Source organism: Nyctereutes procyonoides, unplaced genomic scaffold (genome assembly GCF_905146905.1).
Source record: "Nyctereutes procyonoides isolate TBG_1078 unplaced genomic scaffold, NYPRO_anot_genome, whole genome shotgun sequence".
Taxonomy (NCBI): Eukaryota; Metazoa; Chordata; class Mammalia; order Carnivora; family Canidae; genus Nyctereutes; species Nyctereutes procyonoides.
Window position 1 is genome coordinate 89,525 of NW_026575007.1, and position 131,317 is coordinate 220,841.

The following is a 131,317-nucleotide window of genomic DNA, read 5'->3' on the forward strand; positions in this document are numbered from 1 at the left end:
TTCCCATTAATGTTGCAGGGAACATCTGCTGCCTGGGTACCAATAGTTCTCTGGCTAAGAGATGCACGAATAAGCAGAGAAAATGTGATGCAGAAGTTCATTCAAGGGATATCCAGACACTAAGGGTCCTCTAAAGAACTGGAAAAGATGAGTCTCCCCCAGATATGGTGCACACCAGACTGATTCCTCAAAACCAGAGCACTTGGCTCTCCCTCTCTACCTGCACCAGTCCCGCTCAAACCACCAAAGACTTGGGGTCCTGGGCTCCTCCCATGGCCCCGCCCCTCGCCCGCCGCCCACGTGGGAAGCCACGGCCACGCCCCTTCATTCTGACTCCGCCTCCTCGCCGGTCGTTAGGCCTGGCCTCCCGCGCACGCTCCCACCCCGTGAACAGCTCCCGCCCGAGCGCCTGCGCCCTAACGACCGCCCGGCCTCACGGGCCGGGCCCGCGCCAGCGCCCCGGCCCGCGCCAACCCCGCCCCCGGGCCCGGGCCCGCCTCCGCGCGCACGCACTTCCCGCCACGCCTCCCCGCCCACCTCGGCCCCGCCCCGCCCCGCCCCGCCCAGCCCAGCCCTGTGAGCGCGAGCGCGGCGCGATGGACGGCCGGGTGCAGCTGATCAAGGCCCTCCTGGCCCTGCCCCTGCGGCCCCAGACGCGGCGGTGGAGGAACCCGATTCCCTTCCCCGAGACGTTTGACGGCGACACCGACCGGCTGCCGGAGTTCATCGTGCAGACGGGCGCCTACATGTTAGTGGACGAGACCCTGTTCTCCAGCGATGCCCTGAAGGTGACGTTCCTCATCACCCGCCTCACCGGGCCGGCCCTGCAGTGGGTGATCCCCTACATCAGGAAGGAGAGCCCCCTCCTCAGTGATTACCGGGGCTTCCTGGCCGAGATGAAGCGGGTCTTTGGATGGGTGGAGGACGAGGACTTCTAGGCCGAGAGCCCCTCGGGCCTGGGGGCGGGTGCTCGGGGGGAGGGTCCGCTGCGCCCGTCGCCTCGCCGCGCCTCCCCCGCCCTCACCTTCGCCGCGCTCGAGTGGCCGCGCTCTCCCCCGCGCTGCTGTCCCCTCCCGCGTAGTGCTTGCCTTTGTTCCAGGAATAGCGCTCCAGGTCCCCGCCGCTGCCTCTGGGCCCCGCTCCGGAGCTCGCCGCCGCCCCGTGCGGCCAGCCGGGCCCCTCCCGTGCACACTTGGACTCGGGCCCGCGCTCCAGCTGCGGGCCGGGCTCGCGTTACACGCCGGGCGGACCACCCACAGCCCGGCCGCCGCGGGCCGCCTCCGCCAGACTGACCGCCAGGCCTGCAGCGCGGTGCCAGGAGGCGGACCCGCGCCGTGGCTGCCGCCGCCGCCGCTGACGCCCCCCACCGCGCGCCACCACCAGACTGCGGCCTCCAGCGATCTGAGCTCAGCCACGAAGTATCCGAGCCGGCCGCGGTCCCCGGACACTGATTCCAGCAGCTTGCCACCCACCCCCGCGGAGGGGCCGGCCAGCCTCTCGCCTCCAGTGAGACCCGTTCCACCCCCCTCCTCCCAGAGACCTCTTCTGCTCCTGCCAGATGGCCGTAGGACCCCAGGGGTTGCTGGCAGTCAGGTCCAGTCACTCTTTCTTTTTCCTGTGGACCTGTGCGTTTTGCCCAGGTTCCTTTCTCAATTCGCAGCTGTCTCTCTGATGTGTGCCTTTTGTTCAACACAATAATTAACCCTGCACTCTGCCCAGCCCTTCCACACTACCTGGACAAACGTCTTTTCTTTCTTTACAATAAATGTCAGACCCTATTAAAAAGAAATTGAGGGGCAGCCCCGGTGGCGCAGCGGTTTAGCACCGCCTGCAGCCCAGGGCGTGATCCTGGAGACCCCAGATCGAGTCCCGCGTCGGGCTTCTTGCATGGAGCCCGCTTTTCCCTCTGCCTGTGTCTCTGCCTCTCTCTCTCTCTCTCTCTCTCTCTCTCTCTCTCTCTCTGAATGAGTGAATAAATAAATATTTAAAAAAAATAAAAAGAAAAAATAAAAAGAAATTGAATCTCGGTGAATGTGGCACCTCTCCCTTCCTCAGACCGGTACTCGGGGTCCGTGGGTCTAGCTCAGCAGGGGTGTGCCCTGCTGTTTTGTGCCTGATGTGGAATCTTTGCAAATAGAGCAAATGGTCCCGGGGACGGAGAGCCCACCGACTCTCACGCGGGCCCATATGCTGACTCTTCCAATCCCATCAACCCCATGCCCCCTAGGAAATGGACCTGCATCTGAGTTTGGCCAAGGGAATATCAGGAAAAGGCAGCTACGAAGCTCTGGAAAACATTTCCTTGTTTCCAAAGAGCTGCTGGAATGCATAACATCTTTCTGTGACAAATCATAAATCTCACACATATGTTGCTGAACACCTGTCAACTTTTATTTAATGTATTATTCAGTAAATCAGCAGAATGACAGGTTCTTTAGAAAAAGCATTACCTTTATAGAGCCTTGGTTGTGTGAGTAGTAGAGAAGGGAGTGCAGAAGTGTGATTGTTAATTTCGTCTGAACCTGGTTGATGAAATTACAAGTTTCTCTGAAAGGCAGAAAAGGAAAAATGTCACTTCTTACTGTTCTCTGCGTGCTCACCTCTGAAATCTACAGTGGCTGAGAAAAGCCTCTGCTGCCTCATCTATGGCTGGAAAGGTTAAGTATCCCATTAGTGTCAGATAAAAGGTGGGCTTCCTGGGCAGCAATGTCAACTCTGCCTCACTTCTAATTTTGGAATCTCAAACTTCAATTAGATTTTCACCCAAAGACGTTCATTCCACAAAGAAAAATTTAATGTATGGTCATGTATTATTTTGCTTGGATGACCATGGCACAGCAACACACTGAGGTGCTTAAATAGCAGTAATTGTTTTTCTCAGGGTTCTAGAGGCTAGAAGTTGAAAATAAAGGTGTGAAAAAAGTTCCTTTGAGGCCTGTGAGAAAGGCCTTCCAGGCCTCTCCTTGCCTCCAAGGAGGCAAGATGGCTGCCCTCTCCCTCAGTCTCTTCACATTTTCTTCCCTTTAAGTGTCTCTCTGTTTAAATTTCCTCTTTTTATAAGGAAACCAATCCTGCTGAATTAGTGCTGCCTTATGACCTTATGTAACTTGATTACCTTTGTAAAGACCCTATTTCCACATAAGGTCATTTTCTAAGGTACTGTGGGCTAGGATTACAACATACTATTTGGCGGGAGACACAATTTTTACAAAACTCCTCCCATATTCATATCAGTATCTTTAAGAGATCCCCTTCCCTAGCCTGTTCTGTCCACGTGGCTCCCTTTATTCTAGATCCTGTGTGTCATTTCACTCTGAAATGAGTAGAAGGTGTGAGGTGGTTCGCCACCCTTTAAATAAAAAGAGCCTTTGGCTCCTTTCAGTGTAGCAGGCCTGTGGGAGGAGATAGAAATCGAGACAATGACGGAGAGAGAGAGAAAAAGAATTAATCTCAAGGGGGCCTGGTGGCTCAGCTGATTAAGCTTCTGCCTTTGGCTCAGGTCATGATCCCAGAGTCCTGGATTGAGCCCCATGTTGGGCTCCTGGCTCAGCAGAGAGTGTTTCTCCCTCTGCTCTGCCTCTCCCCCCTGCTCATGCTTGCTCTCTCTCTCTCTGTCTCAAATGAATATATAAAAATCTTTAAAAAATTAATCTCCATGCAAGTCAGACCTTTAATCTCTGTATTGGCCTTGTGAGCATGCACACATTTTTTTCTGGTTTGGTTTGCACAGTTCTTCAAGAAAACGTTTTAGAGAAGCCACCATACTCTGCAATCCTCTCCTCCCCATCAGAACGGTAGCCTAGTGAAATAAGTCAGACAGAGAAAGACCAATAGTGTGTGATTTCACTTGTATGTGAAATCTCAAGGCTAAAACAAACTAGCAAACAAAACAAAACAGACTCATAAATATAGAAAACCAACTTATTGACTCATCAAAGAGGGGATGAGATAGGTAAAGGGTATTAAGAGATACAATCTTTCAGTTAAAAATAAATACATTGGGGATTCCTGGGTGGCTCAGCGGTTTGGCACCTGCCTTTAGCCCAGGGCGTGATCCTGGAATCCTGGGATCAAGTCCCACATCGGGCTTTCTGCATGGAGTCTGCTTCTCCTCTGTTTGTGTCTCTGCCTCTCTCTCTCTCTGTCTCTCATGAATAAAAAAATAAAATCTTTAAAAATAAATAAATAAATACATCATAGGGATGTAATGTACAGCATAGGGAATATGGTCAATAATATTGTAACAACTTGGTTTGGTGACAGATTGTGACTAGACTTATTGGGGTGACCATTTCATAATGTATATAAATATCAAATCACTATGTTGCACACTTGAAACTATTACAATAGTGTATATTATTTATTTTTCAATTAAAAAATAATTGTCCCCTTGTTAGTAGATCTGTATATTGGTCTGGGTACTTATATAATTTTTGGAGTCATGAATTGTCCTAATAATTTCTTATACATTCCAAAATCTCTGTATGACATTATAATATATAGACACAAGGGAGTGCTAGCAACACAAATATGTTTTTACAGCAACATCTTTGCAATCTGAAACATTATTATATCGTTGGTGAATTATATTGTTGCATTCAGCCTCTAATCTTTAGCTGGTTATATACCTTAGTTGGTTAACATATGATATACTTATAATGCCTGACATTAGTATAATGCTTTCACAATTCATTTGTCATCCCTTTTAATTTTCTCTGCAAGACCTTGATTGATTGACTTTTTCACTCATTTGTAAGTCAGTCACTTATCATTTATTAAGTACTTCCTGTGTCCCAGGCACTTTACTATGAACTATGGATAGATAAGTCTTTGCAAAAGTACAGTCCAAGTCTTCCGGGACTTTAGAATCCATTTGGCTATAATGTAAAAACAATATGTGAAAAAAAAAAACAATATGTGTATGGCATCTCAGTTTGAGATTTGTTTAATAAAGGGCTTGAGTCCATGCTCAGTCACACTGGCTGAATGACAATAGGCAAACTTTATAACCTCCCTAAACCATTGTTTTCTCATACGAAAAGTAGGTGAAACAAAAGATATATATTGAATTCCTAATGAGAATTCAATGAGATTAAAAATATAAAATCTGAGCATTCAGTAAATGGGACTTGCCAAAACCATAATAACAACAATCATTTGTATTACTTTTTTAGTATATGATAATGAATTGGTGCTTGTATATGTCACAGTGGGACTATAGGATAGAGAATGTGGGGTTTTTTTTAAAGATTTTATCTATTTCCTTGACAGAGAGAATGAAGGAGCACAAGCAAGGGGAGCAGCTGGCAGAGGGAGAGGGAGAAGCAAGCTCTCCACACAGCAGGGAGCCCGATGCTGGCTCTCTCTCAGGGCCCTGAGATCATGACCTGAGCCAAAGGCAGTCACTTAACCTACTGAGGCACTCAGACACCTCTAAAGAACGATTTTTTTAAATTTTATTTTATTTTTAAAAATGTGTTTAAATATTTTATTTCTTTATTTGAGAGGGAGCGAGGGAAAGGACAGAGGGAAAGGGAGAAGCAGGCTCCCTGCAGAGCAGAGAGCCCCACCTGGGGCTCGATCCCAGGACCTCATGATCATGACCTGAGATGAAGGCAGACGCTTAACTGACTGAGCCACCTAGGCCCCCCAAGAATGTTTTTTAAAAAGATTTATTTATTTTTGTGAGAGAGAGCAAGTTCAAGTAGGGGGAGGGCAGAGGGAGAGAGAAAGAGAGAATTCTTTTTTTAAAGATTTTATTTACTTATTCATGAGAGACACAGGAGAAAGGCAGAGAGAGAGAGGCAGAGACACGAAAAGCAGGCTCCATGCAAGGAGCCCAGTATGGGACTCCATCTTGGGACACCGGGACCATGCCCTGAGCCGAAGGCAGCTGCTCAACCGCTGAGACATCCAGGCATCCCAAGAAAAAGAATTCTTAAGCAGACTCCCCCTGAGTGTGGAGTTTGTCAAAGGGCTCGATCTCACCACCCTGGGATCATGACCCTGGGATCGTGACCCTAAGATCATGACCTGAGCCAAAACTATGAGTTGGAAGCCTAACCGACGGGACCACCCAGATGCCCCAGATAAAGAACAGTTAAATCTGCACCAGTTGAGGCAGGGACCATCTCAATAGAGGAAGTAGTAAATTCGTTGAGACTCGATTCCAATCTAAGAGGGCCACCTGTATCTGAGGTTCAGAAGAATGAGACAGTGTGGCTATAATATAAAATTCATGAACAGGGGGATCCCTGGGTGGTGCAGCGGTTTAGCGCCTGCCTTTGGCCCAGGGCGCGATCCTGGAGACCCGGGATCGAGTCCCACGTCGGGCTCCTGGTGCATGGAGCCTGCTTCTCCCTCTGCCTGTGTCTCTGCCTCTCTCTCTCTCTCTCTCTCTGTGACTATCATAAATAAATAAAGAAATTTAAAAAAAAGTCATGAACAGGATATGAGGGGACAGGTAGAAGGCTACACTGTGAAGACTCTTGTACGCATGCAAAAGCACATGTCACTTATCCTATAGTCACCAGGGGAACAGCGGGAAGATACTGACTGGAGCACTGATGGGATTAGATTTGTGTTTTAACATTCCCTCTGGGGATGACATTGAACATAGATTGTGGAGGGATGGAACATGGGTCAAGACCAGCAATGAGTATTTTGCAGGTGAAAGCTATCCAGTGCTTCAAGGTAAAGAGGATATGAAGATAAAAGTGACATTTACATTCATTTGAACTCTTAGTAATTAGTTGAGAAGTGGAAGGTGGGGAGAAGAGGAATCTGGGATGGGCTCAAGTTTCTGGCTTAAGAATTGGACCATTCCTGGACCTGACATGGGCCAGGCTCTCTCTAGCTTGTTTATTCTTTTGCCTGGGATATTTTGTATTTCTTCTTTGCTTTGCATATATTTTTAAAGATTTTATTTATTTATTTGAGAGAGATAGGGAGAGAGAGAGAGAGAGAGAGAGAGAACAAGCAAGGGAAGGGGCAGAGGGGGAGAGAGAAGCAGACTCCTCGCTGAGCAAGGAGCCCCACTTGAGGTTTGATCCCATGACCCTGAGATCATAACATGAGCCTAAGGCAGACACCTAGCCAACTGAGCCCCCCAGGTGCCCCTGCTTTCCCATAATTTTCACCAGGCTCATAAGACTATTTCCTACTCACTGGATCTGTTCCTTTCATTCAGAAATTCTTCCAGAGCCAAGCCTATTTGAGTGGCTCCTCTAATGGGCATCCCATGGGTCCTCAAACATTCAGATGGCATCATAATGAGATAGGACAAATCTCATTAAATTGTAGATATTCAATCCATGTTGTGGAAGTTTTCAAAATCAACCTTAGGGGTGGCTCCTACCTGGGTGGCTCAGTCGCTTGAGCATCCAACTCTTGATCTCAGCTCAGATCTTGATCTCAGGGTTGTGAGTGCAATCCCCGAGTTGGGATCCATACTGGGTGTGGGGCCTACTTCAAAAATTAATAAATAAAAATCAAATCAAATCAAAATCAATTTTAAATGGAGTTATACTTTACATGCAGTAAAACCACTCTAAAGTATGGGTTTCAATGCATCCAGACATGTTTGGCTGTATGAGTGTGTTTTCATTGCTTCCAATTCACCCCGTTGGTTATAGAGGGATTTCTGCTCTAAGGTTATGGAGATAGCTGGACACACAACACCTGGCACTGGATAGACAAAATCAACGGTTTTATTAGTCACAGAGACTCACAACCCGGAGGAAAAATGCCATACTGAAGAGATGGGGGCGGGGATTGCACTTGGACACAGAGTGTACAAACAGGGAGTGTTCTGGTGGGCTTTGTGGCATCAAGAAGACATGGTGGGTCCCAGGAAGAGATGTGATTGGCTTCTTTGAATAATTCCTCGCTGAATTGTTCCTCATGCTGTCAGGAAACAGAAACCCGGTACTTAGGGATAAGCAAAGACTGTACTTGGTCTTGCGGAGAAGAGTTGTTTGGCTGGGGGACCCTGTCTGTGGGAACAAAGGGGGGAGCAGAATTCATGATCAGGGCATTTGAGGTCTTCCTGATTTCCCTGGATGTCAAGGCAGTACATAATACTGGGCTGCAACGTTAGGCCTTAAATCACAGTATGTATGTATGTATATAGCTACATATATGTGTGTGTGTCAACACCCAGAGTTGAGATATAGAACATTTCTATCTGGCGCCTGGGAGGCTCAGCGATTGAGGGTCTGTCTTCTGCTCAGGTTGTGATCCCGGGGTCCTGGGATCAAGTCCCACACTGGGCTCCCTGCAAGGAGCCTGCTTCTCCCTCTGCCTATGTCTCTGCCTCTCTCTGTGTCTGTCATGAATGAATGAATGAATGAATGAATGAATGAATGAATGAATCTTAAAAAAAGAACATTTCTATCACTCCAAAATGTTTGCTTATGCCCCTTCGAGACCACTCACAGCCCTAGCCCAAGCAGTCTAGCACCATAGATTCATTTTGCCTATTCTAGGATTTCATATAAATACAACTGTACAGTATGTTCTATTTTATTCCAGCTTCTGTAGGGGCCAAGGACAGGCCACCCCAAATCTACCACAATGGCATACTGATGATTTTGAGTTGAAGCTATTGCGGAACAGCCAGTACAATGACTGTCACTAAGACCCTCTTCTGTCCTCCTGAAAGCAGGAAATAATCTCTCATATGAAAACTACCCTCTCTGTCCTAAGAAATAGAGAGATATCCTTATTACCAGAGATAGGAAATTTACAGTCAAGAAGGCTGTAGAGACAAACCTTGTGACTTTTTTACTTATTTACTGCCTCAGACCAAATTCAGCTTAGAATTCCTTAAGAATTGGGCAGCCCAAGTGGCTCAGCGGTTTAGCGCCGCCTTCAGCCCAGGGCCTGATCCTGGAGACCTGGAATCGAGTCCCATGTCAGGTTCCCTGTAAGGAGCTTGCTTCTCCTTCTGCCTATTTCTCTGCCTCTCTTTCTGTGTCTCTCATGAATAAATAAATAAAATCTTTTTAAAAATTCCTTATGAATTAAAATCTCCCAAGCATCCATTTACATCATCCTGTTAATTCCTCACATATTTATTGTCAGTTTGTCTAAAAAGTATAAAAACTAGGACTCCTGGGTGACTCAGCGGTTAAGCTTCTGCCTTAGGCTCAGGGCGTGATCCTGGAGTCCTGGGATCGAGTCCTACATCGGGCTCCGTGCATGGAGCCTGCTTCTCTCTCTGCCTGTGTCTCTGCCTCTCTCTCTCTCTCTCTCTCTCTTTCTGTCTCTCATGAATAAATAAATAAAATCTTAAGAAAAAAACTGCCTGCCTTGGTAATTTCTTTAGATCTCATTTTCATTATTGGGCTTCCATGCATGTGTAAGAAATTTGTTTTTTTTTTTCTCCTGTTAATCCATTTCATTTAAATTTAATTTTTAGGGGATCCTGGGTGGCTCAGTCAGTTAAATGTCTGACTCTTGATTTCAGCTCAGGTCATGATCTCAGGATTGTGAGACCAACCCCCCTGTCAGGCTACATGCCTGCTTAAGATCCTCTCTTTCCTTCTGCCCTCCCAAACCCAACTGCTCCGCTTAAAAATAAATAAATTGAATCCTTAGTTCAGCTGGACGGCCTTGAAAGGTAGAGGAAGTATATTTCTTTCCCTACACTTCTTTCCCCACTACATAATGTTTTTATATTCATCCATATTATAGCACACAGCAGTCATTTATTAGTTCATTCCTTGTTATTGCTAGGTAGTATTCCAACACATAGATATACCAGATTTGTCTTCTTTATTAATCTGATGAAAATGTGGGTAGTTTCAACTTTTATGCATTATAAATAAAGCTACTATGACTTCTTTTAAGGAATTTATTTATTCATGAGAGACAGAGAGAGAGAGAGGCAGAGACACAGGCAGAGGGAGAAGCAGGCTCCTCGCAGGGAGCTCAATGCGGGACTTGATCCCCAGACACTCAGCCCCTGAGCCACCCAGGTATCCCAATAAAGCTACTATGAAAATAATTATACAAGTCTTTATGCAAGTCTTTTTTGAGCATATATTTTCATCTCTAGGGCAAATACTCAAGAGTGGAATTTCTAACTTATACACTTGGTGCATATTTAACTTTGTAAGAAGATGCTAAACTGCTTCCCAAGATGGTTTTACAATTACATACTCCTGTCGGCAGTATATGAAAGTTTCATTTTTCCACATCCTTACCAACACTTGGTATTGTCATTATATTAATGTATTCTTAATTTAATTTTTTAAAGATTTATTTATTTATTTGAGAGAGAGTGGAAGGAGAGGTAGAGGGAGAGAATCTTCAAGCAGACTCCCCACTGAGCATGGAGCCCAGTGTGGGACTTGAACTCACAACCAATGAGATCATGACCTGAGCCAAAACCAAGAGTCAGATGATTAAGTGACTGAGCCATCCAGGCACACCTATTATTTTTAATTTTAGACAATCTAGTGTGTGAGAGACTTGTTTTATTTTTGTTTTTTATTTACCTGATTAATAGTAATATTAACCATATTTCTAATAGCCTTATCATCTATTTATATATCTTCTTTTGTGAGGAATCTGTTCAAGTCACTGAGCCATGGTTTCTTAAGTAAGCTCCTCACTGGGTGTGGAGCCCAATATGGGGCTTGAACTCCCAACACTGAGACCAAGACCTGAGCTGACATCAAGAATTGGACATTTAATTGACTGAGCCACCCAGATACCCATTGCTGGGCCATTTTTAAATTGTTGTTTTTCTTTTATTTTTAAGATTTTATTTATTAATTTTTTAAAAAGATTTATTTATTTATTTATTTGTTTGTTTGTTTATTTATTTATTTGAGAGACAGAGAGAGAGAGAGAACTTGTGCATGGGGGTGGGCAGAGGGAGAGGGAGAAGGAGAGAAGCAGACTCCCTGCTGAGGTTGGAACCTAGTCCAGGGCTCCATCCCACCACCACAAGATCACGACGTGAGCCAAAATCAAGAGCTAGATGCTCAAGTGACTGAGCCACCACAGTGCACATTGGTGGGTCATTTTTTAATTGTCATTTTTCTTCTTTTTTAAGATTCAATTTTAGGTAATTTCTATACCTGATGTGGTGCTCAAACTCACAACTCCAAGATCAAGATTCAGATGCTCCAGTGACTGAGCCAGCCGGGCACCTCCATTTTTCTTCTTACTATTGAGTTATAGTAGTTCTTGATGTATTGTGCATAACACCCCTTTGTCAGATATATGTACGCATGTATGCATTAAATACATGTATTTTGAATATTTTTCTCTAGGCCTTCAATTTTCTGAAAGCTATCTCTTGAAGTGTAAAATTCTTCATAGTTTATATAAAATCCAATTTATAATTTTTGACTTTTGTTATTTGAGATCCTCTGAAAAGCAGATGCCAAGATAGAACTAGACAGTCAAGAAATTTATTGAGGGAGGGGCACCTGGGTGGCTCAGCAGTTGAGTGTCTGCCTTTGGCTGGGTTTGTGATCCAGGGTCTCGGGATGGAGTCCCACATCAGGCTCTCCACAGGGAGCCTGCTTCTGCCTCTGCCTCTGTCTCTGCCTCTCTCTGTGTCTCTCGTGAATAAATAAATGAAATCTTAAAAAATAAAATACAATAAAATGAGATTATGGTGATACTTGCGTAACTCCATAACTTAAAAAAAAAGCCATTGATCTGTACACTTTATTTGGGTGAATTTTATGGTATGTAAATTATATGTCAATAAAGCTGTTAAAAATCAAAATGGCCCTAGGACCAAAAGTATATTGGTTATGAGTGCAGGGCTCTGGTGCCTTCACCATCAGTCCAAGCTCTACCACTCTGTAGCTGTAGGACCTTGGGCAAATGATTTGGCCACGTCAAGCCTCAGTTTCCTTAACTATAAATGGTGCTTACCTCGTGGGGCATGTTGAGGATTAAAGGAGAACATCTGTGTAAATGTCTGGGGACATAGGAAGTTCTCAAACATATCCAGCTGTTTTGTTATTATAGAGACCTTTATCTCTAATCCAAGGACATCCTTTCAATGAAATAAAGTCTGGCTTTGTGAAAATTGAAAACATACTGTAGATTTAAGAGGTTAATTTGTAGAAATACAGAAAGAAGTGCTGTTTTCCGGGACATCAACCAGGCTTGTACCTAAATTAACAATTGTCTTCCTGCATCCCTTTCTCCACAATTTGAAGTTGCTCTGTCTTTCTGCTGATTTCCTGGATAGTAAATTGAATGAGATTTTGACAGTCGTTCATCACCAAGCTATGTGAGAATTAGGGTTGTAACAATTTGAAAATTGTACTTTCAAGCCACTTATTACACAAGTTCTCTACCAGGATTGCCCAGCAACCCAAGATCTCAAGACACTAAATAGGTCACTACGTCCTCTCTATGTCTACATCTTAAATTTTTTGTCCATGTGAGTCCCAAAATTTGTGCCATGTTATCTTAAATATAGACTTTATTTATTTTCATTTAAAAATATTTTATTTATTTATTCATGAGAGAGAAAGAGAGAGGCAGAGACACAGGCAGAGGAAGAAGCAGGCTCCATGCAGGCAGCCTGATGCGTGACTTGATCCCGGGACTCCAGGATCACACCCTGGGCCGGTGGCAGGTGCTAAACCACTGAGCCACCCAGGGATCCCCTTAACTATAGACTTTAAATCAATATTGGCCCCAATCTCAAAAAAAGGGTTAATTGCCTTTTCTCTCTCAGCTCTCATATATTACCCCTTAAAAAAATCTTTATATTTCTCACTCCTTTAGTTAAGTTCACTTCCAAGATGGGGCCTCAGGGTGAGGCAGAGACTCAATTGCTGAGAATAAGGGGAGGGAAACAAACCAAGGACAACTGTCATGGTTGAGGTGGCAAAGTCACTGCACATGCTGAATGCGTGTAACCTTCCCAAATCTGCATGTCAGAGCCCTACCTGCCAGTGTGATGGTATTAGGAGGTAGGGTATGGGTGGAGGTTATTGGCATAGATGAGGTCATGAGTTTGGAGCCACCATCGTGGGATTAGTGCCCTTGTAAAAGGAAGAGACCAGAACTCTCTATCTACCTCTTATGACCATGTGAGGATACTACAAAAAGGCAGCCATTTGTAAACCTGGAAGTGAGCTCTTGCAGGACACCTAATATATCAGTGCCATGACTTGCCTTTCCCTGCCTCCAGAACTGTGAGAATTAATGTTCTTTTGTTTAGAGCACCCAGCTGGTGATATTTTATTACAGCAGCCTGAACTGAGACACAAATGAAAAAGAGCCTCCCTTCTGCCCTTACACATACCATTTCTTCCTTCTCTCCCTTTATGAAATCTTGTGAAAATGCTCATGATTAATTCTTGAGAAGTATTAACCATTTCCCAGACATTTTTTGTCACAATAAAGGACTGGGGATTATAGAACCAGAGTAGACAAAGGAACAATTCCAAACAGAGCCACACTGGCAAGACGAAGAAAATTGCAAGAGTTTTTGTTGAGAGGGGAAGGGGGTTACTGACACCATTCATAACAGATCCAGAAGCCCCTGCCATTCCTACCTACCTCTAGAGCCAGGTGGACACAGACTGTAGGGAATACACTGGACTGACTCTATAAAGTGTTTCCAAACTCTTTTCAAACCACTTTAGCTAAATCTAGGTTTATTTTTTTAAGATTTTATTCATGTATTTGAGAGAGTACGTACGCAGGTGCAATAGAGAGAGAGAGAGAGAGAGAGCGCATGGGGGGGTAGGCAGAGGGAGAGGCAGAAGTAGGCTCCCTGTTCAGCAGGGAGTCCTAAGCAGTGCTCCATCCCAGAACCCTGGGATCATGATCTGAGCCAAAGGCAGATGCTTAAACAACTGAGCCACCCAGGAGTCCTATGTTTAAAACTAAACAGTGAATATACGTAAAACAATACTCTTTTCTACCCATCCAGAAGGCCAATTGCCACCACCTTAAATTAGAACCTCACAATGAGCTTGCTTTCAATTATTTTAAAAATGCTGAGAATTATAAAAACATTTCATTAAGCAATTCAAATTCTTCCTCTGACGTCAAGACTTTGACCTATTATGTGCCAAATCGCAAATTAATGGTGGTTCCACTATTTGAAGGAACAAAAAAAATAGTCAAGGCACATCCTGCAGGTAAGGTACCTCCAGTTCAATGTACAGTCCTGTGAATCAGAACAAATGACTAACAAATGCTTACATGTTCAAATGAAGAAAGAGATGGAGAGAGGAATAAGTCAAAAAACACTGGTGTGATTTATTCTACTACCTTGTGTTCTGGAAAATCACCAAAACTTAGAAAAGAGACAAAAAGTTGGTGGTACAACCTTTACACATCACATCAAAGAACTGTGTGGGTCATCTGACTCAGGATATTTAATTTTGATGACCAATAACTGGTGAGGGAGTACAAGCTTTTTACAGTACTAAATATATAAATGGTTAAACTGTAGATAAACAAGCAGCAATGACTTTTCTCTGCTTATTAGATAAGTTTATGTTTATTTTTCTACAGGTCAATAACCAAGTTTTTACATAAACAATCTCATTTCTGCATGCTTTTCCCCACCCCCAGTACCCACATAATGAAGGCTGTATAAATGTTTTTTAAAGCACCTACATCACTCTGCTGGTTTCTTGAAAAATGGGTTAAATAAAGATTTGATATTGTTCATCATCTATATGGGATTGATGGTTTTTGACAATTTAGGTGCATTCAAATGACTTTTTGGAAAAGAAGAAACCTTTTAAGAGTAGCCTCCTGGTTAACTTTTCAAACTGTCTTAGCCAAAGTAAAGATCCATTTCTTAAGAGGCTTGGAAAAATCCTAAATCGTTCAAAGGAGTCATCATCTGGGATTGACCAGTTGTCAGTGGGGTCTCCATCCCCAGGACCACCTAAGGATTCTAACGTTGATGTTTTATATGCAAGACTCAACGGAGAGGAGAGAGTCTATAATATTAACTCATGGAACTGCAAGGGAAAGCTCTTCTGCACAAGACACGGACCCCTTTACAGAAACAAGGAAGGAGAAATGCCATATTTATTGAGACATTTCTTTTTCAATAGCGTCTGACATTAACTGAGAAGGAAAAAACGTTTATCCAGGTAGTGTCGAGAAGTTGTGTAGAATGTAGGCTGTTATAATGCTGACCAACAAACACGTAACTAAGAAAATAATGCGAATTGAGAAGAGAACCTGGGCAAAAAGAACCTGGGCAAAACGCACAGGTCCACAGGAAAAAGAAAACGAGTGCCTGGATCTGGCTGCCAGCAACCCCTGGGGCCCTACGGCCATCTGGCAGGAGCAGAAGAGGTCTCTGGGAGGAGGGGGGTGGAACGGGTCTCACTGGAGGCGAGAGGCTGGCCGGCCCCTCCGCGGGGGTGGGTGGCAAGCTGCTGGAATCAGTGTCCGGGGACCGCGGCCGGCTCGGATACTTCGTGGCTGAGCTCAGATCGCTGGAGGCCGCAGTCTGGTGGTGGCGCGCGGTGGGGGGCGTCAGCGGCGGCGGCGGCAGCCACGGCGCGGGTCCGCCTCCTGGCACCGCGCTGCAGGCCTGGCGGTCAGTCTGGCGGAGGCGGCCCGCGGCGGCCGGGCTGTGGGTGGTCCGCCCGGCGTGTAACGCGAGCCCGGCCCGCAGCTGGAGCGCGGGCCCGAGTCCAAGTGTGCACGGGAGGGGCCCGGCTGGCCGCACGGGGCGGCGGCGAGCTCCGGAGCGGGGCCCAGAGGCAGCGGCGGGGACCTGGAGCGCTATTCCTGGAACAAAGGCAAGCACTACGCGGGAGGGGACAGCAGCGCGGGGGAGAGCGCGGCCACTCGAGCGCGGCGAAGGTGAGGGCGGGGGAGGCGCGGCGAGGCGACGGGCGCAGCGGACCCTCCCCCCGAGCACCCGCCCCCAGGCCCGAGGGGCTCTCGGCCTAGAAGTCCTCGTCCTCCACCCATCCAAAGACCCGCTTCATCTCGGCCAGGAAGCCCCGGTAATCACTGAGGAGGGGGCTCTCCTTCCTGATGTAGGGGATCACCCACTGCAGGGCCGGCCCGGTGAGGCGGGTGATGAGGAACGTCACCTTCAGGGCATCGCTGGAGAACAGGGTCTCGTCCACTAACATGTAGGCGCCCGTCTGCACGATGAACTCCGGCAGCCGGTCGGTGTCGCCGTCAAACGTCTCGGGGAAGGGAATCGGGTTCCTCCACCGCCGCGTCTGGGGCCGCAGGGGCAGGGCCAGGAGGGCCTTGATCAGCTGCACCCGGCCGTCCATCGCGCCGCGCTCGCGCTCACAGGGCTGGGCGGGGCGGGGCTGGGCGGGGCGGGGCGGAGGTGGGCGGGGAGGCGTGGCGAGACGTGTATGCGTGAGGAGGCGTGGCTGGGTCCAGGGGCGTGGCCAGCGTGGGTCCTGGCCTGCCCGGCCCACGAGTTCCGGTGGTCGCTAGTGCGCAGGCGCGACGCGGGATGGGTGCGCAGGCGCAACACGGGTGGGTACCCTGGGGCTTGAAATGACGGGGGAGGGGTGGCTAGGGTTTTCAAGCAGAGGGGAGGTCACAGTAGAGGGGCGTGGCCCAGGTTCCCCAGGCGGGTAGTAGGTGAGGGGTGGGGACAGGGGAGGGGCCCAGCCCCGTGGCTTCTTAGTGAAGGTGGAGCTAGCTGCAGCTCCAAGTGTGTAAGTCCCAGTTTTAAGGAGCTGAGGAGCGCGCCCTTGTACACCTTCTGTGAGGGCCGTGCACCTATCCTTGCGTGTTCTTTAGCCCAGCTTCGATGATGGCACTTTGGAATATTATAGGTGGGTCATTTTGAGAAATGTCCCTCTGCATTTGCTTTGGTTATTTTTGCCAGTTAAAAGATACTGTATCTCTCATATCTCATGGGGCTGGTAATGTGTTATTACTGATGATGTTAACTGATGTTATTACTCATGATGTGTATCATGATTACTTGTTCGATCTGCTGTGTTACAAGGCCTGAGGAGCCTGACTTCTGCCTGCATCCACCTAGACTTTTCAATAAAAGTGTTTACCAGGGGCACCTGCATGTCTCAGTGGTTGAGCATCTGCCTTTTGCCTCAGGTTGTGATCCCAGGATTCTGGGATCGAGTCCCACATCAGCGTCCCCGGGTGGGGGTGGGGGGCTGCTTTTACCTCTCCCTATGTCCCTGCCTCTCTCCATGTCTCTTATGAATAAATAAGTAAAATCTTTTTTAAAAAGTGTTCTCCCAGTGCAACTGAATGTATTTCTTGCCTCCAAAAATCCCAAGATGCTCTCCATGAGTTTTATCTATTCTTTAATAGTAGGAAATGAAAGATGTCAAATAGGGGCAACCCAGGTGGCTCAGCGGTTTAGCGCCACCTTCAGCCAAGGGCGTGATCCTGGAGTCCCGGGATTGAGTCCCTCGTTGGGCTCCCTACTTGGAGCCTGCTTCTCCCTCTTCTGTGTCTCTGCCTCTCTCTTTCGCTCTGTGTGTCTCTCATGAATAAACAAATCTTTTTTTTTTTTAAAGAAAGATGTCAAATATAGTTTCACTTTCTCTTGGGATGATCAGATGGATTTCTCTCTTAGAGGAGAGGGGGAGAAAGTGACAAAGGCAAGGGAGAGAAAATCCGTGCCACGAATAGAGTCTGACCCCCTCAATCTCACAATCCTGAGATCATAACCGGAGCAGAAATCAAGAGGCAGCAGTTTAACAGACTTAGCCACCCAGGCACCCTCCTCCCCTCTCTTTTTAAAAACATGTTATTAAAAAAATAATAAATTAAACACATGTTATTTATTTGTTTCTTTGTTTATTTATTTATATTTCATTTATTTGAGACAGTGAGAGGGAGAGAGTGAGCAGAGCAGAGGAAGAGAGAATCTGAACCTGACCCCTTGCAGAGCCCAACTTGGCTGAATCCCAGGACTGCGAAATCATGACCTGAGCCAAAACCAAGAGCGGATCACGGAACAGATTGAGCCACCCCAGCACCCTTTGAACACTGTATTTTATGTCCTCTCTACACCCAAGGTGGCGCTGGAACATACAACCCCGAGATCAAGAGTCAAATGCTCTACTGACTCAGCCAGCAAGGTACCCTAGATTTTTTCTTTTTAAATTAGTTGTCTATTGTTGTTTAAGAAATTATCACATATTTATCATGAGTTATCAGAAGTTTATCATCTGACAGTTCTGTACGATAGAAATTTGGTATGGGTCTTTCAAACAAAATCCTGGTATTGGCTGACTATGTATGCCTTTTTGGGCTCCTGGACCCTTTCTTCTTAAAAGTCAACAGTGGTGGACTCTGTGTTTCTCACGTGGTATTTCTCTAACACACTCTTCTGCCTTCCTCTTCTGTTTTTAAGAGTTGCCTGATTAAATAATCCAGGATAATGTCACTATTTTAAGATAAACTGCTTAGAAAACTTAGTTCCATCTGCAACTTTATTTTTTTATTTTTATTTTTTTACCATCTGCAACTTTAATTTTCTGTTGCTGTATATTCTTAGGTTGTGGGGATTAGGATACAGACATCCTTGAGGCATCCTTCCTCTGTAGACTACATCCTTATTCTTGGTTAGTATAGCAAATTACATGTTTGATTTTCAATTAATAAAGCAACATTGTGTTGCAATGTGGGACATCTGGTTTAGACAGTTGGGCTTCTGCCTTCTGCTTGGGTCGTGCTCCCTGTGTTCTGGATAGAGCCGTATACTGTGCTCCCTGCAGAGAAAGGAGCCTGCTTCTCCCTCTTCCTCTGCCTGCCACTCTGTCTGCTTGTGCTCTCCCTCTCTGTATGTGTGTCAACTGAATGGATAAAATCTTTAGAAAAAAATAAGTTTGATGTAGTATTTTTAGTATATTACTAGATTAGGCAAATGGATAATAAATGTGTTATATTCATACAGAGGAATTCTAGCCGATATTTAAATAGGAACTACTATCAATGACTCACAGCAATATCGATGACTGCTACAGAAAATATATTCAGTACAAGAAGTGAGCACAAGAAAATATAGAAGTTTATGATTCTTTTTTATATCAGTGTCAAGAAGGGACAAAACTAAATGTAGAATTCAGAATAGTGGTTATATCAGAAGAGGGGGAATAATAGTCTGTAAAGTTGCATGAAGCAATCTAATGAGATGCCAATAATATTTTCCAAAGCAGTTCTACTATTCTGTATCTCCACCGGCAATGTATGGGATTAATTTGCTCTTCAAATTCAATGACACTTAGTATTGTCAATTTTGTTTTTTTCTGTTTTATTTTTACTTTAGTTCTTCTAATAGGTGTGGTCACTCATCCTGGTTTTAATTTGAAATTTCCTAATTATTAATGATATTAAACATCTTTTTTGTGTGTGCACTTATCTACCATAGATTTCTTTTATGGACTGTCTGTTCAAATATCTTGACCATTTTTAATTGGATTGTTTACTTTTTGTGGTTGAATGTTGTAGGATATATATATATATATATATATATATCCCATATTCAAGTCTTAATCAGATATGTAATTTCAACTATTTTCCTCTAGCCTGTGCTTTTTCTTTTCATTCTCTTAAAAGTGTTTTTTGAAGAACATCAAATTTTTAATTTGATGAAATACAATTTACCTAATTTTCCTTTTATGCATTGTTTCTGGTGTCATAAGTAAGAAATGTTCACTTAATCTGAGTTTGCACAACTTTTCTTCCTGTTTCCCCCTAGTTTTATAACTTTAGGTTTTACCATTAGAACGATTAATCATTTGGGTTAATTTTTTTAAAATATTCAATTAATTAATTTATTTGAGAGAGAGAACACACACAGAAGAAAGAGCAGAGAGAGGGGGAGAATCAGACTCCCCACTGAGCTGGGAGCCCAATTCCGGGCTCCATCTCAGGACCCGGAGATCATGACCTGACCTGAAACCAAGACTCAGATGCTCAACCACTTGAGCCACCTAGGCACCCCTGCAATGTTTTGTGGGCTTTTTGGTAAATGAATATTTAATTGTTCCTGTATCATTGTTGAAAGGACTAGCTTTTCCCCATAATTGTATTTACATCTTTGTCAGAACTCAGTTGTCCATATAAGTATGGGTCTACTTCTGGATCCCATTTTCTCTTCCATTAATCTATCTTGTGACAGTACTACACTGTCTTAATTACTATAGCTTTACCACAGATCCTGAAATCAAATAATACTAGTTCTTCAATTTAATCATTTTTCAATGCAGTTTTGCCATTGCATGTCTTTTTCATTTTGAAATGAATTTTAGAATCAATTACTTTTTATATGTTAACATTTTTGCTGGGACTTTGAATCTATAGATCAATTTGGGGAGAATTAATATTTTAACAATATTGACTCTTCCAACCCATGAACATATATCTTTCCATTACTCAGATTGGCTGTAATTTATCTCAGGAATGTTTTATACTTTTCAAATATTGAAATAAAATATTTAAAAATATTTTAAAAGTATTTTTGTCATATTTAACTCTAAGTTTTACACATTTCTATGGTGTTAAATTTTTCCTAATTTCAAAGGTCTTTGTTTATTACTAGAAATATGATTGATTTTTGAATATTTACTTTGGGTCTCGAACCTTGCTAAATTCACTTATTAGTTGTACTTTGTTGTTGTTGTTCATTCTACATCCTAGAGAATCTGTTTTCTACATACATGATCATGTAGTCTGCAAAAAACAAGAATTTGTCTTTTTCTTCCTGACAATATGGATGCCTTTTCTTTGTCTCCCCTTCCTTCCATCCTTCCTTCCTTCCTTCCTTCCTTCCTTCCTTCCTTCCTTCCTTCCTTCCTTTTCTCCTTATTGCACTGGCTAGAACCTCCAGCACAATATTTAATTCAGATGTTTGACAGTGTGCATGCTTGTCTTCTTCTTGATCTAAGAGTGGAAGCATTCTGACTTTCACCTAGAATTATGATGCCAGCCTTAGGTTTTCCTAGGTCCTTTATTAGTTTGAGGAGTTCTATTTTATTCCTAGTTTAATGAGAGTTTTCTAAGAACAATATGACATAGAAATCCTCCTTCTAGGTATTTACCCTAGAGAAATGAAAACATATGCTCACACAATAATCTGTACTTGAATGTTTATAGCTGACTTATTAGTAACTGCTAAAAATGTGAAACATGCCCAAGGCCCTTGAACAGATGAACAGATCACCAAACTGTGGTACACACATTTATACTATGGCAAACATTAAAGTGGCCCCAAGATCCCACCTCCTGATGATGCCTTTGAGTGTGCATAGGGACGGTGAATTGATTTTAAACAAAGAACATGAGAGAGGTGATGGAATGTCGCTCTTGTGATTATGTTACATTAAGCATATCTCCATCTTGCAAACTGACTCCGTCTCCCTCTCCCATTGCTATGAGGAAGTAAGCTACAGTGTTGAACTACCTATTGAGAGAGCAACACAGAGTACTGCCAGCAAGCTTGATACAAAATTAAGAGGTTTGTATCACTATACCTCTTTATATTAACTGACCATGATGCATTATACTTTAAATATGCTACTTTGGATTTTGTTGGCCAGTATTTGGGGCTTTCCCTTTATGTTGCAAGCAACCTCATCAACAACCAGCGGTGCAATACTTCTTTGGCTGAAAGGTTCACGAATAAGTACAAAGCAGCAGGAAAATGTGTTCACAGAATCTCAAGTGAAGTCAAGAGACAAGGTCCGCAAATGATACAGCTGGACTGAGGGGGAGAAATGGGCAAAATGAAAGGGACATTCAACCCACATGACAGGTGAATGGACGGCAGGGACAATATACACCAGACAGACGCCTTAAAACCAGAGCACTTAGCCCTCCCTTCTAGACCAGTAGCTCGCCCCGCCCACACCAAGGGAACCTGGGCTCCTCCCCTGGCCCCGCCCCTCGCCCACCGCCCACGTGCGGAGCCACGGCCACGCCCCTTCATTCTGATTCCGCCTCCTCGCCGGTCGTTAGGCCTGGCCTCCGGCGCACGCTCCCACCCAGTGAACAGCTCCCGTCCGAGCGCCTGCGCCCTAACGACCACCCGACCTCACGGGCCGGGCCCGCGCCAGCGCCCCGGCCCGCGCCAACCCCGCCCCCGGGCCCGGGCCCGCCTCCGCGCGCACGCACTTCCCGCCACGCCTCCCCGCCCACCTCCGCCCCGCCCCGCCCCGCCCCGCCCAGCCCAGCCCTGTGAGCGCGAGCGCGGCGCGATGGACGGCCGGGTGCAGCTGATCAAGGCCCTCCTGGCCCTGCCCCTGCGGCCCCAGACGCGGCGGTGGAGGAACCCGATTCCCTTCCCCGAGACGTTTGACGGCGACACCGACCGGCTGCCGGAGTTCATCGTGCAGACGGGCGCCTACATGTTAGTGGACGAGACCCTGTTCTCCAGCGATGCCCTGAAGGTGACGTTCCTCATCACCCGCCTCACCGGGCCGGCCCTGCAGTGGGTGATCCCCTACATCAGGAAGGAGAGCCCCCTCCTCAGTGATTACCGGGGCTTCCTGGCCGAGATGAAGCGGGTCTTTGGATGGGTGGAGGACGAGGACTTCTAGGCCGAGAGCCCCTCGGGCCTGGGGGCGGGTGCTCGGGGGGAGGGTCCGCTGCGCCCGTCGCCTCGCCGCGCCTCCCCCGCCCTCACCTTCGCCGCGCTCGAGTGGCCGCGCTCTCCCCCGCGCTGCTGTCCCCTCCCGCGTAGTGCTTGCCTTTGTTCCAGGAATAGCGCTCCAGGTCCCCGCCGCTGCCTCTGGGCCCCGCTCCGGAGCTCGCCGCCGCCCCGTGCGGCCAGCCGGGCCCCTCCCGTGCACACTTGGACTCGGGCCCGCGCTCCAGCTGCGGGCCGGGCTCGCGTTACACGCCGGGCGGACCACCCACAGCCCGGCCGCCGCGGGCCGCCTCCGCCAGACTGACCGCCAGGCCTGCAGCGCGGTGCCAGGAGGCGGACCCGCGCCGTGGCTGCCGCCGCCGCCGCTGACGCCCCCCACCGCGCGCCACCACCAGACTGCGGCCTCCAGCGATCTGAGCTCAGCCACGAAGTATCCGAGCCGGCCGCGGTCCCCGGACACTGATTCCAGCAGCTTGCCACCCACCCCCGCGGAGGGGCCGGCCAGCCTCTCGCCTCCAGTGAGACCCGTTCCACCCCCCTCCTCCCAGAGACCTCTTCTGCTCCTGCCAGATGGCCACCGGGTCCCAGGGGTGCCTGGCAGCCAGATCCAGGCACTCGTTTTCTTTTTCCTGTGGACCTGTGCGTTTTGCCCAGAACCCACTTTTGTTCTCAGTTCGCAGCTGTCCCTCTGATGTGTGCCTTTTGTTCAACACAGTAATTAACCCCTGCACTCTGCCCAGCCCTTCCACACTACCTGGACAAACGTCTTTTCTTTTTTTCAATAAATGTCAGAAGCTATTAAAAGAAATTGAATCTCGATGAATGTGGCACCTCTTCCTTCCCCGGGCCGGTACTCGGGGTCCGTGGGTCTTGTTCAGCAGGCGTGTGCCCTGCAGATCTGTGGCTGATGTGGAATCTTGCATTATGAAACAGAACAGGAGGACACTGGGTGGCTCAGCGGTTGAGCGTCTGCCTTTGGCTCGCGTTGTGATCCCAAGGTCCTTTGGATGGAGTCCCACATCGGGGCTCCCTGCGGGAAGCTTGCTTCTCCATCTGCCCGTGTCTCTGCCTCTCTCTGTGTGTCTCTCATGAATAAATAAATTAAATATTTTAAAAAAATGAAACAGCAAGTGGTCCTGTGGTGGTCCTGGGGATGGAGATCCCTCCGACCGTCATGTGGGCCCAGATGCTGACTCTTCCAATCCGGTCAGCCCATGCCCCCTAGGAAATGGACCTGCATCTGAATTTGGCCAAGGGAATATCAGGAAAAGGCAGCTAGGAAGCTTCTGGAAAACATTTCCTCGTTTCCAAAGAGCTGCTGGAATGCACAACATCTTTCTGTGACAAATCATGAATCCCACACATAGGTTGCTGAACACCTGTCAAATTTTATTTAATCCATTATTCAGGAAATCAGAACGACAGGTTCTTTAGAAAAAGCATTTACATTTATAGAGCCTTGGTTGTGTGAGTAGTAGAGCAGGGAGTGCAGAAGTGTGATTGTTAATTTAGTTCGAACCTGGTTGATGAACTACAGGACAATAAAATTATAAGTTTCTCTGAAAGGCAGAAAGGGAAAAATGTCACTTCTGACTGTTCTCTGCATGCTCACCTCTGAAATCCAGAGTGGCTGAGAAAAGCCTCTGCTGCCTCATCTATGGCTGGAAAAGTTAAGTATCCTACTAGAGTTAGATGAAAGGTGGGCTTCTAAGGCAGCACTGTCAACTCTGTCTCACTTCTAATTTGGGTGATTTTTCAAGAACATGCAAAAGAATCCATCATACCACTGGTTTTTTTTTTTCACTTTTCCCCTTCTCTCTATCTCTCTTCTTTTGAACAGGTAAACTGTTGCTGTATATGTACAGTGTTTCATAGGCTGTACAGAAACTAGAGGAACATCTGTGTTATATATACGATAATGTTTTTATTCCAAGAAATCATGGAAGCATCACTTACTTTCAGGATGGCTTATAATAGATCAAAATCTTGAAATCAGAGGGTTTTTTTTTAGTTACTTAATAAAGTTGTTATCATTCACAGAGTTCTTAAAACAATTGAACGCTAATTATGAGATCTCAAGTTGAGGTGCTACCTGTCAGCTTTCCTGCATGGGTTTCAAGGATGACTGTCTTAAGCATATTCACTGTTTTTTTTTAAGATTTTATTTATTTATTAATGGGAAACACAGAGAGAGAGAGGCACAAACACAGGCAGAGGGAAAAGCAGGCTCATTCCATGCAGGTAGCTCGACGTGGGACTGGATCCCGGGTCTCCAGGACCCTCCCGGACCACACCCTGGGCTAAAGGCAGCGCCAAACCACTGAGCAACCTGGGCTGCCCTCACTGTTTGGTTTTAAACATAGACCCTGCTCGGGCAGCCCCGGTGGGTCAGTGGTTTAGCGCGGCCTTCAGCCCAGGGTGTGATCCTGGAGATCCAGGGTCGAGTCCCACATCAGGCTCCCTGCATGGAGCCTGCTTCTCCCTCTGCCTGTGTCTCTGCTTCTCTCTCTCCTCTCTGTGTATTATCATGAATAAATAAATAAAATCTTTAAAAAAATAAAAAAAATAAACATAGACCCTGCTCAAGTGGTTCTGGGAAGCGTTTGGAAACAGTTTATGTACTCTGTCTAGCATTATCCCTATGATCTGTGTCCACTTGGCTGGAGAGGTAGGTAGAATGAGCAGGGGCTTCTGAATATCCTTCGAACAATGTCCTTAACAGCCTGCCCCAACCCGCCTTTCCCAACAAAAACACCTGGCAGTTATCTTCCTTCCACCAGAATGGCTCTGTTAGGGATCATGCCTTCATGTACTCTAGTTGTATCATCCCCAGTCATTTTTCATGAGGAAAATGTCTTGGTGACGGTCTTAGTTTGCAAGAATCAATCATAGACACTTTAGTAAGAGTCCACAAAGGGACAAATGAACAGCATTTGTGAGGAAGGAAGGTGGTTCTTTCTCATTACTTTGCAATCCAACGCCTCTGCCTTGAGGTTATCATTCTCGTTCTGTTTCCCTGACCTCCTTCTAGCACTCAACTCTGTATCCACCAAGAAACTTTACCTTAGAAGAAGGGAGCAATTAAAAACCGAGAAAATGGAAGATGCATATAAGAGGGACAAGAGAGAAATGCAATTAACCTTTTATTTATTAACTTGTGGTAGTTGAGGCCAATGATGACTTGAAATCTGTAATTAAGACATTACAGAAATTTTGTGACAGTAAAATTCACAAAAATTTAAAATGGTAACAAAGTGGCCTTTGGGTGGTTCAGTGTCCTGAGTGTCCGACTCAGGGGAATCGTGGTAGAACATAGTGGTGAAATGGCTCTCTCTTCCCTTATCCCCGGAGTGCTGAGTATACCCCTGTATCCAGAGGCTGCCCTATGGCAGAGACAGAATAGGAATGGAATTCGGATGGACTCTTTGTGAGTACTCCTGATCCATCTGTTTACCAGAGACTTGGAGCTGAAGGGACAGGCTGAGAGAGTACCAGAAATCTGGGGGGCCCTGAAGCTTCCTCCAGGAGCATTTTCAGGGGTCTGGTACTCTGCTTGCTTCTTCAGGGCTTGAGACACTTCTTTGTCTTCCATCATGGAGGTACTGTGAGAACTTAGGTCCTTCATCAAGCTGTTCTGAGCAATACATCTAAAATGAAATGTCACACATCTAATGGGACCAGGCATGGAAAGGACAGTGATCAATCTAAAGACACTCAGTGAAATAAAGTAAAATGAATGGCCATTATGATTTTAAACTACCTAATGATATGGGGAAATGGTCACAACTGGACAGTAAGAAAAAAACCAGTCTACTGACCAATCAATACCTAGTGAGGGCATCAAGACCCCTGGATCCTATCATCACTACAGCTAATCACTAAGTCTGTACTGCAAGGGCCTGAACTTTGCATTTATTATTGTAATCCTCTAGGCATTGATTCTCTTACTGGTTTAACAAAGGCTGTTGAGGAGAAGTGTCAGGTGGCCATCACAGGCCAATCGCTTAGAGAGAAGCACGGCGTTTATTCAACTGTTGGTCATGGAACACCTGGTTGGCTCAGTGGTTGAGCATCTGCCTTTGGCCCAGATTGTGATCCTGGAGTCCTGGGATTGAGTCCTGCATCAAGCTCCTGTCAGGGAGCCTGCTTCTCCCTCTGACTGTGTCTCTGCCTCTCACTCTGTGTCTCTCACAAATAAATAAATAAAGTCTTTAAAAAATAATGAATTGACATCCATACAATTTGTTTGATCAAGGTCATAAAGATGAGGAGCAAAGAATTTGCTATGTGAGTAGCCATAACATCAGGGCCAGCCCTGTCCATTCTGCCTACAAGAAAACATATTAATATCTGATACTTAAAAGTATTGACGACTTGCATGTTTTGGGCTCCTAATATGTACAAAGAAATGTTAGATGTGCCTTGTGCACATTTCATTAACTTAAGATGAAGATCATGTTTCTGTCTACTCTTTTAGAATAGCACAGATAGAAGAAACAGGCATTTGCAAACAAACAATATACCCCAGGTATTTTAAGCAGGTGTATTTAAGCAGTTAGTGCAAGTAACTATAAGAAGGGCTGGAGGGGCTGATTCTAGCTGTCATATTATTTTTCATGGTATTAACAGTATTAAAACTAATGCCCATGGAAGCAGATGCTATTAACATTCTGTCTTTCTCCCCCTTGGACCTCTCAACCATTTTCATGCACATCAGCTTCCCTTGTGCTTTTCCTCCCAACAGCTAGTATCTGTGGCTCTTTGCCCACAGGCTACCAACATCCCCTTTGTCTGCAAGCATGAAGAGCTAGTAGCTAGTAATTTAAGTTCTCCAGAGAGAGCAGCCTTTAGCCAATGACTGATGGATGTGTAGTTATAAAAACCTTAGCTCTCATGTCCTTGACTGGAACAAGTTTGAGGTGTGACCTACATTGCTTGTACAATGGATTTTGTCAAGTGACCCTCTGTGACACTTTAGTTGATACCAAAACATTGCTTAGCTTTCTTCCCTTACTCCCCATCAGTGTACTTTTATTTGGACCACTTCTTGTGGTCTTGTTGTATCACTTTTATGTGAATTCTTGGTCAAAATCAGCTCACGGGGAATCCAATCTAAAGGGATTGCCAAAGTGTTTTCCAAAATATTTCTCTTTTTTAAAGATTTTGTTTATTTATTAGACAAAGAAATAAAGGGAGAGAGCACAAGCAGGGGTAGCAGCAGAAGGAGAAGGAGACAAGCAGATTCTCCACTGAGCAAGGAGCCTGACCTGGAACTCCATCCCAGGACCCTGGGATGATGACCTGAGCTGAAGGCAGATGCCAGACCAACTGAACCAGCCAGAAGCCCCTCCAAAATATTTCTTTTTTCTTTAATATTTTATTTATTTATTCATGAGAGACACACGGAGAAAGGCAGAGACACAGGCAGAGGGAGAAGCAGGCTTCATGCAGGGAGCCCGATGCGGGACTGGATCCTGGGACTCCAGGATCATGCCCTGGGCCAAAGGCAGGAGCTCAACCACTGAGCCACCCAGGCGTCCCTCTTTTCCTTTTTTTAAAAGATTTTATTTATTTATTCATGAGAGAGAGAGAGAGAGAGAGAGAGAGAGAGAGAGAGAGAGAGAGGGAGAAGCAGAGACACAGGCAGAGGGAGAAGCAGGCTCCATGCAGGGAGCCCCACGTGGGATTCATTCCCGGGTCCCCAGGATCACGCCCTGGGCTGAAGGCGGTGCTAAACCGCTGAGCCACCCAGGCTGCCCCAAAATATTTCTTAATTTACATTCTTAACTTTAATATATGTGTTCCCTTTTCCTCACTAGTACTTGGTATTGTTAGAGTCTAATTTTTTGTCAGCTGAAACTTTGTATACCATTAAATATGCATGTTAAGTTTTCAGATACACTAAAACAAGATAAATATAGTACAAAACTTTAAAAAATATTTTATTTGTTTATTCATGAGAGACACACAGAGAGAGACAGAGATACAGGCAGAGGGAGAAGCAGGCTCCTCGCAGGGAGCCCAATGTGGGATTCAATCCCAGGACTCCAGGATCACGCCTTAGGCGGGAAGGCACAAGCTTAACTGCTGAGCCACCCAGGTGTCCCAACCCACCCTGTTTTTAAAAGCTTTTTTAAAAAGTCATCCCTACCCTCAATGTGGGGATTATCTCACCACCCCAAGATCAAGAGTGTCATGCCCTACCAACTGAGTCAGCCAGGTGCCTCCATCTATTGTTTTTAATCTTAAAATTCAATATTCTTACTACTGCTTGTATATATTTAGCCATATGTTTACATCCTTTAAAAACTATTTTTAAAGATTTATTTATTTATATTGAGAGAGACAGAGAGAGATAGCACAAGTAGTGGGGAGGGGTTGAAGGAGATGGAGAATGGGAATCTCAAACAGGCTCCACACCTATTGCAGTGCCAGACATAGGCCTTGATCTCACCACCCGATATCATGACAGGAGACGAAATGAAGAGTTGGAGGTTCTTGGTATCCAGGTGGTTTAGTCCGTTAAGCATCTGCTTTTGGCTGGCTCACGTCATGATCCTGTGGTCCTGGGATCCAGTCCCATGTTGGGCTCCCTGCTCAGCTGAGAGGCTGCTTCCCCCTCTCCCTTTGTTCCTCCCTATGTATGTTGTATGCTCTCTCTGTGTCAAATAAATAAATAAAATCTTTTAAAAAAAGAGTTGGAGGCTTAACCGACTGAGCCATCCAGGTGCCCCTACAAATCATTTTTGAGTCTCTTTCATTTACAGAATCACCAGATCTTTGTTTTTTCCACACAATATTCTTCTGTGTGCCTAAGATGATAGTGATGCAGTAGTTCTCAGCTGACTATTCCTCTGCTATTTCTGAGATCTTTGCCTTCATCCATGGGCATCAGTTCCTCCAGTTCTGATACAAATGCTTTTGATGTTTGCACATGAGCAAGGAGTGAGTCTGTCACAATGGCCACCTGGCCAACAGTAATTTATAAGACTACGATTTATTGTAAGAAGCACTCAGCTATTGGAAATGTCAAAATGTGAAAATATGAGTCATAGAATTGACGAAAACGATATTATTCTGTGGTCTTCCAGCTTCCATTTTACTCTTCATAAATCAGTTATTGGCCTAATTTTGTGCTTCTTTATTGGTTGTTTTGAAGATAATTTATTTGTATTTGATGTTCTGCAACTTTTCTATTTATCTAAATGCATATTCTTTTACTTGTATTTTTAAAATGTAAAATATAAGCTACATCCAGAAAAGGATAAAAATCTTAAGTGTACAGCTAGATGACTTTTTCATTTGCACACATCAGTGTAACCACCATCCAGATCAATGTACAGAATATTTCCAACATTCAAAAATGGATTTTCATGCTCCCTTTCAGGCAGCGCCCCTCAAGTGTAATCATTCCTCTTCTTCTTTTTTAAGATTTTACTTATTTTGACAGAAAGAGAGCACAAGCAGGGCGAGTGGCAGGCAGAGGGAAAGGGAGAGGCAGACTCCCCACTGAGCAGTGAGTTCCGTGTAGGGCTCCTTCCCAGGACCGTGGGATCATGATTTGAGCCAAAAGCAGATGCTTAACTGACTGAGGCAGACTCATGTGCCCTGTAAACAGTCTTCTGACTTCTGTCACCATCAATAAGTTTCACCTGTGTTCAAACTTCTCATAAATAAAATTATATAGTATGTATTCTATGTGTCTGTGAGATTCATCTATGCTGTGTATTTCAAGTGTCAATTATTTTTTAAAGATTTTATTTAGGGCAGCCTGGGTGGCTCAGTGTTTTAGTGCCACCTACGGTCCAGGGCCTGATCCTGGAGACCCGGGATTGAGTCCTGCATCAGGCTCCCTGCATGGAGCCTGCTTCTCCCTCTGCCTGTATCTCTGCCTCTCTCTGTGTGTCTCTCATAAATAAATATGTTTTATTTATTTATTTTTTAACATTACATCCTTCCATGTAGTTGTAGTTTTTCCTAGATATACTTTATCATTTTAATGAACTTACTGTCAAATGATTCATAAAAAATAGATATGCATAGTAAGGCATACGTATAAGTACACATGTTTGTATATCTGTATATAAAGGTGAATGTGATTCCAAAAATATACATTGTATCTATTTTATTTTATTTTTTGAAGCTGTAATGGGAATTTATTTTTTTTTTCATTTTTATTTATTTATGATAGTCACAGAGAGAGAGAGAGAGGCAGAGACACAGGCAGAGGGAGAAGCAGGCTCCATGCACTGGGAACCCGATGTGGGATTCGATCCCGGATCTCCAGGATCGCGCCCTGGGCCAAAGGCAGGCGCCAAACCGCTGCGCCACCCAGGGATCCCTGTAATGGGAATTTATTACGTTTGTAATACGTACAAATAAATGTATGACATGACAATACAGTAGGAGTAAGAGGGTAGAGAATTTCAGCATATTACATGAGAAATGGTATAATATTATTTGAAGGGACTAGAATGTGATCATTTAAAATTGCATAATATAAACTCTAGAGGAACCATGAAAAAGAGGAAGTGGTTTGGAATGACAGAATAACAGAATGAAAGGAGGATGAAGGAAGGAGGATAGGAAAGAAGGAAAGGAGAAAGGAGAGAAAGAGTGAAGGAGGGAAGAGTAAGAGAAACAAAGCAGTTAGCTAAAATAATCATGCCTGTCTAGTGGCTACTAACTTGGACCTACCCTAGGTTTATTTTTTATATTATTTTTTTTATTGGAGTTCAATTTGCCAACATATAACATAACACCCAGTGCTCATCCCATCAAGTGCCCACCTCAGTGCCTGTCACCCAGTCACCCCAACTCCCTGCCCACCTCCCTTTCCAATACCCCCTTGTTCATTTCCCAGAGTTAGGTGTCTCATGTTCTGTCACCCTCGCTGATATTTTCACTAATTTTCTCTTCTTTCCCCTTTATTCCCTTTCACTATTTTTTATATTCCCCAAATGAATGAGACCATATAATGTTTGTCCTTCTCCGATTGACTTATTTCACTCAGCATAATACCCTCCAGTTCCATCCACGTCGAAGCATATGGTGGGTGTTTGTCGTTTCTAATGGCTGAGTAATATTCCATTGTATACATAGACCACATCTTCTTTATCCATTCATCTTTCGATGGACACCGAGGCTCCCTCCACAGTTTAGCTACTGTGAACATTGCTGCTATAAACATTGGGGTGCAGGTGTCCCTGCATTTCACTGCATCTGTATCTTTGGGGTAAATCCCCAGCAGTGCAATTGCTGGGTCATAGGGCAGTTCTATTTTTAACTCTTTGAGTAACCTCCACACAGTTTTCCAGAGGGGCTGCACCAGTTCACATTCCCACCAACAGTGCAAGGGGTCTCCCCTTTCTTCACATCCTCTCCAACATTTGTTGTTTCCCGTCTTGTTAATTTTCACCATTCTCACTGGTGTGAGGTGGTATCTCAATGTGGTTTTGATTTGTATTTCCCTGATGGCAAGGGATGCGGAGCATTTTCTCATGTGCTTGTTGGCCATGTCTATGTCTTCCTCTGTGAAATTTCTGTTCATGTCTTTTGCCCATTTCATGATTGGATTGTTTGTTTCTTTGCTGTGGAGTTGAATACGTTCTTTATAGATCTTGGATACTAGCCCTTTATCTGATAGGCCATTTGCAAATATCTTCCCCCATTCTGTAAGTTGTCTTTTAGTTTTGTTGACTGTTTCTTTGGCTGTTAAGAAGCTTTTTATCTTGATGAAGTCCCAATAATTCATTTTTGCTTTTGTTTCCCTTGCCTCTATGGATGTATCTTGCAAGAAGTTGCTGTGGCCAAGTTCAAAAAGAGTGTTGCCTATGTTCTCCTCTAGGATTCTGATGGATTCTTGTCTGACATTTAGATATTTCATCCACTTTGAGTTTATCTTTGTGTATGGTGTAAGAGAATGGTCTAGTTTCATTCTTCTGCATGTGGCTGTCCAATTTTCCCAGCACCATTTATTGAAGAGACTTTCCTTTTTCCAATGGATAGTTTTTCCTGCTTTGTCGAATGTATCTATTTTATAGGTGGATAAATAGAGAAAGAAATGCTGAATGGGGTAAAAGGAATTAGGAGTTGCTTGAACTATTCTTGAAACTTTTTTTTGAAATTTAAAATTTTTATCTACACTTTCAAAAGAAGACAAGAAGGCGGGGAAAGGATAAATGGAAATGTATATATGTGTGTATATGTGTATTCATTTTCCTACTGATACTACTTAGGTTGTTTTCAATTTTCAGCTATTACAAACAGGGCTGCTGCTTATGGTCCTGTAGTTATTCACCTCTGCGATACCCCTTACCAAGTGAGTGACTTGCACTGCAATCCAGCCCCATCCCAGCCCACTGAGCCACCGAGCCAGACAATGAGAGTGCACCCACACTTACTAAGGGTTGCTCTTTTTTTTTTTTTTTTTTTTTTAGGAAATGTGCTCCTGAAGCGAGCACAGGGCTGCTTTTTTTAAAAAAAAAATATATATATATTTTATTTAAATTCAATTTGTCAACATACAGTATAACACCCAGTATTGGTCTTTTTTTTAAGCATAAAAATAATATCTGCCTGCCCTGCTCCACACACATGAGGCTGCTTCCTAGGGGGCACCTTTTATTAATTTCCACAAAGGAGCCATACAGCTTAGCAGAAGTCCTAATTATATACACTGTTTAAAAAAATGCTGCAGTCAACATCCTCCTGGAATTGCTTGTTGATAGGGCATGTATGTCACAAGCTTTACCAGGTATTACCACTCTCATCTTATGAGAATTCTCATTTTCCCATATCCCTTCAATACTTGATGTTGTCTTTATGTTTACTTTTACCAATCAAATAGTTTTGAAATGAGACCCCATTTTTGTTCTATTTAAAATCTGTCTGGGAGCTTCCTGGTTGATTAACATGTGGGGATTTGGGGAGAATGGCATGCTCTGAGAGGGCCCAGAAGCTCCGTGCTCCTTCCAATGCATACCTTGCCCTATGCATCTCTTCCATCTGGCGATTCCTGAAGTATATCCTTTGATAAGCCAGTGATGTCTTGCACAGTAAAGGCCATGTGAGGACATAGCTTCTCTAGATGCCAGGAGAGAACCCTCAGGAGAAATCAAATCTACCTGCACTATGAGCTGGTACTTTCAACTCTCAGAAATGCAAGAGATAAATGTCTGTTGTTTAACACACACACACACACACACACACACACCACTCTGATGACTAATGTGATTGTGCATCTTTTGATTGTCCATGTATGCTTTGGATATCTTCCATTTGTCCTTCTGTGACTACTCTCCCCCACACTACTCTATGCCCAGGAAGCTGACCTTTTGGGACAGCATGAATGACTTCCTTGTCCTTTGGCTCTGGGTTGAGTTTGTTGAGTTGTTGAATTGTCAAGATTGTTGAGTTCTGGTTGAGTTTGGCCAATGATAGAGCTTCATCTCTACCAGACTGAGGTGGCTGTGGCTGAGTTTCTTTTTCTTTTTTAAAGATTATTTATTTATTTATTCATGAGAGAGAGGCAGGGACACAGGCAGAGGAGGAAGCAGGCTCCATGCAGGAAACCCGATGCAGGACTTGATCCCAGGACTCTGGGATCACACCCCGAGCCAAAGGCAGATGCTCAACCGCGAGCCACCCAGGCGTCCCTGTGGCTGAGTTTCTTAACCAAAGACCACAAAGGCTCTCCAGGGATTCTCTTCAATGTGTATTTTTAAATTATTATTTGTTGTATCAAAGTATAGTTGACACACAATGTTACACTGGTTTCAAGTGTACAACATAGTGATTGGACAATAACTCTGACATTATGCTGTGCTCATCACAAATGTAGCAGCCACTTATCTCCTAAGGGCCCTATTACAGTGCCATTCACAACATACCCTATGCTGTGACTTTCATCCTTGTGACTTATTCATTCCAAAACCAGAAGCCTGTACCTCCCACTCCCCTTCACCTAGTTTGTCCATCCCCTTACCCCCCTCCCCTCCAGCAACCATCAGCTTGCTATCTGTATTTATGGGTTTTTAGTATATGTGCTGCCGAAGCGAGCACTGTATTTATGGGTTTTTAAAAATTATTTTATTTATTTATTTATGAGAGGCACAGAGAGAGAGAGAAAGAGTCAGAGACACAGGCAGAGGGAGAAGCAGGCTCCATGCAGGGGGCCCAATGTGGGACTCAACCCCAGGACTCCAGGATCACACCTTGGGCAGAAGGCAGGCGCCCAACCACTGAGCCACCCAGGGACCCCCTATTTATGGGTTTCTGTCTTGTTTCTTTGTTACTTTGTTTTTTGGATTCCACTTATAAGTGAGATCATATGATATTTGTCTTTCTCAGTTGGACTTACTTCACTCAGCATAAACCCCTCCAGGTCCATCCATGTTGTGGCAGGGATTCTCTTTTATAGTTATTGTGTTCTGATAACTACTCCCTGAATTTACCCCTTCCTGCTCTGGTGGGAGGTCACAGCTCCCCACCATTATGAGCTCTGGGGCATTTCAAAATCTCTTCTTGGTGTTAGTTTTAGTCAGCTATTGTTTCAATAATGATGTATCAGGAATTCCTCAAAACTTGAAATAATCACCCTTGCCTCCTTGCTCATGTGCCCTGGGCTGTTTGGGGTGATTTAAAAAAAATTTTTTAGATATTTATTTATTTATTTATTTATTTATTCATTCATTCATTCATTCATGAGAGATACAGAAAGAGAGAAGCAGAGACATAGGCAGAGGGAAAGTAGGCTCCATGAAGGTTGCTCCACGAGGGGACTACATCCTGGAACTCCAGGACCATGCCCTAAGCCAAAGGCAGACACACTAAACCGCTGAGCCACCCAGATGTCTCTGTCTGGGGCGATTCTACTTCAGGATGCAGTTAGGGTGGGCTTGGCTCAAGGATACAAATCGTGTTCAGATCTGCTCCACACGAATCACAGTGGTGTAGTGCAGGCTGATGCATCAGCAACTACCTGGGGTAAGCTCTTCTCACGGCAATCACAGGAGTGAAAGAGGACCAGCAAAACCACACAAGCATTTTGACATCCTCTATTCATACCATGTCTTCTCATATTGCACTGAAAAAAGCAAGTGCATGACAAAGCCTAGATGTAGAGGAACAGGTTTGTACACTCTTTCCTGGGAGTTGGAGGGGGGGAGCAGTAAATATTTGCAGAACTATTATCTAATCTATCACAATTTCTTCTAACCATACCCACACCTTTGTCACAGTCTCTTCATTTGCTTCTCCTCTATTTCCCCATTTGTGTGTAGCACCTCTTTCTTTTTGGGACTTTGATGACAACTGCACCATCCTCACAAGTTTCTATGGATTCTCCCAGTATGCAGGGGGCATGCAGTACCTCCCTCTCATTGTTGTAGACCTTTTTGCATTCTTTTTTTCTGTGGGTCTTCCTCCCCAGACGTCCTACCCTATCTTTGACACCAACCCTTTCCCACCTCTCGTGACTCATGCTAACGATTTAGTATGTTTATTTCTATAGCTTTCTCCAAACCTAGCAGGTCTCTTGTGTGTGAGCACATGCACGTGCACATGGGCGTGTGCATTCACGTGTAAGCTTTTTTGAGTTAACATCTATTTAACAATAAAAACATGATGCAGTTTTCTACATATTCTTCTTCTTACTTAAAACCTTGCAAAATCTCCCAAAGTCAGCTGCCTCAATCCATCTTATTCCTTCAAAATGCTGAACTATACTCCACCATGTTGGTTCCATTCCACTATTGATGAGCAAAGTAAATGCTATGTATGAAGTACTGCCCAGACCCCACCATTAGGGACTAAGGGGCCTCCTTCCCCCAGCTGCTAGGAGCCTGGGCTGCTGAGAGCCATAGCTGAATCACTCCCCAGGAATTGCTATGTGTTGAAGGGAGCTGCCTTGCCCAGGGGGTACCCTGTTGCCTTCAGGTAAGACCATACCCAAGGACTAGTCAGTGTGGAGATAGCAAGGACTTGGCCTCAACTACAAGATCCAGAACTTTGCTGAATGGCTCTTTCAGTTTTACATATCCTTGTAGAATCAGCTGATTCTCTATTGTAACTGCTGTGTTTCTTTAAATCCTCCCTCTGCTCAATCCTGCTTCCTTCCCTCCCTTACAAGTGTCATGAGATCTGTTTCTTTTTTTAAAGATTTTTATTTATTTATTCATGACACAGAAAGAGAGGCAGAGACACAGGCAGAGGGAGAAGCAAGCTCCACACAAGGAGCCCAATGCAAGACTTGAACCTGGGAATCCAGGATCATGCCCTGAGCCAAAGGCAGAAACTCAACCGCTGAGTCACCCAGGCGTCCCATGAGATATGTCTCTGAGGGAACTTATTAAAGTGTATTTGGAGTTAGAAGTTGTCCTAGGAGCAGATTCTGGAATGGGGTTTTGGAATGTGGTTACCTGCCAGCTAGGTGTGAGGACTAGGATTGAGGACTCCATCACTGGTCACTGGCTTTAAGTGAAGTGCTGATAACCCATGATGTAGTAATGATGTCACTGTCAAAACTGTCACTAGTGGTGACGAGAGACAGGACACCAATGGATGGAAACTTGCTTACACATGCAACGTCTCTGGGGTTGACTGGTTGAGAGGAAGTAGAAATGATTCACGATTGTGAAAAGAGATGGTTGTAACAAGAGACTGTTATAGCACTGGAGAAAGACAAGGAAAGGTTAGGAGTGATTAACACCAGTCTAACCTAGGCTCAAAATCCAAGGGTCCCATCTGCAGGCAGAAGGCAGAATCTGAGGGAAGACTGGCCTATAAGCATTAGTCCTCTTCACATGCTGCTCAGAGTCCAGTTTTGTTTTCTACAGCACGTCAGGCAACTCATGTACAAGCCAACCTCAGCCTTTTCCCACTCCCTTCCCATGTTCTGGGAAAATAACCCAAATCAGAAATAAGAAGATGGTTGATTCCATGAACATTTAACATCGTACCAGACTGTTGCCTTAGAAGCCCACCTTTCATCTAACTCTAGTAGGATACTTAACTTTTCCAGCCATAGATGAGGCAGCAGAGGCTTTTCTCAGCCACTCTGGATTTCAGAGGTGAGCATGCAGAGAACAGTCAGAAGTGACATTTTTCCTTTTCTGCCTTTCAGAGAAACTTATAATTTTATTGTCCTGTAGTTCATCAACCAGGTTCGAACTAAATTAACAATCACACTTCTGCACTCCCTGCTCTACTACTCACACAACCAAGGCTCTATAAATGTAAATGCTTTTTCTAAAGAACCTGTCGTTCTGATTTCCTGAATAATGGATTAAATAAAATTTGACAGGTGTTCAGCAACCTATGTGTGGGATTCATGATTTGTCACAGAAAGATGTTGTGCATTCCAGCAGCTCTTTGGAAACGAGGAAATGTTTTCCAGAAGCTTCCTAGCTGCCTTTTCCTGATATTCCCTTGGCCAAATTCAGATGCAGGTCCATTTCCTAGGGGGCATGGGCTGACCGGATTGGAAGAGTCAGCATCTGGGCCCACATGACGGTCGGAGGGATCTCCATCCCCAGGACCACCACAGGACCACTTGCTGTTTCATTTTTTTAAAATATTTAATTTATTTATTCATGAGAGACACACAGAGAGAGGCAGAGACACGGGCAGATGGAGAAGCAAGCTTCCCGCAGGGAGCCCCGATGTGGGACTCCATCCAAAGGACCTTGGGATCACAACGCGAGCCAAAGGCAGACGCTCAACCGCTGAGCCACCCAGTGTCCTCCTGTTCTGTTTCATAATGCAAGATTCCACATCAGCCACAGATCTGCAGGGCACACGCCTGCTGAACAAGACCCACGGACCCCGAGTACCGGCCCGGGGAAGGAAGAGGTGCCACATTCATCGAGATTCAATTTCTTTTAATAGCTTCTGACATTTATTGAAAAAAAGAAAAGACGTTTGTCCAGGTAGTGTGGAAGGGCTGGGCAGAGTGCAGGGGTTAATTACTGTGTTGAACAAAAGGCACACATCAGAGGGACAGCTGCGAACTGAAAACAAAAGTGGGTTCTGGGCAAAACGCACAGGTCCACAGGAAAAAGAAAACGAGTGCCTGGATCTGGCTGCCAGGCACCCCTGGGACCCGGTGGCCATCTGGCAGGAGCAGAAGAGGTCTCTGGGAGGAGGGGGGTGGAACGGGTCTCACTGGAGGCGAGAGGCTGGCCGGCCCCTCCGCGGGGGTGGGTGGCAAGCTGCTGGAATCAGTGTCCGGGGACCGCGGCCGGCTCGGATACTTCGTGGCTGAGCTCAGATCGCTGGAGGCCGCAGTCTGGTGGTGGCGCGCGGTGGGGGGCGTCAGCGGCGGCGGCGGCAGCCACGGCGCGGGTCCGCCTCCTGGCACCGCGCTGCAGGCCTGGCGGTCAGTCTGGCGGAGGCGGCCCGCGGCGGCCGGGCTGTGGGTGGTCCGCCCGGCGTGTAACGCGAGCCCGGCCCGCAGCTGGAGCGCGGGCCCGAGTCCAAGTGTGCACGGGAGGGGCCCGGCTGGCCGCACGGGGCGGCGGCGAGCTCCGGAGCGGGGCCCAGAGGCAGCGGCGGGGACCTGGAGCGCTATTCCTGGAACAAAGGCAAGCACTACGCGGGAGGGGACAGCAGCGCGGGGGAGAGCGCGGCCACTCGAGCGCGGCGAAGGTGAGGGCGGGGGAGGCGCGGCGAGGCGACGGGCGCAGCGGACCCTCCCCCCGAGCACCCGCCCCCAGGCCCGAGGGGCTCTCGGCCTAGAAGTCCTCGTCCTCCACCCATCCAAAGACCCGCTTCATCTCGGCCAGGAAGCCCCGGTAATCACTGAGGAGGGGGCTCTCCTTCCTGATGTAGGGGATCACCCACTGCAGGGCCGGCCCGGTGAGGCGGGTGATGAGGAACGTCACCTTCAGGGCATCGCTGGAGAACAGGGTCTCGTCCACTAACATGTAGGCGCCCGTCTGCACGATGAACTCCGGCAGCCGGTCGGTGTCGCCGTCAAACGTCTCGGGGAAGGGAATCGGGTTCCTCCACCGCCGCGTCTGGGGCCGCAGGGGCAGGGCCAGGAGGGCCTTGATCAGCTGCACCCGGCCGTCCATCGCGCCGCGCTCGCGCTCACAGGGCTGGGCTGGGCGGGGCTGGGCGGGGCGGGGCGGAGGTGGGCGGGGAGGCGTGGCGGGAAGTGCGTGCGCGCGGAGGCGGGCCCGGGCCCGGGGGCGGGGTTGGCGCGGGCCGGGGCGCTGGCGCGGGCCCCGCCCGTGAGGTCGGGTGGTCGTTCGGGCGCAGGCGCGACAGAGGGAGGGCGCCCTCGGGCCGCCTGGGAAGTGTAGTCAGGCCTAATGCCGCTCAAGGAGGCAGGGTCGGAATTGAGGGGCGAGGCCGAAGGTCGCTAGACCAGTTGCCAGTGAGGGGCGGGACCAGGAGAAGAGCCCAGGATGTCTGGGTCTATCTGGGTCTCTCTGGACCCATGTCTCTATTTGGTGCCGGCAGAGCCTACTGCATGTGGACATCGGTGGCCTTCTTGTGCGGGTTGAGGAGTCCTTTCTTTTCAACTTTTCTGCTCCTGAGGCCTATATTTGTGGAATCTTGCATCTGAACACCACTTGAGAAAGTTTCTTTGAACAGTTTCCTGCTTAATCATAGCTTTCTCAGCTAGAGAAGTTTTACTCGAGAGGTTTAGATGTAGTTGCCTTGCAGTATAATGGGAAAGCCCCAAATATTAGCAAATATTATCCAGAACCTCGTAACCAAAGAATGATGCTCCATGACATCATTAGTGTAAAGAGGGTTAAGTACAAGAAATCTCTTGGGATCCCTGGGTGGCTCAGTGGTTTAGCGTCTGCCTTAGGCTCAGGGCATGATTCTGGGGTCCTGGGATTGAGTCTCACATGGGGCTCCCTGGGGAGCCTGCCTTGCCCTCTGCGTATGTCTCAGCCTCTGCCTGTATCTCTGCCTCTGCCTCTCATGAATGAATAAATAAATAAAATCTTTTTAAAAATGATAAGAAATCTCTGAATTTGGTTTATACAAGATCAAAAGAGGATTATCAGTACGCCTGGGTGGCTCAGCGGTTGAGCGTCTGTCTTTGGCTCAGGGCGTGATCCCTGAGGCCCGGAATTGAGTCCTATATTGGGCTCCTTGCATGGAGCCTGCTTCTCCTGTCTCTGCCCCTCTCTCTGTGTCTCTCATTAAGAAGCAAATAAAATCTTTTTTATATAAAAAAGAGGATTATCAGTATAGAAACCAAGAGACAAAAGAAGAGGTATTGAATGCTTTCCAAACCTGACTTACATTTCCATGCCAAAAAATAAAGGAAAGGAATAACAGAGATTAATCTATCGAAGGAGGGGAAACTATTATAGGTTATACCTGAATTCATTTGTTCGGTTGAGTACAAAAGTAATATAAATTCACCACAAGCTTTCATATATGGAGAAAATAAGCTAGATGAGGTTGTTAATGACTAAATTCGAAAAAGCAATTAAAAAGAAATAATACCTTGGAATATACTTGAAAAATTATAAAAGCCATGTAAAGAACATTTTTAAATGCTAAAGAGGTATACAAAAGAATACTCAAGCAGAAATGCATGCTCAGGTCTGGTACATAATAGCCCAACCTCTTAAATATACTCATTTTCCATGCGTGAGGAAATGTGGATTGGGTGGCACCCCAAGACGTGCAATTGTGGCCTTAGCAGTTAGAGAAGGTGAATAATCGACCCAGCTGGAACTAGATGAGCTATAGAGCCAGCTGCTGCCCATACCAATAAGGTGACAGAAAATTCGCTTCAACCTGCTTGACTTGCAACAGTGCCCAGAGACCGCATGATCTTTCAAGGGCAAAATATCTATTGTAGACCTAGCCAATCCAGAGTTATTTACAAGAAAAAAAGCCTTTGAAATATATAAAATGACAGCCCGGTTGGCTCATCGGTTTAGCGCTGCCTTCAGCCCATTGCCTGATCCTGGAGACCCAGGATCGAGTCCCATGTCGGGCTCCCTGAATGGAGCCTGCTTTTCCCTCTGCCTGTGTCTCTGCCTCTTTCTGTGTTTTTCTCATGAATAAATAAAATCTCTCTCTCTCTCTCTCTCTCTCTCTATATATATATATATATATATATATATATATATATATATATATTTGCTGCATATAAAATGACAGTTTTCTGATATCCAGCAGCCAGGGTAGTGTTCCCTAAGAGTGAAACACTACCTCAGGTGAACCCTTTCATTGCCTTGGCTTACTGTCAAGAGCAAACACCCAGGCTGCCTGTTTTATTTATTTGTGTGTATATGTGTGTGTCTGTGGGGGACTGTTTATCCTGCTGACCCCAAATGGAAAGCAGATGTGAGAAATCCCTATGTCTCCCATAGTTTTGTTTAGCTTCTTGCCCTCCAGATCTTATTTCTCTATTGAGGCCAATTAATAACATGCTTCTCTCCCGCTCCAATGTCTCTTTCTCCAGGTCCAGACCACTCCCTCCCAATCCAGGCTGGACTCTCATTGGCACTTAAAATCTCTCTGGGGGAGTTAGGGCTGGGCGCAACCAACCCTAAGCACTCCCTGGTATGTGCATGGTGACAGCTCGAGAATCTCTAACAGCTGAGGGAAGACACTTGGCTGGTGTCCATAGAAAGTGAACAAACCTTTTACAAAATGTTTAAAGAGAAAGGAAAAACATTTTATTCAAGCTTAGGATAGGCAGCTGCCCTTCTTCACAAAAAAGGAAGTGCTCTGGGAAAGGAACATTTGGTGCAGGGTTAGACGTATTTTTTATATAAAGAGTTACAAGTTGTAATGAGAAAAGCGATTCCAGAAAGTTACAGACCTTACCTTATGTTTTTAGTATGCACAAGGCCATATGATGATAATCTCATGGGAATCATGTAGGGATTTTGTTGTTGTTGTTTTTCTTAGAATTCTCCTTTTTGGTTATTTTTTTTTTTAATAAGGCAGACATACTATGTGGGCTCAGGGCAGAAATATAGCCCATGCATTGAGGCTTTGCTAAGCCATTTTATTTTATTTTATAATTTTTTATTTATTTATTTATGATAGTCACAGAGAGAGAGAGAGAGGCAGAGACACAGGCAGAAGGAGAAGCAGGCTCCATGCACCGGGAGCCCGATGTGGGACTCGATCCCGGGTCTCCAGGATCGCGCCCTGGGCCAAAGGCAGGCGCCAAACCGCTGCACCACCCAGGGATCCCTGCTAAGCCATTTTAACCTCAGTAAATATTCAAGCACAGGTTCCCTGGGAGCCCAGGAACAGGTTCCACAAACATTAAAAGTTGAAAATTTCCGGGGATCCCTGGGTGGCGCAGCGGTTTGGCGCCTGCCTTTGGCCCGGGGCGCGATCCTGGAGACCCAGGATCGAGTCCCACATCGGGCTCCCGGTGCATGGAGGCTGCTTTTCCCTCTGCCTGTGTCTCTGCCTCTCTCTCTCTCTCTATCATAAACAAATTTTAAAAAAATTAAAAAAAAATAAATAAAAGTTGAAAATTTCCTTTATCACTGAGCAGCTAGTGGAGCCAGGCATCCAAGCCAAATCTGAATTGTGACAAAGATTCATTACTGAGTCCCCATCAGAAGCTTGGAAAGACCATCTGTTGCCACTTGTGGCTCTGCCAGTGCTGAAATGCTGTCCCGTGAGTTAAAATACCCCATGTGTCACTGACCGTCTGCCCACATAACCCCTAAGTCCCTCACAAACTGGTCACCGCACGGAAGAGCATTTCTGAGACTCACAGGGACACACACTGTGGAGACAGTGTACTGTTTGCAGTGCGGGTGAGCATAGCTGGGTACGAGTGGCTTACAGCTCCGTGGACAACCCATTCCTTACCCCAGAGAGAGTAATAATGGGGATATTTATAAATACAATTCCAGCTGCCCTGGGAGACCGGAAAGGAGGTGTTTTGTCTTCCGCATGGTAAGGAACCCCTCCCGCAGCATGGGAGATGTGGCAGGCGGGTCCCTCTTGACAGGGAGGCAAGAACAGAGCTGCTCACACCTATGGACCAAGATCCTTATGAAATCCCAGGGAGAGACCTGTGTCCCACAGATGGCCACAGTCTTGCTGTCCCTTTTCATGGAGGGGATTTTATTTATTTTTTATTAATATTTTATTTATTTATTAATGAGAGAAACACACAGAGAGGGAGAGAGAGAGAGAGAGAGAGAGAGAGAGAGAGAGAGAGAGAGAGAGAAGCAGAGACAAAGGCGGAGGGTGCCTGATGTGGGACTCGATCCCGGGACCCCAGGATTATGCCATGGGCCAAAGGCATGCACCAAACCGCTGAGCCACCCAGGCGTCCTGGGGTGGGGGGGATTTTAATCATGACATTGATAAGGCTATTTGACAAATGTTTAAATCATAGTCAGCTGTACAGAGGACATGCAATAGTAGTTAATTGAAAATTTTATACAAGTAGTGGGAAATGTCTTGATATCTATTTTCAAAGATTTTATTTATTTGAGAGAGAGAGCACAAGCAGGTTAGGAGCAGAGGGAGAAGCAGACTCCCCATTGAGCAGGGAGCCCAATAACAGCTCGATCCCGGAACCCTGGAATCATAAACTGAGCCAAAGGTGGATGTTTAACAGACTGGGCCACCCAGGCACCCCTATATTGATATTTTTAAGGGACAGTGTCACAGATAATCTTCACTGACCTGCCTCTCCGGATTCTGCTCTTAATAAGACTTTCAGGCCAGGTAGTGTAGAATAATGAGAAATATTTCATATTTTTAAGGGACCAAGATTCTAACACAGGCTTGACCGGGAATTGACTGCGTGCTTGCTGCTTCCAGTTTTGAGTCTCATGACTTCTGAACTGTTCTTGGGCAGAATGGGCTGGTCACCCTACCTCCCTTATTCTAGCAGGAAGAGAAGATGCCCCATCACCCCCATAGTATCTGAACATGTATTTATAATCTTCATGAAGTGGCCACTTTTCATAGGAATTATATGTTGGATTATCTATTACATTTCTTACCTTAGGCCCCTCACCCTGCCACCAACCACCTGACATCAGTGCCTCAAATTACAGAGCTGGGAGTTCTGCCCTGGCGTATACCCTTGATGGCAGAAGCACATGCTGCCTTGATCACATTTGCATTCATTGCAAATAATAAAAATCTCCAAATGGGAGCTTCTCCAACAACAGCAAAAAATTTTATTAAAAGAATGCAAGTAGGGACCCCTGGGTGGCACAGCGGTTTGGCGGCTGCCTTTGGCCCAGGGCTGGATCCTGGAGACCCGGGATCGAGTCCCACGTCGGGCTTCCAGTGCATGGAGCCTGCTTCTCCCTCTGCCTGTGTCTCTGCCTCTCTTTCTCTCTCTCTCTCTCTCTCTCTCTCTCTCTCTCTCTCTGTGTATGTGTGACTATCGTAGATAAAAAAAAATTAAAAGAATGCAAGTATTTTACAAAATCCAATTTGAACCAAGCCAATGAACAAGTGTCACAAGGACAGGAACAAGGGTAGCTCAGGAGAAACCAACAGTAGGTCATCTAAGTAAAATTCTCAAAAGAAATGATGTTAAAGAGACTTAGCAGGAAATCACTCGGGGTCCAGTTCAATACTCTAAAATTCATGGGACAAAGACTATGATTGCCTTAACTAGGGTGAGGCAACCAGTATCAAACCAAGTCGCTATGGCCAAAGGACTCTGTCACACAACCAGGAGAATGGTGTATTTGCAGTGGACGGCTCTCAGAGAAAAGGTGCCTGCGGTGGGGTAGTTCAAACAGTCTATGACAATTGCCTTCACCCTGTAGGATACAAATAGGGCACAGATACGTCTTGACATCTTTCCATGTATAAAATTCCAAGATCCTTTGTGCAAGCACAAATGGACATATTGTAAACAATGAAAGCAACCAAAAGACAGAGACAAAGCCAAAGTCACAGCCTCCTCACCCCGGCAAAAGACAAATCACATCAAACCCATCAAGAGCTGTTTTAGAAGGTTTTCTTAAATGAATGTTTCTTCATTTACTGCATTCCCTTAGTCCCATTTCCAAAGACTTTATATGACTGGTTTTGAAATAATTTTCACCAGTTTCACATGGGAGCGGGCCCATGGAGCTCTCCACGCCGGGGTGCCGGAAGCAGACCTCTGACTTATCTATTCTGAATCTGCCCTTGCAATGATTTTGTAAAAGCAGGCACTGTGATGTAATGGAAGATTCTTCAGAGTCAAAGAACCAAGGTTCTAATACCAGTTTAAACAGGATTTAACTGTGTGCCTGCTTTTTCCAGTTCTGTCCTTCCTGAGTTCTTTCTCTCTCTCTCTCTCTCTCTTTTGTTTTTTGGCATCAAAATGATCCCATAATCATAGGACCAACTGACCAGATTTCAGCAGGAGCCTGGGTTCTGGTTCAATACCATTGTCTGAAGTTGAATCTGAATTTACATGCATCTGAAAACATCTGAGCAGGGGACATGTGTGTGTGAGTGTGTGTGTATCCAATATATAACTTAGAATGTATACCGTCTCCCTATAAAAAAGATCAAATAGGTATGCTGAAAGCACTTGCACAAAACAACATTCCTATGAAGATCTTATAAAAATTATAGTATCTGAAGAGAGCAGCAGAACTTGCTAAATTTGGTTTCACTTGGCAGTTTCCTGATTAGGTCTCACTACACAGTCTGATTTACATGGTTGACTTCAATACATCTGCAGAGTTGAATAACATGTACTAAATCCATTATCCACTTTCAGTCCATAATCAACACAAGTCTCCTCATTCCATGTTAGTTTATTTACATTAAAAAAAAATCCAGGGATGCCTGGGTGGCTCAACGGTTGAGCATCTGCCTTTGACTCAGGGCGTGATCCTGGAGTCCAGGAATCGAGTCCCGCATCGGGCTTCTTGCATGGAGCCTGCTTCCCCTCTGCCTATGTCTCTGCCTCTCTCTGTGAGGCATGAGATAAATAAATAAAATATTTAAAACATGAAAAAAAAAATCCAGTTCTTTTCATGGAGAGAAGAAAATGGAGGGTGAGTTTTTAAAAAGATTTTATTGATTTGAGAGAAGGAGAGAGACAGAGTATGAGAGGGGGCAGAGGGAGAGTGAGAAGCAGACTCCCTGCTTAGCGATCTGGACCTCAATCCCAGGACCTTGAGATCATGACCTGAGTCAAAGGCAGATGCTTAACTGACTGAGCCACCCAGGTGCCCAGAGGGTGTTTTTATTTTTAAGTAGAATTAACATACAATATTATATTAATTTTAGGTGTTTTTATTTTTCCAAGAATGTGGAGAACAAGGCAAAAAAAAAAAAAAGAAAAGAAAAACTGGTAGATTTGACAGTGAGTTGAATCCAAGTAATGGCTGTGAACAGATGTGTGTGTGTCTGTGTGTGTGTGTGTGTGTGTGTGTGTGTGTTTAATGGCCCTAAGAATGTATATACAAAAATACAAGAAAAAGAAATTAAGACTCTAGAAGATTAATGATAAATAACATGTTTCTTACGGAGCAGTTTTTAAATTTTCAGGAAGCTGAGATAATGCCTGAAAGTTGTCACAATTCCAGCAATTCTGCCCTGAGTATACTTGTTCATTGTAATATTAGTCCCAACTATGCTGTTGGAGCTGCCAATTTGGATGATTTTATATAGAGCCTCAAAACAAACTCCACGGCTGCCAAATCCGAGTGAAAACCAAAGTTGTGTCTACATGAGAAGTTAGAGTTAGAAAAATAATCAGTTAGGCACTTTTCCAAGGCTTGTCTGTGTTAGGAGAAGCAGGAATCTAAAAGGCTGGCTTCACTGTTCAGAGAGCTATCTGGACAAACCAGTGAACTGCACTGCACAAAATCTGTAGACATCACCCTAAGAGAGGCCAAGAAAAAGGCTGATTTGCATCAATTCAACACAGAAAAAAAAGTCACACCCTGAAATCCAGTACAGTTATCTGTCATAAAATTTATTAATGACAATAATGATATGAGTTTTACCCATTCCAATATATACTGCCAATAATCATATGAATTCAAGGGGTGTCTGGGTGGCTCTGTTGATTAAGTGTCAGACTCTTGATTTCAGTTCAGGTTATGATATCAGGGTCATGAGATTGAGCCCCATGTAGGACTCATGTACATAGAGTCTGCTCTAGATTCATTCTTCCTCTCCCTCTGCCCATCCTCTCTGCCCCCCCTCTAAATAATAATATGAATTCAAATTTAATTTTATCATGGAAATAAATCTCAGTTATGGCATTTCTAAGATTTTTCTTTTTTAAAAATTATTTATTTATTTGACAGGGAGGAGGAGAGAGAGAGCACAAGCGGGGCGGGGGGGCAGGAGAAGAAGAAGCAGGCTCCCAGATGAGCAGGGAGCCTGATGTGGGGCTTGATCCCAGGATCCTGGGATCATGACCTGAGCCAAAGGCAGACACTCAACTGACTGAGCCACCCAGGCACCCCAGATTTTTTTCTTTCTAATGAGAATTACCTAAATTCATACTTTCATGTTCATCAGTGCACTCTTGTGTTTAATATTTTGCCCCTCGTTTATTGTGCTCAATTTTTACTTTTATTTATTTTTTAAAGATTTTATTTATTCATTCATGAGAGAGACAGAGAGAGAGAGAGAGAGAAGCAGAGACACAGGCAGAGGGAGAAGCAGGCCCCATGCAGGGAGCCTGATGTGGGACTCGATCCTGGGACTCCAGGATCACGCCCTGGGCCAAAGGCAGGTGCTAAACCGCTGAGCCACCCAGGAATCCCCATGTGCTTAATTTTTAAAAAGTTTTATTTTTAAGTAATTTCTAAACCCAATGTGTGGCTCAACCTCCTGACCCAGAGATCAAGAGTTGCATGCTCCACCAACTAAGCCAGCCAGGTGCCCCAACTGTACTTACTTTTTCAATTGAAATATAATTGACATACAATGTAATATTAGTTTCCAGTGTACAATATACTGATTCCACAATTCTATACATTACTCAAGGCTCATCACAAGTGTCACCACAAAACATTATAAAAATATTATTGACTATATTCCCTATGCTATACTTTTCACCTCTGTGACTTATTTATTTTATAACTGGAGGTTGATACCTCTTAATCTCCTTCACCTAATCTGCCCATCTCCAGTTTGTTCTCTGTATTTAATAGTCTGTTTGGGGGCGCCTGGGTGGCTGAGTTGATTAAGCATCTGCCTTCGGCTCGGGTCATGATCATGATGTCCTAAGGTCCTGGGATCAAGCCCCGTATTGGACTTCCCACTCAGTGGGTAGCCTGCTTCTCCCTCTCCTCCCTGCTCCTGCTCTCTCTATCTCTGTTGCTATCTCAATCTCTTTCTCTTAAATAAATAAATAAAATCTTTTGAAAAATAGAGTCTGGGGACACCTGGGTGGCTCAGTGGTTGAGTGTCTGCCTTTGACTCAGAGCATGATCCTGGAGTCCTAGGATCGAGTCCTATATTGGGCTCCTTGCATGGAGACTGCTTTCCCTCTCTGCCTCTCTATCTGCCTCTATCTGTGTCTCTCATGAATAAACAAAATCTTTAAAAAGAAACAGAGTCTGTATTATGCTTATTTTTATTATTACTTCTCATCTTCATAGTAGTTAGTGCTGAGCAACACTAGAAAGAACTTTGCTCATCTACATAGTAGAATGCATCAATCAACAACTCAAATTATTTGTTCAACTTTATTTGAACTTGAGAATTACAACATCCATACCTCAGGGAGCTTCCTCTGATAGCGTAGCTGCTTTATCAAGAAACATAACTAATTAAGAGGGGAAAAAACAGACAGATATACCCTTTGGAAACTACTGGAATTCAAAGGTGCCCTCCCCACCCCTGGCTCACTAAATATGAGGCTAAAGAAAAGTATATATGCTTAGGGCTTAAAAAAAAACTCTCATTCTCTTTTTTTTCTTTCCTTTCATTAACACAATGTTCATTTGATACATAAGACCTTAGATTTATTTATAAAAGCACCCTGTGTAATGAATTCTCATCTACTAGGGATCTGAGACAGCCATCTGGAAGAGAGCATATGAGTCAGTAGGCCTCAAAAGCTGGCAATGATATACAACCTTCTGCCACTCTCCTTTGAATTTTCACTGCTAAGTTATTGTACTTCTTTTATTTTCTTTTAAAAATGGTTTTATTTATTTATTTGTTTGTTTGTCTGTTTATAATTTAGAGAGCATGCGAGCCAGGGGGGACAAGCAGAGGAAGAGGGAGAGAATCTCAAGCAGTTTCCCTGCTGGGTGCAGATCCCATGGGGGCTCAATCTCATGACTCTGAAATCATGACCTGAGCCAAAATCAAGAGTCAATCACTCAACCTACTGAGCCACCCAGGTGACCCTTAAGTTATTATATTTCTAAACATCTATTGTTTCTTTTTTTTTCAATTTTATACAAACTAAAAAATAACCTTAAAACAATTGACCTATTTCTCCCACCCCTAATCCCCTGCTTCTGGCAACCACAAATATGTTCTCTGTATCTATCTATAAGGTAAGTTTGTGTGTGTGTGTGTGTATGCAAATATATATATTTGTTTAATATGTGTATATATGTCGTATATGTATAGTATTACATGTATATATATCTAGATTCTCCATATACTAGAAGTCACATGGTATATGTCTTTTGATATTTGACTTATTTTAGTTAGCACAATGCTCTGGAGGTCCATCCATGTTGTTGCAAATGGCAAGATTTCCTTTCTTTTTTATGGTTGAATAATATTCCTGTGTGTGTGTGTGTGTATCTCAATTTCTTATTTTTTTTAAAGATTTTATTTATTTTATCATGAGAGACACAGAAAGAGAGGCAGAGACACAGGCAAAGAGAGAAGCAGGCTCCATGCAGGAAGCCCCATGTGGGACCTGATCCCGGGACTCCGGGATCACGCCCCGAGTAAAAGGCAGACAACCACTGAGCCACCCAGGCGTCCCTGTATCTCAATTTCTTTATCCATTCATTCATCAGTGAACACTTAGGTTGTTTCTGTATCTTGTCTATTTTAAATAATACTGCAATGAACATAAGGTTGCATCTATTTTTTAAATTAGTATTTCTGTTTTCCCAGAAATGGAATCACTAGATTATGGTCATTGTATTTTTATTTTTTTTTTTATTTTTTTAAAGGATTTTTTGTAAAGATTTTTATTTATTTATACATGAGAGACACACAGAGAGAGAGAGGCAGAGACACAGGCAGAGGGAGAAGCAGGCTCCATACAGGGAGCCTAATGTGGGACTCCATCCCCAGTCCCCAGGATCACACCCTAGGCTGGAGGTGGCGCCAAACCGCTAGGCCACCGGGGCTGCCCGGTCATTGTATTTTTAATTTTTTGAGGAACCCCATACTGTTTTCCATAATGGCTACAATTTACATTTCAACCAACAGTGCACAGGGGTCCCATTTCTCCACTTCCTGCCAACACTTGTTAATTCTAGGCTTTTTGATACTAGCCATTTTAACAGATGTGAAGTGATACCTAATTGCGGTTTTGATTTCCATTTCCTAATGATTAAATGATGCATAGTATCTTTTCATGTACTTGTTGGCCATCTGTAGGCATTCTGTGCAAAAATATCGATTCAGACCTTTGCCAATTTAGAAATCACATTGTTGGGATCCCTGGGTGGTGCAGCGGTTTGGCGCCTGCCTTTGGCCCAGGGCGCGATCCTGGAGACCCGGGATCGAATCCCACATCGGGCTCCCGGTGCATGGAGCCTGCTTCTCCCTCTGCCTGTGTCTCTGCCTCTCTCTCTCTCTCTGTGACTATCATAAATAAATAAATAAATAAATAAATAAATAAATAAATAAATAAAATAAATCACATTGTTTTCTTTTTACCATTGAGTAGTATGGATTCTTTATATATATTTGGATATTCATCACTTATAAGATACATGATTTGCAGATACCTTCTTCCATTCAGTAGGTTGTCTTTTCATTTCACTGACAAGGTTTCCTTTGCTGTGCAGAAGCTTTCTTTTTTAAAGATTTTATTTTTATGTATTCATGAGAGACACAGAGAGAGAGGCAGAGACACAGGCAGAGGAAAAGTGGGCTACCTGTGGGGAATCTGATGTGGGACTCAATCCCAGGACCCCAGGATCACGACCTGAGCCAAAGGCAGATGCTCAACCACTAGGCCACCCAGGCATCCCTATGCAGAAGTTTGATGTAGTCCCATTTGTTTATTTTCCCTTTTATTGTTTTTGGTGTCAGATCCTCCTTCTTTTTTTTAAGTATTCTTTTTTTAAAAGATTTTATTTATTTATTTATTTGAGAAAGAGAGAGAGCATGAGAGAGTGGGAAGAGCAAAGGGAGAAGCAAATTCTCCACTGACCAGAGGGCCTGATGCATGGCTTGACCCCAGGACCCTGGGATCATGACGCAAGCCAAAGGCAGACATTTAACCGACTGAGCCACCCAAGCGCCCCCCACTCCTGTCTTCTTAGATGACCTTTTCTAACACTATACTAGTCATGCTAGCTCTGCCTTGCCTTAGCAGGATCAGATTTCCCTCAATACCTCTATAATCCTCAAATCCTCACATATTCATCTATGGCCTTCATGTAGTGGCCCAAAGGATCACTTTTCACAGGGACCTATAAATTTACCTACCTTCTTCCTTTCCTTAATAAACTACTAAACCTCAGGCATCACCAGTTGGGGAGGACAGATTATGGGATCTGGTTTCTCATGATGGGGCATTAAGTCTCCTAGTAGCAGGATCTAGTATTAATCCAAGAAAGGTAATGAAAAGGTAAAGAGGGCACAGCTTCACCTAAAAATATAGGGGAGTGGGGGGAGATGCCTGGGTGGCTCAGTTGGTTGAGCATCTAACTCTTGGTTCTGCAGAGGTCATGATCTCAGTGTCATGAGATACAGCCTCGAGTCTGAGGAGGTGAGCTCGGTGCTCAGCATGGAGTCTGCTTGAGATTCTTTCCCCCTCCTGATCCCCTCCTCTGCTCCTCCCTCCCACACCACCTCCTTAAATAAATAAATAAATAAATAAATAAATAAATAAACAAATAAATAAATACAATATTTAGAAGTATGTGGCAGGAAGAATCCCATCCTGTTGCTGGCCAGAGACTTCATACAGCAACCCAATATGCAGTGCATCATACCACCTACTACATTTGCTTGCATCACAGCCAGAGTCATATGCAAAGATTTATTCTCCTGTGGATCTGGGTACCTAGAAACCTAGGTACCCAGCTACCTTCCCATACCAGAAACTCAAAAAATTATCCCTGCATCAGCCACCCCAGCAGCCCCATCCTGGCTTTGGGGATGTCCGAAGTAATTCACAAGCCAATAAAATGGATGAATACAACAGATCTGAAAATTGCATACTTGGAGTTCTTCATAAGGCTTTTCTGGCCCTCTTTTTGAGAGCTATTTCCTATACATACTCACATGTAATGTATAAGATTCATGTAAAAATAATCCTGTGGTAGTAGGAAAGGGAGAGGGGCAGAGATCAAGTGTGATCAAGTATGGGTTGATACTTATTGTCAACAGATGATGGGAATATGGAGTTTCTCATATTATTGTTCAACTTTCCTGTGCTTGATCGTTTCCATGACGTTTGTGAAATGCAATCTGCCTTGGAGAGCAACCGCAAATCCAGGTCCTCCTGAACATCAAGTGCTTTATTAAGCTTGTGATTCTCTGGAGAGCAAGAAAACAAACCTCAGTGTGCCTCTATGCATTGGAAATTAGACTCAGAGAAGAGGCATCAGAGGCTCAGGAGAGAAGTGTCCCACTCCTAAACGCTGAGATTTCTCGAAAGATGTTTAAAGGAGAGTGGCATGGCCATATTTATGTTTTTGGTGAATCATATTATCAGGGATAAGGATGAATTTTGCATTGGCAGGGGGCAGGGCTGAAAACCTGGGAGGAGGTAAACAATGACAGGAAACTTGTCGAGAAGCAATGGGGAAATAATCTCTGTCTAAACCAAGGCAAGGCTGATGGGGATTGGAAAGTGGGGATGGATTCCAGAAGCCATGGGAAGGGGAGCCCTACTAACTGGATACTTGAGGAAGGATACAGTTGACTCAGAGATGATTCCTGATTTTTGGGTGGATAGTTTCTGACACCATCCAAGATAGGGAGCCACAGAAGAAAAGAAGTGTATTTTTGGTTTTTAGTAAAGACAAGTTCAGGGGCACCTGGGTGGCTCAGTGGTTGAGCACAGAGTCTGCCTTTGGCTCAGGTTCTGATCCCAGCGTCCTGAGGTTGAGTCCAAGGAGCCTGCTTCTCCTTCTGCCTATGTGTCTGCACACATGTGTCTCTGTGTCTCATGAATAAATAAATAAAATCTTTTTTTTAAAAAAATGAAAAGTTCGGGATCCCTGGGTGGCGCAGCGGTTTGGCGCCTGCCTTTGGCCCAGGGCGCAATCCTGGAGACCCGGGATCAAATCCCACGTCGGGCTCCCGGTGCATGGAGCCTGCTTCTCCCTCTGTCTATGTCTCTGCCTCTCTCTCTCTCTGTGTGTGTGTGACTATGATAAATAAATAAAAAATAAAAAAATGAAAAGTTCAACTTGGAGCATTTTGAGTTTAAATATTTGAGTGTGCCATTAGCAGTTAGATTCTTAATCACAACTGCTGTGGTTACCATGGCTAAAGCCTGGTCCTTGGCATTGCAGGGTAATGAGTTCATTTTTACAAGTCAAGAATTGAGGTAAACTCACCGGAGATTGATCTACAATCTAGGACGTCAACCACCTGTCATGATGGAGAACTATAATGGTCAGGATACACTACAAACATGAATTTAGACAATAGAAGTTATTCTCAAGGGGAGGGTTTCCCAGGACAAGTGTATTTTAACCGAGTAGTGCAGATATAAGGACCTCAGGAGCCCCATGTCAGGCATAGGAATCTAAAGTTATGTGATGGTTCCCCAGAAAGAAATGTGGCTGACTTTGCAATTTTACACCCTCTGTAGCATAGGAGGCTGAGGAAGTCCCTGTGCTACGTGGGAGCCCCACATGATGGAAAAGCATAGAAGGGGATGAGTGGAGGATGGCGGCAGAACAGAGCAGGCAGGGATACGGCCAGGCTGTGGAGGGCGTCAGCCTGTTTCCCCTTTGTTTCATGTTTTCCTTTCTCTCCTGCTGCGAGGCCGACCCCCGCGTCCCGCGCCCCCAAACCCCCTTGTGCCCCCTTGTGCACCCCCACCCTATCACCCTAACCCCCCCACCCCTGCGCTTCCCACACCCACACGCCCCGCTGCCCCGCGAGCCCCCACCCCCCTGCAGCTGAGAGCCCCTGAGCAGAGGTGAAGCACCCCACGCGCACCCGTTGGAAGGGGGCGTTTCTGGGGGACCACGCGTGGCAGGCCGGGCTCCTGCCCAGCGGGGTGCCACAGCAGCCGGGACCCTCGGGGCGCCTCCCACTTGCCCCCCCCCCCGCCTCCGTGACAGCCCGCCGGGACCCTGTGGCACCTGCCACTGTCACCATCAGTCACGGGGCTGGGGCTCCGGCCGACCCAGGGCGCTCCCCACGGCGGCTGAGAGATGGTGCAGCAGTGGGACCCCCACCACCAGGTCTGTGGCCCTGACGCGGACACGGGGCTGCCTTTTGGCGTCCCTGACCCCGCACAGCCTGTGTGACTAGCTGCCCACACGGCTAAGCGCCGATAAAGACTAGTCTTCGTTTACCCCACGGCTTCCACGTGTCGGCCTCGCGCGATGCTTGTTCACTGACGGACATGTGTTCACCGACTCCCCACAGGACCCCTGGGTCACTAATCCTTGTGCAGATGACGAAGGGGGGGGGGCAGAGAGTATGTGGGCCTGGCAGAAGTCCCCGCTCACAACCTTAAGAACCAGGGTCCAAACCCCTCTGCTTTCCGCTTCCCCAGCCTGCCAGGACCGCACGGGCCCCTGTTTAAGGATGGGACTGACCATCTCCTGGTATTAGCGGGGTTCTGAACAGACCCTGGTGACACGGGGGTGCCCTGCTACCCCCGTGTCTGAGAATCATGGTTGCAGCATGCCTGGAATCGGCAGCACATCATCCGTTCAGGGGTCTTCGTTGCTCAAGATCTTGCACCTCGGGTAACTGGGAAACCTCTACCTCATCTCCAGGGTTTCCTAGTTTACAGGCAGCTTAATTCTGTCAAAGCTGGATGAAAGGCCCTTTGCGCTCCCGCGAATCTGGCCTGTGCTGAGCGTGGCGCCATCTCCTGGCGAGTTCCTCGAACTACATCAGAAAGCCTGGCGGGGCCGTTGCTCTCGCCTTCCACCAAGGGGCGGCAGTCAGCCATGCGGAGCAGTTTTTAAGGGGCAAGGTCTTGGGGCACCAAAAGGAGCTTGGGGATGTGGGGGTCAGTGTGAGCCTGCGGGGCATCTGCTTTAGCCTTATCGCCAGGGTGATGTGGTCTGACTTTTTTATTAAATTTGACATCGGAGAGGGGATCCCTGGGTGGCTCAGCGGTTTGGCGCCTGCCTTTGGCCCGGGCATGATCCTGGAGTCCCGGGATGGAGCCCCGTGTCGGGCTCCGGGCATGGATCCTGCTTCTCCCTCCTCCTGTGTCTCCGCCTCTCTCTCTATGTCTATCATTAATAAATAAATCTTATAAAAGAAAAAAATTTGACATCGGAGAGAAGCACAACCAGCAGCAGTTCAGCTGAGAACTACAGTAACCCACAAGTGGCATGTATTACAGTTTCGTCTCTTACATGTATGCCATGGTTTTGAATTGATTTTTGTATATGATGTGAGGTTAGGGTCAAGTTTCATTTTTCCAGGCAGGCCTTTCCGATGTGCCCAATACTATTTCTTGAAAATATTATCCTTTCTCTATTGGATTGCCTTGATGCTTCTGTCAAAAGACAATTGTCCACCTAGTTCTGAGTACATTCTGAACTCGCTTCTGTTCATTGATCTCTTTCTGCAATACCGCAAGGCCCGGATGATGGCTTACATTCTATAGTAAGTCTTGAAATGAAGGTGTCAAAGACCTGGAACTCTGCTCATCTTCAAAATTGTTTGGCTGTCCTAAGCCTTCTGTATTTAGTATAAATGTTGGAATCACCTTGGTAATTTCTTTAAAAAGTCCTGCTATGATTTTGTTGGGAATGCACTGAATCTATATGTCAGTTTCATCAGAGTCTTCAAATCTATGAGCATGGCATAGTTCTGCATTTATGTTCGTTCTTGAAATTCTTTTCAGGTTTTCAGCGTGCAGGTCTTGCATATCTTTTGTCGAGTTTATCCCTAAGTACTAAACTTTCTACAAAGTTATACAAATGGCCAACAGGCAAATGAAAAGATGCCCAACATCCTTAGTCATTAGGGAAATGCAAATAAAAATTACAATGAGAGAGATGCCTGGGTGGCTCAGTGGTTAAGTGTCTGCCTTTGGCGTGACCTGGAGTCCAGGGATCTAGTCCCACATCGGGCTCCCTGCATGGAGCCTGCTTCTCCCTCTGCCTATGTCTCTGCCTCTCTCTCTCTCTCTCTGTCTCTCATGAATAAATAAAATCTTAAAAAAATCACAATGAGATACTACTTCACACCCGCCAGGAGGCCATAATTTCAAAACAGGAAAATAACAATTATAGGGCTGGATGTGGCAAAATCATAAGCATCATACATTACAAGTGTGAATATACACTGATGCAGCTCTAAGTGAAATAGTTTGGTGGCTCCTTAATAAATTAAATGTAGAATAACCATGTGATCCAGAAATTCCACTCCTAGATATGGATCCCAAAATTTGAAATCAGGTGTTCAAACAAAATTTGTACATGAATGTTCCTAGCAGCACTATTCAAAAGAGCCAAAAGTTCTTTTTTTTTGAGAGCCAAAAGTTCTAAACAACACAAATCTCCATCAGCATATGTGAATGGATAAACAAAAGTGGTATATTCATACAGTGGAATATTATTCACCTCCCAAAAGGAACAAAGTACTGACACATGTAACAATGTGGATGACACTCCCAAACCTTATGCTAAGTTAAAGAAACCAGACATAAAAGTCACATATCTGTGATTTCATTTTTATCAGATACCCAGAGGAAGCATATCTATAGAGGCAGAAAACACATTTTTGGTTGCCAAGGGCTGGGGTAGGGAGGGAACAGGGATTGACAGCTTCATGCATATGGTGTTTTCAGTTCAGGGTGATAAAAATGTTCTGGAACCTGAGACTGGTGACAGTTGCAAAATATTGTGATTGTACTCCATGCCACTGAATTGTATACTTTAAAATGGTTAAAATGGTAAATTTCATCTTATAGGTATTTTGCCACAATAAAAAAATATCAATGGATCATAAATGTAAGGATTTCTTTAAAGTCTCTCAATCTGTTCCAATGATTAATACACATATCTTTGCTCCAATACCACACTGTCTTTCTTACTGTAGTTTAAACAAAGTTTTGAAATAGGTATGGTGAATCCTCAACTTTTTCTTTTTTCAAAATGTTTTAGTTATTTAAGGTAATATACATTTCCACCTACATTTTGGGTTTGGCTTGTCAATTTCTACAGGAAACTCAGCTGAGATCTGGATAGAGCATCTGTTCAATCTACAGATAAATTTGGGGAAGATTGCCATCTTTGACAATATTCAGTCTCCAAACTATGAAATGTCTCTATACCTTCATTCTTCATTTTATATATATATATATATATATATATATATATATATATATATATATATATATATATGAGAGAGAGAGAGAGAGAGAGAGAGAGAGAGAGAGAGCTGGAGCAGGGTTGTGGGGGAGATAATCTTCAAGCAGACTCACTTCTGAGCACAGAACCCCACGCAGGGCTCATCCTAGGACCCTGAGATCATGCTCCGAGCCAAAATCAAGAGCCTGCCGCTTAAACAACTGAGCCACCCAGGCACCCCTCTATCCAGAGCTTCTTTAAATTTTCCCAGCAATGTTTTCTTTTTTTTTAAGATTTTAGTTATTTATTCATGACAGACACAGAGAGAGACAGAGATATAGGCAGAGGGAAAAGAAGGTTCCATGCAGAGAGCCCGATGCAGGACTTGATCCCGTGACTCCAGTATCACACCCTGAGCAGAAGGCAGAAGCCCAACTGCTGAACCACCCAGGCATACCCCAGCAATGTTTTCTCATTTTTAGTATGCAAGGTTGGTACATCTGCTTTATCTGCTTTATCCCTAAGTGTTCTACTCTTTTTAGGCTACTGTGAATGAAATAAAAATATAAAATATAAAATATTTTCTTTATTCCAATTTTTAAATTTTTGTTGCTAGTATTCTGAAGTGTTCATCTCATGAGCCGAGCATTTGTCTGGGCCAAGCCCTGGGCCAGAAGACCCCACAAGGAGGGGGTTTTATTGTCATGTCCACTTTACAGCCAGGTCAGGGAGACATGACCAGGAGAAAGTGGGCACCCGACTGGTGTTATCCAGACCCAGAGGCCCAGCAGCCATTCCCTGCTGGGTGTGTCCCCCCCTCCAGCCTCTGGGGCACCTCCTTCCACAGGATGAGTGAAGGGCGGGTTCCGGGCACTGGCAGTGACTGAGGTCCATCTCTCCTGTGGTGGCAGATGTCAGGAGGGTCTCTCTCCTGTCCAATCGCTTGGACCCCCAGAAATTCCCAGCAAGGGGAACATACCCAAGGCCCTTGCCCCAGGCTGTGCTCCTCCGTGTGACCATGACCCTGCTTCCTCCCCCCTGGGGACCAAGAGCCTTCCTTCTTCTACCTGGGCCACTGTGCTCCCCAGGCCCCCTCCACCAGGCTTCTGCCTGCATATCCACCCTCAGCTCTGCAGCCCGCCGAGCCCATGGCCAGGCCTCTCTGAGGAGTCACCTGGCTGGGGCTCTGAAGGGACAGGTGGGGTCTAAGCTGGGGGGAAGGGCAGCAGGCTCCCAGTCCCCATACTTTACCTTTTCCAAATCTGGGCACCCACCGGACTAGCAGGGAGGCAAGGGGTCCTCGCCACCTGCTGTGGCTTTTGGGGGCCCCAAAAAGAGGTGCAGAGAGCCCATTTCACCCCACCTTCCCCAGCCCACCCTCAAGCCTCCACGGCGTTAAGTGCTTTCTGAAGCCCAGCTCGAAAATGGAGAAAAGACAGAGGTGCTTGGTCATTCAGATAAAGGTTGTGAGTAGGACAAATTCCCACTCCTTGGGCCAGGCCCCACTGCTGCCTTCTCCTCAAGGAGCAGTGGCCCAGGCCAGCCCATCTCCCCACACCTCTGGAGCAGGCCTCCACCCCTACCGCCACCCCCACCCGGCAGCCCTGCAGCGTGATGTCACTGCTGGCCCCCTCCTCGAAGGCTACTGCGCCACACCAGAAGGATGGCCTCCTCTTGTATTTCATTTTATTGAACTTAGGGAGGGTTTTCTTTTTAACTTAAGAGTGACAGGATTTGACAGCAGAAACGAGCCCATTCCTCTGAGCAGACGGCGCTGACCAGCAGTTAATCACACGCGGGAAAGTGACAGTCATCATATTCAGCCCGTGGCTCTGATGCTGTAGAAGCTCTGCCGCCTGGAACACAGACTGCAAATAAATAAAGTGCATGGAGAGCCTGTCAGGCAGCCAGGGCCCAGTGCGGGAGAGGGAAGGGGTGGGGAAGAAGCGTGCCAAGTACTCAAGGCCAAACCGGTCAGAAAAGCAGTGGCAGGAACACGGGCGAAAGACGTGCATCCCCTCCCCTGACCCTTGGGGGCTGCTCTGGGACACCCTGTACCTTGGGGGAGGGGGTGGCACAGGATGGACCTTCCTGCAGGGGAGGGGCCGCGGGCCAGGGGCCCTGAGGCTCCCCCCACCCCTCTCCGCGAGTAAGAGATGTCACAGGCCCCAGGCAGCTCCACCTGAGCCACAAGGCTGCAGCTGGGGAGCAGGTCACTCGAGGGTGAGACGGGGGTCTTGAAAGGGGCACATCAGTGGATCATCCCTAAGGAGGCCCCTCATCCTCTCCTCTCAGACAGCCCCAGGTGGCTGTTGAAGGCTGTCCCCAGACATCTGTAGATGGAGTCAGCAGGCTGGCATGCTTCCCGAACTGGACCTCGGTGGAAAGGGTTGGGGTATGGGAGGCGCCACCCGGATCAGGGACCCCAGGACACTAGGCACAAGGAAGGAAGCCATCACACCCTGTGGGGAGCTGCAGGGGACACATGGTGGCTTTTTCTGGCCTCAGTCCCCGGGGTGAGGCAGGCAGAGCTCTTCAGTCAGGATCAGGCTTCCAGCTTGGCAGCTGAGGGAGGAGAGCAGGAGGTGTGACACTGGGCCACTCTGTCCCTGGGGCTGACCAGATTGCTTTGGTTTTCAGGTCCAGGAATTCAGAGCGTGGGGGCCGAGAGCAACCAGTGGCAGAGCAGCTGTGGGACAGGGGTCTTTCCTGGCTCCCCTTGGGGCCATGCCTGGCCATCCTGGTGCATCAGGTAGCAGTACACCTGGGTCCTCCGGGACCAATCCAAGCCCATCCAGAGAAGGTTCTCTGAGTGATCCTGGGCTTGGGGGCCTGAGCCTGGGGACAGAGAGACGGAGTCACACACGGGTCCCAGCCTCATCCTAGGTTTATCCCTTCACCCTCCTGGTTCCGTCATGTCCCCAGGAGCCATGCCACCACCCACCCCCACCCTGCCCCCCAAACTAAGAGGCTCCTGCAACTCAACTGCTGAGGAGCCCTTGGTCAAGCCTGGGGTGGGGTGCTGGGGAGGCCAGGCCATGTGGGTAGACTTCAGCTCTGCAAGGGGTTCTAGGACTCTCCTGAGTCCACCTCAGCTCTCGCTGTCTCCCCTGTGACCTCCCATAGCACTCCAAGAAAAGCCAATCCCCCACATTCCCTACCCTGGACCTCTCTCTCTCCCCCCTTAGGTCCCTCAGAGGGGCCCTGAGTTCCCTCCCACATCCACCCCCTACCATGCCAGGTTTTCTCAAAGTCTGGGGGCAGATCAGATTCAGCTCCACCACTTCTTATCCGTATGACAAGGACAATCTCTCCCTGTCCCAGAACTAGTTTTTCCAATCATCAGGCGGGGAGAACAGAACTCCTTCAAAGTGTTGCTAGGAGATCTAGTGCTGAGATGACAGGGTCGAGTCCTTCCCCATGCAACAACTGGACCACTGGGTACCCCACCCCTCAGTGCCTCTGCCTGAAAGGTCCTTTCTCTCCTCCTGGCCCAGGCCTTTTGCCCAGCTGCTTCCCAGGCGGCTGTGGGGCCAGGGGCACCCCGTGGGCAGGGATTGGAGTCTCTTGACAAGGCCAGAGAAGGGGCTCCTGAAAGACAGAAAGAGATGGAGATTTCACAGTGTGGCCTCCCCACGAAGAGTGGTGACGGTTTCCCCAAGTGCTGTCTCCTCCCAAGCCCCTCCTCCACCTGCTTTTGCCTCGCGAGCCTGAGAACTGCCTGCCTTCTCCTCAAGGAGATCCCCATTTCCCCGGATGCTCTGGGTGCACAGAGGCTGCTGGAGGCGGCACTCAGTAGCATCGGGAGGGCAGAGGTAGAGGCTGGGGGGGGGGGTGGCTGTGATGGCGCAAGAGAGAGACTGTGGGGGCAGGGATAGGGCGGGGCGACCTTTCCACTCTAGGTCTCCAAATGTCCAAATGCCCAGCGCCAGAGGATGCCCCTGGGGGGAGGGGAGCAGCAGGCACAGCAGAAGCAGGCCCAGAGCAGTCCCCTGGACACCAACACCGGGCAGATGCAATTCTGCCAAGCGCTGGGCGTCAGCTGCCCAGACCCCAGGGGCCTGAGGGATGAGAAGAGGCCTGACCAGTGCTCTGGCCAAGAGCACAACCAGCTTTCCTGTCTGGTCCCCCAAGGGGGCAAAGGGTGGCAGCATCTTTTCCTTCTACAGCCTTCCCTGGGGCCTCCCCCAGCTCATTCCCCTCCATTCACTGGCGTTCAGGTGGCAACGCCAGGGCCTCTGGGGAAAGCGGGGCGGGGATGGGCTGACCTCCCAGATGCCTAGGCCGCCGCTGCCCCTCACCCTCGTCTGGGAATGAGGAGGACCAGGGAGTTTGGGGTGCCTGCGGCCCCCTGCCTGGGCAGCTCCGGGGCTAGCTTCCTGGCGTCCCGTCCACAGTTCCCCCTGCCACCAAGATGTCATGGCAAGCGCCGCCGCCAGCCCATAGGGTCCAGCCTCGGGCCTCCTACCTTGAAGACTGAGGCCAGTCAAGTCCCTGCTGCAGAATTTTTCCTTGCTGCTTCCCCGCCTCTGGCCAACGTGAGGCAACAGGTCGGCGGCACTTAAATCGTTTTTTTTTTCTTTCTTTCGAGCTCGACAGAAGGGGCCCGTTTGTTGAGTTTCTGTGCAATCGGTCACCGGCCATGCTGCGGGCGGGGGGTCGCGGGCCAGGGCCGGGCAGGGCGGGCCCACGGCCGGGTGGCCGGCGTCCTCCTGCGGGGGTCTAGGGCCCCGGGGCCCGGGCCGCCCCGCCCCCTGCCCGCGCCGCGTCCCGGCGGCCGTCGTCCATGCCTGCGCCCCTGCCCGCGGCGGCCCGGCCCGCGGGACCCTCTGGCCGGGGCTGCGGCGGCGCGCGCTCACTCGATCCGCACCTGCAGGCGGACGTTGAGCATCACCGAGGCCACCACGTAGAAGTAAGGGAAGTTCATGCGCAGCCGCCAGGCCAGGTCGAAGAAGGTGATCAGAGTGCGCGTGAGCCCCTTGCAGAAGGCGCCATACGAGCCGCGGGCCGCCGCCGAGCGCGACAGCCTCACCGCCAGGCCCGACAGGGCCGCCGCGGCCGCTGCCGCCGACAGAGCCGCCGACGCCGCCATGGGCCCGGGCCGGCGCGGGCCCGCCGACCCAGTGGACGCGAGGCTTGAAGCGCCCCGGCCCTCCTTCGGTCACCCCTTCCCTGGCCTGGCCGGGAACGCAGCCTGGGCTGCTGTCGCCTCCGCCTCCGCCTCCGCCACCGCCCCTCTCCAGCAGCCTATGGGGAGCTCCGCCCACGGAGGACTCCGCCCCTCGCCGGCTGCCAGGGCAGCCTCCGCCAGCGTAACCCCGCCCCTGGCTTGGCCACGCCCCCTCAGGGCGCCACGGAGCGACGGTCCACGGGACCGCCCCGCCAGCAAGCCCCGCCTTCTCCTGGGCTCCCAAGGGCGGAGCCCGAGGGCGGGAAGGGATTGGAAGGTGGCGTTCCCCAAGGATCGCTTCTGGGGCGTGTCCTTGAGCGCGCCGGAGGGCCAGAGGGTCTAGAAAGCTATACTGATAACGTGCGGAAAGCCCACTGGGCACTTGACGGGATGAGCACTGGGTGTTATGCTCTATGTTGGCAAATCGAACTCCAATAAAAAAATATACTAAAAAAATAAATAAATAAACAAACAAACAAACAAATAAATAAATAAATAAATAAAAGGAAAGCCCACTGCGAAGGCTCCGCCTGTTTATCCTCCATTCTGCACTGCCTACACAGAAAACCCGGCCAGGCAATCCATTGTACCTTTAAATTTTTTTTTAATTTATTTATGATAGTCACACACACAGAGAGAGAGAGAGGCAGAGACATAGGCAGAGGGAGAAGCAGGCTCCATGCACCGGAGCCCGACGTGGGATTTGATCCCGGGTCTCCAGGATCGCGCCCTGGGCCAAAGGCAGGCGCCAAACCTCTGCGCCACCCAGGGATCCCTCCATTGTACCTTTAATTTGCATTTCTCTAACTCAGCACTATAGAGGTTCACCAAACTCACAGACGCATTTTTTTCTTTTTGGTATATTTGCTGGTTATGTGTTTTTCTTTTTTTTAAAGATTTTATTTATTTTTCATGAGAGATACAGAGAGGCAGAGACGTAGACAGAGGGAGAAGCAGGCTCCCCACTTGAAGCCCTAGGTGGGACTTGATCCCAGGACCCTGGACTATGCCCCAAGCCAAAGGCAGATACTCAACCACTGAGCCACCCAGGTGTCCTTATTTTTTTAATTTTAAAAAGATTCTATTTATTTGAGACAGAGAGAGAGCAAGCATAAGTGGGTGGAGAGGCGGATGAAGAAGCCTACTCCCCGCTGAGCAGGAAGCCCAACACTGGGCTCATTCCTGGGACCCTGGGATCACAGTTTGAGCTGAAGGCACATGTTTAACCAACTGAGATACCCAGGCACCCCAAAAGATGGCCTTCTGAAGTTTCTGGGGGATCAGAAGTGTGTGCTGGACTTGATCAAAATAGCTCAGTAAATCCACTGGCAACTCTACCAGTCCGCCCACACACCATCTGATTATATGTATTTCTTTATTAAATTTCCCCATTGTCCTTCTTTTACTTGTAAGGGAGAAAAATTTCCCTCTATACTCTTAGAGTCTATTTGTACATACCTCTTAAGTCTATGAAATAAATCAACAACATGCAAATTAACTGCAGAAAAGGTATGCACATTTATTAATTTTTAACATTACCTGCACGGGGACATCACAGGAAAATAAATGTAAACACCCAGAGAGGCAGTGAGATTTGAGAGCTTATATACCATCTTAATAGAGGAAGCTGAACGGAGATGTAGGCAATTTAGGGAAGTCTAAATGATTTTTGGGAAACATGAGTGAGTTCTTAGTAGAATAAATGGAAGATGTGATAGTTTGTGACAGAGTTTGCATGTGGTGTGGACTTCTCATCCGTTTACCTTTTGTCAGAATCAATTTCCCGGGGATCCCTGGGTGGCTTAGCCGTTTAGCGCCTGCCTTTGGCCCAGAGCACGATCCTGGAGTCCCGGGATCAAGTCCCATGTCAGGCTCCCAGCATGGAGCCTGCTTCTCCCTCCTGTGTCTCTGTCTTTCTCTCTCTCTCTCTCTCTCTCTCTCTCTATCATAAATAAATAAATAATCTTTAAAAAAATTAAAAAATTTAAAAAAAGAATCAATTTCTCTGGTTGATGAAATTTCTAAGGAGGGATTTTGACAATCGAGTTCCTCTTGGAGGATCTTTCTTTAGGCCCATAAGGGGATATTAATCTTAAAAATAAAATGGTCAGTTATTCAGCAGCCAAAATGTTTATTTGGGAATCAGAGCGAATTACAACTAAAGACAAGCAAGCAAGAACATAATGGTAAGCAAATCAGTAGAACAAAAGAGAGGAAGCCTCTTTTTTTTTTAAAAAGATCTTATTTATTTATTGGAGAGAGTGAGTGAGAGAGCACATCAGCAGAGGTAGAGGAAGGTGAGGGAGAAGAGGAAGAAGCAGACTCCACTACAAAGCAGGGAGCCCCAGGCAGGGTTGGATCCCAGAGCCCAGGAATCATGACCTGAGCAGAAGGCAGTTGCCCAACTGACTGAGCCACCCAGGTGCCCCAGAAAAACTCTTTTATAAAGGAAAGGAGGAGGCTGAGGTGGCTATTAGAAACGACAAGTCCATTAGAGTAAACTGGGAGTTCCAAGTATACTAACTTTTCATTGACTTGAGTTATGACTGCCTCTCATGGGCGGGGCTGTTGGGGGAGAGTGAAGGGGAAACAGCTTTTGTTTTTCCTGCCGAGGTAGTAATAACAAAGGTAGTGTCTATCTGCATGATAAGTCTCTTCTTGTTGAAGCCTGCAATTTATAAGGAGTGGTAGGACCTAAGAGCCCCCCCTTCTGGTCTCCCGACTTCACTTTAAATGAGGTTTCCTTTTACTAATTTTTACAGGGATTTCAGAGAAAGCCTCTCCCCGCATTGGCTGTTTTTCAAGTGCTTTTTGAGCTCAAATAATATACCAAAGTAGTGTATTTTGGCATGGCATGTCCTGAACTCCTTCAAACCACACAGTGATTTCTAAGCACCCCTCTTAACCCATTGTTGGTCCTGGTTACTCTATGGGATCTTCTCAGGTTTTCATTAGCCCTAGTTCATGACAGTTCTTGCTGATATGCTTAGAAACACTTTTGTGGTTTCATCTAATCTTTATTCTAAGCCAAATCCAACTCAAGCTTGATCATTTTTTAAGAACATTTAATAAATTGTAGAAATGTTCATGCTTGATTATACACATAACTTTTATTTTTTTATTTTTAATTTTTTAAAATGTTATTTATTTATTTGAGACAGAGAAAAAGAGAATGAGCCCAGGAAGGATGACTCACGGCTCAATCACTGGAGCTCCTTGATGGGATTGAGTCTTTAGCCATCATGAGATCATGACCTGAGCCAAAGGCAGATGCTTAATCGATGGAGCTACCCAGGCGCCCCAGCTTATACACATAACCTTTAAAAAGCTATCTTCAAGAAGTAGATTCACAATGATCCTGCCTCAGTTTTAACAAGGAGAGCTGGTCTGAGTATTTATATTCTCAAAATGCCTGTTCCCCACCAGACTTGAGCATCCCTGAAGCCTCTCTATAACTGTTTAAGGAACTAAACAAAGTCATATACACTGATCTGGCAATTCCTTCCTACTCAGTCAAGGAAAAAAAGGCAAAACTGAAGCATCAAAGAAACTGAAGGTGGTGGTAAGGAGGAAGACTAATCAGTGGTTCACTTCACTACCCAAACACAAATTCTATCTCTGTGAATACATCCTTCAGAAATGAAGAGGAAATAATTCAGAAATGAAGAAAAATTAAGAGAAATTTTCATCATTAGACATACCCTTACCTTACAACCCAGCAATTGCACTGCTGGGGATTTACCCCAAAGATATAGATGCGTTGAAATGTTGGGACACCTGCACCCCGATGTTTATAGCAGCAATGTCCACAATAGCCAAACTGTGGAAGGAGCCTCGGTGTCCATCGAAAGATGAATGGATAAAGAAGATGTGGTCTATGTATACAATGGAATATTACTCAGCCATTAGAAACGACAAATACCCACCATTTGCTTTGATGTGGATGGAACTGGAGGGTATTATGCTGAGTGAAATAAGTCAATCGGAAAAGGACAAACATTATATGGTCTCATGCATTTGGAGAATACAAAACTTAGTGAAAGGGAATAAAGGAAAGGAGAGAAAATGAGTGAAAATATCAGTGAGGGTGACAAACAGGAGAGACACGTAACTCCGGGAAATGAACAAGGGGTCGTGGAAGGGGAGGTGGGTGGGGGTTGGGGTGACTGGGTGATGGGCGCTGAGGGGGGCACTTGGGATGAGCACTGGGTGTTATGCTATATGTTGGCTAATTGAACCCCAATTAAAAAAAAGAAAAAAAAAAGGATACCTGCACCTTAAAAAAAAAAATCCTGGGTCTCTAGGATCATGCTCTGGGTGGAAGGCGGTGCTAAACCCATAAGCCACCTGGGCAGCTTGATCAAAAGAGGGATATGTGAAAATGATTGAAGGCAACCGTATTTAATATGGAGCAGAGAGCTCTAAAAGGAGAGCTCTCACACACCACCACTCTTAAACAGCCTTTGCAGCCCCCAACAGGAAGGAAGATTTCCTCCTGGCTCAGCAACAGCTCAGCCAATGAGAAACTACCACAACCCAGCCAATGAGAGGCCATCACAACCTTGATTCTCACTCTCTTCCAATGACTTTCCTTGAAAACCACCCATGGCAACTTCCTGTGTGCTGGATGACTTTCCTTGAAAACCACCCATGGCAACTTCCTGTGTGCTGGGACAAAAAGAAAGCTTTTCTTTGTACTCTGTATTTGCTTACAGTTCGCCATAGTTCATGTGTCCTGAATTGCAATTGGTCTCCTATTTCCTTTTTTTTTTAATTTTTTTATTTATTTATGATAGTCACAGAGAGAGAGAGAGAGAGGCAGAGACACAGGCAGAGGGAGAAGCAGGCTCCATGCACCGGAAGCCCGATGTGGGATTCGATCCCGGGTCTCCAGGATCACGCCCTGGGCCAAAGGCAGGCGCCAAACCGCTGCGCCACCCAGGGATCCCTCCTATTTCCAAATAAACTAATTTTTCTATTAAAATATTTAATATTCTTTTTTTTTTCATTTAATATTTTAAATGTGATGTCTGCGTGCTACCCAGAAGAAAAGAATATGGACGCAATCCGAACTCTGCATCATGCCACATCACCTCGCCCTCTTCAACTAATCATCCTCATTTCCAGATCGTACTTCAAAGTGGCTCTAGGCACCATAGTGAGTGCTTTGGCACAGTTGGCTCCCTTCCAAGAGCAAGACACAGGCTATGTTTTGAGACCCTTGTAGACGTGCAAGTTAGGCTTTTTCCACAGGATCTGTGGTTTCACTTAACACTGAACAGAAAGCCGTTGCTTAGAGCGGACCACCAAGTCTCCCTGAGGAGTGAGTGTAGGGGTGAGGAGGTGGAGCTGGTGGCGGGTGTGTGGCCGTGGAGGGCACTCAGAGGCAAAGGAAGAGAAAATAATTTACTCCGTGAGGGGTGGGGGCTGCACGTCTGGGGGCATGCTTCCAACCTCGGGACAAGTTGCTGTGCCACCTTCAAACAGGCATCAGGCCCCCCTTAGAAGCCCACAGAGACCACAGAGTAGAGCCCACCTCTACTCTAAGAGGTGCAAAACGAGCTTGCCCTGGAAGTTATTTCTGGTGGGTCACCGCATTTCCGCTCTTGCCTTGGTGGGAGGAGCCCATGAAGTCCCGCCCATCAGCCCTCAGCCTCTGAGTGGATGGCACTGAGCGCACTGGTTCCTCATTGGCTGGATGGTGGGCTGGGGCACGTTAAGGCCCTTCGCGTGGTAGCCTGAGCCAAAGCTCATGGAGGCACCTGACTAGACGTCCCGCGGTGCGGAGGAACCGGCGAGCGGTCTGAGGGGCTGCTGGGGTCAGAGTGCAGCTGGGTGACAGAGACGTGGACAGAAGCAGGCTTGGTGCTGTGTTTGGGACCGCAGGCTGCCCTAGCAACGGGACCATGCTTCGGTTGATTTCCAGGGCTCTTGCCGTCTTCCGGAGGAAGATAGACTCGTCAGAGGCAGAGAGGGAGCAGCATATGAGGCTCTTGGAATTGGAAGGTATTTAATTTGTCTTCTCCCTCCCACGGGCCGGCACCTAGTTCAGAACTTACGGGGCTCAGAAGGGCGCCACATAGCCATGCCAACGCCTCCTTGTGGGGAGAGGGGTCCCTGAGTCCCTGAGCATGCCCGGAATCATCCTGCCCAAAGTGACGGTGGTGTAAACAGGGAAGGCCCCTGGGGAACTATGCACCACCCTTGCATTACCTCCCCGCCCCATGCCTTTGGAACTTATATTGTGATGTATGGTATGTACAACAGATTCCTTTTCATATTTCCAGTAGTAGTGGATCTCTCTGATTTGAGGGTGCACTTGATCTCGTTTCCCAAACATGCGTATATTTGAATCCAAGTGGTCAAGTCGCTGGTAGGAGGCTGGGGGCCACAGGTTAACTTGCTCACCTTTGTATCCTGACACAGGCCAGGGTCTGGCACTGAGGGGGAGACTCAGGAGGCCCGGGACAGGCATCAGGGTGTCGGTGAGCCCCCATGAAAACTGAGAGGGTGTGCTGAGGTGGACGGTGGTCCTGTTCTGAAGTGTTCCTCTCATGAGCCGAGCATTTGTCTGGACCAGGCCCTGGGCTCAGGGCTGGAAGACCCCCACAGGGAGCACTGTCACGTACACTTTACAGGTCAGGGAGACACAACCAGGGGAGAGCGGGTACCCGGCTGGTGTTAACCCAGACCCGGAGGCCAAGCAGCCATTCCCTGCTGGGTGTGCCTCCTCCCGCCTCTGGGGGGCCTCCTTCCCCAGGATGAGTGCAGGGCGGGCTCTGGGCCCGATTCTGGAAAGGGTCACCTCTGGTGGATGCAGTCCTCCCAGCAGGGCCCCAGCCTTCCTGGTGCCCGACTGGGCCTGCAGCTCCTCTGCCGGAGGAGTGTGAGCCCTGCAGAGTTGGCGGATTCTCGGCCCAGTGGGCCAAGGAGGGCCGAGCTTGAGCGGGAAGTGATGCCGACGCATCCCTTACCCGGTAGCTGTATTTTTGCCAATGGGACGATGCAGAAGAGTTTCTGATTTATTTTCATGAGCCTAGGTGGCAGTTGTCACCCTTATACCTTCCATTTCCTTGTGTTTTGTGATTTCACTTGACAAATTTGACCCATTTTTTAAAAAGTTTAGAAGAGGCTCCTTTGGGGCTCAGTTGGTTAAGCGTCTGCCTTTGGTTTGGGTCTTGGGTCCAGGGATTGAGCACCACCTCCGGCTCCCTACTGGGGGGGGGGAGTCTGCTTCTCCCTCTCCCTCTGCTCCACCCACCCCCTCTCTTGGGTGCTCTCTCTCTCTCTCTCAAATAAATAAAATCTTTATTTTTTTAATTTTCTAAGCCCTCCCCAAATAAAATCCTTTTAAAAAAAGTTTTCAGGATCTTCTTGGCTTCTGAAATCAAATTATAAGCAATGTTTCTCCCAGCCTCACTTTGGCATGGCACCTAAGGCATTGTGGTTCATAGTGGGCTCTGCGGGCTTATTCTCTAGGTTCAGATATCAGATTATGGCTTATTAGCTGTGTTTGTTCATGAAATAAATAAATAAGTAAACCTGAGTGTTTTGGATCCACATTTGGGCTAGATTTAAACCCCCAGATCTCTTTATGTGTTTTGTTCGGTGAGATGTTTCAATAATCTCCAGGTGCTGCTGCTGCTGCTGCTTTTGTTGATGATAAAATTCTGTAACAATAATGGCTGTTTAAAGACTCTCTAGATGCAGAAACCATGACAACTAATGTGTAAGCTCTAACCTATGGGAGGCATTCAGTTTTAAGCAGTTGACATGTATGTGTCAGCTAATAATTGTAACAACCCTTTCTCCCCTGCTTTATTGAGACATAATTTGCATATAAGGTGTGCATGACAACTTGTTACCTATATATTGTGAAATGATTGCACAATAAGATTCATTAACACATCCACACCTTATATAGTTATCCTGTGTGTGTGTGTGTGTGTGTGTGTGTGTGTGTGTGTGTGGTGAGAACTTATAAGATCTACTCTCCTAGGCAGACATTAGTAATGCCCTGGTTTTCCAGATGGAAACAGATTCAGGGAGGTTAAGAAATGTGCCCAGGGTTACACAGATGGTAAAGGGAGGAGCTGTGTTCACAGTTAGGCAGTCTGGTTCCAGACTCAGCACCTACTACAAGTTCCACTACCAAGGGCACTCGGCCACTGGGCCTCGCAGAGAAGTGGTGGGATCAGTCTTTCAGCATGAGCACTCTGCCTCCCAGACAATCCCTATGCTCCTCAGTCATTGTCATCTGTGTCTCAGAGCAAGCCCAATTAGTTTCTAGATTTAGATCATCATTTCCCATATCTTCCCATGGTAGGGCTTATTTCTTGTGTGTAATTTGCTTTGGAGGTGAGTTAATGAAACATTTTGTTGACCTATCTTTTAGGTGACACCAGGTTAAAAACTGTGCAAGGAGTAGTGACACAGTTTTGTAGTGATTATGGCCTGATTGATGAGTTGATCTACTTCACCAGTGATGTTATAACTGGCAACGTGTTACTGAAAGTTGGACAAGAAGTCACCGCCATTGTGGAAGAAGATAAAACATATGGATTGAAAGCAATCAAAGTAAGATTACTATGAGTTTGAGGATCGGCTCTATTTCCCCGGGGGGGCTTTCAGCCTTGCTCCTGATTTGTTCAGCCTCTCTGACGTGACCTGGTATGGTGAATGTAGAGTGGGATTTGAAGTCCAATCCACTGCATTTTGTGAGACACTTGTTCTTTTTTTCTAATATTTTATTTATTTATTTATGAGAGACACAGAAGAGAGAGGCAGAGACATAGGCAGAGGGAAAAGCAGGCTCCATGCAGGGAGCTCAATGCAGGACTCGATCCCGGACCTGGGAATCAAGCCCTGAGCCAAAGGCAGATGCTCAACTGCTGAGCCACCCAGGCATCCCGGAACACTTGTTCTTATCTTTGTAGTGGTTTCTGTTTATAAAAATGTAAATTGTATATCTAATCTTCAGCATTTAAAACTATGGTAAACATTAATAATTATTAGAGTCTGTATTATTCTGCAATGTCCTTTTTTCTTTTTTTTTAAAAGAGAATTTATTCATGAGAGACACATAGAGAGCGGCAGATTCATAGGCAGAGGGAGAAGCAGGCTCCCCATGAGGAGCCCCATGTGGGACTTGATCCTGGACCTGGGATCAGGCGCTGAGCTGAAGGCAGACTTTCAACCACTGAGCCACACGGGGGTCCCTGAAATGTCCTTTTTTCAACCAAGTAAAGGATTTTTTATTTTGTTGTAATGTAATTGCTAGGTGAACAGACATGCATTTTAACCACTTTTTTAAAGTTTTTTTTTAAGATTTTATTTATTTATTTATTCATGAGAGACACTGAAAGAAAGAGGCAGAGACAGAGGCAGAGGGAGAAGCAGTCTCCATGCAGGGAGACTGATGTGGGACTTGATCCTGGGAACAATGGATCACGCCCTGAGCCGAAGGCAGATTCAACCGCTGAGCCACCCAGGCGTTCTTAACCGTTTTTATTTTTTTAAGAGACATTTATTCATGAGAGACAGAGAGGCACAGACACAGGCAGAGGGAGAAGCAGGCTCCATGCAAGGAGCCCGATGTGAGACTCGATCCTGGGTCTCCAAGGTCAGGCCCTGGGCCGAAAGTGGCACTAAACCACTGAGCCACTGGGGCTGCCCCCTTAACCACTTTTTAAATGCAGCTTTGGGCACCTGGGTGGCTCAGTGGTTGAGTATTTGCTTTGGCTCAGATTGTGATCTCAGGAACCTGGGATGAGTCGAGAAACAGGCTCCCCACAGGGAGCCTGCTTCTACCTCTGCCTATGTCTCTGCCTCTCTGTGTGTGTGTCTCTCATGAATAAATAAATACAATCTTTAAAATAAATAAATAAAAGCAGCTTTATTGAGATACAATGGATGTACCATAAGATTCTCCATTTTTTTAAGTAGGCTCCATTCCCAGCTAGAGCCCAACACAGAGCTTGAACTCACAACCTTGAGATCAAGCCCTGAGCTGAGACCAAGAGTTGGATGCTTAACCGACTGAGTGCCCCAGAAGCCCCAAGATTCTCCACATTTAAAGCCATAGTTTGATGACATTTTTAGTAAATTTCACATAGTCATGCAACCATCACCTCAGTGTACTTACCATTTCAATAGATACTGTCCAGTTATGCTTCAGCTTTATTGTACCAGTTGGCACTGTCAACAGCAGGCTCTGGAAACTGCCTGTTTGCCAATATTGACAAGAATGGAAAGATTCCAATCTTTGAAATCTTTGCCAATCTTAAAAAAAGGCAGTCTCATAATTTTATTTTGCATTTCTTTAAGTGTTGGGGAGAGTACAGCAACATTTCTCTTCTTACAGCTATTTCTACAGTAGGAACATTAGAGTTGTTTGTATGTTATGGAAATGTGAGGTTTGTTAGGAAATTTCTCATATGAACGTTTTGCGAATGTTTCCTCCCAAGCTGTCTTTCACTTTGTGCCATTTAATTTTTATATACCAGAATGCATCTATCTTGTCCAGGTGAGATGACTTGCCATTTTCTGAGATACAGAAGATGGGGGATGGGGAGGAGTACAGTTTTTTCAGGGAAGTTCGGGATACATTAAATTTTGTCTATGTTAAGCTAAGATTGAGATACCGATGGGACACCATGTCTGTAACTTGGTGTATTCAGTTCAGGGACAGGAAACAAGAAGGGAGTGTTAACAGAGGAGGTTGAGATGGAGCCTCTCCAGGAAAGAGAGAAAGAGTAAGAGCAGGGGAAGAGCAGAGGGAGAAGCAGGCTCCCTAATGAGCATGTAGCCCGATGTGGGACTCTGTCCCAGAACCCCAGGATCACGACCTGAGCCATAGACAGACAACTGAGTCACCCAGGCGCCTTAGATGATTCCTTAAATATGTTTTACTGGTGGGGCACCTAGGTGGCTCAGAGACCATCTGGATTTTTTTTTTAATCTTTTAAAATGTTTTTTAAAAACCAAAAAAAAAAATAAAGATTTTATTTATTTATTCATGAGAGACCGAGAGAGAGAGAGAGAGAGAGAGAGAGAGAGAGAGAGGCAGAGACATAGGCAGAGGGAGAAACAGGCTCCACACAGGGAACCCGATGCAGGACTTCATCCTGGGACCCTGGGATCATGCCCTGACCCAAAGGCAGACGCTCAACTGCTGAAGCACCCAGGCGTCCCATAAATAAAATCTTTAAAAAAATAAACTATGGACTTGAGGTCAATATACTGTACCAATATTGGTGCAACCAATCAAACGAATGCAAGGTGCTAGTAATAGGGCAAACTAAGGACAGAGAGGTGGAATGTGTGGGACATTTTGGCTCAAGGTTCCTAAACTGCTCTAAAACATAAATAAAAGATATAAGGCTCAGTCATTATTTTATCATCGTCTCACGTCTACGATGTGGTCAGGTGAAATGTATTCACCAATGTTTGTTGTAGTTGTTTAAATCATTTCTGGAACGACGATGATTTAAGCATGTTTCTGCTTTTTAAACCTGTGTTATGTTTGCTATAATGGTTTCTTTATCTCACAGGTGGATGCTCTCTGTGATAGTTGCCATGGCAATGGACCTGCAGAATCCTATGCTAGAATCTCATTTGGCTCTATTACCTCTCTAATGGAAGGTGCTAACTACATTGATCACACAACTTACTTCTCTCTAGATGTCATTTGTAAAGGTATAGTTTACTTTTTAAAAGATTTTATTTATTTATTTATTTATTTATTTATTTATTTATTTAAAGATTTTATTTATTTATTCATGAGAGACACACACAGAGAGAGAGGCAGAGACACAGGCAGAGGGAGAAGCAGGATCCATGCAGGGAACCTGACGTGGGACTTGATTCTGGGTCTCCAGGATCATGCCCTGGGCTGAAGGTGACGCTAAAGTGCTGAGCCACCTTGGGTGCCCAGTTTACTTTTTTTAATTTAAAGCTAGATTTTGCCTATTTTTTTAATTTTATAGATTGGCTTTGCTGATGGTTACAGGCATCATTTCTAGGGTCGAATCTGGAACATGCTATTTGGCAAGAGGATTTTCGGATTAGAACTACTTCTCTACGTGTCCTTGTCTCCAGTAAGAGGCTCTTTGATACTTGAGCTGGACCTTTGCAGTTGAAAATAATGCACCACAGTACATCATGTTCTTAAAAACTCATGCTATCTTTTGTTGATGTTTTATTTACTGGATGCAGCTGCTAGTATTTGTGTAATTTTTCTATTTGTACAGGCACTGAATTTCTAATCTTTTTTTTAAAAATTTATTTATTTATGATAGTCACACACAGAGAGAGAGAGAGGCAGAGACTTAGGCAGAGGGAGAAGCAGGCTCCATGCACCGGGAGCCCGATATGGGATTCGATCCCGGGTCTCCAGGATCTCTCCCTGGGCCAAAGGCAGGCGCCAAACCGCTGCGCCACCCAGGGATCCCCTGAATTTCTAATCTAACAGAAAAACATTATGGATATACAGGGATATTCTTTTTTATTTTAATTTTTCAAAGACTTATTTATTTGAGAAAGAGAGAGAGAGCAAGTCTTGAAGAATGGGAGACAGAGAGTCCTGAAGCAGACTCCCCACTTAGTGCAGAGGCCCATGGGGGGCACTTACTCAGGACCCTGAGTTCATGACATGAGCAGAAACCAAGAGTTGGATGCCCAACCAACAGATCCACCCAGGTGCCACACAGATATACTCTTTAAAAATATATATATTTCATTTTTTTATGATAGTCACAGAGAGAGAAAGAGAGAGGCAGAGACATAGGCAGAGGGAGAAGCAGGCTCCATGCACCGGGAGCCCGATGTGGGATTCGATCCCGGGTCTCCAGGATCGCGCCCTGGGCCAAAGGCAGGCACCAAACCACTGCGCCACCCAGGGATCCCAATATATATATTTCAAAGGGCGCCTGGTGGCTCAGTGGTTGAGCATCTACCTTGGGCTCAGGTCGTGATCCCGGGGTCCTGGGATGGTGTCCTGCAACAGGCTCTCCACAGGGAGTCTGCTTCTCCCTCAGCCTGTGTCTCTCATGAATAAATGAATAAAATCTTTTAAAAACTAATGAAAATAATATTTCAAATGCCTTGGAGATAGCCTTGTACCTTTTTTTAAAATTTTTATTTATTTATGATAGTCACAGAGAGAGAGAGAGAGAGAGAGAGAGAGAGAGAGAGAGGCAGAGATACAGGCAGAGGGAGAAGCAGGCTCCATGCACCGGGAGCCCGATGTGGGATTCGATCCCAGGTCTCCAGGATCGTGCCCTGGGCCAAAGGCAGGCGCCAAACCGCTGCGCCACCCAGGGATCCCGCCTTGTACCTTTCTATTGGTTTGCAAACTGCCCCCACTACGTGGAACCGAGGAGAGACAAAAAAATGAGGCAGGCCACTCCTGATTGGTAAGTGGCCAGTGTAGTAATCAAGGAGACTTACATATGGGTCTTGTCTGGGGGGACCCAAAATGAATTGATCCACCTGCCAGAATCTTAAAAGTTTACACAGATGCCTTAATTGGGCTCAGTCACTGTACACTGTCCAGATGGTCTCAGCCACACCTTACTCTCTAAAGCCTTAGGCCTCCAACTGTTGGAGTGATGGGGGGAACACACATTCCCAGGACAGGGGTGGGGTGAGGAGCCTCAAGCTGGACCCCAGGGTCCAGCTCATAGGTCCACTGGTGATCACACCCTCTTGATGGCCTCCTCCAGCACTTTCTGTATATGTGTGTGTGTGTGTGTACTGTTGTTGAATTATATTTGTAATTATCAGGTCTAACATTTAGTTGTTTTATGCCTAAAGCAATATGTTGTTATTTTGTTTATGCTATTTGAGTTTAGCTCAGTTCACAATAGAGTGCTAGGTATTGGCAAGACAAGATAAATAAGACTTTATTAAACCCTCCCTGTAAAGAGCTCATCGTCTAATTGGGAGAGACAGACATGTGGAGACATTAAAAGAATATAGTGAAAAGAACTCTACTGAGCAGAGAAGTTAAAATGACTATCTGCTATGGGGAGACGGGAAGGCTGCCTGTGTGAGATGCTTTCCCAGCTGGACAACTTCTGCCGGGCTGGCTTTGGAAAGATAACTAGAAGTAAAAATTCTGTACTTGTTTATGCCCTACCAGCTGCTATGTAGCTTGAATATAAAAAGGGGGAACTTAGTTCAGCCACACCAGGCAGCTTTCCATTTAATTTTTCTGGGATTTAAAAGCCAGGACTTGACCTTATTTGATAACCATGGAAGTCCCCAAAGATGATTATCTGGTGGCATCTGGGATTTTAAGACATGTTTAGTTAGAAATACCCAATTCTAGGAGAAAAAGCCCCTGTGATTGTTAAGCTCCCAAGTCAATTTCCTGGTCCCTATAACCATGCCAGTGGGAAGTCACCACCAATGGTAGCCCTTGCTAGAATTCTTCTCAAGATGGGAAACACTTGAGCATGTTTGTAATGCCAAAGGGAGTGATGGAAGGTGCAAGGGAGAGCCGGAAGGATGGATGAAATCAGGGTCCTGAGGCATAAAGAGGCCGGGACCCAAAGCACAGGTGAAGGGATTTACTGCTGCAAAATAAATTGAGTGATTCAAAGAGAGTGGATTAAAATACTTGACCCTGGGATGCCTGGGTGGTGGTTGAGTGGCTGCCTTCGGCTCAGGGCGTGATCCCGGAGTTCCAGGATCAAGTTCCACATTGGGCTCCCTGTGAGGAGCCTGCTTCTCCCTCTGCCTGTGTCTGCCTCTCTCTCTGTGTTTCTCGTGAATAAATAAAATCTTTTTAAAAATTTAAAAAGTAAAAATACTTGAGCCCTAATCAGTCATACTTAGCATTGTCAAAATAGCTGCAGTTAATCTGATTATGACACCTAATGAAAATGGCAAAAGACAATTCCAATTTAAAACATAATGACAACATTTAGCATAACACCCAGTGCTCATCCTGCCAAGTGCCCCCCTCAGTGCCCATCACCCAAAATGTTGGCAAATTGAACTCCAATAAAATTTTTTTAAATAAAAAATAATAAAACATAATGAGAGGTACTCAATGGTTTAAGCATTTTACTGTTGATTTCAGCTCAGGTCGTGATCTCAGGGTCATGAGATTAAGCACTTGTCTGGCTCAGCGCTCAGGGAGGAGTCTTGAGATTCTCTCTCTCTCTCTCTCTCCGCCCCCCCCACTCTCACAGGACCCTCTTCTCTCTCCCTCCCTCCCTCGCTCTCTCTTTCTCAAATAAATAAATAAATAAATAAATAAATCTTTTTTAAAAAAGCCAAAAACATAATGGGAATTGGGGCACCTGAATGGCTCAGTTTGTTAAGCATTCCACTCATGATTTCAGCTCAGATCATGATCTCATGGGTCCTGAGATTAAGCCCCACCACCGGCTCCACCCTCCTTGGGGAATCTGCTTGAGATTCTCTTCCTCTGCCTCTCCCCCGGTCTCTCTGTCTCTCAAATAAATAAATATATTAAAAAAAAATAATGGCCTGTGATGCCCAGCTGATACTTCTCCCCAACAGCCTTTGTTAAACCAGTGGGAATCAAAGCCTAGAGGATTACAAACATCCTTTCTGGCAGGAATACTTACAGGTTACCTGTTTTTAAAAACTCCAAAGGTACTTTTGATGTAATAGAAATTATTTTAGGGTATTAGAACATCAAAGTCACTGAAACTGAACATTACCAAGACTAAGACATAATTCTTTTTTTTGTATATTTTTTAATTGGAGTTCGATTTGCCAACATATAGTATAATACCCAGTGCTCATCCATCAAGTTCCCCCCTCAGTGCCCATCTCTCAGTCACCCCCTCCCCCCGCCCACCTCCCCTTCCACTACCCCTTGTTCATTTCCCAGAGTTAGGAGATAAGACCTAATTCCAACTGGATTTCTCTCTGTGGCTGTTTTAGGGTTTGTTGTTGTTTTTAATTTAAATTTAATTAACATAGAGTGCATTATTAGTTTGAGGGGTAGAATTTAGGGATTCATCAGTGGCATAGAACACCCAGTGCTCATTCTCTCACATGCCCTCCTTCATGCCCATCCTCCGGTGACCTCATCCCCCCAACCCCCTCCCCTCCAGCCACCTTCAGCTTGTTCCCTAGAGTTAGTTAAGTCTCTTACAGTTTGTCTGCTGTTTTAGGTTTCGAGCCTTACCAGGGGGACCGAGTAGAAGTTGAGTTTTGTACCCCATTGGATGCGCTGAGCCGAAAGGCCCTCTCGGTGAAGCCTCTGAGACATAAGCATGTGCATGAGGTAGTTCCTTTGTGGGTAGCTCTTGTTACTCAGTTCTGCTTTTCCCTCTAGTGATCCTTGCTGCTTCTCGGGATTTCATGGGGTGTGTTGGCAAAACCATTCTTGGCCAAAGAGTCTATTTCCTTACTGAACAAGACAAGCTCCAGAGTGGGTGTAACCCCAGAATAATATACAATATGCATATATTTAAGGTCAAAATTAGGTAGTTTACTTGAGAGGTATTTAAATGCCCTGAATAGAAAGCAAATTGTGTTGAGAGAATTGTAGGGGAGGAAGGAATGGTCTAGTGGGAAGAACCAGAGCATGCAGTGAATGCTGGGTGTGCCTTGGGTCCTATGGACTAGAAATGGGTGCAAGAGTCATTCTGCACAAAGGCACAGAGGGTGCTTGGGATGGGACCCAGGAAGTGGGGAGATGACCTTCTCTTAGCCACCACATTCTTTTCTCATTCTGCTGCTTTTCCCTTCCTCAACCGTCACTAGAGAGGTTAATGGACATCATGTGGTATATTTAGAATAGAGTTTCTAATCTAGAGCAGGACCAGCTCTGCAGGGGTTCTGACTTAGCTGTTGTGAGGAGGGGGCCGCCATGGGTAGCTTCAGAGGGTGCTCCTGGGATTTCTGACATGGCAGCTAGGTTGGGAAAGGAGTGACCTTCAGACTAAGCCAGAGCAAGGTGGTGCAGGCTCTAGGACAGCAGACGATGCTTTTACATAAACATTTCTATTACCTTTAATTACAGGTCTGCATTACCAGCCTTCATGGAAGAAATGGGGTGATAGATGATAGCATCTTTTTCACCTTGGAATCCCTGAAGCTACCTGATGGATACACACCTCAAATATCTGACATTGTTAATGCTGTTGTGGTGGAGAGCATTCAGTCCTGCTACATTTGGAGAGCCATTTCTATGACTCTAGTGAAAAGGCAGTAATAAGAAAGCAGCAGTTTTATTCCTTGTGCAGCTTCTCTTCTCTCATCAGTAAAGAGCCTGCTTTAAAATGTGTTCTGTGAAAAATAGCTTGTAAACCTCAACAATTAATTCAAGCACAATGTTTTGAGTTTCATGTGGGTTTGCTAAATGGGAGGGTACCTTTCTGGAGAGAGGCTAGCATTTTTCCTTGTTGATTAAAGACATTTTCATTTTAATCTTTTTAATAATCTTAGGTTTGTGATTTTCTTTTTTATTGGATCTGTTTTTTTAAGATTTTATTTATGTATTTGTTTTAAAAGATTTTATTTATTTCTTCATGAGAGAGACAAAGACAGAGGCAGAGGGAGAAGCAGGCTCCCCATAGGGAGCCTGATGTGGGACTTGATCCCTGGACCCTGGTTTCACACCCTGAGCCTACAGCAGATGCTCAACCGCTGAGCCACCCAGGTGTCCCAATATTTTTTTTAAAGATTTATTTATTCACTAGAGACACAGAGAGGGAGAGGCAGAGACACAGGCAGAGAGAGAAGCAGGCTCCATGCAGGGGGCCTGATATGGGACTCGATTCTGGGACTCCAGGATCATGCCCTGAGCTGAAGGCAGATGCTCAACTGCTGAGCCACCCAGGCGTCCCCCGACAGTTTTTTAATTAAGATTTTATTTTTGGGATGCCTCGGTGGCTTAGCATTGAGTGTCTGCCTTCGGTTCAAAGCGTGATCCCAGGATCTGGGACAGAGTCCCACATCGGGCTCCCTGCATGGAGCCTGCTTCTCCCTCTGCCTATGTCTCTGTCTCTGTCTCTCTCTCTCTCTCTCTCCCTCCCCCTCTCTGTGTGTGTGTCTCATGAATAAATACTTAAAATCTATTTTTAAAAGATTTTATTTTGGGATCCCTGGGTGGCGCAGAGGTTTGGCGCCTGCCTTTGGCCCAGGGCGCGATCCTGGAGACCCGGGATCGAATCCCACGTCGGGCTCCCGGTGCATGGAGCCTGCTTCTCCCTCTGCTTGTGTCTCTGCCTCTCTCTCTCTCTCTCTCTCTCTCTCTGACTATCATAAATAAATTTAAAAAATTAAAAAAAATAAAAGATTTTATTTTTAAGTAATCTCTACAGCCAACATGGGGGATCAAACTCACAACCCTGAGATCAAGAGTCACATGGTCCACCAACTGAGCCACCCAGATGCCCTTCATTTGTTAACTTTTTAAAGCAATCATGTTACATGTTCAGCCAATGCTGGTGAAAAAGATGAAAAGGCACAGTTCTTGTTCTTACCTGGCTTACTTCTCCGAAGCTCTCATCAGCCCATTCCTGGGATCTGAGAGGAAGCTGAAGCAGGAACGCCTCCAACATTTAACTGTCCAGAGAAGGTCCACTCTACCCTAAGACAGTGAGGAGGACACCCAAGAACTCTGTATGTTCCTGGCAAGTATTCCCACCTTTGCCTTACATGTCAGCACTCTCTGCCTCACCACAGTCTATCTTGAGACCTTCACTTCAGTCACAAAAAGCCTGGGAATCCTGGGACCTCACCAGCCCCTGGACCATCATCCTCATGAGACTCTCTATATCCCCTTTTTTTTCTTTTATTTTCTTTTCAAGATTTTATTTATGTATTCAACAGAGAGAAAGAGAGCACAAGCAGTGGGAACAGGGTGAGTAGGAAAGGGTGAAGCAGGCTCCCCACTGAGCAGAGAGCTCGATGTAGGGCTTGGTCCCTGGACCCTGGGATCATGACCTGAGCCAAAAGCAGACACTTAACCAACTGAATCTCTCAGGCACCCCAGGAGTTGAGATGTTTAGAAAATGGAATTAGAAAAGAGGTTATGGGGGCATCTGGGTGCCTCAATCAGTTAAGTGTTTGCCCTTGGTTCAGGTCATGACCCCGGAGTCCTGGGATCCATCTGCACATTGGGCTCTCTGCTCATTTGGAAGCTTGCTTCACCATCTCCTGTTCCCCCTGTCGGTGCGCTCTCTCTCCTCTCTCTTTCTCTGTCCCTGTCTCTCTCTCTATCCCCCCCATCTCTCTGTGTTAAATAAATAAAAAATATATACTTTTTAAGGATTTTATTTTTTCATGAAAGACACAGAGAGAGGCAGAGACACAGGCAGAGGGAGAAGCAGGCTCCATGCAGGAAGCCCAATGTGGGACTCCATCCCAGGACTTCAGGATCATGCCCTGAACTGAAGGCAGAGGCTCAACCGCTGAGCCACTCAGGCATCCTTAAATAAAATATTTTAAAAATACACATCTGAAATTCTGTGACCACTCCCCTGTGTTCTTTTCCACTCTGTTCATAGAAAGACTGAGAAAGTTCTTAATTCCAAAGATGTTTATTAAGGAAAATGTGAAAGAAAGGCCCTTGAAATACAGGTAAGAGTTTCATGGTCAAACAGGGAGGCAAAGCTGATTCCACAATGGGAATATAGTGACTGTATTGGGGGAGTGAATGCATGCATCAAAGTGCTTGTATTTTAACATCAAGGATGGACTCAAATAACAGTTTTAATATTTAAATATGAAAGTTACTTGACATTTGGATTATTACACTCACCTCAGAAATTGTATTAATGAATGAAAGGATGTGAGGAAAGCAACATAAAGAAGCCTACAAATCCCAGCACAAGAGCATTTATAAGTATTCACAGAAAGCAGAAGATCTCACCGCAGGTTGCATGTGTCCCTTTGGTGGTCACACAATACAGCCTGCAAATGCTGTGTATGTGGGGAGAACGCATCTTGTCATGACTCCTTCAAATCAAGTGTATCAACAAACTAAGGATATGCATACATGCTTAATGCAAGTTGCAAGTCTTGGTTTCTTTGCATATTCTGCTCTGTTAAAACCAAATTAAGACTATAAACTCTTATGTGATATCATATTTATTTTTTTATTTTTTATTTAAAAAAAAGATTGGGGATCCCTGGGTGGCTCAGTGGTTTAGCGCCTGCCTTTGGCCCAGGGCGCAATCTTGGAGTCCCGGGATCGAGTCCCACGTTGGGCTCCCGGCATGGAGCCTGCTTCTCCCTCTGCCTGTGTCTCTGCCTCTCTCTCTCTTTCTCTCTCTCTCATGAATAAATAAATAAATAAATAAATAAATAAAATATTAAAAAAAAGATTTATTTATTTATTCATGAGAGACACAGAGAGTGAGAGGCAGAGACGTAGGCAGAGGGAGAAGCAGGCTCCATGCCAGGAGCCCGATGTAGGACTCGATTCTGGGACTCAGGATCATGCCCTGAGCCTAAGGCAGAAACTCAACCACTGAGCTACCCAGGCATCCCTACGATATCATATTTAGCTTATGAATAGTGTCCTCAATTGAAAGATCAGTTGCGTCTATCCCCAAATGTCACAGGTGACATCTGTTTCTGTTGTTTATAAATAGTTTTATTAATTATGAGAACATCTACATAATGTAAAGAAGGTCCATACCATGCCACATTGAGTTTTCACTCTACATAAAATACTTGGTGCGTATATGGATTTGCCTGCACAGATGAACTTGTTGAGGTTTCCATATATTGCTTTACATTTTGATTTCGGCTTGTATTATGTGCAAACTTCATTAGTTATCAACCAGGTGGTAGTAAGCTTTTTTTTTTTTTTTTGGTAGTAAGCTTTTAAAAAAATATTTGTTAGGGATTCAAATGGCACAAGCAGGTACCTTCTGATATTGTTTTATTCAAAGAAAGTTCTCTGCAGCTTTAACCTTGCACAAAGACAGATTCAGAAATGACCGAGTGAACACATGAGTGTCCACTCAAGCTCTAGGCAAACCAGAGAGTACTGAGGATCTCAACATATTTTATAATTGGATTGGACATTATTTTTCTTTCTGTTTATACATATCTATACTATCCATAAGGCCTTGTATGTACCTTGTGATGATTATTTATGAAATGAATAAGGATATTATAATACATAAGAGATAGGGAAAAAAAACTGAGAACTAAGTAAAACCTGTTTCCAATCCCTGATATTGGGAGAGGAAGTCATTCAGAAGGTAGTACAGTATGGAAAACACTCAAAAAGGAAAGCCATGCATGAATTATATCAAATTAATGTTTTCATTTTTAAAAAGATTTTTAAAAAGTATGCTCTGTATCCAACATGGGGCTTGAACTTGCAACCTTGAGATCAAGTCACATACTTGACTAAGCCAGCCACGTGCTCCATAATGTTTACATTTTTTAAAGACTTGTTTTAGAGACAGAGGGGGCAAAGGGGCAGAGGGAGAGAGAATATCCAAGCAGATTCCTGCTGAGCATGGAGCCCACTCAAGCGCTGGATCTCCTGAACCTTGAGATCGGGACCTGAGCCTAAACCAAGAGTTGGATACTTAACTGGCTGGGCTACACAGGTGCTCCACTGTTTACACTTAAATGACTATAGTATTATCTCATCCTGAAGGATGATGTGAAAATAAAAAGGAAATCTCATTTATTTTTTAATTTTTTTAATTTATTCATGACAGAGAGAAAGAGAGGCAGAGGGAGAAGCAGGCTCCATGCAAGGAGCCCGATGTGGGACTTGATCCTGTGATTCCGGGATCATGTTATGAGCAGAGGGCAGACGCTCAACTACTGAGCCACCCAGGCGTCCTGGAAATCTCATTTAAAATGGAGTTTAGACGTCTAGAGAGAGCTCTCAGGCCCTATTACTGGTCAATTGCAGATCCAACAGGAAGAGAGGGACGTTGCACATGGATACTGCTTTACTTTTTTTTAAGATTTTATTTATTTATTCATGAGAATACACAGAGAGGGGAGAGAGGCAGAGACATAGGCAGAGGGAGAGGGAGAAGCAGGCTCCATGCGGGGAACTCAATGCAGGACTCGATCCCAGGTCTCCAGGATCAGGCCCTGGGCTGAAGGCAGTGCTAAACCGCTGAGCCACCCGTGCTGCCCCTGGATACTGCTTTAAAAACAGCAGAAGGAAGGAATTCTTCCTCTTCCCCATGGCAACAGCCCAGCGGTGAGAGACAGCCACAGCTCAGTCAATGAGAGGTCACTATACTCAGAACTCCTGGTTTCCTCTAATAGATTTCTTGTTTGCAACAGCCCTCCCAATCGACCTCTTTCTTCTATAAAGAAACCTTCCTCTCCTTCCTTCTCTGGGCTTGCCTATGGTTTTGCCATAGCTTGCTTGTTCCAGATTGTAATTTTCTTCCATTCTCCAATAAATCCATTTTTGCTGGTAGAGTAACTGGCAGTTTTATTTTTAAGATTAATGATGATTATCATATTACAAAAGATATAAATAAAAGATCAAAACTATCGGGAATCCCTGGGTGGCTCAGCAGTTTAGTGCCTGCCTTTGGCCCAGGGCATGATCCTGGAGACCCGGGATGGAGTCCCACATCAGGGTCCCTGCATGGGGCCTGCTTTTCCCTCTGCCTGTGTCTCTGTTTCTCTGTTTCTCTCTCTCTCTCTCTCATGAATAAATAAAATCTTAAAAAAAAGATCAAAACTATCATTCAGTTTATGATCAACATACCCTGGAAGCTAAAACATGTTTTTGATCACTCTTTGTAACTTTTGCACAAGACTAGGATAACTTTATAGGGTGCAAGCAGAGAACTTGATTCTCCCATCTTGCACTTCACCTCCAAATTTGCCTAAACCTCTGTGGGTCCAAACTGGGTATCCTCCCGTCCTTAGGTGATGATGTCGATTACTATTATTTTGATTACTTTTAGATAGTAAAATTTCTAAGTCTTTATCATAAAAATAAGATAATTTCAACAATTAAAATGTCCAGTCTCTTTTAACAAAATCTCAAACTATGGTAGGAGCCAAAGACGGGCTTCCCCAAAATGTGCCACTTTGGCATATTATTTAAAGCAAAAGTTGCTTAAGAGACAACCTATGAAAGGACATTCATACCCTCCTCTGTTCCCCTGAAACAAGTTTAAATTTCCCATGTAAAAAGTGCCCTTCCTGTACCAAGGGGTAAAGAGACATCTGATCACCAGAGGTGGGAAATTCATAGCTGAGAAGGTTGTAAAAACAACACTTGTTACTTTGCATTAATGTACAACCCCAGGCCAAAATCTTTTTAGAATTCTTTAATAATCGATGCTCCCAAAGTTAAATTTTCTTTGTCCTGCCAATTCCTCACAGACTTATTGTCTCTTCCTATAAAAGCGAAAGTGCCTGCTTTGGTCATTTGGGGTGGTCTCAGTTTCAATATTGGGCCTCTGTGTGTAGTAAAACTTTGGTTTTTTTTCTTCATTAATCTGTTTCATACAAATTTAATTCTTTTTTTAAAAAAAGTTTTATTTAAGTAATCTCTACACCCACTGTGGAGCTCAAACCTATGACGCTGAGATCAAAAGTCACGTACTCTTCTGAGTGAGCCAGCCAGGTGCCCCTAAATTTAATTCTTAATCCAGCTGGTAGATCTTGAGGTTAGAGAAAAGCTTTTCTTTCCCTTAAAATATGTAAAATTTTGTCATGTTTCTGTCCCAGTTCGGATCTACTTAAGTAGGAAATTCTATAGTAGAAAAGTGGAGATGTGGTTGCTTTCTAATCTATTTTCCTGCCTTGAAATCTTTTTCTTTACACCTGTGCTTGCTGAATGGGGTCACACATCTCCAGGGTCAAGGTGGGATGGGGGAAGGGTGAGTGTTGAGGATGGGAAGGTCTTATTTAAAGAGTAGTGCCATGACTTGGCTTTGATGCTACCTGGTCTGGATGGCTCTTGAGAAATGATTCTTTCCTCTGTGGGATGCATTTCAAGGATTTCCTTGACATTCTTACACTAGGAACATCTAATGGCCTTTCCTTCAACATGGAACCTGGGCAAACCCTCTCCTCGGCTCCACCCAGAAGACACATTCCCACTTCACATCTGACAGTACACCTCAGCCTTTTCTGCTAAGCTTTCCTTGCTCCAGGCAGTTCTCTTGGGTGGGGTCCTTTCCCAAGTGACTAAGTCCGTAAGACTTTCACTTGGAGTCCACATTTGGTCCAGGCTGGGAAACATCCCCCCTTTTTCATCCTCAGTCCCAGAGGCTGGACATTTTTTTCTTCTTATTGCCCTCTACTCTGCTGCCATGGATCCCTTCCCCCAGTTTCTTGCCTGGAGGCATTGTGGAGGCTTCAGTCAGTGTATAAACCGGTGGAATAGGGGCACCTGGGTGGCTCAGCAGTTGAGTGTCGGCCTAAGGCTCAGGGTGTGATCCCAGGGTTCTGGGATCAAATCCCACATCAGGCTCCCTACAGGGAACCTGTTTCTACCTCTGCCCATGTCTCTGCCTCTCTCTGTGTCTCTCATGAATAAATAAAATCTTTTTTAAAAACTGGTGGAATATTTATGTGAAAAGACAGTTGATCCTTCTATGAAAACTAAATTGAGGAACGCCTGGGTGGTTCAGTGGCTGAGTGCCTGCCTTCAGCCCAGGGTGTGATCCTGGAGTCCTGGGATTGAGTCCCACATTGGGCTCCCTGCATGGAGCTTGCTTCTCCCTTTGCCGTGTCTCAGCCTCTCTGTCTCTGTGTATTTCATGAATAAATACATAAAATCTTTAAAAAAATTAAACTAGATTGAAAGTCTTTACAAACACTGATTACTATGCTGGAATTAAACATTTTAAAAATAAATAATAAAAAAGTCTTTGGAAATTTGTTCTCTAAAATCATTGCATTATTATGACAAAAAAATAAGCAAAAGATAGAAAGAAACCTTAAAAAAAAAAAAAGAAGTTCTCTGTATTTGAGTTTCTTCACAGGGGACGCTAAGGTCTGCTTCTCTTTAAAGAGACTCAAATCAGGGTGCCCGGCTGGCTCAGTCACCGGAACATGTGACTCTTGGTCTCAGGGTTGTGAGTTTGAGCCCCACATTGGGTGTAGAGATTACATCAAAATGAAATTTTTACCAAAATAAAAAGAAAAATAAAGAGACTCAAACTGGAAAGGGTGGAGGCTGTATGTGAATAGTGGTGATAGGGGCAATCAATGAGGAAATGCAACTGGCAGGCCTTTGCTTTGCGCAAAGAAAAGGCCTTGGCTGCATAGCAAAAAGTTGGTAAGTGAATGAATATTTGCAGTTTTCATATTAAAATTAATGCTTAATGTATGCAGGTATTGTTCTCTATATGATTTAGCATTTGAATCCACATTTTCAATTACCTGATCATTTACCCATCAAGTCTGATTTTGTAAGAACAAATGGCTTCCACTTTGCATAGAATACCCTACCCTCAGGCTCTAGAATCAGAACAACACTTGTGAAGCAGAAAGCAGAAAACAGAACCTTCCCTTTGATTCTGGCTTCTCGCTTCCTCTGGTCTCTGCTTTTCTGTTTATGCTCAAAATTCTGAAGTACTGTTGACCCTTGAACCACATGGGTTTGAACTGTGCAGGTCCACTTATATGTAGATTTTTTTCAATAACTACAGTGCAGGGGACACCTGGGTGGCTCAGCGGTTGAGCATCTGCCTTGGTCTCAGGTCATGATCCTGGGGTCCTGGAATCTAGTCCCCCATCATGCTCTGTACCAGGAGCCGCTTCTCCTCTCCCTATGTGTCTCTCTTGAATAAGTAAATAAAGTCTAAAAAAACTACAGTGCAGCCACTGTAAATGTATCTTCCCTATCTTGTCATCTCCTTAATAACATGTTCTTTTCTCTAGCTTGCTTTATTGTGAGAACATAGGGTAGAATACACATGACATACAAAATACTTGTTGACTGTTCATGTTATCTGTAAAGCTTCTAGTCAACAGTAAACTATTTGGTGTTAAGTTTTAGGGGAGCCGAAAGTTATACATGGATGTTCCACTTCACAGAGGGGTGGGCACCCCTAACCCCTGTGTTGTTTAAGGGTCAGTTGTACATTGGTTTACATGTATCTTCACATTTTCCCTTCATATTATTTTAAAAAATTGTGATAGGCCAGTTGCTAGGAAGATAATTCATTACACCAAAAATTATAAAATATAACAGCTCCTCTCAATCTTCTTTAATTTAATTGTTTTCTGGAACACTTCACAGAGTTGGCCACTCTTAATTCTCTTGCCACCTGGGTTGAGTTTTCTTCCAATTTCTCTACTTATTTTTCCTCTTCTTTTTGTTTTTATAAAGTTTTTTCTTTTTTTTTATTCATGAGAGACATAGAGGGAAAGGCAGAGACATAGGCAGGGGGAGAAGCTGGCTCCCCATGGGGAGCCTGATGTGGGACTCAATCCCAGGACCCCAGGATCACTCCCTGAGCCCAAGCCAGACGATCAACCGCTGAGCCACCCAGGTGCCCCTATAATATTTCTTTTAAAGATTTTATTTATGGGGGGAGGAGCAGAGGGAGAAGGACAAGCAGACTCTGCTGAACACTGAGCCTCACATAGGGCTCAGTCTCAGGGCTCCAGGATCATAATCTGAGCCAAAACCAAGGGTTAGATACTTAACCAACTGAGCCACCCAGGTCTCCCTATTTTTTTCTCTTTTTAAAAAAGATTTTATTTATTATTACTATTATTTTTTTATTATTACTATTATTTTTAAGATTTTATTTATTTATGAGAGACGCAGAGACATAGGCAGAGGGAGAAGCAGGCTCCCTACCAGGAACCCGATGCAGGACTTGATCCCGAGACCCTGGGAACACAACCTGAGCCCAAGGCAGATGTTCAACCACTGAGCCATCCAGTTTCCCCAAGATTTTATTTATTTTTTTGAGATACTGAGAGAGTGAGCAAGGGTGGAGATGAGGGGAGGGCATGTGACTTAGCAAGGGGAGGGGCAGAGGGAGAGGGAGAAGCCTAACTCCTACCTGGGTCCCAGGACTCTGGGATCATGGCATGAGCCAAAGGTAATTGCTTAACGAACTGAGCCCCCAGGCTCCCCTTTTTCCTCTTCTTAAGTGTTGTCTACTCATGTTCCCAACCCAGGATTCCTTAGCTTCTTCTCTTCCCATTGCTCACACTCATTGATTCAAATCCTTTATTTTAATTTTCACTTTTAGGATCATGCCAATGGCTTTTGTGTGCTTGAAACTCAGAGCACTCTACTTGGGCCTTAGCAGCAGTTCAATAAAGGCTTGTGGAATAAAGTTCCAAATTTACTTGGTAAGCCCTCATTTCTCTCCCAAGCTCCACATCCCAGGGAGCCAATACAGGGTAGGGTGGTGGGCCATCAGGTAGGCCATATAGTAGGATTGCTTGGGTTTCGGATCAGTTACTAGCAAGTATGTGGTTTAGAGAAAGTTACTTAACCTTTCTTTTTTAAAATTTTATTTATTTATTCATGAGAGACACAGGCAGACAGAGAAGCAGGCTCCTCGCAGAGAGCCTGATGTGGGACTCGATCCCAGAACCCAGGATCTTGCCCTGGATCGAAGGCAGACACTCAACCACTGAGCCATGCAGGCATCCCAATTACTTAACTTTTCTAAGTCTCATTATCTTGGTCCATGAGATAGAGATAATTACAAAACCTTCCTCATAATGCAAACATAAGTTTTAAGCAATGTAATGCATGTCAAGGGCTTAGCAAACTCCCTAACACATAATAAACCCTCTATAAATAGGAGCTTTTGTTTAATTGCTTGGTAAATATTGCTTCACTGATGTCTCCCACTTTATCTGTCCAAAACGTAACCCATTACCTTAAACTCAAATATTGTTTCTCCTCGGATGCCTGGGTGGCTCAGTGGTTGAGCTTCTGCCTTCGGCTCCGGGTGTGATCGCTGAGTCCTGGATCGAGTCCCATATTGGGCTCCCTGCATGGAGCCTATTCCTCCCTCTGCCTGTGTCTCTGCCTCTCTCTGTGTCTCTCATGAATAAATAAATAAAATCCTTAAAAAATTGTTTCTTCTTTCCTGTCCCCTACTTTAGTTAACAAATTTCTACGATTTTAGACAGTGAGGTCAATAATTGATTTCTGAGTCTTTATCTACTTTCTACTTCCTTCTCAATCTTCACATCTAGTGAATTGCTAAGGCTTGTCCAAAATTTTTTTGAAATATTAAATCTTAAAGCTGATTTGTGCTCATCTTCCTTTTTATACAGTTATCAGCCTAATTTGGGCCCCCGTTATCTTTCATCTGGAGCACTCTGATAGACTCTGAACTGGCATACTTAGGAAACTTGTATTACTTCATAGAATACTGGCCCATTAGAGTTTCTGTTTGCCTCTAATATATCCTTTGTTAGCCTTAAAAATAAAACTGCCAATTACTTTATCAGCAAAAATGGGCTTCTTTGAGAATAGCAAAGAATTGCAATGTGGAACCAGTCACCTAGGGCAAAACCACAGTTGGAAAGGATAGTTGTACACAAGACGTCCATTAGAGGGAACTGGGAGTTCCAAGTATTGTGGATCTCATTGGCTGAGCTGGACTCTCACAGTTCCTGCCTGTGCTTGAGTATCCTGCACAAGGAGACAGGAGACTAAAACGTTGGGACGAGGTGAGATCAGAAACCTGAACTTGATTCTTTAGGCAGTAAGGAGTCACTGCAAGTTTCTGAGTTATTTAAAAATATTATATAGGAACATTATTGGTAACAGTTCAGGAGGTTTGGCAGGGGCGCCTCTCACATCCTACCACTCATAGTCAATTGCAGACTCCCCAGGAAGAGAAGGACCTTGCGCGAGGATAGTTCTTTGTTATCCCAGGAGGAAGAAGGAACCCCTGGCAACAGCCCAACCAATGAGAGACATCACAGCTCAGGCAGTGAGAAACCACTATACTTTGAATTCCCAGTTTTCTCCAATGGACATCTTGTTTAAACAACCTTCCTAACTAGCCCCACTCTTCTATAAAAGAGCCTTCCTCTCCTTTCTCTAGACTTGCATATGGTTTTGCCTGTAGCTTCCCTACACAGATTGCAATTCTCTGCTCTTCCTAAACCCATTTTGCTGATAAAAATAAATGCCATTTTTATTTTTGTAAGCTTACCAGGACAAAAACAAGCATCTGTTTTGATATGTTAAAGGTTCTTTCACAGATGCATTTGAGTCCAAGTTTTAGGCTGCTGTGGGACCTGATTTACTTGCATTTATGTTGTCATTCTGCTAAGCAATGACCATGTCTGTGAGATTTCCTGTTGAGATAATAGGTGTACAGCAGAGAGGAAAGGTGCTTTTTCTGCTTCCGATATCATAATGTAAGAAGACAAAATTGATTTCCCTTAATGTAGCCCCAAATATATAACAAAACATTATCAAATACTGACACTGGTTGGATGACTTCATATTGAGTTATAAATTGCTATGTAACCATGGATAATTTGAACTTTGATAATATCTACAGTATATACTTATAACCACTTTATACTGGAAATAGTTATTAAATGATGATAATGGTTCTTTCACAAATCTGGCACATGGTAAATAGCACATCAATTATTTAAAAATATTTATTTATTTGAGAGATAGAGAGAGAGAGAGAGCATGAGTGGGAGGGACAGAGGGAGGAGGGAGAGAGAATCTCCAGGTGTCTCAACTCTTAAGCGTGGAATCCAACATGGGGCTTCAACTCATGACCCTGAGACCATGACCTGAGCAAAAACCAAGAGTCATAGGTTCACCTGACAGAGCCATCCAGGCACCGCAGCACATCAATTCTTTTTTTTAAGATTTAATTTATTTATTCTCTCATAATTTATTTATGAGAGACACAGACAGAGATAGAGCACAGGCAGAGGGAGAAGCAGGCTGCCTGATATGGGACTGGATCTCAGGACCCCTGATCATACCTGAGCCAAAGGTAGACACTCAACCATGGAGCCACCCAGGCACCCTGGCACATCAATTATTAAAATGGTTTTTTGTTTAATTTGGTGATTTGGCTATAACTGTATCAATATTTGATTCACTGAATAAAGTGAACTGATACTTGTGGGTCTAGAAATAAATTATTACTTTGTTTCCTACATATAATTCTCAAACTTAAAATTTTAGCTAAAATCATGATAAAAGACAACACTAATAATGAAAGCATTTTAAAAATAAATTTAGTTTTCATTTTTAAAATTTGATCCTTTCTATATTGTCTGCAAAGGAATGGTCTTTAAATACTTCAAAACTATCATCTAGGCAAACAAATATAAAAAGTCACTTTTCTTGTTCCCAGGCAATAGTGCAGACAATTCCATGGTTTCTACTCATCTTCTCCCTCTCAGCACCATGGTGAAAATGAACAATAGATGAGCTTTTAAAAAAATCACAAATGCAGTGGAAAATCAGTGGCAAAAAGTAAGGACAATGAATTAATATAGTTTCTTTAAGATTTTATTTATTTATTCATGAGAGACACAGAGAAAAGCAGAGACACAGGCAGAGGAAGAAGCAGGCTCCATGCAGGGAGCCTGATATGAGAGTTGATCCCAGGACTCCAGGATCACACCCTGAGCCAAAGGCAGACACCCAACTGCTGAGCCACCCAGGCGACCCCCTTAATGTAGTTTCACTTCTATTTACATATGCAAGCAGTTTAAGAGAAAGCAAAGCAGGATGTATCAGAGATTTCACAAGCGAAGTGGTCCCCATCCTAATAGAGGAAAGACTAGATTTCGGCCAGGGACAAAAGTTTCCACCACAACGGTGGATTTAGATGCCCATTAGCATCATTGGTGGACCATGTGTCACAAAAGATCCAGGCCACAGCCTACCTAGCAAAGTTTAGTTTTCTAATCTTCCATTGCTTTGCCCTGAATTTCTACCTGGATCCTCAGTTAACTATATCTTACTATTTAACCCCCCTCCCCCAGGCAGCCTGGGTGGCACACTGGCTTAGCGCTGCCTTCAGCCCAGGGCCTGATCCTGGAGACCCGGGATGGAGTCCCACGTTGGGCTCCCTGCATGGAGCCTGCTTCTCCCTCTGCCTTTCTCGCTCTCTGTGCCTCTCATGAATAAATAAATTAAATATTTTAAAAATAAAAATAAAAACAAAAAACCCCAGAAAATTGTATACTTTTAAAACTGAATTTACAGCTTTGTGTCCTTGGTTATTCAAAGGCAAGAGATAGATTCAAGATCGTCTAGAGTTCATATTTAAAGCCAGTTTATTTTTGTTTGTTTTAAAGATGGACAGCTGTTTAACAAACGTGAGTTTATTCAAATTATTTCATTTTTTGAAATAAGATTGCAATTCAATAGAAGTAAAAAAAAACAAAATATAATCAAGCAAAAGGCTCACAGAAAAAACAATTTGTTTGGATGCTGAGGTTAAGCGAAAAATTTTATATACTGACATCCACTCACATTGACATCTAGCATTATTAAATACCTCAAAGAACTCTCTTTGAGTGTTCTTTTCAACCAAGAAGAACTCTATTTTAGCCAAGACTTTCACAATCATTTTTCAGCAAAATGTTTTAAACACATTTTAGTGAACTGTGTACTAAATGGATTCCAAGTTTATATTTTATAGCTAAATGATCTGAAGCAAGATATTTAAAACGGTGTTAACATACAAACACCAATACAATTAGGTTGCTATGAATAATAATATGATATTGCAAAATTACTCTTAAAATTCTATAGCAATATACTAATATAGATTGTTAGGATGATATTTGATGTTTTTCAAAGGACACAGTGCTCATTTGAAAAGACTTGTATTTAGTATTATTAGATCAAATAGAACTAAACAAAATGACTTTAAAATACAGGGTTTTTTATTTTTTTATTTTTTTATTTTTTTTAAAATACAGGGTTTTTTTTTAAAGATTTTATTTATTCATGAGAGACACAGAGAGGCAGAGACATAGGCAGAGAGAGAAGCAGGCTCCCTTCAGGGACCCCAGTGTAGTACTACTCAATCCCAGGATCCCGGAATCACAATCTTAGCCAAAGGCAGATGCTGAACCACTGAAGCACCCAAGTGCCCCCCAAAACATGGTTTTAATGATAAAATCATCAAAAGTTTACGTATCTCCTTTCCAGGGCCACAGAGTACCCAGATAGTTGGTCAAACATTATTTCAGGCACGTCTCTGAGGGTGTTTTGAATTTTTTTTAATTTTTATTTATTTATGATAGTCACAGAGAGAGAAAGAGAGAGAGGCAGAGACACAGGCACAGGGAGAAGCAGGCTCCATGCACCGGGAGCCTGATGTGGGATTCGATCCCGGGTCTCCAGGATCGCGCCCTGGGCCAAAGGCAGGCGCCAAACTGCTGCGCCACCCAGGGATCCCCTCTGAGGGTGTTTTGAATGCAATTAACATCTCAATTGGGGCAGCCTGGTGGTTCAGTGGTTTGGCACCACCTTCAGCCCAGGGCCTGGTCTTGGGGACCCAGGATTGAGTCCCATGTCAGGCTCCCTGCGGGGAGCCTGCTTCTCCCTCTGCCTATGTCTCTGCCTCTCTCTGTGTGTCTCTCGTGAATAAATAAATAAATAAAATATTTAAAAACAAAACAAAACAAAATCTCAATTGGTAGATTGAGTAAAACAAATTGCACCCTAATGTGGGTGGCCCTTCCTTTATCAGTTGAAGACCTGAAGAGAACAAAAAATGCTTCCCGTCCTATGAATAAGAAGGAACTCCTCCTGCCTGACTCAGCAAGGACATTGATCTTTTCTGGCCTTGCAACCTAGACTGAAGCATTGGCTTTTCTTGGGTGTCAAGCCTGCCAGCTTTCAGACTGGAACCTTCACCATTGACTCTCCTGTGTCTCCAGCTTGCTGAATGGAGATCTTGGGACTTCTCAGCCTCCATAATAAAACAAACCACTTCTTTCTGATAAATTTGTCTATCTACTTATCCTCTATCTCTCTATTCGTCCATCCACCCATGCTAACATCCATCCATCCATCCATCCATCCATTCATCCTATTGGCTCTGTGTCTTCGGGGAACCCTGACAAATACACTTCTAAGAAATGCCAGATCTTGCCTGCAAACTACCAGAAGCTTAAGCAAGAGGCCTCCAACAGATTTCTTCCTCACAGCCTTTTGAAGGAACAAGACTGCTCACACATGATCTGACTTCCAGTTTCCAGAACTGGGAGACAATCCATTTCTGTTGTTTAATCCACTGAGTTTGTGGCAAATTAGTAAACCTTCAGACACTACAAATTGCAGAAGAGAATTGAAAAAGCAGGCTGCTAGTTCCCCTTTGAAAAACAATGACTTCTCCAGTTGGAAATTGTTGTAAGGGTTACAACAATCCCTAGGTTAAGGCACTGTTCTCTTCCTTCCACATCTCTGGTTTTGAGTGGTTTTATTTCTTTGGTTTTTTTTTTCCTTTTATATTCTATTTCCTTCTACCAGTCCTCCATTTCTTCTGTTTTTCAGCACTCTTCATTCTGATTCCTGATGCTTCTAATGTGGTTTCATTTAAGCAGTGGCTTTATTTCTTCCTCTTTTTACAGGGGCTTTGCTAGCTCATTGTTATCTATTTCCTTCTTTATCTTATTTCTTCTTTAATTTCATTTTTTCCGTGATTTAAAATGTCTTAATTCTATTAAAAAAGAATATGTCTAATTTTCTCTTACACTACCTGGAAGTAATTCTTTTTCCAGAATTATACTTTCTCTGCCTTTTGTATTTTGTTGTGTTACCTTGCTCTTCTTATTTCTTTGTTTCTTACTTTTTTTTCTAATAACATCAATCCACTATCTCCTTTATTTAAACTTCCACTTACTACTTGATTTGAATCACAGCAACCCTAACTCAGCCTGATATTGCTTAATAATAGGTTTGGGTGGGGAGGGGATGGGTGTGGAGTATGAACAAAGGGAAGGTCACTGAAGAACTAAAAAGGTAGTTCTTAAGTGGTTCCCACCTCTGATTTTATTCCCTTTTGTTGGAGCTAGAAACTTTTGGGCTCTCTGACTTACTGTCTTCCTGCCTGTCTTCATGCTTTCATCTCTCCTTCTTTTGTTTTTTTTTTTTCAAAGTTTTTTTATTTATTTAAGTCATCTCTATACCCAACATGGGGCTCAAACACAATCCGGAGATCAAGAGTTGCAGGCTCCTCCAACTGAGCCAACCAGGTGCCCCCTTCTTTAGTCTAATGAAATCTGCACATTACATAATATCTGAAAAGACTAGTGGGAGCTCTGCATTCTTCCTTTATATGTGGTTTGTAGCTGATTCTATTCCTACCATTACTGTAGATGGAATTTTATTCCCAATATCTTAATTTTTGATTCACAGCTATCATAATGAGGAGGTTTTTTTTTTTTTTCATTTAACATACTGGTTTAGGGGACACCTATGTGGTTCAGCGGTTAAGCTCCTGCCTTAGGCCCAGGGCATGATCCTGGAGTCCTGGGATAGAGTCCCACATCAGGCTCTCTGCATGGAGCCTGCTTCTCCCTCTGCCTGTGTCTCTGCCTCTCTCTCTGTGTGTGTCTCTCATGAATAAATAAATAAAACCTTAAAAAAATGCCAGTTTAATTGCAAACATTTTTTAAAATTGTGATGCTTCACCCCTTTGCTGAAAAACACGTGCCTTGCCCTGGTCCTCCTGTATTGTGCATCCATGGCTGGCTCCAACAGTCCCTCTACCTGGAAAGTGTGTTCTTCTGCATCTGAGCCCCAGCAACGGGCAGCCATTTGAGAACTTGAGCAGTGGCCACTGGACAGGAACTGACCCAACAGAGGGTTTATCTCAGACCCAAGAGGGCCCCCAAATGTCTAACTTCTTCAGAGATAAGGAACTTTGTGGGCGACCACGAACTAGCTGGAGTAACTGAACCAAACCAGGCCCGGACTTGCGTCCCTCATTCACTCAAAAGGCTCGAGAGCCTAAACGGTGAATAGTTGGTAGACGCTTGAGAAAGGGCTTGAGCAATGGTTCTCAGGGCTCGCTTGTACGTGATCGCCCACATAACACAATAGATAAAACTTATTCTGACCTGGTCATAAATGTAAATAAGGGTTTGTCTGTCCTTGCTAGTCTGTTTACCATACCTAATATTCCTTTGAAGTATGCACATCTGGAGCAACACGCTTATCTATTTACCAAGGTCTTCTGGCACCCGTGAGTCTGTCTTGCATGCTGAGAAAGGGGAACTTTGGAGGGTTTCACAAACCTGCTAAAAATAAACACCTTCTTGGCTTTGTTTTGCTCCTGCTATAAAATGTTGTAAAACCTTGAATAAAGCTGGCACTGCTTGGACATCATCCACTGTGTCCCTCCTGTCCCCATCTCTTTACTTTTCTTTTATTTTCCTCATCCCCTTATCCTCAAGACCCTGATCGACAGAAGGGAACATGCAACATGCCGCAGCGCGCGCAACTGAACTTGTCTCCCCACCATTCCACCAGGGGCAACAAAGGCCTAGAAGAGAGAACGGCTATCCACCTTTATTGGAGGAAGCCCTGTACTGCCACTGCTTTAAAGACCGCAAGCCCTGCCTCACCTGGGTGCCTGGTGGGCTCAGACCATCATCTCTAGCTGCCAGGCATACTCAATGACCTGTGTAGCCAGTTCTGTGGAGGGGATGGTGGTATCTTCTGGCTTCTGCTGCTAGCTGACAAAGCTTTAGTAGTTGCTAAGGCCCAGAACCCACCCTCGCTTCTTCGCATAGTCTGCCATCTTTTTGGGTGTGTTAAAGAAGAGGATCTGGGTGGCCTCAGTGAAAAGCATTTGCTCATAGGCCTCCTCGATGCACCCAGCAATCTCATCAGAGTGTCAAGCAGGATGTCAGTGAAGAAGGTATAGCTCTCAGCAGGAATGTTGACTTTGGCCAAGAAAACCCTGTGATAGCTTCCCTCCATCACGTATTGCTGCAGGGACACAGGACGCTTGATGTATATACTTTGGTCTGCATGACCTTGGCAGGCAGCTGCTCCAACTCTGTGTGGAACTCAGCCACCCGGTTCTGGGACAGCAGGAAGAGGAAGTTGAGGCCTGAGGGCTGGTACATGTCGGCTGACTCGGAGAGTTGCTCCTCACAGTTGAAATAGTAGCATTTGAGCTGGGTCATGTAGTGCTGGAAGGAGGGGACGTCCTTGCACAGGATGCTCCACTGAGCCCCAATCTCCAAAATGTTACCGGCCAGAATGAACTGCTGTTTGGTCAGTTGGGTCCCTGTGGTTGACAAGAAGTTGAGCTCCAGCAGAACCAGCTTGAGATGGCCTAGTTGTTCACTGTGCTTGTAAGACTGGAGCTTTTACGGTTCCACTTGCCCTCAAGTGCTGCCACCTGCAGGACTGCATCTGAGGCCACCCAAGGCCAGCGCTCGAGGTGCCCTGTGCCCGTTCATGGCCGTGGACACCACCTGCCATGATGTGGTTCACAATGTATTTCTAATCTCTATTCTACAAAAAAACCACTTGCCATCAAGTTGGGTAGACTTTAAATGCCCATTGCAATCCTGTGGAGAAACATAGTTTAGAGTTCTAGGCAATAGGACTGAGGGCTTCCATCTGGGTATTTGAGCAACAGACTATGGACCGACCACTCCAAGTCTTGATGCCTTACTTAAGTCTCAGCTTTTTATGCATAACATGTGGCATTAAGAGGAAATATATTCTAAGATTTCAACAGCTCTAAAATGTTATGACAGTAAATGTAATTTCGTGATTTCATGAATAATAATTGAATTATTTCAGGAAAAAGAGACACAGGTTTGAAAGATTTCTGTAACTGTTCTATGTCCAGGAAAATGAGCAGGCAAAAGTGTATCGCTTATGTTTGTTTGTTTGTTTGTTTGTTTGATTGATGGCCTGCCTCACATTGACCTGTACTCAACTCATGAGAGAAGAGAGTAACCAAAGGAACAAAGTGCTTTTTATGGCAATTTTGCTTTCAAAGAAGTTATCATCTTAAGGTCTGTACTTGATGCTAATAGAACTTTTGTTCCTAGACAGTTGTATGTTTTCTTTTTCAAAAAAAAAATTACTTGTTTCTTTATTTTTGAGAGAGAGCTCTCATGAGTGTGGCAGGGGGTGGGGAGGAACAGAGAGAGAGAGGGAGAGAATTTCAAGCAGGCTCTGCACCCAGCACTCAGCTCAAGGCCAGTCTGGATCTCCCAACCTTCCCTCCCTAGATCTTGACCCACTGCCAAACCAAAAGTCGGCCTCTTAACTGACTGAGCCTTCTAGGCACCCCCAGATGTATGTCTTTTTTAGAAAGATTCCTTACAGGGATGCCTGGGTGGCTCAGCGGTTGAGTGTCTGCCTTCGGCTCAGGGTGTGATTCCAGGATCTGGGATCGAGTCCTGCATCAGGCTCCTTGCAGGGAGTCTGCTTCTCCCTCTGCCTGTGTCTCTGCCTCTGCCTCTCATGAATAAATAAATACAATCTTTTTAAAAAGAAAGATTTCTTACAGTTATAAACATATCCATGATGCACAGGCAGTGTGTCCACGTACCCCTCTGCTATAGGGTCTCTGGTAACACTCAGTGCATGGGCATCTTTACACACTTCAGGGAGCCTCTTCCTCCTCTTTCCTTCCAGATGGCTCTAACTTGGGGTGGAGGGAAGGGGCAGAGGGCAGCCATTTGAGAAGATCGTAAGAGAGGTGGCCCACCCCTCCCCAGTTTCATTTTCGCATCTTGTTCCTGTTCCTTTCTCCAACCCCAGGAAGACAGAGGAGGGGTGGTCATTGTGTTCCCTCTTCAAGAGCCTTTTGGAGTGATGTAGTGCCTTCCCTGGATGTTTGGCAGTGATTCTCCAGACACTGGACAGGGTTGCTGTCAAACCCCATAGAGAGGACTCTTCTTGGAAGAGGGTCTGAAACCCTAAACAAACTAAAAGTCGGAGGCTCTCAAGGAGGATGGCTGTGGATGTGACGAGCCCATGCAAAGGACCCAGGATTGACTTCTGGGGTCAATTTCCTTTTCCTTCCCTCCTTTCCATCGCCCTCTCCCTGTCTGTCTCTTTCTGTCTCTGCCAGCCCCTGCCCTTTGAATGTCTTATTTGTGCTTCTAATTTATGGAGACACAAAGTGAGCCCTCCACAGGGACACTGAAAAGCGTTCCCCCAGTAACTTTGTGCCGGAGGGATGTTCTTCTAGTACAATCAGCACACAGTAGAGGCTCTGTAAGGAGGTCTCTCTAACTTCCAAGCCCCCTGCCCTGGCCTCTGCCCCATGAGAGTCGCCTTCAGTGGGTTTACGGTCAAGAGTTGCCACCATGTGTGTCACTGCCTCGGCTGGCCTCCCCTGAGGATCAGGCACTCCGGGAGACGCGTGGTAGGCGGTGCCAGCGGCTGCCCCGGGGCGGGGACCTGTGTGCAAGCTTCCCTGCTCCATGCTGCCCAGCACCAGAAGGCACATTGCGATGGCCCCCAGCGCGGCTCATCCCGTTGCTCCAGGTGATGACAGTGACACTCAGCCCAAGCGTCCAGGTCTGTGGCACCTCCGTTTGCTGTGAGCGGTGCGGACCCGGGGCAAAAAGCTGCCCCTCCAGGGATCCCAGAGGCCCGGTCAGACCACGTGTGGTGAGGGGACAGGCCCGTGGACCAGAGGATGGGACTTGAAGGGCCAGAGTTGTCCCAATTAAGTGACGGACGGGGAGGAGCTGGTACCCTGAGGTGCTGGCAGGCGGGAAGGGAAGTGGTGGGGGGACCATGCCCGAGGGACCCACGGCAGTGAAGGAGGGGCCAGGGGACAGGTGGCAGCCCCCACCACCCAGGATAGGTGTGCCCGCGGCTGCGCTGCTCCCAGCTCCACTCCCGCTTGTGTCCCTGGGCTGCACCCCACCCCGGGCTGGCTGCTTCCCCATGCCCTGTAGGTCCTCTGTCCCGCACCCTGTTCCCCCAGGCATCGTCATGCCCCACAGCCTCCTGGGGGGGGACTTTCTCTTGTGCCCCTGTCTTGCTGAAAGGAGCTGGGGCCCTCAGTACGGTATATTCTCCACTGCCAGCCACCGCCCACCTGGCTTCACCCCACCAGGCCAGAGAAGGGCCGTTACTCTTCAGGAGGCCCTGAAGGTGCCACATTCCCATATTAAAATGCCATGTACTCTGATTTTTAAAAAAGATTTTATTTATTCATGAGAGACACGCAGAGAGAGAGAGGCAGAGACACAGGCAGAGAGAGAAGCAGGTTCCATGCAGGGAGCCAGACACGGGACTCGATCCCCAGTAACCAGGATCACAACCTGGGCCGAAGACGGTGCTAAACCACTCAGCCACCCAGACTGCCCTACTCTGATTTTTTTTTATATGAAATAGAGCCAACAAAAACATAACGCTGTAGTTTCTTTTTTTTTTTTTAACGCTGTAGTTTCTAAATGATATCCTCACGAGGCTCAGAATAAAAAATATGGATATCCTAAACTTCCCATGCTGCGGGAGGCCCATTCTTAAACTTTCACCAGGGTAGCAGCCAGGTTTTCCAGCGAGAAACAGCGGTGTCTCCTCAAATGCCTAGGAGAAGGGTCTCGGTTCCCGGGGGTCCCCAATTCTGCATCACTGCCCCCTTGCTTTTGTTTCAGATTAAGGGTGGAAGAGATGTGACCTGCACTGTGACCTCCCCACCTTGCAGGTTATGAGAGCTCCTGTGTTCCAGGTTACCGTGGTGAAATCCCCTGTCCCATGTTACTAAAATGCTGTTTGGGCAATAAAAACATACCAAACCAAATAGAGTGAAAATGCAGCTTTTGTTGTTGTAGCTGAAACAAGGAAGTTGTTTTGTTATTTTAAATCAATTTTTTTTTGCATTTTCAAAAATTGGGGTAGGCATAAGCAGGTAAGACCCATTTTTTTTTTTTTTTAAGCAAGGGCCACCTCCACCCTGGTGTGGCTATGTCAGCATCCACAGCCACCTAGACAGATCCACATCACTCCGGTGCCTCCCCAGCTGCCTCTCTAGTAAAAAGTGCAACACATTCTTGGTGGGCACGGTTTGCTTTGAGCGTCCACTTGTCTTCTCATTTTTCTCATCACTGGTTGTAGATGGGCTGGGTTTCAATTCAGGGTTTTCTTTCTCCATGAATGGCTAACACCACAAATGGCTTCACAAAAGGAACACAATGGAGTAAACCTGAAAAAGTTGATGAAATTCAGTTGATTCTATGCCCCCCCCAAGGGACGCTTCCTCCTGCCACTTCCCTGCCACACATACTTTGTTTCCAACATAGTCCTATGAGATGGTTTTATCTGCCTTATTCCCCACATCAGACAAGAACCGTTAGTTAAAGAGAAAAAGGATTTCAAAGAGGAAAAGATCTAAGGCTGGGGAACTAGGTGCTGAAAAATCTATTTAAGGTCTGGAGGACCAGGGCTATCTGTGAGGCTAATGACCAATTGTGTTTGAAGACTGCACTCACCCCGATACCAGACCACAAACCCCATACTCCTAATACCTCACCGCATTCCCCCAGACTGCCCCCCCCCCATTTTGTGCAGTATTTTTTGAATCTGATGCAGTGCTATTGCTGGGGGCAGGTACTTATTGTGTTCTCAATCCTTGACTCAGAAGAGAAATTAAGGCACTTGCTCAAGGCTACACAGACCTGGGACTAGAAGTGAGAAAGCCAATATCTAGGGGCTGTGCCCCTCCTCACTTCTCTACAGAGCATCTCTGGGCCAGTGTGAACAAATGAGAGAGTTCTATAACCTCTCCCCTTTGGCTAGTTGGATTGGGGTTCACCAGGTGGGTTAGTGTGGTAATGGCACAAAATCATATTACATTATATTGGATGGCTTACCTCACAGACTACTCATGTTTCTGTAGAGGATGGTCTGGAAGAGGACAGGGATGAGAGGGGAAGATCCTTACCTTATCTTTTTCTTCCCTGAGCCCTCAGGCTTTATTGGCTAAGCCCCAGAGGTGACTCACAATGACTCTCAGAACCTTGTGCCCGCATGCAAGATCTGAATACGTAACACTTGCATTACAGCTGGTTAAGGGCTGAAAACAGTGAGTGAGAGGTGCCAGAGGACAGGAAGTTATTATCCTTATTCATGTAACACCTGATGCAGTTGAACTGATGAAAGGTACACACTCTTTTCCTTGAGAGGCAGGGAAGGACCACTCACCCCACTTTCCTGCCACCCCCTATAAAACCACGTCAAGACACTCAGATACTGTGTTCAAGGACTAAAAGACAACAGAAAGGGAGAAGAACTATGATTAGTGTCCAGTATTATGTTACCAAAAAAAGTAGCAAAACTGCCTTTCTCTAAAGGGATTTCCTCAGAAAAACCAAAGCCATCACTCAGGAAATAGATCAGGAAAGGTCAGTTGATATAAGTTAAACACATAAAACCTTTAAATTTTGTGTACACTTCTACTAGAAAATATAATAGAAATAAAATGTCCAATTCAAATTAGTCACAAGCACTGTAAAACACAACTATAATGAAATTTAAAAAAAAAAACAGGGAAAATGTACATGAACCTTCTTATGTACTTCATGTTTGGACATTAAAATAATATTTTAAATTATTTTGGGGAGGGAGAAGGAAGCAAGACTAAGCTTTGAAATGATACCAGTTCTCTTCTAAATTTCTGATTTCAGTTTAATCCCAATCATAAATCACAACAGGACTTTGAATGTATATTTGGAACTAGAAGAGAAAATGTGAGGAATTATCCAAAGGGGGAGCTTGTCATACTGCCTATTGAAACATACTCTGTAGGGTTAGCAATTGAAACAGAAATTGAGAAACCTGTAGATGGAATAAAATTGAGATTCCAGAAATATTTTACCATATATGCGGGGATCAAATAAATGATAAAGCTGGCATTTCACAGCAGATGTCAACCTCAAAGCAGTATCTTATGACTAAATTGGTGTGTGTGTGTGTGTGTATGTGTTTGCATGTCTGTGTGTTTAGATACATGAACACACATGTGTAAGTAGATAGAGGTGCAGAGGGGCTTCTGGGGCACTTGTTATTTCTCCTATAGGTCATTCTCGATTCCATCTACTTTTACAGTTTTTTTCCAGTTGTGCTTCTTCCTAAAGCTGTTTGTGGTGTCCAACTGGTCATGGAGAAAGGGCGCTCTGAAGTGGGTCCCAGCATGCCCGCACAGAACACCAGGAAGAAGGCAGATGAATACCTAAAACCCATGTTGGCCTCTAAAAACATGCTGAGCTTTTACTGGGGAGGCAAATGGGGAGGCACAAAAATGATGAGGATCTGATGGAATGGCTGTGGACACTGACACAAATGATGCCAGTGTGGAGATGGCATTTGCCAAAAAGCCACGTGACTTACTCACGCATGATCCTTGGGGATTATAAGAAATCCCAGAAAATGATGCGGATCAACAAATCCTTCCCCTGATGAAACCATTAAAATTGAAGCTGTGCTTTCACTTACTTTGGTTTGGTGTGTTATTTTTTTCCATGATCTATGTACTTCAGACCTCCCTTTGTGCTACCCCGAGGCCACAAGCTGGTGGCGGCTTGCAATCCACCCTAGAGGTTTACTAACAGGGAAGCGTCTGAGGGGTTTGGAATTGAGAGGGGCGCTCTTGGGAGAAGCTGAAAAAACTGCTGAGTCCTGGGTGGCTCAGCGGTTTAGCTCTTGCCTTTGGCCCAGGGCGTGATCCTGGAGTCCCAGGATCCAGTCCCGCATTGGGCTCCCTGCATGGAGTCTGCTTCTCCCTCTGCCTATGTCTCTGCCTCTCTCTCTCTGTCATGAATAAATAAATAAAATCTCTTAAATAAATAAATGAAAAAAAAGAAAATCATTGGGGTTTTGCCCCTGCTTGCTCTACGTGACAGTCACACAGACGCGGGAATGGCAAATCCCACATTCAGATGGTGCTGACATGAGGGACAGATCGTTCACCCTGTTTCAAGTTCTATTCCCTTAGCTGGGAGATGAGTATACACTATTTTCCTATATATTCTATACATTTCTGTATTCCTGATATACTTCCTCAAAAGAGAAAAACAAAAGGGGAGAAAATGAGGCAAGCAGAAATGCACAAGAAAGAAAGAATGGTATAGAGTATATTGTCCAAATACTGGTGAGAGGTACCTGGGTGGCTCAGTTGAGCATCAGACTCTTGATTTCTGCACATTTCAGGATTGCAGGGTTGTGAGATCCAGCCCCACATTGGGCTCCACATTCAGGGCAGAGTCTGCTTGTCCCACTCCTTCTGCACCTCTCCCCCACTCATGCTCTCTCTTGCTCAAATAAATAAATAAATAAATAAATAAATAAAATCTTTGAAAAACCCAATATTGGTGGAAAATAACTTTGATTGTGGAAATCTACTTCCAACCAGACATGTGTCAGAGTGAATTAAATGCATTTTTTTAAAAATTTGAGAATAGTTAACATACAATATTATATTAGTTTCAGGTGTACAACATAGTGATCCAACAATTATATGCATTACTCAATGTTTAGGATGATAGATATACTGTCGGCATATAGTTCTTACAGTATTATTGACTATATTCCCTATGTTGTACTTTTCTTCCCTGTGACTTATTTGTAGCTGACAGTTTGTACCTCTTAATTCCCTTCACCTATTTTGCCCATCCTTCCCTCCACCTCCTCTCTGGTAACCACCAATTTGTTGTTTGTACTTTTGAGTCTGTTTCTGTTTGTTCACTTTTTTCCAGATTCAACATATAAGTCCACTCATACGGCATTTATCTTTCTCTGCCTGACTTATTTCACTTAGTATGATACCATCTAGATCTATCCATGCTGTTGCAAATAGCAAGATTTCCTTCTTTTTTGTGGCTAATATTCAAATGTGTGTATCTCACATCTTTATGCATTCATCTATGGATGGACACTTAAGTTTCTTCCATATCTTGCCTATTGTAGATAATGCTACAATAAAAGGGCTATGTATATCTTTTTGAATTAGTGTTTCTGAATTAAATGCATTTTTACTTTATTTTCATAGATTTATTTATTTATTTTAGAGAGAGAGAGAGATCTCACAACCCAGAGATCACTATCCAAGGTGAAACCAAGAGTTGGATGTTCAACCAGTTGTGCCACCCAGGGTCCCAAATTAAATGCATTTTTAATTTACAATGTGTCCAAGTGTGGCAGACCCTGAGACAAACCTGTCAGTACAAATAGCTTACTTGAAAGGAAATATCAGGCATGCCTGGGTGGCTCAGTCACTTAAGCATCTGCCTTCAGCTCAAGTCATGATCTCATGGTCCTGGGACTGAGCCCCGCATTGGGCTCCCTGCTCAGCAAGGAACCTGCTTCTCCCACTGCCTGCCGCTCCCCCTGCTTGTGCTCTCTCTGAAAAATAAATAAAATCTTAAAAAAAGGAAATACCAAGTGGATGTGGGGAAATGAGACAAGGAAGGAAGGCAGCTAATTAAAGTGGGGGATGATCCAGCAAGTTACCATTTTGGCAACTGTAGTTTATTTGGAGGGGAGCACTATGGGAGACTGCGTAGAACATATTTCACATCCACCTCGAGGATGGGACAAGGAAGCTGGAGTATGTAGCCACCAAATATATAACCATTATTAATAAAGGACTAGCTACTTTCAGGATCAATAAACCTCCGGCACTTCTGACGGCCTTGTGTCGTGTCCAGCAAGCTCCAAGTGTGAGAAAAACTCCTCAGGCAGAGTCATAGGTGATTATAGTGAGCAGCCTTGTAGGTGTAGAGGTGAGACCTGGCTTTGAAGGTCAAGAATCAAAATACATAAGTCAGTGTCATAATCTTTTTCGTGCTGTTGGCTCCTTACATATGTCAATATTCTACCTACTATGTAAATTTTTCAATGAACTGTAATTACATTTCTTCTCTAGAGCTGGTAATATATTACACATTTTTTTCGATTTTATTTATTTATTGGACACAGAAACCACAGGTAGGCAGAGTGGCAGGCCAAGGGAGAGGGAGAAGCAAGTCCCTGCTGAGCAGGGAGCCCAACGTGGTGCTTGAATCTCTGGATTCAAGACCCTGGGATCATGACCTGAGCCGAAGGCAGACACTTAACTGACTTAGCCAACCAGGGGCCCCAAGCATTACACATTTTTAAAGATTTATTCATTTGAGAGACAGAGGGAGAAAGTGCACAGGCATGGGGGTGGCAGGGGAGGGGAAGAAGGAGAGGAAGAGAATGCTAAGCAGACGCCCCACTGAGTGCAGAGCTTGACTTTTACTGCAGGCTCAATCCCACAAGCCCAATATCATGACCTGAGATGAAATGAAAAGAGGGATGCTTAATTGACAGAGCCACCAAGATATGCTGATAATGTACTAAATGCATAACCAATTGGCATTTATAATTAAATCTGGTTTCAGGAGCCCCAGTCCCAGAAAATTTTGAGAGTTTACAGCTGTCTAAGGAATGTTTGCATTGTAGACATTAAAATCTTCTCCCGGCAGAAAGGAGAACAAGACTTCTGTCATCAGTTCTCCCTATAGATATGCATTGCTGGGCAATAGGTCTCACCCTGGGATTTCATAAGGATCTTGGGGTGTGGGTATGAACAGTCGTCCAGTCAAGCAGGGCCCTGGCTGCTACATCTACTGTGCTGCAGGAGGGATTCCCCAGCATGCGGAAGGCAAAGCACCTCCTCTCTGGTCTCCCAGAGCAGGTGAAACTATATTTATTAATGTCCCCATTATTACCTCTCCGTGGTAAGGACCAGGCCACCCTTTAGGCTGCTCCTCCTCCCTGCTGTGCAGAGACATGACCACACATAGCATCCTCTGAATGTGAGCCTCTTGTCCCAGAGGTTCTCAAAAATTTTGCTCTGGGGGGGTGACTCCTCTTCATTGCCAACACAGTCACCAGTGGTCACAGAGGGCTTTCATCAGCTTGATGGAGGTCCAGCTATGAATCTTTGTCATGGTTCACATTGGGCTTTCATTGCCCAGCTCTACTGTTTCTTGTTTTTCTGTTTCAAGTCCCACCAGTCATCAGCTACTGGCAAAATGCCTAAGAGCTATCACAACTTCAGGCTGCAGTTTGGGAGCACCATGCAAATGACTGGGGACTCCTAGTGGCTTGGAGGACCCCAGCTACTTGCCCTGTGAATTAACATTAAAAGAGTTGCTCCCTTTATTTATTGATTTTTTTTTAAAGATTGTGTTTATTTATTTGGCAGAGAGAGAGAGAGAGAGAGAGAGAGAGAGCGCACAGGTTGGCAGAGTGGTGGCTAGAGGGAGAAGCAGACTCTCCACTGAGCAGGGAGCCTGATGTGGGGCTCCATCTCAGGACTGGGATCATCACATGAGCCAAGGTCAGACACATAATTGACTGAGCCATTCAGTTGCCCGGACTTGCTCCCTTTAAAAAAGTTCCAGTACAATCCCTGGATTTACAGTAAGACAGGCTAAGAGAACTTGGAAAAAACTGTACTTAAATGGGGCATGAACATCTGAGATAAAACACAAGAAAGGATTCTAACCATGACCAGCCCAGCAGCACACAAAGCAGATTTGGGAAGGGAAAGTATATTTAGAAGCTCACTGCCAATCTGGTAAGGATCCCCACCACCTCCCATCTGTGTCCTGGGCCTGGGGCTCTGCTCTCCACTTTAAAGTTTAGAAAAAGAGTTGCCAAAGTATTTTGAGGAGTACTAGATCTATGAGATACTAGCAACTGTTCTGTAAATAAAGTACTCCCTTGACCAGTAAGACTGGGGAACTAGACAAAGTGTTACATCACACAAAGGGTGATACACAATGTCCATCAGCATTGGAGTATACAAGAAGCCTTTTATTTTAAAAAAGATTGATTTATTTGAGAGAGAGAGAGAGAGAGAGAGAGAGAGAGAGATAGGAAGAGAGAGTGAGCATGAGTGGAGGAAAGAGAGAAGCAGGCTCCCTTCTGAGCAGCAGAGCCTGAAGCGCAGCTCAATTCCAGAACCATTAGATCATGACCGAGGCAAAACGAAAATGCTTCACCCACTGAGACCCAAAGACACCCTTCCAAAAAGTCCTTTAAAATTTTTATTTATGAAAAAAAATATTTTTATTTATGTATTTATTTGTTTACTTATTGATTTAGTAATTTATTTATTCATGAGAAACAAATACAGAGAGGCAGAGACACAGAGGAAGAAGCAGGCTCCATGCAGAAAGCTGAAGTTGGGACTTGATCCTGGAACTCAGGGATCATGCCCTGAGACAAAGGCAGATGCTCAACCACTGACAAACCCAAGCGACCCAAAGTCTTTTTTACTAAAAATTTTATGTCACTTTACTTTTTCTGCAATTGTCTTTTGTAAAGATTCTATTTATTTACTCAGGAGAGACTCAGAGAGAGGCAGAGACACAGGCTGAAGCAGAAGCACGTTCCCTGGGAGAAACTCGTGCTGGAAATGATCCAGGACCTCGAGATCACATCCTGAGCCAAAGGCAGATGCTCAAGCACTAAGCAACCCAGATAACCGCTATTAAAAATGTTTAATATCTTTTAAGTCATCTCTTTTCTGAACCAGGGGCAGAAACTCACCCCTTGAGATCAAGGGTCACATACTATTCCACTGACTATTATATTTAAATTTTGAATATTTTATTTATCTATTCATGAGACACATAAACACACAAACACAGAGACATAGGCAGAGGGAGAAGCATGCTCCATGCAGGGAGCCCGAAGTAGTACTAAATCCCGGAACACCAAGATAACTCTCTAAGTGAAAGGCAGTTGCTCATATACTGAGCAAAACGAGCAAAACTTATTTTTGTTTTTAAAAATATTTTACTGATTTAAATTTTTTTTTTTATTTATTTATGATAGTCACACAGAGAGAGAGAGAGAGAGGCAGAGACACAGGCAGAGGGAGAAGCAGGCTCCATGCACCGGGAGCCCGACGCGGGATTCGATCCGGGGTCTCCAGGACCGCGCCCTGGGCCAAAGACAGGCGCCAAACCGCTGCGCCACCCAGGGATCCCTATTTTACTGATTTAATCATGAGACACAAAGAGAGGTCTCTTTTACTCTTACAAGGTTTGGCTAATGGCAATTGCAAAAAACAATACTTCCAATCCAGGATAGTGGCATGAGAAAAGCCTGGTTTACTCACATGCACCCTGTCCTACACATCCACCCCTTTGACACAGTCCCTGATCTTCTCTGGACTCTGGCAACCACTAATCTGTCTGATGTCCATTTTTTTTTACATGTAGCTTCGGTGCTCGGTGCAGAGCCCAGTGCAGGGCCTGAACCCACGACCCTGAGATCAAGACTGAGCTAAGATCAAGAGTCAGGCGCTCACCCAATGAGTTCCCCAGGTGCTCCACTCTGTTCTCCCCTCACATCATTTTGTCATTTCAAGAATGTTTTCTACATGGAATCCTATGGTCTGTAGCCTTTGGGGATGGGCTCCGCGCCCCCCAGCACAATTCCCTGGAGATTTCTCCAAGTCATTCTGTGTAACCAACCATATTTGTTTCTTTGTATGGCTGTATAGGTATCCCGCAGGTGCGTTGCAACAGTCATCCACTGAAGGGCAGCTGGGGTGCTTCGAGCTGTTGGCTATTACAAAGAGCCTGGTATGAACATGTACTTGTAATTTTTTAAACAAGAGTCATATTGGTTAGAGAGAGGGAGGGAGAGAGAGGGTGGGAGAGAGAGGGAGAGAGAGACAGAAAGCCCGAGAGTGAGAACACAGGCAGGATGGGCTGCAAACAGAGGGAGAGGGAGAAGCAGGGAGCTCGATGCGGGGCTCGAACCCAGGACGCTGGGATCATGACCTGAGCTGAAGGCAGGCGCTTCTGCGACGGAGCCACCCAGGCGCCCCCGCCGTGTACTTGTAAGTGTTATTTTTAGGATCGATGCTTTATGAGTTCATTCTGACATCTCCTTAATTCTGGAGCTAGTATCACTTGACTGTCTGTTCTCATCCGAGCGGAGGACTTCCTGGATCTTTGCACGAAGGATGATTTACCATCGTGTCCTCGCCATTTCGGAAAGTATGGGAGGAGACACCGGGTTCTCTTTCCACTTGGTATTTGAGCAAGCAGTCGTCCTGTGGAGGTTTGCCTTCGGGACAAGCAACGTTTCCAGTGTTGGGAGATTTGGGAGGCAGGATGCCCTCTACCGGTGGAAGAAGGGGACCATTCTGGGCCAAACCCTTGGAGCCTGATTCCCCATGTCGGTGCCCGCGGGCAGCAGGGCTTCTCGGGGTGGGGTGGAGGAGGGCACTCTCGGGCCCAGCTGGGAAGGACAGGGTTGCTGGGCCAGGCGCTTTGTTGTGCTGGGATCCCCCTTGCTGGAGACCCATGGTTTGGGCGTGCCCGTGTCGGAGTGGGGGGGCATCTCAGGCTAGGTGGAGAACGAGAGTGCTTCCCAGGCGGGATGCCCCTTGTGGTGACATGTCCTTTGCCTGTGACCCAGTGACAAGGTGTCTCCGTGTCAGCAGGGGAACCTCGGACGTTGGTGGGGAGTGGAGTCCTCTTGGTGCTTGGCGGAGGGCCCGCTGGACCATAGGAGGCTTGGAGCACTGCGGGCTAGCGGGGAAGGGACCTGTTCTTCCTTTACTGTGTCCCCATCATTCCAGGTACTGTTACCCCTCCTCCCCCCCGACATTTGCCTTCTCTTTGGAGACTTGAGTCCTACGGGGCAGGGCCCAGGGGTCGGCGAAGGCATACCACGTGCTACTAATCCGCAGGATGCTACCCAGTAGGGACGCCGTTGTCCTGGGCATTTCTCTCATCTCCATCATTATCTGTCCCCTGACTCCTCTCTTCCCCCCTCAGGGGGGCCTCGGGGGACAAGATGATGGATCCGGGTGGTGTGCAAGGTGCTGCTGCTGCGTCCCCCTCCCCATCACACACACACCCCGCGCCCGCCGGTGCCCTTCCTCCTTGCTGCCTGCTCCTCTCCTAGGGGCCCTTGCTGCTACGTGCACCTTCTCTTGAGACGGTGCTCGCAGCAGGATCTGGATGTCATGTGGCCTTGTCTGGGATCAGGTCACACTCCGCCAAGTGGCCTAGTAGCCTTGGAATCAAGCCTCAGCTGGCAGAGCTGGAGGAAGGGGGGCTGCACCTCGGTGGATGTCCTAGGGTAGAAGGAGTTGGAACCGGGGACCCCCTCGCCCCCATTCACACACTCAGACTCCACCTCAGATCCGGCGCCTGCTCTAAAGTATTGACTCCTAAAACCTCAGGGCACTTGTTCTTCTGAATTCTCTGAGCTATCTCTTCTCCGTTCGTATCTTGAGACCGTTCTCCAGTGACACCCATTTCAGGGGACCTGGCCCAGTGTTCCAGCTCACCCGCTGTCAACGGGTCTAAAACATACAGCAAGGAGGGTCTGGGTGCTCAGGCGTTTCCATCAAGCGTGACTTAGAGGTTTGGAGATGTGGAACCAAGGGCTCTATCCAAACGAGCAGGTTGTCTTCATAAAGTACGAGGCATCGATGCGATGAACTATTTCACAGAACATTTTTAAAATGCCCATAAGATATGACAAAGAGCTAGCGGCTGGCTCGTGGTGGGAGGGCTAGAATGGGCGCTGCGCACTTAAAAGGTGCTCCCTTTGTCAAGAGTTTATTTGCCTCTTAGTCCTCTCTGCACTGAACGAGGGGCTCAAGCTCACACCCCCAAGTTCAAGGGTCACACCCCATTCCTTTTTTTCTTTAATAAAAAGATTGCATTGATTGATTCATGAGACACACAGAGAGAGGGGCGCCTGGGTGGCTCAGCGGCTGAGCATCTCCTTTGGCTCAGGCCGTGAACCCGGAGTCGTGGGACAGAGCCCCGCATCAGGTCCCCTGCTCAGTGGGAGCCTGCTTCTCCCTCTCCCTCTGTTGCTCCCTCTGCTTCTGCGCTCTGCCTCTCTCTGCCAAATAAATAAGATCTTAAAAACATATAAAACCGCAGGATGCATGAGAGTCTGAGCTTCACACCAGTGGGCTCTGGGCTAGGGGTCCTAGCCTGCTAGGAAGAAGTCAAGGACATAGGGGTTCATCCCCAGAAGCCACCCACAGGCAAAAGCAGGAAGGAGCACCCGCAGTGGTTACCAGAGGCCACACTCACCTCCCTTATCTTGCTGCCTTTCTGCCAAAGCCATAAAGCTGCAGGTCCTGACCTCTTTGGTAGTTAGCAGAAGCTGATGAAAGCCATGGACTCACCTCCCAGAAATACATCACACACACACACACACACACACACACACACACACACATCCCGTGTCAAAGGTTTACAAGATGTTCATGAACATCCAAGGACCCTCTACGACTGTGCTGCCCCATACGATAGTGCACGTCCCATGTGGCAGTTTCAGTTTAATTAACCCGAAAGATTCAGTTTCTCATTCCCACTAGCCACATTTCAAGTGCTCTAGAGACAGAATTGCAGGAAGTGCTATGGGACAGCTCGGCTTTGAAACTCCACCGGCCGAAGGCTAAGGACCCCACCCCTTATGCGAAGCCCTATCCATCTGGTGGCGTGTAACCCCACTGCCAGTCTACTGAGCGCCGTCTTCCGTTTCTGTGTAGAGGCGCGCCACCAAAAAAGTGGGGGTAGCGCTCACACCTCTGCTGAGCAACCCTGAAGGTCCAGGTGGCCCTGAGTGACCCTCGGTCACCTTCCGCCACGGGCATCATAGCTGCAGCCATGCCTCCAAAGGCTGCATTTCCACAAGCCTTCGTGCCTCTCCGCTCAAGGGGTGCGTCCTTCAGCCAGCGTCAGCGTGACGGGCCTCCTGCTAGGGAGGGGCATGCGGGGCTTCCTCGGGGGAGAGAAAAACAGACCGCAAAAGGTGGGCCACCGGCCATCTGGGCTGCGTGAAGAACGAAGGACACCGACCAGATCACGCTCCTCCTGCTGGGTCCAGGTGCTGCTCTAAGCCTCCTTCCTAGGCATAGGTCAGGTCCCCCAGCCCTCACCCAAAGCTCAGAGGTGGGGGCTAGGATCATGCCCGGAGTACAGAGGAGGGGCCTGAGGCTTGTGGCTCAGGAGCACTGACTAACTCTTCCCAGGTCACACAGAAGATGCCAGAGGGGTATGGCGACCGGGCTAGAGGGGATAGCCCCTGCAACGCTCACGTGTACCAACATCCAAAGGTTCTTAGTGCAACGTCTGGGGCCACGCTGGTGGACACAGGGGTGGTCACGTGCACGTCAGCACAGGTCTCGAGACCTCTACCGCCCCCCACCCGCGCCCCCCACATGCTCTCCCTCTCTTTGCTCACAGCACTGGGGTCCCCGGCCTCGTCCCTGGAGGGGATGAAACAGAAAACGACTCATGACTCTTCCTGCCCAGTCGTGGAAAACGGCGCTGTTCCCACCCCATCCCTGGGCAAGCTTCTTTGGAGGAAGAATGATTTCTTCCCTTGAGGGAGGGCGGGGTGGCAGAGGGAGAGGGAGGGAGAGACTGCCAAGCGCGCACTCCCGGGCTGAGCGGGAGCCTGACCTCAGGACCCTGAGTCCAGGACTTGAGCTGACCCCAAGAATCCCAAGCTCAAGCCACTGAGCCGCTCAGGCCCCGCCCGCCGCCCCGCCTCTGCCCCCCCCCCCCCGCCCACCTCGCGGAAGGTATCTCAAAGGACGCCCAGTGTCTCTCCTGGAACCATCAGTTTCCCCAGGTTTCCCGCGGCGGCGGATGCAGCTGCACGGAAGCCACGGGCAGCAGGCCGGCCTGGCCCACAGGCAGCGCTCCTGCAGGGGATTGCGAGCGAGCGAGCGAGCGAGGGAGCGAGCGCCCCTTCCTTGAGAGCGTGCGCGGTCGCCCGCCCTCAGCCCCGAGCCTTCCTCGCGGCTCCAAGGCATCCAGGGAGCGGGCCGCTCGGGCTGTGGACGTGCCCTGACCGTGCTGGGCCTCAGAGCTGGCAGCCCTCCGCACACGGGCCCCAACCGTCCAGCACGACCACCAGGGAGGGCCCAGATGGTCCGGCCGTCCCTCCATCCGCTCTCCCGCAGGGCAACCTCACTGCATGCACCGCGGCCGGCCGGCCGGCGCTCGCCGCTTCTCCCCAAAGCCGCCTGAGCGAGCCCGCGCTCACTCGGCCCCGGGATAAGAAGGCTGCGTGCAAAGCGGGCACGCACTCGGGGCAAAGCGAGGGCGACGCGTCTCGGGAACGTCCAAAATCCGGTCACCAGGCAGCTGCCGGGGCGCCGGGGCGGGTGCGGGTGCGGGTGCGGGTGCGGGAGCGGGCGCGGGCCCCGCGCGCTCCCCACCAGGATGTCCCAGGGCCCCGACGGGCGCTCCTCGCCCCAGACAGGCTCGGGAAGGCCCGGCCTGGGGCGCAGGGAGCGGCGGCAGGGGGTCCGGCGGGCGGGCCAGGGGCGGGCCGCGCGTGTCCTTCGTCCACGCACCCGCCGCCCATCTTCCGTCCACGCGCCCGTCCTCTGGCCACGCGCCCCCCACGTGTCGCTCGCCCTCGCGCCCGCCGTGCCTCGCGTGCCTCGTCCACGCGCCCATCATTCTTCCACGCGCCTGTCCTCTGTCCCCGCGCCCCCGCGTGTCCTTGGTCCCCGCGCTCGCCACGCGTCCTTGGTCCACGCGCCCGTCGGTCCTCTACGTGCCAGTCCTCCGTCCTCGCGCCCGCCCCGGGTCCTTGGTCCAGGCACGCACGCGCGCGGGGAGCCGCGCCTCCCGCGCTCCAGGGCCCCACGCGCCCTCCGGTGGCTCAGACAGGTACTGCGTCGGGGCGCACCACTTTGCCAGGCCAGGAGGGCCCGCCCTGCGGACTCCAGCTCCTTGGCAGGCCCTGAGCCTCCCGCCTCGCCGTCTGGGCCCCGGACGAGGCTGACGTGGGTCGGGCCTCCTGCCGCTTCGGAAGCGTCCCCGTTTCCGGTCTGAAGCGCTTCCAGAGCCCAGGGGCTGCCTGGGTGGCACAGCCCCCGTTTTTGATCCTAGCGAGGCCTTCTCTGCCTTCTACCCGAGAGGAACCGGAGCGGTGGGGACCCCCTTGGACTCTTCCGCCCAGGTCGCTGATTCTCAAACGTCCCAGTGCAGGGAGAATTTCCTGGGAGGCCCCGCACGTCTCTGGGCCCCCTTTCCCGACACCCCGACACCCTGACGCACCGTATCTCGCATGAGCTGGACACTTGGCACTTTCATCAGCTCTCCTGGGCTGATGCCTCTGATCTTGGTCTGGCGGGTCCCAGTGGCCATGAGCTACCTTCCTACTTTCTTCCCTTGAACACCTGAGCTTCCACCTGGCTAGCCCGGTGCTCTCCTCTCCGCCCTGGGCCCCAGCAGAGGGCTCCTGGGCGCTGGGGTTGGCCTCGCGGCCCCGCCTCTTCTCCTGTTCCAATTGGTCCCTGGCGCGGGCGGCGGGGCGGGGCGGGCGGGCGGGGCCAGGCTGGGCCAGTCCCCGCCCCGCGGCTGGGCTCCCATTTCTCCCTCCTGGCTGAGCCGGCGCCAGGCAGATGCTGTCACTGAGGCCAAGTGGTGCACGCGGTGGTCCCCAGCTGGAGCCCTTGGCGTGCGGACGCCAGACTTGAGGGCTGCTGCTACTTCCCTGGTGGGAGCAGGGCCTAGTGGTGCGTGGGTCCCCGACAGACAGGAGACAGCCGCCTGCGACGGGGCCTCCCAAGCCCGCGCAGAATCGGGTCGAGGGCGCGGGAGCCCCACTCCCCGAAGCCACAGAGGCCGCGGCCCCTCCGGGCTGTGACTGGGAGCCCGGGGCACGGCGGTCCTGCACCTGCTTTTTAATGGCTCCTGCCCGCCCGCCCGCCCACGTGCCCGGGGCGCGGGCTCCTTGGACGTCGGCGGTGGCGGTGGCCGCTCCTTTCGGGGTCACGACGTCTAGCAAACTGACCCTGGCGTCTGGCCCGCGCTCCCAGGAGCCAAAGGCCTCCTGACTGTCACAGCCCGGGGGTTACTGCACCTGCCGCCAGGAGCTGCCACCGCCTAGCCCAGGCCAGCCCAGCTGGAGGGCGCAGCCTGGTGGCCTCCTACCTGCCCCTGTGGATTGTGCCGCTGGGCCCCAGGAAACCGTCAGGCGGCTCCTGGAGCTTTGCCAACGGTCGGTGGCTTCGGCCTGAGATGCCCACCCTGGAACGGGTCCTAGGTCCCTTGGTGTCCGTGCAGTTCCTGGCCCTCGTGGCCCAGGAGATCCACAGCCGGGTGCAGAAGCTGCTTCTGCAGAGCTGCGAGGAAGCTGTGCCTCTCGCAGAGTCTAGGCAGAGACCTTGGGGGCGAGGGACTAGGTCAGAGAGACAGAGCGAGCGCGGGCTCCTATCTGCTCCGGGTTGGTCCCGAAGACTGAGAGCCCGTGGACTCTTACTTGCCCATTCGTATTTTCTTGACTGGCCCGGGGAGACTGACCTGACTTGGGCGTGTGACCTTCAGTGGTTTCATCCGCCCCTTGGATCCTGCAGATTTTCCTGGGGCGCACCTGTCTCCGCGGGGAGGCGGTGTTGCTGCTGAGGTGGTCAGGGTGCGCTCCACGGGGATCTCAGGGGTTCGCGTCCTGGCTCTGCTGGCTGCCCACTAATGGAGTGACTCTGGGCAGGTGACTGACTGTTCCCCCGGGGCCTCACAGGCTCCTGGGCGAGGGGTCCGTTCGGAGGACTCCAAGAGGAGCAGCACGTCCGTGTTGACACTGCTGGTGCCGCTGCTGGTGCGTGGTGAGTGCTTCCAACCGGGCGGTCCGGGCGTGGCGGCCGCGCCTCTGGTCCCAGCTGCTGGGCAGAGATGCCGGGCGCGGAGGCGGGGGGCACTGCCCTAGCGCGGGGGTTCTGGGCTGGCGTGCGCTCTGCTGGTCGGCTGTGTGGGCTACGTTCGTTCCCAAGTTTGCCTTCACTTGGGCTAACCTCCGCGAAGCGGGAGACCTCCGGGCTGCCCGATCCGAGGAGAGGACGGGTCTGGACGCCCACCCGGGTCGCAAGAGGAGCAGGTCAGAATTGGCCTGGGCGCCGGCAGTGGGCTCGTGCCGGTCCAGAGGCTCCGCTCGCCAGCCTGGTGGACACGGGGAGAACCGGGCTCTGAGCAGACACACTCAAGGTTAGCGGTTGTTACCTTGGGGTCCGTCAGCAGTCTGGTCCCGTCCGCAGAGCTGAGTCTCACTTAACGGTGAGCTCAGTAAAAGAGTTTGGCGCTGAGGCTTTGAGGCCTGGACTCCCGGAACGGCCCCCACCGGCACCCCCAGGTGAGCTTCCTTAGCAGTGAGGAGGGGGAGCACCCGGAAGTGGTGGGGAGGGAAAGGGGCAGTGCGGTACTTGGGAGGATCTGTGGGGAAAGGGGGCAGTGGGACACAGGTCTCCCCACCCTGTCCACAAACAATCACAGACTGACCCTCACGAACGAACGCCTGGAGTGGAAATCATCCTTTGGTCCTGGTGTGTCCAACGTGACCGACCGAGGTCTTCTCTCCCCTCTGCCCTCAAAGCCCTGCCAGAACTTCCCTGGCCATCGGGCCCTTTTCTGAGAAGAGGTGATGGCAGCTTGCCTTTGAGGTCACACACAATGGGCTGGGAACCCAAAGGCTTCGCAAGCAGACTGTGCTTCAGCAGCCGGTGGGCACGAAAGTCCCTGTGCTTCAAGCGAGAGTGGGCGCACCCTCGGCGAAGCCCGGGCTGCATCAGCCCCTAGGGCTGGGTTCCCAAAGAACCCCAAAGGCCTAAGGACCACAGGTGGGAGGTGAGAAGGCCAGGGTGTGGCCTCACCGCAACCAGCGCAACCAGCGGGCTGGAGCATTAGCTTCTAAAAAGAGGCAATTTCTCAAGTCAGTGTCTTGACCGCCGACCCAAGGGCCTCGGAAACGGTGGTTCGGAATTTGCTGGACGTGGGGCAGATCTTTCCGTGGCATCCCTGTTTTCAATTCAACTTTTCATTCTGACATGATTGTAGTTGACCTGCAGTTGAACAAAGAGAGAGGTCTCCTTTACCCTTCCAGGAGTTCGGCCAATGAGAATTGCAAAAAATCTACTTCCAATCCAGCCTATTGGCATGAGGAAGGCCTGGCTCTACTCACCCGCACCCTGTCCTGCCCATCCACCCCTGTGACACAGTCCCTGATCTTCTCTGGCCTCTGGCAACCACTAATGTGTCCGATCTCCTTTTTGTTTGTTTGTTTGTTTGTTTCTTTTTTGTTTTTTTGTTAAATGTAGCCTCCGTGCCCGTGCCCGGTGCAGAACCCAGTGCAGGGCCTGAACCCACGACCCTGAGATCAAGACGTGAGCTGAGATCAAGAGCCAGGCGCTCACCCAATGAGTTCCCCAGGTGCTCCACTCTGTTCTCCCCTCACATCATTTTGTCATTTCAAGAATGTTTTCTACATGGAATCCTATGGTCTGTAGCCTTTGGGGATGGGCTCCGCGCCCCCCAGCACAATTCCCTGGAGATTTCTCCAAGTCATTCTGTGTAACCAACCATATTTGTTTCTTTGTATGGCTGTATAGGTATCCCGCAGGTGCGTTGCAACAGTCATCCACTGAAGGGCAGCTGGGGTGCTTCGAGCTGTTGGCTATTACAAAGAGCCTGGTATGAACATGTACTTGTAATTTTTTAAACAAGAGTCATATTGGTTAGAGAGAGGGAGGGAGAGAGAGGGCGGGAGAGAGAGGGAGAGAGAGACAGAAAGCCCGAGAGTGAGAACACAGGCAGGATGGGCTGCAAACAGAGGGAGAGGGAGAAGCAGGGAGCTCGATGCGGGGCTCGAACCCAGGACGGCATGGAATTTAGCATTGGAGATGTTCTGGAAGGGATCGCCTCATGTACCGTATAGCAGAATGTCAGAGTTTTGGATGTGAGTGTGCTACTTATAAGCCACATGAGCCACTTACCCTCTCTGCCTGTCACTGTGCTCACAGGCGAGGTGACAACCTGCCCATGCTGTCTGCTTTCTCAAATTGTGGAAAAGACCCTACAAGACATTAACTATGACAGTAAGATCCCGGTAATAGCTAACACTTACTGAAGGCTAAGTTATCTCATTAATTCTCTTTATTAACAATGCTCTTTCTTTCTTTATTGTTTATTTTTTAAGATTTTATTTATTTATTTATTTGAGAGTGTGAGAGAGAGACCTGGAGCAGAGGGGAAGGGCAGAGGGAGAAGCAGACTCCCCATTGAGCAGGGAGCCTGATGCGGGGCTCGGTCCTGAGGCCTTGAGATTATGACCTGAACCGAAGGCAGATGCTTACCTGACTGAGCCACCCAGGAGCCCAATTTATTGTTTTTTTTTTCTTAAAGCTCTACATGCAATGCGGGGGTTGAATTCACAAACTCAAGATCAGGAGTTGCCCCGAATTCTCACAATACTCTGGAATGTGGTAGTGCCCATAATTATCTCCAGTTTACTCAGGGAGATCCTGAGACACCAGAGGGCATGTCCAAGAGTGCTCCGCAGATGTAGGGGATACCTTGTATGAAGACGCTGAGGGATAGAAATACATATGGGATCTTGGGCAAACTTTATCCCCAAACTGGGCCGAGTTTTCTTATCAGTACAGTAGGAGGGTTGGAGTCTTTCAGGGTGCATCTCAAACTTTGAGGGCCTAAGTAAAATAGCCTGGAGGAAGGCCACCGAGACACCATTAAGTAAAGTATTTCAAGACCAGGTCATGATGAAGTCACTCGTCCAGCTCTCTGCAGCAGGTCTATTAGGTTGACGTGTTGAAGCACACATGCCATCTCACCCATCGCCAAAGAGCCCCTTTCTTTGATGTTTTAATTGAGAAGCATGAATGCTTCGAAATGTTCTGCTTATTTTCTCCTTAGAGCACAATAAAAGGACGAAGGAACATTCCCAGGGAAGCCTGCTTAGTGCCGGATTACACTTTAATAATATATCCTTGGCTCCTTCGGATCATCTTCCTGCAATATTTACTGTGCATTTTCTGTAAAACCAACAGGACACACTTATTTTCCCTTGTTTTAATCATAAACGTAACATTAAAATCTTTCAGAGAAAGAAGGGAAGGAAGGAAAGAATAGAAGAAGGAAGGCGCAGGGAGTGACAGAGACACAGAGAGTGACCTTCTGCTCTAACACGTTCCCAACATTTGTCGTCCCCAGGTGCCTCCTTCGGTCCCTGTTCGGCGGCTTCCAGATATTTCCACAGTTGATTTAGTCATTCCACAGGTATTTCTTAGGCCGTGTCAGGTCCTAGGCACTCAGTGCTCTAGGAACCAAATATGGAGCAGTGAGGACCACAGAGTCCCAACCCTGGTTGCAAGCCCTGGGTCCATGTGCCTTTGCACCTCCTCACCTTTCCTGAGGGTTGGGGGCACTTAACATTATATCATTTTTGAAAAGATTTTATTTACTTATTTTAAAAGATTTCATGTATTTATTTGAGAGAGATAGAGCACAAGCAGAAGAAGGAGCAGAGGGAGAGGGAGAAGCAGACTCCTGCTGAGCAGAGAACCAGATGTGGAACTTGTTCCCAGGACCCTGAGATCACCACCTGAGCTGAAGGCAGATGCTTAAGCAACTGAGCCACCCAGGTGCTCCCTGCTTCTTTATAAAGATTTTAACTTTATATCTTAAGCATTTTTCTACGTGTCTGCCTTCCAGCTCATCCTTAAGGAACTTTGATTTGGTTCCGTTTCTCTGTTTTGGAGCAGGGTAGGGAGTGTAAAATCACTTCGCTTTGTCTTTTGCAAATTCCATAACTACTTCCAGGTTTGAAAGGAGAGAGCAGTAGAGAGAGGGGAAGTCACACGCAAGTTAGAAGAAGTGAAGGAAAACAGTAACTCTTCCTTTCTCATTCTCTTTGCTCACCTGAAGCCTTGCCAGTGCATCATTTTTATTCAAAGAAACAACGGAGGAAATGGTACAGTGTAATAGCAGTGGCATAGAACACAAATTGCTAAGATAGGGTAATTCGACTCAGTGGTCAAGGAATGCCAAGGACCCACAGCTGCATCGTATGCTCACACCAGTGGTTGAAGAGAGGCCAGGGTCACCTTGGATGCTGGACATATCTCTGAGGTAATAACAGCAACAAAAACAAATTTCAATAAAAGGAATTCCTGGCTGGTCATGCAGCTCTTTCCACTCTTCAGTACCCGGATGGCAGTTTCTCAAAAATGAACAATGTGCTTCCTTTCTTTTTTTTTAAAAAATCTATTTGGTTATTTATTCATGAGAGACACACACAGAGAGAGGCAGAGACATAGGCAGAGGGAGAAGCAGGCTCCCTGTCGGGAGCCCAATGCGGAACTTGATCCCAGGATCCAGGGATCATACCCTGAGCTCGAAGCAGATGCTCAACCACAGAGCCACCCAGGGGCCCCTGTTTGGATGCTTACTATTGAAAAAAAAAACTGCTTCAGAACTCAGTGTTGATCGTTTATTGTAATATTACATGAATATACGTTGACAGAAAATGAGACATCCTCCTTAGCTTATAATAGTGAAATAATTGTAAAACCAGAGCGATTTTACATAGGAAATGCAAACCACACCACAAAATCAATAAAACTCAAAATCAAAATCACTACCGTTCAGCTGGTGGATGATGTTTTGCTGAAACTAAATCACTTTCCCCAAGTGAATATTGGTACGTGCCTTATTAAAACACTGCCTCTGAATTAACTATGGTATTATCTGTCTTGATGTGAAATAAATGCATCATTTATGCATTATGATCTCTGTTCTTTTCTCTTGGATCTAAAGCACTGAAAACGGTACACTTTGTATTCTATGATTGAAATTGAGATGCAAAGTCTGAGGCTGAAATTGCATGACAGTACAGTCGACCCTTGAACAACACAGGGACTAGGAGCACCGATTCCTTGTACAGTCGAAAATCCACATATAACTTTTGACACCCCCAACTTTAACTACTAATAGCCTACTACTGATGGGAAAGTTTCCTGCAAACAGGAACAGTCGGTTAACACATATTTTGTATGCTCTATGTATTAGGTACTGTCTTCTTACAAAGAAGTAAGCCAGAGAGAATAAAATGTCATTAAGAAAGTCCTAAGACAGAGAAAATACATTTCCAGCATGGCACACAGTGTTTATCAGGAAAAAAATATCTGCGATAAGTGGATCTGCGTTGTTCAAGGGTCAACTGTACTTGGTTTTAAGGTGACCACTCACTCAATGCAATTCTGGCAGATGACCTGAAGACCCCCTGTTTGGAAATGCTAGCACTTAAGAGCCTCAGCTCTGGAGTCCAGCAGATCTGAGTTGTCAAATTTCCACTCGCACAGATTGTTAACCTCTCTGTTCCTCAGGTTTCCTCGTCTCTAGAATGAAGATTATAATAATAGTACTTTAATTTCTTCAGCTGAGACAGACACCATGACCCACTTTCCAGACATACGTGATGCAGAAGCCTGAAACTGGAGAGACACCTCACAGCGGCTCTAACATATTTCAGAACTCCTCTGTGACCCGAGAACCACACAGAGTTGCACAAGTAGAAAAATAAAAACAGTTTCTCTGGCCTCCCACCCTACCCTCCCGGTACCTGTATTTACTGTTCTGGCTTTATGCTTAGAGAGGGAGTGGGGACTGATGGGGCCTGAAAAGAGAAATAAGTAGCAATCCAGTACACAGACATTGAGAGCCAGTTGAAGCCAGGCCACTAGACAGCTATTTTTATCTGAAGCCCACCAATATGTGCATGCTTTTTGGCCTCCTGGCCTGGCATGAATCCCTTGATTCTCGAGGCCCCCAAGGTTGAAAATAGCCTAGCCACCTGCCAACAGTTGGTATATTTTTAGGACCAGCAGGATTGGAAACAGGACTCTGTATGCTTGGAAATTGAGCCAGGCCCCTTGGGGGGGTGGTCTCTCACCTCCAGTGGGTTGCTGGCTTCCGAGCTCATGGATCAAATCCAGCAGCCAGTCACAGAAGACGAGAGAGAACTCAGAGAGGAGCACATCGGAGTAGTGAAAGGAGGTGAGGTTTGGACGTTTTGGTAGAGAGAATACATGGAGGAGAGGATGAGTAGGAGCCCAATACTGGAGGTTATTTGGATAAAGCATGTAGGAAGGTTGTGTAAAGGGTAGGACCACATAACAAGCAAACTTCACAGTCCTAGACACTTCCTTTTTTTTTTTAAAGGCTAGTTAAAATTGATCTTATTGTCTGTTAACAATATCTCAAACAAAAAGCCCAAAACATTTTAAATGATCCAAATACTGTGTACTTGTCAAATTATAACAGAGAGATCTAAAGATCTCGTTCTCCGCTTCCTCTCATCTCCATCTCACTCAAAACAAAAATTAATTCCAGGTGCCTGGGTGGTTCGGTTGGTTAAATGTTTGCCTTTGGCTCAGGTCACGATCCTAGGGTCCTGGGATTGAGTCCCACATCCAGCTCCCTGCTCAGCAAGGAGTCTACTTCTTCCTCTGCCCCTCAACCCCCTCTTGTGTACTCTCTCTCCCTCTCTCTCCAAAAAATAAAGAAAATCTTTAAAAGGAGAGAGAAATGAATTAATTCTTCTTGTCTCAATGTGGGTCCCACTCTCTTCCTTCTGAGTTATTTATTAAAGTCATCCTTCCAAATAAACCTACTCCCCCTAAGCAATCACACTAAAAAAAAACAAAAAACAGAAGACGTGAATAAATGAGAGAGCAGAACAGGAGGCCCTCACTTAATCTAGGAGACCAAAGCATTTCCAAGAAAGTAATACGATTAAAACTAATTGTGCGTGAACGTTCGTACCAGCTGTATTTGTAATAGTTGCAAACTATAAATGGGAGAAATTTCCATCAAATTCTGAAGGGGTAAATGAGCTGTGGTGTGTATATACAGTCAAGGATTACTCGGTAATACAAGTGAATGGACTCGGACACCTGGGTCACTCAGTGGTTGAGCATCTGTCTTTGGCTCAGGTTGTGATCCCGGGGTCCTGGGAGTCTTGGGCTCCCTGCAGGGAGCCTGCTTCTACTTCTCCCTATGTCTCTGCCTCTTTCTCTGTGTCTCTCATAGATAGATAGATAGATAGATAGATAGATAGATAGATAGATAGAAGATAGATAGATAGGTCACCTTTAAAGAAAAGAAGGTGGAGGGAGGGATGGAAGTAATGGAGAAATACAAGTTTTGTTCTTTATCCCGGAGGAACATGCAAAGGTATCGATGGGTTTTAAACAGCAGCGTGACATGATAGTTGTTGTTGTGAACGATCCCTCTGCTTATGGAAAATAGAGTATCGAGCTGAGGAGACAGGTAGAAGGATATGGCAATGGTCCAGATTCGAGGTCATACCACCTTGATCTAGGGCGGTAGGAGGGCATGGGATGAGGTGAATGGATTTAAGGTACGTTAAGAAAACAGAATCAATAGAATTTGGTGATGGATTGAATACAGAGGGTGAAGAAAAAGGACAAAACAAGCCAGATGATGGTGTCATTCACCAGGATCAGGAACACTAACAGAGGACCTGGCCTGGGAGAGAGGATTATGAGTCTGATTTGGGACGCGCAGAGTGAAACGCCTGTAGGATGGGCAAGGGTAGATACCCACTGGTCCATGAGCTATGTGGGCCTGGAGGTCAGAAGGAACACAGGGACCGGAGGCACAGGTCTGGGAATCAGCAACATAGAAATGGTAAACGGATCAACCATGCCAGGCAAGACGACGGTGTTTCTCTGCTCCATTTGCTCTCCCAATCCCTGCAATGGCAAGTTCACACTTTCTCCCCCTTTTTCAAACCTTCTACTACCCCATGCTCAACCAACACAGGAACACACCACCCCCATCATCAGCTGAGCCCCAGATCCCAACCTCTTCTCCTGAATCTTGCCCATGATTCCCTCTCTCTTGTGTATCTTCACTCAATCCCTCTGGGTTTGCTCCGTCCCATCATCATTGATACACGCTCAAGATTTTCACATGTTTAGAACAATGATCCTTCACCCTACTCCCCGCTCCTTCACCTATTATCCTGTTTTCTCCTTCATTGTTAAACTTTTCCTGAGAGTGGGTCTATTCTCACTGCCTCCGTTTTCTTTCTCACTCACTTCTCAAACGACCTTAACCTGTATTCCACCCCCACGATCCAATGAAGTCTTTCAAGAAGGTTGGCAGGACTTCCATGTTCCTAAATCTAATGGGCATCTTTTGATTGTGATCTTCCCTGATATCTCAGATGCATTTGTAACAGTTGATGGCAGTTGAGAACAAAGGTGGTTCTCTTAAAGTTCCAGGCTCACGCCAGTCATTTCTGAAAAAAGTATCTGACAATCAAGTCTAGATGACCAGAGTTTGTGTGTCATCGTTTCATGTGAAAGTGGAGGTCCATAAATAAAAACAGCTAGTTCAGCTTATAACTCCACTGAGCAAGTTATTTATTTTTATTTCGTCATTACCATCCAACTTTTTTTGAAAAAGGTTTTATTTTGGTGCTCCCTGGGTGGCTCAGTGGTTGAGCATCTGCCTTCAGCTCAGCTGGTGGTGATCTGGTGGTCCTGGGGTCGCGTCCCACATCCGGCTCCTTGCAGGGAGCCTGCTTCTCCCTCTGCCTATGTTTATGCCTCTCTCTGTGTGTCTTGAGGGTACTGGGGCAGGATGGAGCGGGATAGTTGGGAACTGACCATCTTGTATTTTATTAGACTAAAGGACACTTCCCTTGGTTTTGGTTTTGTTTTTCTTCCAGACAAAGGAGTATCTGCCTGGAAGTACGCAAATTCACACCTCTTAAGAGATGGAAATGTTTCCACCTTTGACAGGAACTTCTCCAGGTTCTTACAAGCTCATTCAAGTTATTTCCAAGTTGTAGGGCCTTCTACCAGAGCACCTATTCAGTTACAACAAATCACCATTCACCGGTATAATTTTTTTTTAAAAGACAATGAGATTATTATCATCAATGCGAGAAAAACGATCCAGGATTGTTCTCCGTTTAAATATTAGAAGCTACTACTGCACCAACCAAACCAAAAATGAGGTTACCTATACCTATACCAGGTACATCCCAGCTCGCAAATGAAACACAGGCGCAGGACAACCAGCCAATGATACCCAGGCAAAGCCTGGCCAGCCATTGAGAGAGAGGTACGGCCCAGGCAGCCAATGAGCGACAGGCACCGCCTACCCAGCCAATGACAAAGAGGCACGGCCCACCCAGCCAGTCAAGGAGTGGCACAGCCCAGCCAGCCAATGAGGGAAAGACACCACCCATCAAGCCATTCAGAAACAGGTGCAGGCCTGCCAATGAATGAGAAAGAGGCACAGGTCAGCCAGCCAATAAAGAACAGGCTCCACCCACCCAGCCATTCAGAGAGAGCCACATCCCAGCCTGCGAAGGAGAGAAAGGTGCTGCCCAGAAAGCCAACCAGGGAGAAGCACTGCGCACTCGGCCAATCAGAGACAGGCACGAGCTTGCCAGCCCATGTGAAAGGAGCATGGACCAGTCAGTCAAGGAAGGACAGGCATTCCCCCCCCCACAACCAATCAGAGAGAGGCATGGCCCATCTGGCTATCAGGGAGAGACACGGTGCAGCCTGACAACCAGAGCGAGGCTTGGGCAAGCCAGCCAGTGAGAGACATGCACCACCCACCTAGCCAATCAGAAGAAGGCATGGCCAGCCAGCCACTCAGATAGAGGCAAGGCCCCACCAGCCAATTTGGGAGAAGCACCGCCCACCCAGCCAATCATAGAGAGGCACTGACCAACCAGCCAATGAGTGAAAGGCAGCACCCAGCCAGCGAATCAGAAAGAGCCATGGCCGAGCCAGCCAATCAGGAGAGGCATGGCCCCACCAGCCAATGAGAGACGGGCATGGCTGACCCAGCCTAAAAATCATTGGCACAGCTCATCGATCCAGTGGCAAACAGCGCCACCCAACCAGTCAATCAGGGATAGGCACTGGCCAGCCAGCCAATCAGAGAGAACCATGGGGATAGCCAGCCCAACAGGGAAATACAGCCCAGCCAGCCAATCAGAGAAAGATACGTCCAAGTCAGCCAATCGGGGAGAGGTCCAGACCACCAGCAGCCAATGAAGGACAGGAATCGTCCAACCAGCCAATCAGACACAGCCCCTGCCAAGCCCGAACTGTCTGACAGGGGCAATGACCCACAAGCAATTAGAAAGAGGCACTGTGCAGCCAGGCAATCCGCAAGAGGCAGAGGCCAGCCAGCAAGTGAGGGCCAGGCACTCCCATCCAGCCTCTCAGAGAGAGGCACGGCCCAGCCCGCCAATTCGAGAGAGTCACAGGCCAGCCAGCCAAGGAGAAAGAGGCAGGGCCAAGCCAGCCAATGAAAGGGAGGACACAACCAGTCATTGCATAACAGGTATCTTCCACCCAGCCAAACAGATAGTGGCACAGGCCAGGCAGCCAATCAGTGAGGGACAAGCATCACCCAGGCAGCCAATGAGAGAGAGAGGCATGGTCCAGCCACCCACACAGGGAGAGGCACTGCCCCGCCAGTGAGGGATAGACACCATCCACCCACCGAACGAAAGAGAGGAAAAGTCCACCCAGCCAACCAGGGAGAGACAGAGCCCCAGCAGCCAAAGGGGGACAGACACCACCAAGACGGCCAATCAGAGACACCAATTCCCAGCCAGCAAATCAGCGAGATGTATACATAGACCAGGCAGCAGATGAGGAAGAGGCATGGCCCAGCCAGCCAATGAGAGAGAGGCATGATTCTTCCTGCCAATAAGTGACAGGCACAGGCCAAACAGCCAATTGGAGAGGGACAAGCTAGTCAGCCAATGAGGGACGGGCACTGACCACTCAGGCAATCAGGGACGGGCAATGCCCAAGCAAACAATCAGTGAGAGGCACGGGATAGCCAGCCAATGAGGCAGAGGCATGGCAATGACAGCCAATGAATGAAAGGAACAGACCACGGAGCCAATCAGAGAGTGCCACAGCCCAGCAAGCCAATCAGAGAAAAGCAAGAGTCAGAGAGCCAATGCGGGACAGGCAAGGGCCACCCAGCCAATCCGAAAGAGGAATGACCCAGTCAGCCAATGAGAGATAGGTGCAGCCTTGGCAAGCCATGAATGACAGGCTAAGACCTCACAGCCAATAAGAGACCAGCACGGCCCAGTCAGTCAATGAGGGAGAGGCAAGGGTGAGCCAGCCAGTCAGAGAGGGGCATGAGGCAGCAAGCCAATCAGGGATATGCGCAGCCCGGCGAGCCAATGAAAGACAGGCACCGCCCATTCAGCCAATCAGAGAGAACCATAGCCAATCCAGCCAATTAGAGAGAGGTACGGGCAAGCAAGGCAATCAGACACAGCCACGGGACAGCCAGCCAATCAGGGGCAGGCACCGCCCACCCTGTAAATCAGAGAATGTCTCGGACCCACCATCCAATGAGGGGAAGGCACCGCCCCCCTCAGGCAATCAGAGAAAGGCACGGACCACCTAGCGAATCAGAGAGGAAGTGACATTCAGCCAATGAGGGCACGGCCCGGGTGCAGTACCTCTCTGAGACATCGGAGGGCACGTTGGTCTCTTCAAATGGGCGGCTGGGCTCCCTGCTGGCGAGAGGACCAAGGAAGGGCGGCGGGCGCGTGGACCAGGACTGGCGCGTGGATGAAAGGCGGGTGCCTGGAGGAAGCAGAGGAGGCAAATGCGTGGACGGACGACGCATGGAGTGCGCAGGGACGCAGAAGGGAGGAGGGTGTGTGGTGGGAGGACGGGCGGTAGACCCGGGAACCGAGGATGGGTGGGCGCGTGGATGGAGGGCTCGTGCTGGGGGGGGGGGCGCGTGGACAAAGGACAGGGGCGAGGAAGAAAGACGGGCACGTGGACGATGCACAGGCGGCGGGTGCGTGGGCGAATGACACTAGGGGGGAGCATGGATAGAGGACGGGTGGTGGGCACGTGGAGAGAGGGTACATGGCCTGCCCCTGGTAGCCGGACTCCCTTGCCGCAATCCGAGCGATCGGTCTGGGCCTTCCCAAAGCCCCGCAGAACGCGAGCACCCGTCTGGGCCCCGGGACATCCTGGTAGAAAGTTCAGCGAAGCGCACCCTGACAATCTTAGGAGCAACACCGGCTGCCTGCGGGGACAGGTGCGCCCGGGAAAAAAGACTGCGGGAACCAAGTGGCGGACGAGTCACTTGTGCAAGTCAGGTCTCTCTGGGACAATGAAGAAAACAAAAACGGTAAGTAAGAGTCCA

At 46.7% G+C, this 131,317-nt stretch overlaps 4 protein-coding genes and 1 pseudogene across 4 annotated transcripts; 2 read left to right on the top strand and 3 right to left on the bottom strand.

The window, feature by feature from the left end:
- Positions 1 to 22,143: 22,143 nt before the first annotated feature.
- Positions 22,144 to 23,389, top strand: RTL8C (retrotransposon Gag like 8C). The gene has a single exon (XM_055335831.1). It carries the CDS (start codon positions 22,179 to 22,181, stop codon positions 22,518 to 22,520), a length of 342 nt encoding a protein of 113 aa, XP_055191806.1. The 5' UTR covers positions 22,144 to 22,178; the 3' UTR covers positions 22,521 to 23,389.
- A 36,460-nt stretch (positions 23,390 to 59,849) lies between these two features.
- On the bottom strand, positions 59,850 to 63,387 carry LOC129516339 (small integral membrane protein 10-like protein 2A). The gene is made up of 3 exons (XM_055335703.1): positions 62,654 to 63,387; positions 61,419 to 61,776; positions 59,850 to 61,023 (listed from the first exon to the last, which is right to left on the bottom strand). Exon 1 carries the CDS (start codon positions 63,275 to 63,277, stop codon positions 63,041 to 63,043), a length of 237 nt encoding a protein of 78 aa, XP_055191678.1. The 5' UTR covers positions 63,278 to 63,387; the 3' UTR covers positions 59,850 to 61,023; positions 61,419 to 61,776; positions 62,654 to 63,040.
- On the top strand, positions 63,276 to 80,696 carry CT55 (cancer/testis antigen 55). Its single transcript, XM_055335333.1, has 6 exons — positions 63,276 to 63,497; positions 70,116 to 70,332; positions 71,751 to 71,932; positions 74,908 to 75,052; positions 79,513 to 79,625; positions 80,367 to 80,696. The coding sequence occupies exons 1-6, from the start codon at positions 63,276 to 63,278 to the stop codon at positions 80,556 to 80,558; spliced, it is 1,071 nt and encodes a 356-aa protein (XP_055191308.1). The 3' UTR covers positions 80,559 to 80,696.
- Positions 80,697 to 98,889: 18,193 nt separating this feature from the next.
- LOC129516067 (26S proteasome non-ATPase regulatory subunit 8-like) lies at positions 98,890 to 101,733 on the bottom strand (annotated as a pseudogene).
- A 1,470-nt stretch (positions 101,734 to 103,203) lies between these two features.
- Positions 103,204 to 103,392, bottom strand: LOC129516156 (embryonic testis differentiation protein homolog B-like). Its single transcript, XM_055335519.1, has one exon. It carries the CDS (start codon positions 103,390 to 103,392, stop codon positions 103,204 to 103,206), a length of 189 nt encoding a protein of 62 aa, XP_055191494.1.
- Positions 103,393 to 131,317: the final 27,925 nt, after the last annotated feature.

Bases quoted from the DNA above. Each gene is read 5' to 3' on its own strand.
- RTL8C (XM_055335831.1), top strand. From the start codon at position 22,179: ATGGACGGCCGGGTGCAGCTGATCAAGGCCCTCCTGGCCCTGCCCCTG.
- CT55 (XM_055335333.1), top strand. From the start codon at position 63,276: ATGGGCCCGGGCCGGCGCGGGCCCGCCGACCCAGTGGACGCGAGGCTT. The intron at 71,933-74,907 runs GTAAGATTACTA...TTTATCTCACAG, and splicing joins ATGGATTGAAAGCAATCAAA to GTGGATGCTCTCTGTGATAG. The intron at 75,053-79,512 runs GTATAGTTTACT...CTGCTGTTTTAG, and splicing joins TCTAGATGTCATTTGTAAAG to GTTTCGAGCCTTACCAGGGG.
- LOC129516156 (XM_055335519.1), bottom strand. From the start codon at position 103,392: ATGGAGAAAGAAAACCCTGAATTGAAACCCAGCCCATCTACAACCAGT.
- LOC129516339 (XM_055335703.1), bottom strand. From the start codon at position 63,277: ATGGCGGCGTCGGCGGCTCTGTCGGCGGCAGCGGCCGCGGCGGCCCTG.